We start from the raw sequence: 143,095 nt of genomic DNA on the forward strand, positions 1-143,095 counted from the left end.
CAGTCTGATAAACATGATAATCAAAACCAAAGAGATGTTTTTATCAGAGTATCTGAGGTATGAGCTGTAAAGGCAAAGCTCTATTCTGGAAAAGGGGGCGAAATCAGCGTGTTTCTGCTTCCACTCAAAAACTGCATTTTCAAAATGATATAATTAATGATGTGTGGGGTATTTTGAGCTGAAACTTCACAGACACATTTTGGAGACACCTGAGATTTATTACATATTGTAAAAAAGGGGCATAATAGGTCTCCTTTAGACATGGAGGGAAAATGACACTTTGACACTCGATTTTAATTAATTACACTTTGACACTCGATTTTAATTAATTACACTTTGACACTCGATTTTTATTGTTATTTTGATGAACTGATTAATCTTTTAGTTTGAGCTGCCTCCCGTCCAATAATCTCAATAAGCTTTGTGCTATGCTATTTTTAATATGAAACAAAGTCGCATGTCTCATTGTGTCAGCTGTACAACAAAAGTCAAACAAATGTTGTTTTGATGCTCTTTAATGTGGCGTGATGGATCGCTTTAGCGACTTGTGTTTGAATTTATCTGTCATGAAAACAAAATGATAGCTGCTTTTAAAATGTTTGTATTTTAATAAACTGTAGTAGAAACACACTAATACCCTTAAAAACTTGATTTAAAAACCACTTTATGTGCAATTTAAATGTTTGTATGAAATCCAGTTTTTATTTGAGTGTTGATTATTATATCTAAAAATAAACCGCAATTGAATTTAGGCTAATTTTAACCTTAAATATTATAGTATTGTACAAACTTGCAAGGTTCCTTTGAGCGATTTTCTTCCCCCTTTAAAAAATTGCCCTGTGCTTCTGCTTTGGATATACAGTTGAGGTCAAAAGTTTACATTCCCCTTTCAGAATCTGCAAAATGTTAATTGTTTTACCAAAATAAGAGGGATCATACAAAACACATGTTCTAATTTATTTAGTACTGACCTAAATAAGATATTTCACATGAAAGATGTTTACATATAGTCCATAAGAGAAAATAGTTTAATTTATAAAAATGACCCCGTTCAAAAGTTTACATCCCCTTGATTCTTAATACTGTGTTGTCACCTGAATGATCCACAGATGTGTTTTTTTGTTTGTTTGGTGATAGTTGTTCATGACTCCCTCATTTGTCCTAAACAGTTAAACTGCCCGCTGTTCTTTAGAAAAATCCTCCAGGCTGCAAATATTCTGTGGTTTTTCATTTTTGTGTATTTGAACCCTTTCTGACAATGACTGTATGATTTTTGAGATCCATCTTTTCACATTGTAGACAACTGAGGGACTCATATGCAACTATTACAGAAGGTTCAAACACTCACTGATGCTCCAGAAGGAAATACGATGCATTAAGAGCCGGGTGTGGAAACTTTTGAACAGAATGGAGATGTGTGCAGTTTATTTATTTTGCTTGATTATCTTTTTTTTTTTTTTTTTCATTTAGTACTGCCCTTCAGAGGCTAGTTCACTTCCATCAACACTCAGTAGATCACTTCTATCAACACTCATCTTCACAGTCCTTTACCATTTCCTGGATCCACATTTCACTCAGTAACATTAGGCAGTTTTCATTTACATGGTGTTTATTGTTGATGATCTGCATTATTTTTCAAATGCATCTACTTACATATGGGATTGCTCATTTCTGCATCTTCCTCACCTGTGGTTTTTAGGCGAGAGATTGCATTCATTGAGAGACTCATTCAGGAGATGCTTAATAGCGCCCCCCTAGTGAAAACATGAAAACCCGGAAAATTCTGTGTTTGGCTGGGAAAGAGTTAAAAAGGAGAAAAGTTCCTTTTGCAGACTTGTAATGTAATGATGATGCAATCTCTCTGGAATCTGCCCACAGCTCCAAGAAACAGAACACAAGCCTGAGCAACACGGTCAAGACCCTGGAGAAGACGCAGGTGGACTTGGAAAAACGGCTGAGCACTCTGCAGGAGGAACACCAGAAAGCCACCAACCAGCTGGAGCAAAGCAATAGCAGGATCAGAGAACTGCAGAAAGAGGTTATTCCCATCGTAGTTGAGAAAGAAAGAAAGTAGAGCTGAGACTCATTAGCAGGCATGTCACAAAAGAGATCTGCTCCTAAAAAAAACCTGGCCCCTGGACACACTGTGTGTGTGTGTGTGTGTGTGTGTGTGTGTGTGTGTGTGTGTGTGTGTGTGTGTGTGTGTGTGTGTGTGTGTGTGTGTGTGTGTGTGTGTGTGTGTGTGTGTGTGTGTGTGTGTGTGTGTGTGTGTGTGTGTGTGTGTGTGTGTGTGTGTGTTATTGACTAGGCTCATTGCTCCTTGTGAAAGATTTCTACTCTCTCTTTCTCTTTTTTGCTCTCAGTATGAGGAGATCCAGGCAGAGCTGTCAGGCCTCAGGGAGAAGTATGAGAATGCAGAGGAGGAGAAACGCTCCTTCACTCTGGAGCTGCAGCAGAGCCAAGAGCGCCTGAGGCTTCTGCAGGACAAAGAAAATCATGTGAGTGTTCAATCCACGTAATGCTGATGTTCAACAACAGGGGCACTGACAATAGGGACAGTTCAAGAGGAAAGTGCGCATATTACGTTGTTTTTTTACCCTTGAAATCAACGCTGAAAAACATAACATCATTTGTTTGACAATGCACTTCTGACTGTTTAAGCATTTTGTATAGCCTAAAGGTGAAGTGTGTAATTTCTGTGGCCAACAACGACACCAAACTGAATTGCATACTGTTTCCAAACAGGTTTCGCCAATTACAATAAAACCTCCCCACAGTTTCATGTGACAACATAAAATGCACGTGGAACATTACTATGTCACCAAAACAAAGTATTTAAAACCACAGTATTAAATATTTAACTTAATATTTTCTTTCTTTCTTTCTTTCTTTTAAAAATAAATATCCAGGGGAAACACATTGGATGGATTTTTTTTATATATATAAATAAAGTATCCAAGGGAAACACCCTGGATGGATGGCTAGTATTTTCATTTCATTTCATTATTTCATTTCATTTCATTATTTCATTTCTTTCTTTCTTTCTTTCTTTCTTTCTTTTAAAAATAAATATCCAGGGGAAACACACTGGATGGATTTTTTTTTTTTTATAAATAAAGTATCCAAGGGAAACACCCTGGATGGATGGCTAGTATTTTCATTTCCTTTCTTTCTTTCTTTCTTTCTTTCTTTCTTTCTTTCTTTCTTTTAAAAATAAATATCCAGGGGAAACACACTGGATGGATTGTTTTTTTTTTTTTTTTTTTTTTTTTTTATATAAATAAAGTATCCAAGGGAAACACCCTGGATGGATGGCTAGTATTTTCATTTCATTTCATTTCTTTCTTTCTTTCTTTTAAAAATAAATATCCAGGGGAAACACACTGGATAGATATTAGTATTTTATTTTAGTATTATTATTATTATTATTATTATTATTATTATTATTATTATTATATTTAAAAAATAAAGTATTCAAGGGAAACACCCTGGATGGATGGCTAGTATTTTTCTTTCTTTCTTTCTTTCTTTTCTTTCTTTCTTTCTTTCTTTCTTTCTTTCTTTCTTTTAACATAAATAACCAGGGGATGGATTATTATTATTATTATTATCATTATTATTATTATTATTATTATTATTATTATTTTATTTAAAAAATAAAGTATCCAAGGGAAACACCCTGGATGGGTGGCTAGTATTTTTCTTTCTTTCTTTCTTTCTTTCTTTCTTTCTTTCTTTCTTTCTTTCTTTCTTTCTTTCTTTCTTTCTTTCTTTCTTTCTTTCTTTCTTTCTTTCTTTCTTTCTTTCTTTCTTTTAAAAATAAATATCCAGGGGATGGATTATTATTATTATTATTATTATTATTATCATTATTATTATCATTATTATTATTATTTTATTTTAAAAATAAAGTATCCAAGGGAAACACCCTGGATGGATGGCCAGTATTTTATATTATTTCATTTTTTTAAAAATTGTCCAAAGGAAACACCCTGGATGGATAGCTAGTATTTTATTATATATAATTATACTTTTTTTTCCATTTTATTTAAAGTATCCATTACATTTTTTGAAATACATTTTTTATTAAAAAATAAATTGTTTAATCAGGCAACTCAATTACAACCCGAGATTCTTCATATAAATTATTATAAAAAAAATCAAACAATATAATAACTACAAACAATTCCAAACTCAGAGCATCAGTTGAGCCAAAACGTGACATGTAACATTTAAACAAACATCTGTGTTGTCTCTGCAAATTAAACTGGAAAAGGAGAAGAGTTTTCACTCTAAAACAATTACACACTTCACCTTTTGATTTTCTTATCTTGATGACAGTTAAATTCACCAGTCCAATAATAGCACACACAAACACAAGCCACTCATTCAGTAATATCCCTCCCTTCCCTCCTTTAGCTGTCTTTATTGCAGCCCATCCTAGCCGTAGCCATCGGCCTTGTCCTGGCTTTGCTGTATTGGTGCTTGGGCCCATTGTGGTAGAAAGGTACACAGTGCTCCTGTCCCGTCTCATTCCTTTCGCTTAAGCATCCATCATCCTCAGGGCTATGCATGACCACTAAACAATTCTCTCAGCTTAAGCTACCAAATACTGTCCGGTCGTCCGCAAAGTGCTTCTGTTTCCCTACTACAGGTCCGCTTTTGTATTATAAGACGCACACTAACAAGTGTCTCTAACCAATCAACTCCATTTTGTAGGTCGTAGTTTTCCAGCGTAGCTCTGAGGCATCCCGGCTCTCTTTGTCCTCCACTGTACGTCTTGTGTGTCCTGACCTCAGTTTCTCCGCATCCTGTCCTTGTGGCTTCCATGTCCCCGTCTCAGCTCATGTGCATCCTTTGATTGTAAACATGTTCTGATAGGTAATGTGCTACTACAGATCTGTGTCTGTTCTTGCAGGGGAAATGGATCCGGTGGATGCCCGTCGCTGCTGTAACCATTGCCGTGACGGGGTATTTGCTTACAAAGACCTCAAAATGAACAACGTGATCAACCAGTAACAACCACACGCACCATGACATACATACCTAGTAAATGTTTCTCAAACGTGTCGACATTTGTATCCTTTTAGTCTGTGTGGTGATAGTTTGAGTAACGAGTGTTTAAATGCAACTTCTTACTCAAGTATTGATGGACTTAGAATAATAATGTCTCACAACTTTGTCTCAATTACACCATATATCATTTTTGTTTTAACTAGAGGTTCTGTATGCATAGCATTTTGAAGTATCTGACTAATAGCAGGTATTTTATCAAACACTGTTGCTTTGCCAAACAAACACGTAGTGAATTGCCTTATATAACTTAACCTTAGATAAACAAACGTTTATACCTCCCTCAACAAACACTTCAATGAGAAATGATTCAGAATTGCAAAGCCCACTGCAATAACATAAGTTTTCTGTGGCTAAATCTGCCATCTAATGTGTTTGTGTCCTTGCACCTTATACCAAGCCATTAGTGATTAGTCTATGCACTGTACTTTATTGTGATGAGGATTTGAGATATTAATGACGATGATGATAATAATCACTGTTCACTTAGGACATTAGAGCGTTAATGTGTCCTAAACAGACCTGTAATAGAGTGTTTATGATTTATTATGTTTATTACTTGTACAGAGATTTAAGGGAAAAAAAACTACCTGATCTAACAAATATGATAATTGCAATAAATAAGCAAAAGTGAAGTTCAACCCTATTAAGTCCCTGTTTTAATTTGTTTATTTCGATAACTTTACAGTAGGGTCAATTTGTTAATTTTCAGTACATTTAAATAACATATGCTTTAAAACAATTGTGTAAAATTTCCTGATAATTTACTCACCCCTGTCATCCAAGATGTTCACATCTTTCGTTCTTCAGTCAAACTGAAATTAAGGTTTATGAGGAAAACTTTCCAGGATTTTTCTCCATAGTGGACTTCAATGGGGGGTCAGCGGATTGAAGGTCTGAATTGCAGTTTCAATGCAGCTTAGTCATTTTCTTAAAAAGTAATTTTTATACTTTTTAACCACAAATGCTCATCTGTACTAGCTCAAATGCTATTGAAAACTAGCCCAGTTTTTTTTTTTCCCTGTGGATTACCCGTTGGGGGTCCTCTCCTTTGAAATGGGGAGATAGACATACCAAGCTTTAAAAAAACTGCAGATTTGGCAACACTTAGTGTGACTTAGCCTTGATTCTTACAACAAATGACTCTTATGAACCAAAAGTGAGCCGTTTCTTTTTAGTGAATCAAAAACATACATTGTGACCAGGGTTGCCAGGTCTGCAAAACAAAACCAACCCAATTGCTATTGAAAACTAGCCAAATCGTGTTTTTTTTCCCCTCCTTTGAAATAGTGAGATGGAGAGATCGCTTTAAACTGTGGACCAAAAAAACAGTGTTGCCAAGTCTGCGGTTTTCCTGCAGGCTGAGTGTGACTAGTGTTAGTGTTAGTCTTGATTCTTACAACAAATGACTCTTATGAACTGGTTCTTTTTAGTAAATAAAAAACGGAGAGCAGCAAATGTGAGTCTTGAGACAAAAGTGAGCTGGTTCTTTTTAGTGAATAAAAGCATACATTATGACCAGGGTTGCCAGGTCTGCTAAACAAAACCAACCCAATTGCTATTGAAAACTAGCCAAATCGTGTTTTTTTTTCCCCCTCCTTTGAAATAGTGAGATGGAGAGATCGCTTTAAACTGTGGACCAGGAAAAAAAAGTGTTGCCAAGTCTGCGGTTTTCCTGCAGGCTGAGTGTGACTAGTGTTAGTGTTAGTCTTGATTCTTACAACAAATGACTCTTATGAACCGGTTCTTTTTAGCGAATCAAAAACAGAGAGCAGCAAAAGTTAGCTGGTTCTTTTTAGTGAATAAAAGGAATACATTGTGACCAGGGTTGGCAGATCTGCTAAACAAAACCAGCTTAATTGGTATTGAAAACTTCCCAAATTGTGTTTTTCTTTCTGTGGTTTTCCCCTCCTTTGAAACAGTGAGATGTAGAGATTGCTTAAAAAAAAAAAGCCTGCAGAAAAACCAAAGACTTGGCAACACTGAGTGTGACTAGTTTTGGCCTTGAATCTTACAAAAATGTGCTATTATGAACCGGTTCTTTTTTGTGTATCAAAAAAGTGAAGCAAATGTTTGTCTGCCTCTTGAGACAAAAGTGAGCTTGTTCTCTTTAGTAAATTAAAAACATACATTGTCACCAAGGTTGCCAGGTCTGTGAAATAAAACTAGTCCAGTTGCTATTGAAAACTAGCTCTGTCGGGGCTCCCCTTTTTTTGAAATGGCGAGATGGAGTGATCACTTTAAACTGCGGACAAAAAAAAAAAGAAACAAACTGCAGACTTGGCAGCACTGTGAGTGACTAGTGTTAGTCTTGATTCTTTTCAGCAGTTTTTTTTAATGAATAAAAAAAACAGGACAGCAAGTGTTAGTCTGAGTCTTGAGAAAAAAGTGAGCTGTTTTTTTTTTGTGAATAAAAAACATGCAATGTGACCAGGGTTGCCAAGTCTGCAAAACAAAACCAGCCCAATTGCTATTGAAAACTAGGCAAATTGTATTTTTAGTCCGGGGAAACACCTCCTTTGAAATAGCAGGATAGAGAGATCGTTTTAAACCGTGGACAAAAAAAAAAAAACTTGGCAACACTGAGTGTGACTAGTGTTAGTCTTCATTCTTACAACAACTGACTCTTATGAACCACTTATTTTAAGCGAATCAAAAACAGCACAGCAAATGTTAGTCTGACTCTTAGGACAAATTACTCTTATGAACCGGTTCTTTTAGTAAATCAATAAAACAAAGCAGAGCAAATGTTAGTTTGAGTCTTGAGGCAAAAGTTAGCTGGTTCTTCTTAGTGAATCAAAAACATACAATGTGACCAGGGTTGCCAGGTCTGCAGAACAAAACCATCCCAATTGCTATTGAAAACGTGCCGGATCAAAACTAGCCTCCTTTAAAATAGCGAGATAGAGTTCGCTTTAAACCGTGGACTAAAAAATACAATCTGTAGGAAAACTGCAGACTTGGCAACACTGAGTATGACTAGTGTTAGTCTTGAGTCGTACAGCAAATGACTCTTATGGCTTCTAACGGCTTTCTTTTCAGTGAATAAGAAAACAGCGCACAGCAAATGTTAGTCTGAGTCTTTGAGACTAAAGTAAGCTGGCTCTTTTTAGTGAATAAAACACATACATTGTGAACAGGGTTGCCAGGTCTGCTAAACAAAACCATCTTAAATGCTATTGAAAACTAGCCAAATTGTGTGTGTTTTTTTTTTGTGGTTTTCCCCTCCTTTGAAATAGTGAGATAGAGAGATCGCTTTAAAAAAAAAAGCCTGCAGGAAAAAAACTGGCTTGGCAACACCTTTTAGTAACTAAAACACATACATTGTGACCAAGGTTGCCAGGTCTGCTAAACAAAACCAGCTTAAATGCTATTGAAAACTAGCCAAATTGTGTTTTCTTTTTTCCGTGGTTTTCCCCTCCTTTGAAATAGTGAGATAGAGAGATCGCTTTAAAAAAAAAAAGCCTGCAGGAAAACCACTGACTTGGCAACACTGAGTGTTACTAGTGTTGGCCTTGAATCTTACAAAAATGTACTATAATGAACAAGTTATTTTTTGTGTATCAAAAACAGAGTGCAGCAAATGTTTGTCTGCCTTTTGAGATAAAAGTGAGCTGGTTCTCTTTAGTAAATTACAAACATACATTGTCACCAAGGTTGCCAAGTCTGTGAAATAAAACTAGTCCAGTTGTTACTAAAAACTAGCTAAGTTGTTGTTGTTGTTGTTGTTGTTGTTGTTGTGTTTTTTTTTTGTCCCCTTTTGTGAAATGGCGAGATGGAGTTATCACTTTCAACTGCAGACAAAAAAAAGAAACAAACTGCAGACTTGGCATCACTGTGAGTGACTAGTGTTAGTCTTGATTCTTTTCAACAGGTTTTTTTTAATGATTCAAAAAAACAGCACAGCAAGACAAAAGTGAGCTGTTTTTTTTAGTGAATAAAAAACATGCAATGTGACCAGGGTTGCTAGGTCTGCGAAACAAAACCAGCCCAATTGCTATTGAAAACTAGCCAAATTGTATTTTTTGTCTGGGGAAACCCCTCCTTTGAAATGGCAAGATAGAGAGATCGTTTTAATCCGTGGACTAAAAAAAAACAACAACAATTTGGCAACACTGAGTGTGACCAGGGTTGCCAGATCTGCTAAACAAAACTAGCTTAAATGCTATTGAAAACTATCCAAATTGTGTGGGTTTTTTTCTTCAGTGGTTTTCCCCTCCTTTTGAAATAGTGAGATAGAGTTCCCTTTAAACTGTGGACTAAAAAAAACAATCATGCAGGAAAACTGCAGACCTGGCAACACTGAGTATGACTAGTGTTAGCCTTGAGTCGTACAGCAAATGACTCTGATGGCTTCTAACAGCTTTCTTTTTAGTGATTAAGAAAACAGAGCGCAGCAAATGTTAGTCTTAGTCTTTGAGACTTTGGAAAATCTGCAGTTTTCCTGCAGATTGTTTTTTATTTAGTCCATGGTTTAAAGGGAACTCTATCTCTCTATTTCAAAGGAGGGGAAAACCACTGAAACACACACACACACACACACACACACAATTTGAGTGAGCTGGTTCTTTTTAGTGAATAAAACGCATACATTGTGACCAGGGTTGCCAAATGCTATTGAAAACTTCCCAAATTGTGTGTTTTTTTTCAGTGGTTTTCCCCTCCTTTGAAATAGAGAGATAGAGTTCCCTTTAAACCGTGGACTACAAAAAAAAAAAAAAAAAACGATCTGCATGAAAACTGCAGACTTGGCAACGCTGAGTATGACTAGTGTTAGCCTTGAGTCGTACAGCAAATGACTCTGATGGCTTCTAACAGCTTTCTTTTTAGTGATTAAGAAAACAGAGCGCAGCAAATGTTAGTCTTAGTCTTTGAGACTTTGGAAAATCTGCAGTTTTCCTGCAGATTGTTTTTTATTTAGTCCACGGTTTAAAGGGAACTCTATCTCTCTATTTCAAAGGAGGGGAAAACCACTGAAACACACACACACACACACACACACACAATTTGAGTGAGCTGGTTCTTTTTAGTGAATAAAACGCATACATTGTGACCAGGGTTGCCAGGTCTGCTAAACAAAACCAGCTTAAATGCTATTGAAAACTTCCCAAATTGTGTTTTCAGTGGTTTTCCCCTCCTTTGAAATAGAGAGATAGAGTTCCCTTTAAACCGTGGACAAAAAAACAAAAAAGACAAAAAAACAATCTGCATGAAAACTGCAGACTTGGCAACGCTGAGTATGACAAGTGTTAGTCTAGAGTCATACAGCAAATTCTTTTTAGTGAATAAAACGCATACATTGTGACCAGGGTTGCCAGGTCTGCTAAACAAAACCAGCTTAAATGCTATTGAAAACTTCCCAAATTGTGTTTTCAGTGGTTTTCCCCTCCTTTGAAATAGAGAGATAGAGTTCCCTTTAAACCGTGGACAAAAAAACAAAAAAGACAAAAAAACAATCTGCATGAAAACTGCAGACTTGGCAACGCTGAGTATGACAAGTGTTAGTCTAGAGTCATACAGCAAATTCTTTTTAGTGAATAAAACGCATACATTGTGACCAGGGTTGCCAGGTCTGCTAAACAAAACCAGCTTAAATGCAATTGAAAACTTCCCAAATTGTGTTTTCAGTGGTTTTCCCCTCCTTTGAAATAGAGAGATAGAGTTCCCTTTAAACCGTGGACAAAAAAACAAAAAAGACAAAAAAACAATCTGCATGAAAACTGCAGACTTGGCAACGCTGAGTATGACAAGTGTTAGTCTAGAGTCATACAGCAAATTCTTTTTAGTGAATAAGAAAACCGAGCACCGCAAATTTGAGACAAAAGTGAGCTGGTTCTTTTTAGTGAATCAAAAACGTACAAGTGACCAGTGTAGTCTGATTCCAGAAATCAATATTTTCGGCAGTTCTTTTGTTGCAATACTGCATTATATTTCTTACTGTAAGAGTATGTACGCAAATTAGACATGTTTAGCTGAAATGAATCAAATCAAGAGCTTGTGAATCTGAATGAAGTCAATTTGGAAAATCAATACCAAGGCCTAATAACCTTCAAAAGTATTAAGATTTCCAGTATACACTTATTTAAACAAAAACAAATTCTGGGCACATAAATGCACCCCTGCGAATCGATGGCCCCATAACCGAGTTTGTCATAAACCTGCAGCCAAAGGCACACGCTTCCATGGTGTAATGCAGTCCGCCCCAATGATTCATCCCTCCTCTACACCGCATGGGAAATACGAGGCCGTGGCCCGATCAAAAGAGCTCTGGCAATAATACGCTCAGTTTATTCTGGAGTAAATGAAGAGTAACGTCACCAGCGATAAGGTTATCAGCAACAGTGATGTCAGACCTTCATCTGGATGCAGGTGGGAATTAGCTGAATTCCCCAGGCCTGAGGATCCTGTTTCTGACCCCGTCTTCCTAGTAAATACATTCTTCAAGCACTGATGTAACTGCAATCTGTTTTTATTATTCCTTTGCACGATGTGGGGTTGCGGCGTGATGACACGGTTCATGTCAGAGTAAAAACAGCTTTCAGAGGCGCTGTATGATCATAATTATGGGCCAGAATTGGGGGTTGTAGGGCACTCCCACCACCAGCAAAGCTACATGAAAGCTTCATGCTTCACAGCTCTCAGATTGCACTTCTCAGTTTGGTATAAAAGGTTTTGGACTCCACACTGACCAGAGAGAACGATGGGTGACTTTAAATATAGTGTTACCGCAGCTGCAATCAACCTGGCAGATGATGCACCGTGGAAAAAGATACAGAAGAACACCTTCACGCGCTGGTGCAACGAACACCTGAAGTCTGTGGAGATGCAGATCAGCGATCTTAAGGTCGATCTGAGCGACGGCCTCATTCTTATCTCACTGCTGGAGGTCCTGAGCCATAAGAGGATGTTTAGAAAGTACCACACGCGACCTACCTTCAGACAGCTCAAGCTAGACAATGTTTCGGTGGCTTTAGAGTTTTTGGATTGTGAAAAAGTCAAGTTGGTGTCTATAGGTGAGTTACAACCTGCCTGAACTCTTTCAAGAGGAGGGGTTCACAGCACTCTATTAGTGGTTTTCTTAAGTCATTTTCAACCCATGTGAACAACGTTTTAAAGATGAAGTTTCTAAATGTCTTTAAAGTTCGCAATGAAGCAATCTGCTGTTTTGAAGTCAGGTGTACAAAAATATGTACAATGTTTTCAAACTTATTATTATTATTATTATTTTTGTAAGCGGTAACCTAAGGAAGCCCATTTCTGCCAATGAATAATAAAAAAAATTGTAATATAAACTTGGAATTGTGAGAAATTATTTATTATTATTGTGAGATAAAAACTTTTAAAAACAGACTTTTTTCTCATAAATGTGAGTTTATATCTCGCAATTCAGACTTTTTTTCTCAATTGCATGATACAAACTCGCAATTCTGACTTTTTTCATAGAATTGTGTGATATTAACAAAGTTGTGAGAACTCCATTTTGACTTTTTTCTCGCAGTTGTGAGTTCATATCTTGACTTAATTCAGAATTGCGTGTTATAAAGCAAAATATTAACTCACAATTCTGAGAAAAAAGTCACAAAAGCGAGAAACTCGCTTATGTGAGAAAAATGGAATTGTGAGTTTATATTTGTGATAAAATCTCACAGTTCTGACTAAACTCGGAATTGTGTTATAAAGTCAGAATAGCAAAATATAAAGAAAAAATGCAAGATAAACTCGTTAATTTGAGTAATAAAAGTCCGAACTGTGAGTTTATATCTCACAATTCTGACTTTTTTTCTCAGATAAAAAACTTTTTGACTTTTTTCTTACAGTTGTGAGTTTATATCTCACAAATCTTACTTAATAACTTGGAATTGCAAGATATAAACTCAAAATTCTCAAAAAAGTCAAATGTGAGATAAAAACTCATAAATAAACTCATAAAAAAAGTCAGAATTGTGAGTTTATATCTCGCAATTCTGACTTTAGAATTCGCAATTTTGAGTTTATATCATGCAATTCTGACTTAATTTCTCAGAATTGCAACTTCATATCAATTCTGAGAAAACAAGATTGTATCACTCAATTTTAAGAAGAAAAGTCAGAATTGTGAGATAAAAAGTTGCAAGGGACCTTTTTTAATTTTTTGTTAAGTGGCAGAAACGGGCTTCCATATATTAACGCTATAGACGCTTTGCCATGCTTTTTTTTTAATTTAGTAAATATATTCTGATTTTTTTATGTTATAAGCACCTACTGCAGAAATAAAAAGGGCTAACTTTATAAATTATTCTGTGTTCATATTCTCCTTAAAATAAAAGCATGTAATTAGAATGAACAACCTATAATTCACCTGTAATTATACTAATTAGACAAAATAGTACTTATAGTTGTCTGTATGCTTTGAACAATGTTTCTGGCTGACAGCATTTAATTTTCTGGCTGACGGCTATTACACCATGTGCGAGAACGGCAGGTTGAGTTTTGCCTAAAACATTCACTTAAAACTGTTTAATATTCATTGATAATTATAGTGTTTGGTAGGGTTGTTATTGTTAACTAAAGCTATTAAAAATGATTACGTTAATTGAAATGAAGTTGAAATAAATATTAGATCGAAATATAAAAAATACTAAAGTAACACTGGTCAATAGCATCAGCATTGTATCTATGTATATAACTAACAGTTTAATTTTTCTTTTAAAGGCGGCCAGCTGTAAAGTCAGTACGTACTGTTGACTGAAATGCATTAGCATTTCTTCAGAATGACATTATGAAGTGTTGAGCTCAGCCTTCACAGATAATAAATGATGAATTGCTGATCCCACATGTTTTTCATATAAATTCCTGTGGCCCCTTTCCTAATTGGGGAGGGTAGGTTTTAGGTCAAAGTGTCCTAGTGTCAAGCTTGTCCTGGACCAGAAAAATGTTCCCAGTTGAGCTTGGATGTACTAGCTAAATGACAAAAAGCATTTGGTGGAGATATTGTTACCAAGAGAGTCTCCAAACTGAAAAAAACAAACACTTTCAATGTCTCCATACAGACAGTAAGGCCATAGTGGATGGGAACTTGAAGCTGATCCTCGGTCTAGTGTGGACCCTGATACAGCATTACTCCATCTCCACCCCGGTGTGGGAGGATGAGGCAAACGATTCTGTCTCCAAACTAACTCCAGAGATGAGGCTTCTGGGATGGATCCAAAACAAAGTCCCCGATCTGCCGATCACTAACTTCAGCCAGGACTGGCAGGATGGCAAGGCCCTCGGTGCATTAGTAGATGGACTGGCACCAGGTAAACTCCTCATGATCATGTGATTTCTTTCTTATTCCATGTGTTGAAAGAACAAAATGCCTTTTGGCAGAGGATTTTCATCTTACGAAATGATTGTTCTGGTTTGTGCAGGCTTGTGTCCTGACTGGGAGAGTTGGGACACGGTGCACCGAGTGAGTAACACTAAAGAAGCCATGCAGCAAGCAGATGACTGGCTTGGGATTCCACAGGTGAGTTCAACCAGAATAGACTGGTTTGTTATCTTGCATTTTAATAACATCCTTAGTAATTGTTTTCCTCATATGTTAATTTATATGTATTTTTTATAATTAACCTAATCAAGGTCATAGCCCCAGAGGAGATTCTTGATCCAGCTGTGGATGAGCAGTCAGTGATGACGTACCTCTCACTTTTCCCCAAAGCTAGACTGAAACCTGGAGCTCCACTCAAGCCAAAGAAAGGTTGGGTTCATTATAAACCTCTTGCTGTTTAGTTTTTAGTTTTTGTCACTAATAATAAAAAGGAAAGAGGGGGAAAAAGCATCTTGATGATAATAAAACATTTGTTAATGGGAACACTTTCTGCAGGTTACATTGACACATCAGTAAGTGATCAAAATTGACTTTGTAGTTATGAGTGAATCATTAAATTATACATTCGTGACCCTGGACCACAAAACCAGTCATAATGGTAATTTTTTTTTACTGAGGTGTATACATAATCTAAAAGCTGAATAAATAAGCTTTCCATTGATGTATGGTTTGTTAGGATAGGACAATATTTGGCAGAGAAAAAATTCGGAATCTGAGTGTGCAAAAAAATCTAAATTTTGAGAAAATCGCCTTTTAAAGTTGTCGATAGAAAATTCTTAGCAATGCATCAAAAATTAAGTTTTGATATATTTACCTTAGGAACATTACAAAATATTTTCATTGAACATGATCTTTACTTAATATCCTAATTATTTTTGGCATAAAAGAAAAATCTAGAATTTTGACCCATACAATGTATTGTTGGCTTATTTTATGGGCAGAGCCTATCTGGTGGCAGTAAATGACAGTTTTTAAGTAGCGGTCTATAGAAGCCATGGAATAAGATATTTTAAAAAGTTAAATTTAAGTTTATACTTTAAAAATCTGAGTTTATTCTCGCAGTTCCAAGATTGTATCTAACAGTTCTGATAAGAACAGTGAATTTTTCATTCTCTCTTTTACTATCAGCTCAGAATCATGAGTTTATATTCCACACTTCTGGCTTTTCTCCTCACAGAATTGACAAACTCACTTTTGTAAACCGAGTAGTTACTATAGTTAAATCGCATTCGAAATACGAGATATAAGAAAAAATATTTGAATTGTAAGATAAAATAGGTAATTGTTAGGTTTTATTTTATTATTTCTTTAATAGTATTTCATGCTGTAACTGTAGGGCTAATATAATATGTTCCTTATGAACTCTATGTGTAAATATTATGTAGACCTATTGTTTAAATCAAATTTATGCTTTAAAAGTAAAATTATCATAGCAAGTCTCATCCATTAGTCTGTCTGTTTAGATGTCTGCGTTTAGCTTCAAATGTCTTTAAGGACAGTATTTTATAAAATTGATTCGCATTCGCATACTGACATCCAAAGGCACAACAATACATTTTTAACCGTTTCACTCCACTTGTCATCAGTGTTTTTCTGCCACCACAATGCGCATGCAGCTGCAAGTAACATAATTGTGACATCTATTCCAAATTGGTCTATTTATCACACCTGCAGGGCTGTTTTTGGTCCCAATATCAGCAGCACCTGCGACCTCTTTCCTACAGTCAACACTTTGATCCTTTTATGACATGTAATTGACTGTCATTAAAGAAAATGAAAATTAGCCCATTATTTACTCACCCTTAAGCCATTCAAGGCATATATGACTTCCTTCTTTTAGACAAATCCAATCACATTAAAAAATGTCCTGGCTCTTTCAAGCGTGATGTGGCAATATGCAAAATTAAAGTGATTATTACGTTTTAAATATGGATATTTTTCTTACAAAAACTAATCGATTCGCTACAGGAGGCCTTTATTCACCCCCGGGAAGCAAGTGAGGCACTTTTTATTATGTATGGATGCCCTTTATTTGACTACTTTTGATCTGTTGAAGAGAAACACCCGCCTATTGCCATGATAAAGCTTGAAAGAGCCAGGACATTTTTTAACATAACTCCAGTTGGATTTGTTTGAAAGTAGGAAGTCACACCTAGGATGGCTTGAGGGTGAGTAAATAATGGGCTAATTTTCATTTTTGGGTGAACTAACCCTTTAACATGTTATGTTTCAGTTACCCAAATCTAATTGTTTTCATTATGTGTACAACCTTGTGAACCTTGGGTATAATTTGAATTAAAGGGGACATTGGATTTGCAATTTTCTACAAGTTGGTGTCTGCAACATATTTTGGTTAAAATTCCTCAATGGTCGTGTAAAACAACACCCTTTTTACCTTGTGAAAAACAGCTCTGTTGACAGCGACCCATTTGGTGCCTGCCTCTTTAAATGATAATGAGCTGCTCACCCTGCCCCTCTCTTCCATTTTTTATGTATTTGGTTGCATGTTACCATCAAAAACAAAAACTCTGCGTCCTCAGTGGCTCTGATATTGGGAGAAAATAAAGACTCTTATGTTCACTTTTACATCCAACTACAAAACATCTGCATTGCTTGTGAGACATTGTTGTCGCTACAGCTGCTCGAGCGCGGAGAAAATGTCAGACAATGTACAACTGGCTGAGGGCGGGTACAGAGTATGATAATACGGGACAGTCTGTCAGCGGTCGTGGGTGGGGCCTGTGCAGTATGATGTCATACTGCTCAGAAAATCAAAACAGCTTGATAGTTAAGACTGTTTGGTTTTTGGATTAAAAAAGTAATTGATTTTTTTTTATCATTGTAGGGTGGTTGTGACACATTTATATGCAAACCATGTAAAAGTGAATTTTGCATCTGATGTTCCCAGTGCAGCTTAAAATCTCATTTTCTTTTTCTTTTCCAGTGCCTAAACCCAAAGCCTGTCGTGCCACGGGACGGGGACTGCAGTCCAAAGGCATGAGAGTAGGTCAGCTGGGCCAATTTAAGGTGGACACTCACAAAGCTGGGCCTGGAAATCTGGAGGTCAATATTAGAGACCCCAGTGAGTAATAACCCATGATCTCTCTATAACCTGTATAAATATGTACACATAATTATGTAACCCCTCTGAGGTCGTCCTGTTATCCTTCTTTTTTTCAGATGGCAAGAAAGTATCTGTCACACAGAAAGATGCACATGAAGGTGTATATACCTTTGAATACACACCCACTGCTGCAGGAGATCACACAGTGGACATCACTTGGGTTGGTCAGCACATCGCCAAGAGGTTAGCTCTCATTCAAGATGGTAAGACCAGAGAAATATTATCATTTAATTTGAATAAGTTTCTTATTCTTCTGTTACAGCCCATTTAAAATCCATGTTGGTTCAAAAGCTGGACCACAGAAGATCCGAGCATGGGGTCCAGGACTAGAGGAAGGGACTGTGGGCTTGTCAGCTGATTTCTTAGTGGAATCTGTTGGTGCAGATTCTGGCATGCTGGGTGAGTGGATGTTTATGTAGATAATGTATAATAACAAAACGGTAAGCTAAGCAAATTAAATATACCATATTTTATATAAATGTGACCATGAACCACAAAACCAGTCATAAGGGTTTTTTTCATGAATTTTACATCAAAGCTGAAATAAGCTTTCCATTAATGCATGGTTTGTTAGGACAGGACAATATTTGTTCAAGATACAACTATTTGAAAATCTGGAATCTGAGGGTGCAAAAAATAAAATGTTGAGAAAATTGCCTTTAAAGTTGTCCAAATTAATTTCTTAGCAGTGCATATTACTAATCAAAACTTATGTTTTTATATATTTACGATATCTGAGAGGAGTGTGATATTTTAATGATATTGGAACGCCAATAATTTCACCGGACATTCAAACTAATGCTTTATTGTGAATATGAGAATGAGCTGAAGAATGAATGTATCAGATGTAGGTTATCACACTCACTCAGTCCATCTCTCTCTCATGATACTCCACTGTACATAATACACTGAGCTTTTAATACAGTAATACAATAAGCTTTCAGCGAAGCAGCTCAACGTTCCTTCGTTACTAGTTCTAACGTGACGTTTTCGAATTAGAGGCTTGGGCTCATTGCACGGTTGTGATTTGGCCATAGTAATCACAATGTGCTGATATATTGCTTGTGTGTTTCTATACAGATACATAATAACAAAATGGTATAACTAATATAGTTATATATGTGACCCTGGACCACAAAACCAGTCATAAGGTTAAATTTGACAAAACTGAGATGTATGCATCATATGAAAGCTCAATAAATAAGCTTTCTATTGATGTATGGTTTGTTAGGATAGGACAATATTTGGCTGAGATACATCTATTTGAAATCAGAAATCTGAGGATGCAAAAAAATCAAAAAGACTGAGAAAATCACCTTTAAATTTGTCCAAATTAGGTTCTTAACAATGCATATTACAAACCAAAAATTACATTTTGATATGTTTACAGTAGGAATTTTACAAAAAATCTTCATGGAACATGAACTTTACTTAATTTCTTAATGATTTTTGGCATAAAAGAAAAATCAAAGATTTTGACCCATGCAATGTATTTTTGGCTATTGCTACAAATATACCCCAGCGACTTAAGACTGGTTTTGTGGTCCAGGGTCACATATTTATACTTTATATTCAGTTTTATAATTATATCACTTTTTATCTTTCCAAGGTTTTGCCATTGAAGGTCCATCTCAGGCAAAGATCGAGTGTGATGACCATAATGATGGCTCCTGCCTCGTGCGGTTCTGGCCGACTGAGGCCGGTGAGTATGCTGTACACGTGATGTGTGATGATGAAGAAATCCAGGACAGTCCCTTCATGACCTCCATCAAACCTAAGAGAAAAGACTCCCGCCCTGACAAGGTAAACTCTTGTATCCTCTCCTATTAATCTGTTTTGCAGACATGTGTCCAATGTTAGAGCCCTTGCTATTCTCAAAGAGATTCATTTTATATGCATGACACGTTTTCATTAGATGTGAAATTATATCATTAGGTGAAAGTCGAAGGACCAGGTGTTTCCCAAACTGGCTGCATAGTGAACCTTCAAACCGATTTCACTGTAGATGCCAGGCAAGCTGGTGAAGGAGAAGTCAAAGTTTATGCTCAGGTACTGATACAGTGAATTTTCTTTACATTTAAGTAAAAGGCAATTTTAAATTTTTTGAGCAATATGACTTTTTCACAGAGAGAAGATGGAGAGTGTGTAGATGTTATTGTTGCTTCTGAACAATCTGGAGTCTTTGTCTGCTCCTACATCCCTTCATCTCTCTCCAAACACACCATTGCTGTGGCTTGGGGAGGAGTCATGGTTCCCGGCAGTCCTTTCATTGTAAGTGCATATATTGATCTTGAAAAATAATGGTAAACATGATCGCACAATGTGTATGGATTGATATACAACAACAACTAATGCTCATTCTGATGCATTTCATTTACATGGTCTAATGTAGTTAAAGAAAACTCATTTTCCCCAATTTGGTTTGCATCATGTTGCATTAATGTTCCAGCATCTGTTGCCTTATTGAAATTCCATTTCATCTCGCACTGGCTTTAAACCTGTCTGCTGATGATGTACTGCTGCTTAATGCTGCAGCCAGAGCTCACAGGAATGTATTAGGATGTTTATTACTCTATTTGTACTGGCATTCCCTCTGTCAAGAGGGAATGAAACTATGCTTATTGAAATCACATGTGAAAAAACATGCATTAAGAAATGATCCAATGAGCACTGAAATATATAGCTATAATATATAATCTTGAGTTCTTCGGAAGCCTGTGACTGCTGCTCTGTAAGATTTTGTATGATGCACTGCATCACTGCTGTTTCAGGTGACACCTCGCAGGATTAAGATTACACCATGTAGCCCAGTCTGGTTTAAACCAGATGGATCAGAAATGTATTACTCTGGTGAGTTTAAAGAAACAGTTTTTCTAAAAATGAACATTTTGTCATGATGATGATTTCATATCTATGGAAGCCTGTTTCCACCGCTAAATTAAAAAATGTTATTATGACTTTTTATCTCACAACTGAGACTTTTTTTTTCCCTCAGAATTACTTGATACAAACTTCCAATTCTGCATTTGTTTGCAATTCTGGGAAATAAAGTCAGAATTGTGAAATATAAACTTAAAACATAATTCTTACTTTTTTCTCAGAATTGCAAGTTCATATTTCGTTATTGTGATTTTTTTTCTCAGAATTGCAAGTTTATGTCTCGCAATTGTGATTTTTTTTTCTCAGAATTGCAGTTTAGATACAAACTGCAATTCTAACTTTATAACACGCAGTTGCAAGTTATGTCAGAATTGCAAGGTATAAACTCGGATTTGTGTGATGCAAACTCATATTGGCAAAAAAAAAATTCCGATTTTATATCATGCAGTTCTGAGGAAAAGTCACAATTGTGAGATATAAACTTGCAATTTTGAGAAAAAAGTCAGAATTGTGAGTTTATATCTTGCAATTCTGACTTTATTTCTAAGAATTGCGAGTTTGTCTCATAAAAAAGTCACAATTGTGAGATATAAACTCTCAATTCTGAGAAAAAAGTAAGAATTGTAAGTTTATATCTTGCAATTCTGACTTTATAACATGCAATTGCAAGTTATTAAGTCAGAATTGTAAGATATAAACTCGCATTTGCAAGAAAAAAGTTACAAACTTGTACTGTATTGGCGGGAATTGATTGTGAGTTTATATCATGCCATTTTGTCTTTATTTCTCGGAATTGCAATATTATTTCTCAGAATTGTGGGTTTGTCTCGTAACAGAACTCGCAGTTCTGAGGAAAAGTAAGAATTGTGAGTTTATTTCTTTCAATTCTGACTTTATAACACGCAATTATTATGTCAGAATTGCAAGGTGTAAACTTGCATTTGCGAGAGAAAAAAGTCACAATTGTGAGATACTAACTTTTGTCAAAAATAAAGTCAGAATTGCAAGACAAAAACCCATAATTCTAAGAAAATAATTGTGACTTTATATCTTGGGATTATAACTTTAGAACATGCAATTTGTTAAAAAAAAAAAGTCAGAATTGTGAGATATAAACTCGCAATTCTGATAAAAAAGTAAGAATTTTGAGTTTATATCTTGCAATTCTGAGAACTGCAGGTTTGTCTCGTAACATAAATTCGCAATTCTCAGAAATGAACACAATTTTTTATTTCTGAGAATAAAAGTCAGATTTGTGAGTTTATATCACGCAGTTTTGATTTTATTTCTCAGAATTGCGAGTTTATATCTCAATTCTGACTTTATTACTCACAATTGCAATTTTATATCTCACAATTCTGAGAAAATTGAGAGATGTGAACTCGCAATTGCGAGAAAAAAGTCAGAATTGTAAAAAAAAAAAGTCTTTTTTTTATTTATTTTTTATTCAGTGGCATGAATCAGGATTTCATACTTATGGATTCGAACAACATAAAATTGATAATTCCAGTTATTTTAGATAATAAATGCATTGATAATTCCAGTTCTTTTTTTTTATTAATTATTATTATTATTATTATTATTTTAAAATATTAAAAAGTACCATCACCTCTTAATCGTGAATATAGTGATACTCATGTCTTAGATATTTTTGATTTTATATTTGATTGTGTAAAGATGATGAGATTCACCTTGATGAAGACTTTCCAGAGAATGTACGGCCTGGGGGTCATGGAGAGCTTGTTATGAGCATAGTCAGCCCATCAAACATCCCAGCCGATGCCACAAAGGTATTGGTTTTACACATTCTGTAAGTTAACTCAAAGCGCTTGAACAGTGTAGTCAGATGTTGTTTGTTTCTTCAGGTGAGGGCTCATGGTCCAGGCCTAAAAGAAGGTTTTCTTGGAGGACAGGCAGAGTTTATCATTGACACAAGGAGAGCAGGCAGTGGAAGACTTGCCATACGAGTGGATGGACCCTGTGAAGTTACACTACAATGTCTGGACAATCAAGATGGCACTTGTACAGTGTTTTACCTCCCCACAGAGCATGGGGTGTACACAATAAATGTGCTTTTTGACAATTCTCACATAACTGACTCTCCTTTCCAGGCTGTTATACAAAAGCCAATTGACCCATCTAAGGTTTTGGTAACAGGCACTGATCTGCTACAAGGGAAAGTCGGTGAACCTTGCTTTGTAAATATAGACTGTGCAATGGCAGGATTTGGAGCGCCATCTGTGCAGGCTGTCTCCGACTCAGGAGTCATTGTCCAAACCGAAGTGAGGGAGAATGAAGATGGCACCTACACAGCGGTTTATGTGCCTCTAACTGGAGGCATTTATACACTGCTTTTGAAATATGGAGGAAAGGAGGTGCCCTTTCGTAAAGTCATGGTGGATTCAAAGATCTACAAAAGCCACGTAAAAGTGCGGAGACAAGGTGAAAAGACCCTTAATGTTTGTCGCATTGCCATTGGTTTGAATTCAGATTATGTTGGTTTAAATAAGTTCTCTTATTCATTCTCATCCATTCTGCTGTTTCAGGCGCTGTGGTTGGTGATCAGGAAACTGACTTGAGTCAAGTTGTAGCAAATGGTTTGGGTCTCCAAAAGGGCCTCGCTGGACATCCAAATGTCTTTCATGTAAACGGCAGGTAAGGTAGAAGTTCATTTCAGGTATGCAAAAAAATAACTGACATCCCCATTTGATCCATAATGTTTCTCTTTCTCAGCAGATCTTCAGTTGATGATCTGGACATAACAGTGGAGGGTCCGTCTGAGTGTCAGGTGATGTGCAAAGATAGCGGTGAAGGCATGATTAATGTGGAATATAGTCCTTCATTGCCTGGTGACTATAAGATCACCATTACCTGTGGAGAGAACAACATTCCAGGTCAGCTTTACATAATGAGAAACAATTGCTATTTTCCTGTATTTTATTTGCTTCATTTTTATAAAATAATACCTAGCATGAGATGTTTTTTTTTTTTTTTTGTAATTTAATGGTATTACCCTAGTAAAAAAGTAATAGATTTAAAATGCATTTATTTTATACTAAGTATATTTCAAATTTACACATTTACTGACATATTGCTCGAGACTTACTGATATAAAAATTGTAATTACTACTTGTGCACAATGCACATTTCTAAAAATTAAGGCTAAAATATATTTTATTGACACTATTGATGAAGATTGTATAATCTTTAAATAATATGTGTCTTTAAATGCAAAATATTTAAGGTGTACCTGAAGCATACTTGCAATCGTTCCACTGTAGCGCAATCAAATATACTTAATTATATCTTTAGTTGGACTTTACTCTAATCTAATGCTGTAAAATATACATGAGAGTTAGTGGGTACTACATTACTATAATATTCAAGGTTAAAATAAACTGATTTGTATACAAACACTTAAACTACACCCAATGAAATTTTATTATTAATAGTTGCAATTACATAATTATATTTCTACTCAAATTTGTTTTTTGAAATAAAAGCATTTAAATGGTGAGTGTCATAAAGATTTGACAGATTTATTCAAACATAAATTAAACATTAAAAAACTGTTAAAATTATAATGTATATGTTATATGGTGCATATATTTAGCAAAATGCTCCTCTCTAGAGTTCATTTTTGACTAGCTGACTAATGAGTCACCTAATATGGTTTTTCTGCGGTAATTGTGACATTATGTGACAAATTGTTTACAAATTGTTATATTGATGTCTTAGCGTGGTTGAAACACTTATTAAGTGATTACATGAGACAGGATACAAAAGTAACAAAGCACAAAGCTTATTGTGATTTATTGAATGGGAGGTGTGCTCTGCTCTCATTCATTAACTGAAAACAGGCTAGACTAATCGATTCTTGGCATTTAATAATTGATATTGTTATAAAAATGAGATTCGATTAACATTGAGAAACCAATGTTTTTTTTTTTACCCAGCCCTACTAGGTATGATCAAGTTGTTTTTACTAGGTTTTTTACTAGATTACTAGGTGAATTTTAGATTTTTTACACTTATTAATCCTAAATGTCATATATAGTTTGTTAATTGTTAGATATTTGTTACCCACAATCTATCACCATGATGATTGCATTGCTGCTTACTGCTGTCTACATTCAACAGGAAGTCCATTTATAGCATCAGTGAAGGATGTTTCAAGTACTGCAGACTCTGGAGTCTCTCTGCAGTCAGGGATTTGTGCATCTACAAATGCTGATACTCATGGTAAGTATTTTAGTTTTTTTTTCTTCTTGAGATTAAATGTGTCCAACACAAAAGTCATGTCTGCACATTTGCCAACAGGTACTGAAGTGCCAGAGATCAAATACAATGGAGATGGGATTTACAGATCGAGTCCACGTCCATCAGTGGAAGACAGAGATTCCTTCATAGATCCTCAGAGTCCTTATGAAAGCTGTCGGTTAGATCATAATTTTTCAATGTAAAGCATAATATTATATAATTATCTGAACACCTAGCAGAATACTTTCCAAAAGCTGATTGTATCTATATTCTCTATTCTCTTTATAGCAGTCCCATCCAGTTCCAAGCGCTGTCTAATTGTGACCATAATACAGAGCTTCCCTCAGCTCATGGTGTGAATATGGCAGAGATTATTGTTCCTGGTATCAAAGGTGGAATCTGTAGTAGAACCCCCCAAAGTGTTACAATTGACTGCAGTAGCAGTGCAGAAACACCAGAGACTGTTGTTGTGGTGAGACCTGATGGTGAGCACAAAGTAAAATGATTCAAACACTCACATTTGCAACCACTGGGGAAATCACTATTTCTGAGAACTTTGAATGTTTGCACTGTAGGTTCCACAGAGCTTCTGGAGCTGACAAACAATGGAGATGGCAGTTATAGTGTTGTCTATTTGCCCACCATGGATGGATGTCACTTATTAGGGGTGAAATTCACTAATGAGCAGAGTTTCAATAGGTAAGACATGATAGTTGCATAAAAAACTGTGCAGGAGATATGTTAAAATTTGTGGTTAAAGTTATTAACTTCTTTTTTTTTTTTTTTACACAGACAATTAAAGTTTGAAGTGTTGCCAGTAGATGACACCGCTGAAGTTGATGTGTCAGGTCCAGGTCTGACATCAGGGATGTGTGCCTGGCGTCCTCAAACATTTATTGTCGACTGCACCTCCACAAGAAAAGTTGCACAGTTTGTTGCCATAATGACACCAGATGGTATTACACCATATCTATTATATTATACACTGCTACTAATTCCATATTTGAGTAAAAAGTGTTCATGTTGCAACTTTTGTTCATAGGTTTGACTGAGACCATAGATGTTGAAGACAATGGCGATTGGACATACACTGTGAACTACAGTCCTTCAATGGAAGGGCTTCATTCCTTAATGGTCAAATATGCTGAAGATGATTCCTTTTGCAGGTATGATTTTGCATTCATGGGCACAAAATATTGATTAAATGCATAGGTTGTGTCCTATAGAGAAATTAATGCGTGTTATTGTTAATTTACAGTCCTTTCAAGTTTCATGTGTTGCCTGTGCCGGATTCTGGTGAACATCATTCTGATGATAAACATTGCCAAGGCTCAAGGAATGGTACTCCAGTTTTTGGATTGGACTTAGAGGCACGAGTGCGTGTAAACACTCCTCAAACCTTCACAGTTGATGCCAGTAGCACTGGAGAGCCGCCAGAGACTGTAGCTGTTGTTAGACCTGATGGTGAGAACATAATGAACGTATTGTTTGGTCTAACTCTAAACAACAGAGATTGACTCATTATTTTCCTTTGCAGGAAAAATCAAGTTATTAAGTGCAAAAGACAATAGAGATGGAACATACTCGGTGTCGTACTCCTCTTCTGTAGAAGGATCTCACTCGATCATGGTCAAATATGCCAGTGATGATTCCTTTAGAAGGTAATTTTAGTGTGAAGCCACCCAATACATGCTTTTCGTGTTCACAGGTTTTTATTTCACGCTATCTTTCAGTCTTCTCAGGTTTAATGCCATACCTTCTCACTCTGGTAGAAGTGATGAAGATGTCTTAAATAAAGAGAAGCTTTTGAGTCAGGAGGGAAGTGTCTACGCTCCTCAGACAGTTGCTGATGGCTGCGGTGTGGCATCAGAGATTGTCACCACAGTGAAAGATAACATCCAGAACGGTGAGTTTGAAATACTGCTGACATTTGCATGCTAGTTTGTTTGATAGGGTAATCAATTACATGGGGTTTTGCATGTAGGTTCAATCAAACTTGCAGATGTGATGGACAACGAGGACGGAACTTGCGCACCAAATATGGAGGGCCCAATAGACAAATGCAGCAGTGAAGAGACTTTGAGAAGGTAAACAGTGATTTAATTCTTTTTTAGGCAGTACTGTCATGTACGATTGCTTGTGAGACATTTTCTCATTTCTAGAGAGCTGCTAGAAACATTTGGTGTTTTATTTGTGTCTCAGTCTCTCTGAGTTCCAGGCAGACTTGACAGTTGAAAATACAGAACAGATTTGTGCTCAAGTTCCTCAGTCGTTCAAAATCAACTGCAGTAAAACCGGGAAGCCCCCTGAGTGTGCGCTGATGATAACCCCCGATGGTGAGGACCAGCTTTGCTGGAAAGGCAAATCAGATTTCTGTTGCTGTATCTTGTGTAATTGTCAGAGCTTTGTACCTACAGGAAATGCTGAACTGACAGAGGTTCAAGAAAACGCAGATGGAACTTACTCTGTGAAATATTCTCCCAGCATAGAAGGTCTTCATTCCTTAATGGTCAAATATGCTGATGATGATTCATATTGCAAGTAAGGTTTTTTTAATAACTGAAATAATTAAAATTAAAAATAATAGTAGTATTTATAATAGTGTGTGTGTGTGTGTGTGTGTGTGTGTGTTTAAAATAAAAAAGTTAAATGATTCCATTGCATAAATATTCATACCCTTATCTGGGACACTTTTTTTAGTTAGGAGCATTCATATTGCTTGTAGATGTTACTACACTTCGAGAGAAGTTAACCTGTGGCAAATTCATTTGAATGGGTATGATTTGGAAAGGCACACATGTCTTAATAAAAGGTCTAACAGCTGAAAATGCATATCAGAGCAAAACCCAAGCCCTGATATAAAAAAGAACTGCCTGTAGAGCTCAGGGACAGGATTGCATCAAGTCTCACATCTGTGGAAGAGTTCAGAAAAAAACTGCTGCATTGAAGGTTCACAGAAACATATAGTCTCCTTTACCCTTAATGGAAGAAGTTTGAAACAACCACGGCTCTTTCTAGAGCTGTCCTCCTGGCAAAACTGAGCAATTGATTGAGAAGGGCTTTGGTTAGAGTGGTGACCAAGAAGCTAATAGTCACTCTTGTTGAGCTTCATGATCATATGTGGAGATAGGAGAAACTTACAGAAGGACAAACATCACTGCAACACTCCAGCGATCTGGGCTTTATGGTGATGTGGCAAGACTAAATCCTCTCCTCAGGGAAGACACGTGAAAACACACTTGGAATTTGCAATAAAGCACCTTAAGGACCCTCAAACTGTTAAAAACAAGATTCTCTGGTCTAATGGACCTCAATTCCAAGCATCATGTTTGAAGAAAACCAGGTACTGCTCATCATCTGCAGAGTACCATCCCAAAAGTAAAGTGTGCTGGTAGCAGTCTCATGCTGTGAGGCTGTTTTTCAGCAGCAGGGACTGAGGGACACGTCAGAGTAGAAGAAAAGCTTAATGCACCAAAATATTGAGAAAACCTAAATGAAAACCTAGTCTAGAGCATTTAGAACCTCAGACTGGGCAAAAGGTTCACCTTCCAACAGGACAACAACCCTAAGCACGCAGCAAGAGTGGCTTATAGACAACTCTATCAGCCATGGCCTGGGCCTGAACCCAATCAAATATTTCTGGAGAAACCTGAAAATGTGAGTCTGCCCCCATCCAACCTGACAGAGCTTGAGAAATTAAGAGGTGAGGAGAAGAATGGCAGATAATTGCCAAATCTTAATGTGCAAAGCTTGTCGCATCAGACCAAAAAGACTTGAGGCTGTAAGGTGCTTCAGCTAAGTACTGAGTTATGGGTATGAATACTTATGCAATGTACTTATTTCAGTTTTTAAATACATTTATGAAGTTGTGACAATTCTGTTTTTACTTTGTCAATATGGTGTATTCAGTGTAGATTGATGTGGGGAAAAATAAATTTAAAGCAGTTTAAAATAAGGCAGCAAAATAAATGTGAAAAGGCATTTTATATATTCATTTTATTACAATAAAAATAAAAATCATGTTTTTTTCCTAATAATCATTATTATTATTATTATTATTATTATTATTATTATTATTAAAGTAAATCTTTCATACTGCTTGTTTTTCAGTTCTCTGAGGTTTCATGTCTTGCCTCACTCTGCTAGGAAGGATCAACATGTAACCAATACAAATAAGGTTTGTAGTGGACAATTAGAGGAAGATCTCTGTGTTCGAATTCCTCAAACTTTCCCAACTTCCTGCAACACTAATAAGGCCCCAGAGACTGACCTTATGAAGGCTGACGGTGAGGTCCTTATTATATAACCTGCGTCTATCTGTGTGGAAGTCATCAGATATTCTGAGAAACATTGTTTGTTTCTGTATTGATTTTGTAGGCACTGCAAGTCTTGAAGTGTTAAATAATGAGAACAAGATCAATGCTGCAAAACACAAGCCCTCCCCTGAAGGCTCTCACTCCTCAGCTGTGAGAAATCCCAGTGAGGAGGATTTTCAAAGGTAGGAAGGCCATTACAGTCCAGTCTCTGTCTAATCCATATGCATTAATCAGTCTCTCTCAATATCCCGATTCATTATTCACTCATTTGTGCTCTGTTTATCCCTTAATTAATTGTGACATGAATTATAGTCACCAGCCATCATCCTCACACAAACCTCAAGGTTTTCAAAACAAGGTATGAATGTGTGAAGTTTCTTCAAGGTTAATTTCAATCTATTTAATAATGTTTTCAGTCCTTGAGACATTTTCATACCCTGAATGTCTTTAACACCTTCATTATTTCTCATCAGGTTGAGGGCAGGAATGTAATTCCTCTTGGTGCCATTAATCAAGCAGGGTTTATGTCCTGTGGTATAGTCTTGCCATCAGACTTAAGTGAACATGAAATTACAGGTGAGCTGTTGTCTGGATTCACTTGTTCATTTTAATAATCACACACGGCCTCACATTATTATTTTAATGGTATTCACAGGTGAGGTGATCACACCGTGTGGAAAGACAGCACAGGCTGATATGATTGATAACAAAGATGGTACCATAACTCTAAAATTTGATCCATCAGAAGAGGGTCTTCACCAGCTACTAATTAAATCGTCCAGAAATGATCTACCAGGTTAGACTATGGAAAACATTGAATTGTGTGGGGCTTTTTAAATTTACATTACTTTACCTGATATAGAAATCAATTTTTTTTCACAAGTTCTGGTTGTTTAGAGGCTCCTTTGGACGTTATCTAAGGCCTCTTGTTTGAGAACCACTATTTTTGTTTTGGTTTTCTTTTTTTCGTATATTTGGCATAGACCTCACTGAATATCCGCTTTATAAGTTTATTGAATGTATTTGCTCTTCTTAATTTTGACTTAATTTGTCTAACAATAAACACTTGTGATATTTATTCTGTCAGAACAGTTTAACTATGATTCTTTCTCTCTTCTGCAGAACTTCCACTGCAGTATTATGCAAATAGTCTTGTTAATCGCAGCACAATGGCCTATGGACGTGGCCTTGTGTATGGAATTGCAAATGAGACGGCAACATTCACCATCTGTCAGGAAGATTCAGCCTCGAGTGAGCATTTGTTTTATGTTTCCATAATAATGTACTGTGCACATTTTTGTGCAGTTGTACTGTATATTGTTTGTACATCCAATATTAGTTGACTTTTCATTCTGTGTGTCTATAGAACCAAGAATTGTAACAAAGTCAAGTGGAAAGTGTGCTGAAATGGAAATAATAATAAAATATAGCTGCAAGCAGCATTTACTGGGGTTCAAGTGCTTAAGGCATTTAAGCATATAAGGAAAAAGACATTATATATTATTTAGCTAGGCTGTACCCACCTAAATCAATGATTAAAAAAGCATTTACCATTTACCACTGTGTTTTTGAGACCTTTTTAACTGCCTTTAAATCTTTTTAATCGCCCCTCCCAGTGGCCAATTTCTTTCAAATTTCTTTCAGACCTTTAGGGCTGTGAGTTAAACAGGCCCATTGAGTTTTCTTTCTGATTGGCCGCTGTTAACCATGTCTAACGGGTGCTCAAATTTTGTCGGCCAATTGTGGCCAGGTTTTTTGAGATGCACAAATGTACTTATAGACACTTGTGACACTTTGGATCAAGACCGTGTACACTGATTTCCATGTTGAAAGGACAAATTGTTGCGCAGTTATAGCCATTTTTATGTTTTCCCCTGTAATAGGGGAAATATGTCATTCCATTCAGGGGTTATAGGGACTAAAAGTAGCCCTGCCCCTTTGGAACGTTTTGGCGTCCCTTTGCGACAGTGAGTTGAAACTAAGTTAAACTTTTTTTGATAATTATTGATATTCACTCTCCAGAGAATCTTTTTGCACTGGCTTGGTTCCAATCGTGAGAAAAACTATGACTAGTTTGCAAAAGTAGTTTTTTTTTTTTTTTTAAATGCAAAATACCTGAAATTTCGCTGGAGTCACGATCGAATCTGAGTTGTGCGTGCACCATGAGCCAAGGATTCCAACGACATAAGACACTTGAGCCAGTGACTAGCGGTTTAGGAGTTATAAGCGATTTCGTACTTTTGTTCGCTGTAGAGCCCCCGTCAAGCCAATTGGTGCGAGCCTTGGTCACGTTGTCGGCGGTGTGAGTACTACCATTTCTCTAAGTTTCAAGTCTCTATGACTTACGGTTTGGTCTGCACGATCAGTTTTAAGTTGAGATCGCTGATCCGTGACCATTCTAACAATTATGGACAAAAAAACACAAAGACACAAGACTGTGTATTTAACAATTTTTAAAGGGAACCCCGGGTATTAATACTTGTATGGCTTAATATAACATAAATAATGTCTCTTACTGAAATATGTAGTAGAAAACCCATTAAAGATGTACATTATTAAAAAAAAAATCCACATGTTTTATACATATTTTGGACTATGGTGGGCACCATTATTTTGAAGATGTACAATGGTTGCACTCGGTGAGCTACTGGTGCCACCAGTTGCTATCTTTACTGCAACACAACTCTGAAAATTAAATACTGATACGAAGACCACAGCTACTGAAAGACCTTACGGTTGGCCATGTATATAAGCATAGGCTTAAACCAAATGCCGTCTAAATGCTCCTGATAATGAGTGAAATCCACACTGAGAAACTCCTTCAGAGCGTTGTCATGTTTACATCCTGCCAGGATGGCATCTAGTGTTTCTTGTCTCTGCTGTTTGTTAGCTCTTTCAGTAGCTGTGGTCTACTAAAAGCCTTATAGGCATTAGGGCTAAAGCAAAGTGAACAAAGACGTAGGTCTTTAGGAAGTTTTATTCGTCCACAGGCATCTTCCCATTCTTTTCTCCTTTTCTTATTGTTAGGAAAGCAGTGAAGACTTGCATTGCTTCTCGTTGCACTTCGACTGAAAAGTCAGTATATCATTTTCTGAGTTGTGTTACGGTAACAGGTAATGCCAGTAGCTCACCGAGTGCAACCATTTCACGTCATTGAAATAATGGTGCCCCCCATAGTCCAAACTATGTATAAAACGATGTGAATTTTTAAAATATTTTTCTGTTGCATTCTATGGATCACAGAATCATGTATGTGTTATTTGTTCAGGTGAACTGGACATCACAATTGAAGGTCCATCTGAGGCACATGTGCACTGCTTGGATAATGAAGATGGCACTTGTACTGTGAGCTACTTTCCAACTGAGCCTGGAGATTATGAGATCCAAATTCAACATGATGACATGCCTATCCAAGGAAGCCCTTTCAAGGCAAAAATTGCTGGTATGGCAACCCTGACCAACCTCAAACCAGTATTCATAATGTCATAGTGATCAAAGCTTAAATGAATAGAAGCATGGTTTTTATATACCCAATACAGATGGAAATATGACAAGGTCACAGGTAAAACTGGGCAGCGCAGTTGACTTCACCCTGGATATCACTGAAGAAGATCTTAGCCAGCTCTCCGCCAGCATCTTGTCACCCACAGGCAATGATGTACCCTGTTTGCTGAAAACACAACCTGACAGACATCTCGGTGAGCCGTCTATTAATGTACACACAGCTGCAGTTGGGAGACAAGTGAAATGAAATGACAAGCATTAATGAGCCTAAACAAATATGGTGTAGCATTTGACCACCTCAAATGAGTTTAAGCACACCTACATCCTTAGTGTCACTGTCAGACTTCATTAGAGGTGCACTTTGTTTGTTATGCAGGTGTATCATTCATCCCCAAAGAGGCTGGTGAGCATCTGGTCAGCATTATGAAGGATGGGAAGCATGTGAGCAACAGTCCCATCTCTCTTTCCATCAGTCAGGCGGAGATGGGAGATACCAGCAAGGTGAAGGCCTTCGGCCCAGGCTTACATACAGGGCACACCTTCTGCATGTCTGAGTTTGTGGTGGACACTTGGGATGCAGGTATGATGCTATGTAATCAAATTAATTGATTTATGGCTTACATTAAGATACGGATTGTGTCTAGATGCAGCAATTCTGATATTTAGTCTAAAGCTAAAACTATTTTTTTTACCTAAACTATAGGATATGGTGGGCTGACGGTTGTAATTGAAGGGCCCTGTAAAGTAGACGTTCACACTGAAGAGCTGGAGCATGGAACCTGCAATATATCGTACTGCCCAATCAAGGCTGGGAATTACAAAATCTCCATTAAATTCTCAGATGAGCACATTCCAGGTTAATAGAGCTGCCTTATGCATCCACATGTACTTTTTATATGCATGTAATCTACAAGGACACATCCAATTGTTTCAAAGTTCCTAGTGTTGTCAAAAGTACTGACTTTGGCAGGGTTGCCAGGTTTTCGCGAACAAATCCCACCCAATTGATATACAAAACTACCCCAAAACTAACCCAGTCGCATTTCGCAGGGGGTCCTCCAGTAAAAATCGGATTTCGGGGTGTATAATATGTATTCTTTGGCGGTGGTAAAATGGTAAAATTTGCATTCCAGTCGATAAATATCACATTATTGGGGTCGCCTAAACCCACGGTGTAACAATTTCCACAAAAAATAAATATTAAATACTACACAATACAGCTGTTTTTAGCATGGATAATAAAAAAATTCTCTTTGAGTGTTTCTTGGAATAATGGCTAAATTCAACTTTGCCATCACAGGAATAAACTACATTTTAAAATATATTAAAACAGAACATTTTTATTTTAAATTGTAAAAATATTTCACATTACTGTTTTTACTGTGTTTTTGATCAAATAAATGCAGCCTTGGTAAGCATAAGAAACATCTTTCCAAAATATTTTAAGATCTTTTTAAAAATTGTAAATTTGGGGTGACTTTATGTAATTAAAACATTATTTTTTTAATCAAAAAGAAAAAAAGAAAGAAAAAAAAACATTTTAAAAATCCAAAAAGTAAACAATCGATTTTATATTTTTACATTAACAATGTAATCAATATTCTGTTTATTAAAGCCAAGAATGAATTTCATCAAGTTTGTGTTTTTAGGCAGCATTTTGCATTTATTCCAAAATAATAACTCAATAGCAATAACTATATATTCTTTTTACTATTTAACTTTGAACTATTAGTGAGTTTTAAAAACTCCCACGTCATGTTTTGATGTAGTTTTAAGTCTTATTTTGACATAACAAAGTGGTTATATTTAAGTGTGAGTTGTTTACTTACTTTTTTAAATTAATCTTCCCATTAACGCCATTATATTGTTCATTCAGACTGATTCGCAAACACAGAATGCGCACAAACACAAGAAGCAAAATTTATTGCATCAACCAATCACAGCCGATCATAACCATTCATATCCAGGCATTAAAACTCAATGGAGGCGAGAGAGAAATATATATATATATATATATATATATATATATATATATATATATATATATAATTTTTTTTTTATTCTGATTTTACTGTAATTAATAAATAAATAATTATTAAATTCCTCTTTACCAGGGAGTCCTTTTACAGCTGTGGTGACAGACCGTGGGCTTATGAGAGAGAACATCACGTACAACCAGAAAGCAGCTCCTATTGCCAGCATTGGGAGTGAATGCAGCTTAGCCTTTAAAATCCCAGGTTAGATGAATAGCCCATCACACTAATCCAGGCACTATATCTGACTTCTCAAGGACTTTGCAATGGTGTTAACAAAAATACATTCCCTTCCATTACAGGTACTGATGCTGAGACTCTGTCTGCTTATGTGCATGAGCCATCAGGAAGTCCAGGAGAGGCTGTTATTGTCGCTACAGGCAGTGACACCTATGCAGTGAGCTTTCTAGCTAAAGAGATGGGAGTTTATAATGTGACCGTGAATCATCAAGGACAGACCGTCCCTGGTTGGCCACTACAGTACACCATCGGCCCACTTGGACAGGGAGGATGTGAAAAGGTTCAGGTGTGGGGGCAAGGCCTTCAAAAAGCTCTAGCAAGTGTTCCAGGTATCCCACTAATATTTCTGTCTTTCTGTTATTTGTTATTGCGAGGTGTTTTATTATGTACTGTGACAGCTGGCTAAGTCAGTTGTGAGTCATTTCAAAAGTATGTATTGATTTCATTTTGCAGCTGACTTTAATATTTGGTCCCGTGAGGCCGGAGCGGGAACTCTGTCTGTCTCAGTAGAGGGTCCTGGAAAGATTGAGCTCCACTTTGACAATCAGCTGGATGGATCTTGCATTGTGTCCTACACAGCTCAAGAGCCTGGTGGGTAATTACAGTAATGCAGTGTATGTAATGTTCAAAAAATGTTTGTTTTATGAACACTGTCTGCACATGTTCACTAAAACAGTACACAACACTTTCAGAAATATCAGTATCTGATCCAGTCAAGATCAGATACTTAAACTTTAATTAGATGTTCAAGTACGTAGCGCTGAAACCCTATTGTAATTGTTAGAATGGTCATGGATCAGCTATCTCCACGTTAAACTGATCGTGCAGATCAAACCGTAAGTCGTAGAGACTTGAAACTTCAAAGGATGGTAGTACTCACACCACCGACAATGACACCAAGGCGCACCCCAATTGGCCTGACGGGGGCGCTACAGCGGTCAAAAATATGAAATCGATCATAACTCCTAAAACGCCAGTCGCATGCTTAAGTGGCTTATGTCGTTGGAATCCTTGGCTCACGCCAGACAAAATGTATTCAGATTCAATCGTGAGTGAAATTTTCAGGTAATTTGGATTTTTTGCAAAACCTACTTTTGCAAACTAGTCCTAGGTTTTTCAACCGATCAAAACCAAACCAGTGCAGAAAGATTCTCTGGAGAGTGAATATCACTAATTATCAAAAAAAGTCTAACTTTTAACTTACCGTTGCAAAGGGACGCCAAAACGTTTGAAAGGGGCAGGGCCACTTTTAGTGAAATGCCTATTACTCCTGAACGGAATGAGATATCGTCGGCAAACTCAGAACACTAATGCAAGAGCTCAATCTGAGGTCGCAGGACAAAAATTGCGGAGTTTGACCACTTGGTGGTGTTTTAAGAGGGAAAAAAACATAAAAATGGTTATACCTATGCAACCATTTGTCCTATCGACATGAAAATCGCTGCACACAGTTTTGGTCCAAAGTGTCACAAGGGTCTATAACAGGGGTCTTCAGCTAAAAAAGCTTGAGGTCCAGTAATGAACCCTGCTCACCAGCCGAGGTCCGGACAATTATATATAAAAAACTATTTATGTTTTTTGCGAGACCAGGGTATCTGCAGCATATTTTATCTTACATTCTAGACATTTAAATACCTTTTTAAAGACCTGAACAAAAAATAAATTAAAGGTGCCATAGAATGGAAAACTGAATTTACCTTGGCATAGTTAAATAATAACAGTTTAGTACATGGACATGACATACCATGAGTCTCAAACACCAACATTTCCTCCTTCTTATATAAATCTAGTATTTGCAAAAGACCACCGAAAAATAGGTCAATTCCAACCTAACATAGACTGTTACAAAACAGTCGTGGAGATCGTTAATAGTTACGCCTCCAACATTTGCATCGCCCAATCATCGGTAAAGTCAGCACATCAGTTAAACAACGTGAGTCACTCAAGGGACACAGTTTCATCATAATTCTTGCCTTTCAGTCCCCACATTTAAGACAGCCTGAAATCATAATTAAGACTTTCTTAACCCCTAATAACACTGCAGTCATCAATGAAAATTGAGAGCTTTATTTTAAACACCGACTTTCAAAAACAACCCTTAGCCTACACAAAATACGTTTCTTTTCATTTTTCCCCACTATGTTCGGCGCCATAGAGAAATATTATGGAACTAAATTAACATCAGCATATGAAGTATATTCGTCTATCATTGTCTCTGAGAGAATGTGCAAGTCAGACGCTGAAGCGCTGTTTTTACTTTCACTTTAACATATTGCTCAGTTTTAACTTTGTTTGTGTGATATCCTTTGGCTCACCTTCATGGTTTAAAATATGTATAAAAATAGAGTATAAAAAGATATATTTACAATATTTTGCGACGTAACCCTAACATGCGTTTTCCATCAACGTTTTTCACTCACTGAAAGCTACATCTGTCTGTACGCAATGCGCTGATCTCTGCTCTCATCACTGCACGGAAGATTGCACCCAAACGCTGACCCTGGTGTGCTTGATATACATGTATTTATTAGAAATTAGCTTTTGGCATTTTTTTTATTTAATTATGTCAAAAGCTTTCACGGTCCGCATGGACGCATCTTGCTGTCCGAATCCGGACCGCGGTCCGCCAGTTGACGACCCCGGGTCTATAAGGACATTTGCATATCTCAAAATAACATGGCTGCTATTGGCCAATGAAGTTTGAGCACCTATTAGACATGGTTAACGGAAGCAGGACAGAATGAAACACTGTGAGAAATTTGAAAGAAATCAGCCACTGGGGTGCGATATCGCATTTTTCAAGGGCGTAAACGATTGTGCATTGCATGGTTGTTCAAATATACATGCAATATTCATTTCATATATGACAGAACTTCTTATTCCGGAAAACTTCTAGAACTCTCCTCTAGAACTACTGCTGTCAATCAACCCATTAAATTTTAAAACCATTAAAACCGTTAAATGATTGAGATGATGTTAAAAACCCACTTTTGTGAACTAGTCCTAGGATTTCGCTCAATCTGGAAAAAACACTGCAGTACAATTCTCTGGACTCTCTAGGTCAATAAATATCAAAAGGAAAATGCTGAGATTTTACCTTTGGGAATCTATAACAGGATCGTTTAGGAAAGGGGCCTGTCTGAATTTACCCAAAATCCTGTAAAGCCTAAAGGAAAACTCAAAACTTCACAAAACCTGGTGAGCACATGCAACATGTGATTCTTAACAAGGATGCAGAGTTTTAAGGAGATCGAACCACAGCTGGCATAGTCTCAGCCTCAGACGTCACGCCCACGGAATGTTGGCTAAACGTCTGATGCATATGGTTCACTTAACTGGAAACACTTCAGGAATGTCGAAGTCGTCATCTGATTAGTTGAATTTGATCAGATTTCGGTCCGCCGGGAAACAAAGCGCAGACTGACTCTGCGTTTTACTAAAAGGTGCTTATGCAGATGCCATTGTTTTTATACACATTTGCGACGTTAGTGAACAAATCACTGACTTACTGCTTGTTCTCCCTCTTCTTCGTTAACTTTCAATGCTGGTTATTTCAATGACTGACTTGTTGCACGCCAGTCTGTTGTTGTGGGGGCATTTCCACGCACCGAAACGTAACGCTGAACGAAACGAACTGTGATTGGTTGTTTGACATGTCGGTCAAACGGCCTTATGGGCGGGCCTTGGCCAATGAAAGCTGCCATGAATTCCAGACCTTCAGCCGTCAGTCTGAAGGTCTGGCTATGCGAGACTACTACAGCTGGCACTATAAAAGTCATAAACGTTACAAAATATTTCTATGGTAAAATACCTGTATTTTCAAAAAAAAAAAAAAAAGCTTTTTTCATATATTCTTAAATGTCTTAAAGCGCTTGAACCCTGGTAATCGCTGCTTGCATCTATATTTATATACAGCTTTTTATTATTTACAAAATAGAAAATGAACAGGCTGCCTAGTAGAATAACTAAAGATAGCTTATATGAGGATGCCTACTTGTTAATTCTGATCATTTTTGACAATCTTTGATATCGTAATACCGATATCTGTAATTGTATTAAACATGATTAAATATTTTGAAGAAAGATAAATTAGCTAATACCACAAAATTCATCAAATCTTTCCTATGCTATTGTTGTCCCACCAAAAATGTGACCACCTAGTGAATGATCCTATTAGGGTTCTGGAATTTTTTTAAAGAGATAGTTTACCCAAAAATGAAAATTCTGTCATTAATTACTCGCCTTCATATAGTTCCAAACCCGTAAGACCTTCGTTCATCTTCAGAACACAAGTTAAGATATTTTTGATGAAATCCAAGAGCTTTCTGACCCCGCATAGACAGCAACACAACACATTTACATAATTTGCTCTCCTACAGGTGACTATGAGGTTTCAGTCATGTTTGATGAGGAGCATGTTTCTCGAAGCCCTTTCTATGTGTCTGTCAGTGCTGCCACAGATAAGAGTCTCACACAAGGACAAAATGGCTCTGGTATGAATTAGCAATGTTTTGGAGACGATTTCTATTTTGCATTAGAGATATTTGAGTGTATAGGTCTAATGGTACTGTTCTTTTCCAGCCATAGATTATAATCAGATGTCTAACAGTTATGAGGAACCCTCTCTGTCAGACACAGAGATAAACACAACATCTGACAGCAGTGCTGAGCCAGTTTTCCTGTCTGACGCTAGTAAAGTCATCTGCCATGGCCCAGGCCTGAGTAAGGGCTTTCTGGGACGCAAAAACACTTTTTATGTGGACTGCAGTAAAGCTGGTGAGTGCAGCTTGACATTAGCAAGAATGTTAAGTAACTCATTTCATTTAGTGAAATGTCTGCATTTTTTGTTGTAGGACGCAACCTGCTATTTGTCGGCATGCATGGCCCCACCGTCCCCTGCGAGCGGGTGTCAATCATTCACATGGGTGGACATCAGTACAGGATCAACTATGCTGTGAAAGAACGAGGAAAATACATATTAGCAGTGAAGTGGGGAGATGAACACATTCCAGGATCTCCATTTCATATTACTGTACTGTGAATTACTTTCATCTATGTACAGTATGTGTGTGTGTATACACTACTATTCAGAAGATTAAGGTTGGTAGGGTTTTGTGTTTTAAAAGAAGTCTCTTATGCTCACCAAGGATGCAATATTTACTCAAAAACACAGTAAAATCAGCAATATTGTAACAATTATGATAATAAAAATAACTCTTCTGTTTCCATATATGACCCTGGACCACAAAACCAGTCAAAATTTTCAAAAATACAACTATTTGAAAATCTAGAATCTGAGGGTGCAAAAAAATCAAAATACTGAGAAAATGTTCAAATGATGTTTTAAACAATGCATATTACTAATCAAAAATTTAGTTTTGATATGAGAAAAATCGATCATTTTGACCCATACAGGGTCAACTCGTGTTACTGAAGACTGGTTTTGTGGTCCAGGGTCACGTATTTTAAAAAGTAATTTATTTCTTTGATGCAACGCTGAATTTTCAGCGTCATTACTCCAATCTCCAGTGTCACATGATCCTTCAGAAATCATTCTAATATGCTGATTTGGTGCTCAAAAACATTTCTTATTATCATCAAAATTAAAAACAGCTGTGCTGCTTCTGTTTTTTGTGCATTTTTCAGATTTTTAAAATAAATAAAGTCCAAAAGAAAAGTATTTATTTAAATTTTATTTTTAATTTTTTAATAATGTAAAATCAATCCATCCCTGATTGATCAAAGTATTCATTTCTTCTTCAAAAAAAAAATCCTGACCTCAGTCAGAACAGTAAAACACTTAGTATGAATTATTATTTTTGTTTTCTTGATTCTAAAATATATTCTCATATTCTCCAAATAGATTTACCTTTCACTATATGTAATGCAAAACTAAATTGAATGGCTGATTGAAATCACACATTTTAATTTCAACAAATGTGAATTTGCTTCCATAACTTTGCTCATAATGGCCTAAAGATTTCTACAAAATGACAACATAAATGTGCTACAAGCATAAATGCTTTAAATGTCAAATGGAATGTATCTGGAAAAAATGTACATGTGATATAAAATTCATATCAGTCTATTTAAAAAACAACTTGGTTTCTTCAATTAATTAATTAATTAATTAATTATATATACAGTCAAGCCCGAAATTATTCATACCCCTGGCAAATTCTGACTTAAAGTTACTTTTATTCAACAAGCAAGTTTTTTTTCTTGACCGGAAATGACACAGGCTTTTCCCAAAAGATAATAAGACGATGTACAAGAGGCACCATTGTGGAAAAAAATATTTCTCAGCTTTTATTTACATCTGAACAAAAAGTGGCATGTCCAAAATTATTCATACCCTTTGCAAACTGTCAAAGTCTGTGGGAAAATCCAAAGTTCTATACCAGGGATCCTCAAATCTGGCCCACGAGATCCATTTTCCTGAAGAGTTTAGCTCTAACCCCAATCAAACACACCTGAGCATGCTAATCAAGGTCTTCAGGATCATTAGAGAATCACAAGTAGGTGAGTTTGATCAGGGTTGGAGCTAAACTCTGCAGCGCATTGGCCCTCCAGGGTAAGATTTGAGGAACCCTGTTCTATACCATTCCAAATAGTCCAAGCTGCTCTAAAGCATCCTAATTCAATCCTGATTCATTAGGAACAGCTGTTTTAATCAACTCAACAGGTGAAAAACAGAAGCTCTCTGCTGTTGGTTTGTGGACAGTCATGGCTAATGCTGCCTTCATGTGCTATCGTAATTATGGTAAATACCAAAATCCGACATCGAAATTGCACATGAACACCCACTCACGTTGTAATTTCCACTGGAAAGCTCGAAAATTTTTATGATACCCGAGTTGCCGAGATGGGATAAACTTTGACCTTTCAACATGGCGGACAGTAACGAAACCATAATGAATGGTAAACATTGCATGATGTTAAAAGTAAAAAAACTTATATAGGCTATATAAAATATATATAGGCTTATATAAAAACGTATATATAGGCTAGCTAAAATAACCATTAGTAAGTATTGTCTTTAAAACAACTCTACTATTCATGATCAATAAGATACAGCCTATAATTTACCGTTTGTGTTTTGATGCATCCTGTAGCAGATGCATTAGGGAGTTTATAACCGTTTTAAAACTTTTACCTAAAGGACAAATTCCGAGTTCGCCATGTTTCTCTTCACTACGACAACAAAAGCACCTGAACATGACACACTGGTAATTTCCACTTCACAAGTGGAAAGCATCATCTTTCCCATATCACATGAAGGCAGCATAAGACAAAGGAGCTCACTGAGGACCTGCAACTGTGCATTGTGGCTGCTCACAAGTCAGGAAAGGGATATAAGACCATATCTAAACGTTTTGAAGTTCCAGTGGCTACAGTGCAAAGTATTATTAAAAAATACACGACGTTCCGCACTGTGAAAAATCTGACGTGGTCAGAAGCCAGACACCTGTGCTGGCCAGGAGGATGGTGAGAGAGGTAGAAAAGAATCCAAGGATCACCACCAAGACCATCCTGATGAATCTGGGCTCTGCTGGTGGCAACATCTCAAGGCAGACAGTCCAACGGACACGGCACACCGCTGGGTTCCACAGACGCAGACCAAGGAGGACACCACTTCTCCAGATAAGGCACACAAAAGCCCGCTTGGCCTTTGCAAATGCTCATCTGGACAAAGAACAAGACTTCTGGTCTTCTGTTTTATGATCAGATGAAACAAAAATTGAATTGTTTGGCCACAATGATGTAGCCTTCATTTGGCGTAAAAAAGGAGAAGCCTTCAACCCTAAGAACACCATTGGCCACAATGATGTAGCCTTCATTTGGCATAAAAAAGGAGAAGCCTTCAACCCTAAGAACACCATTGGCCACAATGATGTAGCCTTCATTTGGCATAAAAAAGGAGAAGCCTTCAACCCTAAGAACACCATCCCACTGTCAAACTTGGTGGTGGGAACCTAATGTTTTGGGGGTGTTTTTCAGCCGGTGGACCAGGGAATCTAATCACAGTAAACGGCACCATGAAAAAGGAGCAATACATCAAAATTCCCAACAACAACATCAGGCAGTCTGCAGAGAAACTTGGCCTTGGGCAAGCAGACAAAAACATTAACGTTTTGCAGTGGCCCAACCAGAGTCCTGACTCAAATCCAATTGAATCTGTGGAGTGAGCTAAAGATCAGGGTGATGGCAAGGAGACCCTCCAACCTGAAAGAGCTCGTTACTAAAGATGAATGGGCAAAAATACCAGAGGAGACATGCAAAAAGCTGGTCAGAAATTATAGGAAGCGTTTGATTGCTGTAATAGCCAATAAAGGCTTTTCTATTGATTATTGAGAAGGGTATGAATAATTTTGGACATGCCACTTTTTGTTCAAATTTAAATAAAATCTGAGAAATGTTTTTTTCCACAATGATGCCTCTTGTAAATTGTCTTATTATCTTTTGGGAGAAACCTGTGTCATTTCCGGTAAAAAAGTAACTTTAAGTCAGAATTTGCCAGGGGTATGAATAATTTCGGGCTTGACTGTATATATATATATATATATATATACCATTTTTATTTATTTATTTCTATTTTTTTTTTTGAGTAAGAGGAATATTGCATTTTCCATCTGAACTCATTGATTTCTTGAAACCACGGGATCACCGCATAGAGTTTTCTCTGGATGCCATCAGTGTTCACTGGGGTAAGCAGACAGCTGACATGGACTTTTATTAAGTTATACGGACAGACAGCACACTGACCGGCTACAGTATGATGACTAAATGGGACTTTTAGTATCTGTCATTTGAAACTGCTTAGAACTGACTGACGTCAATGTAGGATTAACCTTATGAAGTAAGTTCATTGCTCTCAAATTGTTCCGAACCTATTTGTTGAGACATAGGTCAGTTGTTATTGTCTTAATGATTTATACTTTTAAACTCAATCAAAGGTTTAGCCGTCTTGTTACTAATAGTCATGGCCCAAGCACCACAGTGCAAGGACCCTCTTAGAATCGCATCATTTTTTTTGTTATTGAATACTGTATTTGTAGATATATTCGGAATTGTGTCTGAATGAATATATACATTTTCTTAGCAGCGATACTATAATGAAGGGATAAAGTGACGGTCATGTAAATATTCTAAGCGCATGGTGAGATATCTAGGTTACATGTATTGATTAGACACAAACAGATGCTGCCAGACCTTCCCCCATCCCTCACCCCCATTCAGTCTGACCTGTACATGTGGTGTTTATAGCAGGACAACAAAGGTATCTTGAAGTCTTACTTCATTGCGTAACATTTGCCAATCATTTCAGCATTTCTGCTTGTAATATTGTGCTGTATTGTTCTGCAGGGTGTTTGGTAGATAAAACCAGAGTTGCCATGGATCAGGATATGGTGAATATGTTTGCCATTGCTGCAGGGACTCTTGCTATCCCTCTCCTCCTTTTCATGGCCTCTTTTATGCTGTGGCCATCATCACTCATCAAAGTCTATTACTGGTAAATATCGCTACATAAATACATATTACTTTATATGTAAATATCCTTCTTTAGAATTGGAGCCCACATGAAGTTGCATCACATTAAGTTTATTTTATATTTAATGTTTATGTGTAATCCAAACATGTAAATTATTTTTTTGAGTGTATTTATGCATTTACACTACCAGTCAAAAGTTTGTGAACAGTAAGATTTTTATGTTTTTTTAAAGAAGCTCACAAAGCCTGCATTTATTTGATCCAAAGTACAGCAAAACAGTACATTTTTGAAATTTTCAGCATCATTACTCCAGTCTTCAGTGTCACATGATCCTTTAGAAATCATTCTAATACGCTGATTTCTGTTCAAGGAAATTGTTATTATTGTTATTACTATCAATAGCATGCTAAAAATTCTGCTTTGAAATCACAGGAATAAATTATATTTTAAAATATATCCAAATAGAAAACAGTTATTTTAAGTAGTAAAATATTTCAAAATTTTACTGTTTTTGCTGTACTTTGGATCAAATAAATGCAGACTTGGTGAGCAGAAAAAAAATCTTACTGTTCAAAAACTTTTGACTGGTAGTGTACATGCATCTTTTGTAGTTATACATCTGTTTATTTAGTCTATGTTCATTTTTTTGTTTGTGAAGGTACTGGAGGAGAACTCTGGGTCTGCAGGTACGTTATGCAGACTGCGGGGGTTATCGCTTCTGTTACTCATACAGGGGAAAACCAGGCCTTAGACCTTCTGTACTCATGCTGCACGACTTCTCTGCTCACAAGGACACATGGCTCCCTATGGTGAAGGTGTAGTATGTTTACATGGCCTATAGCTGTGGGGTATAAAATAAAAAATGTCTTGTATGTTGTTCCTTCTAACAGTGATAAGCAGTTTGTGTCTTCATCCCAAACAGTACCTTCCCAAACATCTGCACTTGCTTTGTGTCGACATGCCGGGGCATGAGGGTACAACACGCACCAACACTGATGACTATTCAATCCAGGGCCAGGTCAAGAGAATACAGCAGGTAATGACTGGATGGGTACTGTTTTCTATGTATAGGGTACAAATAGGTGTATAATTATTTAATAATTACATTTTTGAAAACAGTTTAAAACCTTATATGTTACTCTGGACCACAAAACCTGTCATAAGGGTTATTTATTTTTAAATTGAGATTCATGCATTATCTCAAAGCTGAACAAATAAACTTTCCATTGATGTATGGTTTGGTTAGGATAGGACAATATATGGATACAACTATTTGAAAATTTAGAAACTCTGGGTGCAAAAAAGAAATAATTTGAGAGAACCATTTTTTTGTTATATTTACAGTAAGACATTTACAAAATATCTTCATGGAACATGATCTTTACTTAATATCCTAATGATTTTTGGCATAAAAGAAAAATCAATCATTTTGACCCATACAATGTATTTTTGGCTATTGCTACAAACATATCCGTGCTACTTATGGTTTTGTGGTCCAGGGTCATATTATTATCTAGCTATAAACATGAAATAACTATAATACGCAAGATTTATAAAATAGTGAACTGCCAGATTGTAAACAGAGTGGCAATAAGAAAAGTGGTCATAAGACATAAACTCGCAATTCTGACTTTTTATCTCAGAATTGAGTTTATATCTCGCAATTCTGACTTTTTTCCCTCAGAATTGCGAGTTTTTATCTCACAGTTCTGACTTTATTTCTCGCAACTGTGAGTTTATAACTCACAATTGCAAGTTCATATCATGCAATTCTCAAAAAAGTCAAATTGTGAGTTTATATTTCGCAATTCTGACTTTATAATTTGCAATTGCTAGTTTATATCACAATTCTGAGGAAAAAGTCCGAATTCCAAAATATAAATTTGCATTTGTGAGGAAAAAAAGTCAGAATTGCGAGTTTTTATCTTACAATTCTGACTTTATTTCTTGCAACTGTGAATTTGTCACCTAATTCTAAGAAAAAAAAGTCAGAATTGCAAGATATATATTTGCATTTGTGATAAAAAATATAAATTTCAAGTTTTTATGTCACAATTCTGACTTTATTTTTCACAATTGTGAGTATATTATGAAATTCTATAAAAAAGTCAGAATTGTGAGTTTTTATCTTACAATTCTAACTTTATTTCTTGCAACTGTGAATTTTCATTGTCAACTTTTCCAAACAGTTAAGCACCTTTTATAACTTTCCATTTGTTTAATAAAAAAGATGCAGGCCCTCTTTTGTGTCCTGTTCATGGAAACTGCCAAATATTGCTTTTATGGAACCTACTTCTTAGACTTGGAGTGACATTTTATCATTAATGAAAACCTTTTTGCCGTAAAATCAAGCCAGCATGTTAAATGTTTGTATTGGCAGCATTTGTGAATATTCCCTACTTTTACACCACTCAGTTTGTAGAGGCTATTCGGCTAAACAGAAAGCCATTCCATCTGGTGGGCACTTCAATGGGTGGGACTGTGGCCGGAGTGTATGCAGCCTGTCATCCCTCTGATCTCTGCGGTTTGACCCTCATCTGCCCAGCTGGTTAGTCAATATATTTAATCTTTGACACAGAATGCATGGAAAATTCATGCATAAATAACATAAATACAATTCAGAATGAACTATTAAGGCCTGTTAACACCAAAAGTAATAAGATTAGATTAGTAAAGATTAGATTAGAATCCACACCAACACAATAAAGTTCTGTTTATTAGAAGCTCACACTGCAGTTTTGTCATCTGCAACATTAAATGTTCAAGCTCTATGAATCAAGATGGATTCTGATTGGCTGCCAATGTTTTGTCACTCATCAGCTGAAAAAGAGTTCAAATTTAAATTTAAATTTACTCACCCTCAAGCCATCCACGACATAGATGAGTTTGTTTCTTCATCAGAACAGATTTGTAGAAATTTAGCCTTAAAGGGATAGTTCACCCAAAAATGAAAATTTGATGTTTATCTGCTTACCCCCAGGGCATCCAAGATGTAGGTGACTTTGTTTCCTCAGAAAAACACAAACAAAGATTTTTAACGAAAACCGGTGCAGTCTGCCAGCCATGTAATGTACCTGGATGGGCACCAAACCTTTAAAAGTAAAACAAAACATGCACAGACAAATCCAAATTACACCCTGCTGCTCGTGGCGATACATTGATGTCCTAAGACACAAAGCGATCGTTTTTTGCGAGAAACTGAACAGTATTTATATCATTTTTTACCTTTGATACACAGCCACGTCCATCTGTCATGGGCACGAGCTCATCATCTGGAGGTAAAAAAATTATATAAATACTGTTCAGTTTCTCGCAAAAACCGATCGTTTCGTGTCTTAGGACATCAATGTATCGTCACGAGTCGCAGGGTGGAATTTGGATTTGTCTGTGCATGTTTTGTTTTACTTTTAAAGGTTTGGTGCCCATCCACGTCCATGATAAGGCTGGCAGACTGCACTGGTTTTTGTTAAAAATCTTCGTTTGTGTTTTTCTGAGGAAACAAAGTCACCTACATCTTGGATGCCCTGGGGGTAAGCAGATAAACATCAAATTTTCATTTTTGGGTGAACTATCCCTTTAAATCACTTGTTCATCAGTGGATCCTCTGCAGTGAATGGAAGTCCTAAGCAGCTGATAAAAGCATCACAATAACCACACAACTGTAGTCCATCAATTAGTGTCTTGTGAAATGAAAAACTGTGTTTGTAAAAGACAAATCCATCATTACGGCATTTTGTCTTTAAACTGTCAAATCTGGCCAAAATATGAGTCTATAATCCATCATAATGCTTCCTCCAGTGCAGAGGATCCATTCATTTTTTGATAAACTATTTCTTTAATATCAGTCCTGCATGCTCACATTTTTCACCGAAGGTCTGAAGAACCAAAATGAGAGCAAATTTGACAGTCAGATGCATGAAGTGGAGCACAGCCAGTACACGCTGAATATTCCTCTTATTCCGTCCACCCCAGAGGAGATGGAGGAGATGCTGAAGCTGTGTTCTCATGTGCGGTTCAGAGTGCCTCAACAGGTTAGTCACAGAAATGTAATGTAGACTAATTGCTCTAGATTCAAAACACACTATCATGTACTATGTGTGGCGTCTACCTTCTGTTTTAGATTCTTCAAGGCCTGGTGGATGTACGGATACCACACAATGACTTTTATCATGAAGGTCAGTACCAACATAGGCTTACCCACTGCAGTTATTTACTATTAAAGGGGTCATCAGATGCCTATTTTCCACAAGTTGATATGATTCTTTAAGGTCTTAATGAGAAGTCTATAACATACTTTCGTTAAAAAATTTTCAATGGTCGTGTAAAAAACACTCTTTTTACCTTGTTAAAATCAGCCCTTTTTAGAGTGAGCTATTCTGTTGCATGTTCCTTTAAATGCTAATGAGCTCTGCTCGCCCCGCCCCTCTCTGCTGTTGGATGACGAGCTGTAGTGTTTACTTCAGCCACGTTTAGCTGCGAAACTTGCTAACCAACACATTTTCCATTTGCAAAGATGCATAAAAAACCCTTATACTCACTTCTGGCGTAGGAAGATCGGGATCGGCGTTGTCCTTTCAAAAACGAAAGTAACGATAGTCCTCTGGATCTTCAGTGACTGCTATGTTTATTATTACATTCAACAACAGAACACCTCAATCGCTCAATGGGAGACATTCTTGTCTTCTCCTGCACCTGAGTCGACACAATGACGATCGGAGTCTGTTTCAGCTCGGTGAGTGCGGGTCTAAGATAAGGCGCTCATGTCAATCAACTATCGTGGGAGTGGCCTGTGTCGGTGTGTAGTCACAACAACAAACTGAGAATGACCTGACTTTAAAAACGGGGATATTACTTGTAAAGATTAAAAAAAAAATACTACTTGGTGGATTTTTATCATTGTAGGGTGGTTGTGTACACAAACTGCTAAAACACATTAATGTTCAAACAACATGTAAAAGTGAGTTTTGCATCCGATGACCCCTTTAAAATGCTATAGAAAGTGTTGTTTTTAATCATTTCTTTACCTGAAGTATCTTATCTCTAAATTGCCACAGTTTTCATGGAAATCATGAGTGAAAATTCAAAATATGCCTTGCATGAGCACATCCCGCAAATAACTACTCCTTTACAAGTCATCTGGGGCAAACAGGACCAGGTATGAGTAAGCATGTAGACTATAACTGTAAATAGAAAGCATTATTATGTTATATATATTTTATTTTGTGGTTTTAGTTAACTATATTAACCCTGATATTCCTGTCTTCATATTTTTAGGTGGTGGATGTGTCTGGAGCAGCGGTGCTTGCTGAGGCTCTTCCAGGATGTCGTGTTGATCTGCTGGAGAACTGCGGCCATTCTGTTGTGATGGAGCGACCACGACAAACAGCCAAACTCATTTTAGATTTCATCATCTCTCAGCAGAGCACAGAGAGCGCCAGCACCAAGAAGAAATCCTGAGACTACTCAGGATATTAGCTGTATATTACTAAATATTTAAAGGGATAGTTCTCCCAAAAATGAAAATTCTGTCAATAATTACTCACCCTCATGTTGTTCTAAACACATAAAACATTTGTTTATTTTTGGAACACAAATTAAGATATTTTTGATGAAATCCAAGAGCTTTCTGACCTTGCATAGACAGCACATTGAAGGCCTTGAAAGGTAGTAAGGACATCATTAAAATAGTCCATAGTCGTAGTATTGTCATGAATGTGCATATGAGATTGACACGGTAGAAATTGTTGAACAAAGTTTTTTTTTTTTTTCTTTGCGCACAAAAAGTATTCTTGTAGCTTCATAAAATTAAGGTTGAAACAGTGATTTGAATTTATTGATTTATTTGAAAACTAAATTTATTTTAATGATGTCCTTACTACCTTTCTGGGTCTTGAACGTGTCAGTTGCGTTGCTGTCTATGCAAGGTCAGAAAGCTTTTGGATTTCATCAAAAAAAAAAAGTATTTTCAAGATGAACAAAGGTCTTACAGGTTTGGAACGACATGAGGCTGAGTAATTAATGACCCCAAAGTATATAACAAACTTATGGAGAAATAATATAATCAGCAATAATTTTGCAGCATGTATATTCACATGCAAACAGTATTTTAATTGATTAAATAAAAAGATCACGCTTACTTAAAAAACAGTATGTGGTAACAGTTTACAATTAGGTTTAATTTGTTAGCATTAGTTAACTATTAACCAATCAGATCTTCTTGTAAAATGTTCCGAAGTATATTGACGGTAGAGTTATGGCATCAAATAGTAATATTTAAATATTTTATACCATGGTAATGAATATTATGTACCAATGCACTTCATTTTATGGGTCCTAGTAATTCTGAGTCCTGTGCTTTTGTATAGCACTGAAAAGTTTGAAGGTAAAGTTCCCTTACAGAATAAAAATTAACAGATTTACTCAGCCCCATGTGTCATGATGTTCATGTCCTGCTTTCTTCAGTCGAAAAGAAATGAAGGTTTTTGAGAAACAACATTCCAGAATTTTTCTCCATATAGTGGGGAAAAACTCCATCTCAGTTTTTCCTCCAACTTCAAAATCGTCCGACATCGTTGTTTTACCTTTATTTTTGTAAAGGCTGATTGACTTTCTTTGCACGTTCGCTTTGTAAACATTGGTTATGTGATTGGATGAGCATTTGTGGTTAAAAAGTAAAAAATTTGAATTGTTATTAGAAAATAACCGATTGCTTCGCTAGATAAGACCCTTATTTCTTGGCTGAGAGCCCTTTGAAGCTGCACTGAAACTGCAATTTGGACCTTTGACTCGGTCCCCATTGAAGTTCACTATATGGTAAAAAAATGTTTTCCTCAAAAATCTTAATTTCTTATCGACTGAAGAAAGAAAGGCACAAACATCTTGGATGACATAGGGATGATTTTAAATTTGGACCTTGAGTCTGTAATAAAAGTTTAGGCTACACTGTATTTAACATTAATTAATTATAAATAAGTTAATCCTACATTAATCCTGCTGAAATTTCTTTGAGCTTTTAGCATCATTCCTGCATTTCAGTAGATACAGTATACGTGTCCAATAAATGATGTTTTCCCATGTTCAAAAAGTTCTGGTTCGTTCTTATTGGTGAAATTCTCTCAATGTGACTTTTTTTTAACGTGGAGATGTGATATTTGCGCAAAGCAACACTAGATCCCCAACTTTAGAAGCAATCTAACATTGCATTCGATCAATATTTAGTTAGCAGTTCCCTTAGCCCCTTTAGCACAAAGCTGTGATGTTCTTTCTGCCCAGATGTGTTGTGATCCTGTCAATGCCATATAATGTACGCTAGTGTAGGTCACGTGACAGTGCGGCTGCTGTATTCTCGTCTTGAGCAGCTAACACTCAGCGTCCTGTACAGCTGCAATCAAAACAGACGATTAAACCCCTCAGGCCTGAAGACGGGTAAGGATGGGGATATTCCATACAGCGTGATTTACAGGAAAACGTGTATTTTATTCATTAGTCAATCTTACGTTAATATTTAGCAGGGAGCTAGCTGTGTATTATGATAGCTGGTTAGCAAAGGTTACTTAAACGCTTAATTTTATTAAAACATGTTCTTGTTTTCAATGTTAACGTTAGTCGCTGGACGTTCTTAACTTCTTTCGAGGGAAACGGTAAGTATGTAACGTTACGTTTCAGAAAACCTGTTTACATGCCTTGCCAAAAGAGCTAACGTTACCATGCTATTGAGCATCCAATTCATTGAGGTTTCTCACAAAGTAATGCATATTGTGTTTAACGTTATCTCACTGTGTTCCTCATTATCGTCTCAGATGTGTTTAAAGATTCTCAAGGGAGGTCTATTTATATTTATGTGCCTTAAATGGAGTGTCTTTTGTGTAGGTCTACTCTGGTATAATATCCGAGCTTCTTCTGTGGGGCAGACCGGTCTACCTATTCGTATCAAATGGATAATGGGGACTGGGGGAATAGGGTATGTATGTGCAGAAATATTTAACACAAGTTATATTTACAAAGTGTTTATTAGCCACAGTTGTGTGTTATGTAGAACTGCTATTTTTTATTTGAATTAGAATTTAAAGTATTTCAATTTAAGGTATTCATATAACTGTAGCATGTGTTTTTAACTAGAACAAAATAAATAAGACAAATTTTGACCTGATAAAACCTTGTCTGAGCATTAAATTAAATATGTTTCAAATGGCTCCTATAAAATAATGTTCTAATTTACACAAATTTTCTAATAAACACTAATTCTTTGAACCAAGGTTGAAGAACACTTAATATTCCAGATTGCCGTCAACTGTCTTGATTTGTATGAATTGCAATATCAATGGATTGCTTTTTTCTTAACTGATCAGCTCTTTAATGTCAGTGGATTCTGATCTGGATTCTCACTGTAAATTATTTTATTGTTCATCAGCTAGAAAAAAAAAAGTTCTGAAAGTTATTCCAGTTATATTGTTCCTCTGTGTTATTGAAGGAACACTCCACTTTTTTTGGAAATAGGCTCATTCTCCAACTCCCCCCGAGTAAATAAGTTGAGTCTTACTGTTTTGAAATCCATGCAGTTCTAGCGATATCACTTTTAGCATAGCTTAGCATAGATCATTGAATCCTATTAGGGGGGGGGGGTCAACTGATTGGGTTTTTTAGGGCAGATGTTGTTACTGATTATTACAGATCAAGTAGACTGGTGTAAAAATGAAAAATAATGTCAAAATTTAGAACAATTTAAAATATTTTATCGGCAAATCGGTTTGAAAATGACAGATACTGATAACCATAAAAAGCTTAATATCGGTGCCAGTAATTGGTCGACCCCTAATTTACACTAAATAGCGATAGATTCTATTTACACTGCAAATCGAAACACACAAATAACTGTAAACTAACTGTAATTCTGACTGTAATTCTTTTTAAACTACATCCACCAAACTCGGCACAGACCTGATCTGATCAACTGATGGGATCAAAGGTTTTCCCATAACTGAAATTCAAATGCGTTCAGATTTTCATAGATGGACTGTTTGTTTTTTAGTCTGACTGTAAGGTCTGTGTAATCTTATTACAAGTTTTAAAGAGTATTTTAAATGATAAACATGTCGACATGCTTAACAAACCTTCCTTTTTTTTAGTTTCAGTTCAGCATCCTGTAGGCCGTTCTGCAATAGAAATCAGATTCCAACATATGAATTAAGAGACGCTTCCTGAATTTTGAATTTGCCCAGATTACAGCTGTTATTAGTGAGCCACAGAAAGTTTTGCTCCCAAAACAGCAAAAATTAAATTTTTCCAAAATTGTTTTAGTTTCATCCAAACGGTGGCATTTAATTAACGCTTCTCTGCTGACAGATTGACAGATTATTGGCATTAAAAGTCCCATTTAACCTGTTATGTGTGATGAACTGCATTAAAGGATTAGAAAAAATTCCTGATGATTTACGCAACCTTATGTCCTCCAAAGCCCTATTCAAACAGTAATTGTTTCTCATACAGACATCTGTAAAAATAAATTTACATATCACCTCAGTGATAAAACTCATGGATTCGGATGGCAATTTATTTACAGTGGAGGAGCGAGTTCTGTGATCCTACGAACCCGGAAACATGCTGCTCATGTGGCCAGTCACATGATTATCTGCTATAACTAAAATTAATTTTATTTACAAATTTATTCTTATTATTGTGTAAAATACATTTAAAAATACTTATTATTATGTAACATGTATTCTTATTATTCCAAGCATATTTTACAATATATAATCCTATTTATTATTTGATTATTTAAAACACCTGTTTAAAAATAGGAAAATAAATGTGCTATAGTTGTATTTATATGCAATATAGTTACGTATATATCTGAATATAATACAGATTTTAAATTTGTATTGCATACCTGCTGCTTCCATAATAAAGACCCATTTCAAATGTTTCTGTGCTTTCTCTTTCTGCTCACACTGGCTGTGATCTTGTAAATACTTTCCAGCATTTCAGTTATTAATATGCATGCAAACTACAGCAAAGTACAACACCTACCGTATTGTGTTGGGCAGTGGTCAAAAAGGTATTAAACATTAAATTTTAAATCGATTTCTTCTCGTAAACTCAGAGATATGGTTTCAGACAGAAAGTAAATTACTACACGACCTTGGTGTTTGTCAAAAAACAGTAAGTAATTTGGCCAAGGATTTTTACGCAGGTAGTGGGAGATAAACATTTTGTATTCGGACGTCAATAAAATCACTGACTACCCCTAAAAATAACTTGCTTCCCCCTGAGAAACAATTACCATCCGAATAGGGCTCAAAATGTTCATTTGTTTATTTCTTAAGTCGAAAAGAAATTATGAAGGTTTTTGAGGAAAACATTCCAGGATTTTTCTCCATATAGTGGACTTTAATGGTGGCCAACAGGTTAAAGGTCCAAATTGCAGTTTCAATGCAGCTTCAAAGGGCTCTACATTGCGCTCTGATTGTTTCACTTTTCACCATTGTTTTCACAACCCTTTTTCCTGGGATCGTGTACAACTTTTTAAGCTGCATCGAAACAATTTGGACTATCAACCTGTTGCGCACCACTGAAGTCCACTATATATGGAGAAAAATCCTGGAATGTTTTCCTCAAAAACCTTAATTTCTTTTCGACTAAAGAAAGACAGACATGAACATCTTGGATTACGTGGGGATGAGTAAATTACCAGAAAATTAATATTTTGAAAGTGAACTTATCCTTTAATGATTCTCTGCCTTTGTCCATCTCTTGTAGTTGACTCACCCAGTCACCTTAAATGTTGGAGGTCATCTCTACACAACCTCCATCTCCACTCTTCAACGTTACCCAGACTCCATGCTGGGCGCCATGTTTCGCGGCGACTTCCCCACCACACGGGACGCTCAGGGAAACTACTTCATCGATCGGGACGGGACGCTTTTCCGCTACATATTAAACTTCCTGCGCACATCCGAGCTCACGCTTCCTGTTGACTTCATGGAGATGGACCTTCTGCGTAAAGAAGCTGACTTCTATCAAATTGAACCTTTAATCCAATGCCTCAATGACCCAAAGCCTCTGTATCCGCTGGACACTTTTGAGCAGGTGGTTGAGTTGTCCAGCACCCGCAAGCTGTCTAAGTACTCGAACCCAGTAGCGGTTATTATTACACAACTAACCATAACCACCAAGGTCCACTCGCTGCTGGAGGGAATATCCAACAACTTCACTAAGTGGAACAAACACATGATGGACACCAGAGACTGTCAGGTGTCCTTCACCTTTGGACCATGTGACCACCAACAAGAGGTGTCTCTAAGGGTCCACCTCATGGACTACATCACCAAACAGGGATTCACAATCCGGAACACACGGGTGCACCACATGAGCGAGCGTGCCAACGAGAACACAGTGGAGCACCACTGGACTTTCTGCCGGCTAGCGTATAAAGTAGAAGATTGACCAAATCATGAATGTGCTACCAAATGAGGTTGCTGCTGTTTTCAATCTGTAGAAATTCCATTGTCAGTTGAGACCAAGCAGAAGAAAAAAGGGAATGAAATGTAAAGGATCATGCCATGCAATGCAGAACATTTTGCAAAAGCATTCAAATAATATATGATACAAACGCATTTGCAATACATATTCAAATAATACTCAAGCATCTTTCAGTAATCTATGAACACCTTGACCACAAAACAGATTCACCAGAAAATGTTTCAGGTATTCATTCATTCCATCTGATCTGAAATCTGTCAAACATTGTGCACTATGTGCAACATCAAGATGTCAGCGTGCATGTATTTCTATCACGTTCTTTAAGTATTAAATGTCCACATGCTGTAAATGGAAATAAATTTGACTGATTCATTCATCAGTTTCATTTAAAAAAAAAACATCAGTATGAGCCGGTTGTTTCTTTTTATTATCCACTTCTAAATAATAGAGAGGTCAAATTCAAAAGTTACAATAGGGTATTTTCTAAAATCTTAAAATGACAGTTGACTTAATTTTAATTCTGACATCATGTCACCTTCAGGTTTCTTTCTTCTGTTGAACAGAACAACACAATACAACATTTTGAAAAGAAAGTTGGAAACCAAACACTGACCTTTATTGTATTTTTCCATTCTAAATATTTTTATATTTATTTGAAGTTTTGTATTATAAGAATTATATATAACTTTAATATATTAGTTAAATTACATACACTTCTAGCAGTGAGTTAGAACCACAAGCAATGATGAGTAGTCCCTGTATGTAAGGGACTTGGTGGAGTCGTGCCAGCAGACCTATTAGAACCAGTGTTGCCAAGTTTTTCGTGTCTGCAGGTTTAAAGGCACAGTATGTAAGTTTTTCACTGCTAGAGGGCGCGTATTTAAAACAAACAACGAAACAATGGTGTAGTTCGATGATGCCGTGATTGAGTGTGGAATTATGGTAGTTGTAGTCTTCATTCCCACAGCCGATGCAATCCCTGGGGACTTGGGCAGAAATCATATTCATGGATGAGCTAATGTATTAAAGACTTCATGTCACTGTAGTATGAAGCAAGGTGGGACTGAAAGTTGTGGAAATGAAACGAAGACGCTGGAGTGATTGCTAATTAAGGACGAATGCGATACAGGGCTCGAGAGCAGCAGAGCTTTTATTCTGCCACAGTCGACCACTTCCGCTTTTTCCGGTAATGCGTGTGTAGGAAAATCAGTGCTGTTTTTTCATACTAGATACATTTAAGTGTGTTGAAAGTTCTGTTATAATACTACTCTGTGTGTTTGTCTCCTGTCTAATAAAATGCAGAACATATTTTTGGTTTCTACAAAACAAAACTGCAGGTGACGCAATAACATGGTCCGTTACATTAGTTAAAATCATTGTGTGCATTTTTGTATTAAAGCCTTACTCTTTTCTTAATCCCACTCCAACATTCTAATATTAAACATAATTTTCGCGCATCTCTGAGTCGCTATCAATTTGCAGAGTATTTAAATTGCTTTGAATGCAGCTCATGTTGGATGTAGGGTTGCCCAATCCTCATTTTTTTTCACGGAATTAGGCTGGTTTTAAACTGTTGCAGTGGGTAGATTTTCCATGGGTTAAAAGTTTAAAATATTGCATAAATTCCATTTTACTGAAATGCTGGTTTGAAACATTTTGCATTCTACCTGTGATAAAACTGTGGTAGATATTAGTTTAGTGAAGGCCATTGTGATGCCACTGTCGTAGGAAGCTTTTTAGCTGTATTTACGATCAATCTGCGTAATGGTGACTGTGAAATATGTAGTTTTGGTATGGAAATTACATATTTTGATACCAAAACTAGGACCCCAACAACTCCTAAACTAAAATAAACTAAAATATGGTCACCCTATCTAGGGTTACCACTTTTAATACAAAAAAATAAGGGACGCATACTGCAGCGGGGGCCACATCCCTTGGGGGCCAAGACCACAGTGATCACAGGTCCAATGGCATTCCAGTGGTGGTAAATCGCAACTTAAAATATGTTTTCAGGGAAAGTATGAACACTTGGACTTTATAATAAACAGTCTTTTATTGAAAACTGTGTAAACAGGTGCAGTCAGTCTTAAAAGACCCGCCCTCCTCACTGGACAGTTAAAAAGACCAATCAAATTAACGATGACATCAAGTCTTACCCAATCAAAATTAGGAAAGGAGGCATCTTCATAAAATGCGTGTGGGATGATTTGCATGAGATGCTGCTTTAAAAAAAGGATAAAAAATACGGGACAAAACCCGTCCCGTATTGATTCAAAACGGGACGTGCAATTTAATTCTCAAATACGGGACGATTCCGTATTGTAAGGGACGGGTGGCAACCCTAACTTTCATATTAAGATAAAACATTAAAATAATATGGCACACCAGTTTACAATATCTAGCAGGAAAACAAGCTGTTTTGTACAGCTAACAACAGCTGGAAGTGGATGAGACTTGAGGCCAGACATATTAAATTTTCTCTCTCAGGAGGAAAATAAGGTGAATAGTGTGATATTAATCAACAGGAAAAGAAAATTTTACCAGGGGAACCCCGCCAAAGAACGAGATTTTTACCGGGGGGACCCCACACCTTAACGCTATTGGGTTGGTTTTGGGCTAGGTTTGAATGGAAATTGGGCGGGTTTTGTTGTGAAAACCTGGCAACCCTGATTAGAATACACTATTCATGACGTTTAGGCCGCCATGTTTTCCTCTTCTGTCAGAGAAGCGGAAACATGCGTTAAGACGGTGCAAGATCAGTGTTGAAGGACAACTGTTCGCATGTTGTATTCTAGCGAATAAAACTCATTTTCATAAGCTCATATAATTGTGCTGTGAAGTGAAGTGTCTTGCCGGTAACTGTGTTTTAAAATAACAAGATGTTTGGAAAAAGTCAAAACCTAAAATATATACTAAGTCTTGTACCTGGAAAAAGACGTTTTGGGACGTACAGATTTTTGCCCGTGTTCTTCTGTATCGGTGGTGTCATGGAGTGGATCATGATTAACGTGAGAATAGGAAAAGAAACGTTTTGTAAGTATGCTAAGTTAAATCTTATGTATATATACATACACGCCCCTCTGTTTAAAGCGTTTTTGTGCATCACTCTGCGTCCTCTTTGCGCAGTGCTGTGCTTTTTTCACATTGGCATGATTTTCTTACTGAAATCTTTGAAGCAAAATACTTTTAATATGTATCAATCTTAGTAACGTACGGTACAAATTCACTTTATGCTTAGATTGTGTTGCTTAATCAATTTTTAGTTAAGGTGAATGCGTTGTACTTTTTTAATGCTTTTTAAAGAAGTCTCTTCTGCTCACCAAGCCTGCATTTATTTGATCTAAACTACAGCAACAACAGTTAAATACTAAAATATTTTCACTATTTAAAACTGTTTTCTATTTGAATATATTTTAAAATCTAATTTATTTCTGTGATTTCAAAGCTGAATTTTTAGCATCATTACTCCAGTCATATGATCCTTCAGAAATCATTCTAATATTCTGATTTGCTGCTCAAAAACATTTATTACTATTATGTTGATAACATACAACATTTTTCAGCTTTCTTTGATGAATAAAAAGTTCAGAACAGTATTTATCTGAAATAGAAATCTTTAGTAACATTATAAATGTCTTCATCATCACTTTTGATCAATGTAAAGCATCCATGCTAAGTATTCATTTACATAATTTATTCCCAAAAAAATAAAAAAATGATACTCACTTTAAGCTTTTGTATGGTATAATGTTATAAAAGCTTTTTATTTTAGATAAATGCTGATCTTTGGATCTTTCTATTCATTAAAGAATCCAGAAAGAAATGTACTGTTTAAAATATTGATAATAATAACAACAAAATCAGCAAATCAGCATTTGAATGATTTCTGAGGAATCGTGTGACACTGAAGACTGGCGTAATAATGCTACAAATTTAGCTTTGATCACAGGAATAGATTTCCTTTTAAAGTATTTTCAAAGCAGTTATTTTAAATAAAAAAAAGTTGAGAAAAAAAAAGTTATAATAAATTTTTTTTTTTTAAATATTTATTTTCTTATTATTATTTTTTTTTTTTTTGCTGTGCTTTGGTTTAAATAAATGCAGGCTTGGTGAGCAAAAGCTACCCATTTAGATCTATCTAGGTCTATAAGAATTTGCTTTTAATTGTGTATTGGATATGGTTATGGAAAAGTAATACAAAAAAATTCTGGCTTCACAGATGATGTCTACAGAAGAAAACAATCAGAGAGGGAATACCAGCACAAGATTGAGGAGGGCTTGGTTGTCCTCACAGACTCTGAAGCCAAATGAGATCATCAGAACACACTGGAAATAATAAATGATCGTCATGATGAAGAGACTGAAGCCAAAACCATTTTGAGACTTTTGCACACTAACACACTTTTGACATCATTAAAAAATTGAGCTATTAGGCTACATCAACTGTAAGGCAGCTGTGACCTGAACTGCGTGATTATGAGGACAAATGAGGTGCAGAAGACTGTGAATGTTTGTTTCTGTAAAGGTGTCCATTTGCGTATTATCTGAAAGATAAAGATGGCTATTTACACAAAAAAAATGATCTGTCTGTTATGCGGTTCTACGTAATATACTTTCTTTAGTACTTTCTTTCTTTAATTTCCTATAATTATTGCTTATCGTAATAATGAAAAACTTTATTAGTTATTGTCATTAAAATTGAAAATAAATAAATAAATAATAATAATAATGACAGTATCTTATAATAATGACAGTATCTTGTAATAATGACTTAAAATCATCCAACTAATTTTTCCCAAAAGAGTGGGTGCGGCCTTTTGTAAATTGATGGGTGTGGCTTCCGGTCTCATCGGCATCCAGCTATTTTTAGCTGTACAAAACTGCTGGTTTTGCTGCTTAATATTACAGACTGGTGTGCCATACCATATTATTGTAATGTATGAACACACTAGTTTGTAATGCAAGCAGTGTTAACGTTTACTGCACGTTGTTAATCTTGTTATTTACCTATAGCGGCTAATGCTGCGTTCCAGGCAGGTTTTTTAACTGGTTAAATCACCACTTCAAACCACGACTCACGACTTTGTAGCGTTCCAGGCAAGTCAAGCCAAACTGTCTGGGCACATTTATGAATTATTATTATTTTTATATTATTATTAATTTGATTCCAACGTTATATTGTCCTAAGCTCTATTTTTCCACCTTGTGCCACTTGTAAACACCGCACCCATTATGCTGATGATACACTGGGCAACTTTTTGAGCAATTTTATTGGCCAACTTTTTTTGAGCAATGTTGCTTGGGCACTTTCTCATTAAAAATGGGTAACACATTTCTATCTGGAAAATTTTGATCTGTTGTGGGCTCTGTATCACACCTGGCTGCCCATATACGGCAACATTTGCCAAAGTTGCCCAGCAACATTGCTCAAAAAGTTGCCCATGTATCATCAGCATTAGGGCTGACTTTGTTGTTTCGCGGGCTATGTTACGTCAGAACTCCTAACTGGGAGTACATCGATCTAGCAGGAGTTCACGAGTGGGAAGTCACGGGTTTGACTGCCGTTCCAGTGCACTTTCACTGGTAGAAGGTCGGAAAAACACGGGTAACTTACTGGTTGTCTGGAACGCGGCATAATTAACCGGAAGTCTCGTCCACAGGCTTACTTACTTTCGTGTTGAAGAAAAAGGTAGTAAATTAGAAAGTTTCATGTATGGATTTAGTTCCCAAATCATTATGATGATAAACTTTATCAAAATACACATATATTTATTCTCTACTTTTTTTTTTTTACCAAGCTGTGGTAGAAACAGGCTTCCATAATAAAAAAAATGTTATTGTAAATTTTAGTAAATACTTTGTGTCATTCTTACACGTTTATGAAAATAAAGACCATATGTCAGTCCAAAATTATTTTATTTACCAGCATTGGATATCAGTAACAGATGTCAGTAATATCTTTTTCACATTGACATTCTCTGCCTCATGATTTTACTACAGTCTTTCGTTGCAAAAACATTAACAAAAAGATTACATTGTAAAAAAAAAAAAAAGTCAATAAACGTTTGTTATTGTCTGTATATGCTTCTAACAAATGATCTAAATGATCTTAAATGTCTAAAAGCTTGATGCACTCAAAGTTAAAATTCTTTGTTAAGCTGTTAAACCTTTGTGAATGTGCTTTCTATCATCTTAACAGTGGTTGCCAGTTGGACGACGGCTTACGGAACATTTTCTTCTTCTCAGTGGATCACTTGTAGTGTCCAATCGGTAGAGCTCTCAGACAGATGAAGCTGTTGGGATGCTGGGCCAACGTTATCGGGTTTCCGTCGAGCCGAACCTCCTGCATGTTGTACCTGATGTAATGCGTGTTATTTCCTTTGCAGAACGTGTCATCCGTCAGTGACGTTATGTTGTTGTTCTGAAAATCATTTTCAAAAGAGGTTTATACATATACGGTGCTAGCGCTAGCACTCAATACCACAGTCTAAATATATTAAAGCTGCAGTCCGTAACTTTTTTGTATTCATAATATACAAAATGTATATAGTAAGCGAGTACATCATGAATCTATTTTCCAAACCATGTTTTAGGCGTATCCCGAATCACTACGGTACACCAATAATAAGTTTTAATACTCGGACTATTTTAGACTGGTTCTGGTAGGAACCGCTGCGGAGTAGCCCAGTACCTGCGTGACTCGTCATAGACATAAACAGAATGAAGTAGCTCCGGCTACAATGTTCTTCCGCAAGACGCATGCAGTTCTGTTTATTAACCGCTAGAGCGCCAAAAGTCACGGACTTCAGCATTATTACAATATAGCGATGACCATACATGCAAATGAACCACACGCAGGCTTTCTGGCAGTGGCGGGATGGCCTCCAGCCCGTTGTCTCCAAGGTACAGGTATGACAGCCTGGTGAGTTTCTAATGAAAATGATGAAAGCCACTTTTGAGTAAAACAACAAAATATAATTTTGTATGCATTGTTTGATTCGTTTTTACCTTGAAAATGTTCGCCTTTACTCCCTTTGTTTTCAGTAGATTGTGGTTGACATTGAGAGACATAAGTTTAGCTGGCAGCATTGGCAGTTTGACCAGCCTGTTCTCAGCCAGTGTTAGTTCCTCAAGCTGGTCGAGTTTTGAAAAGGCTCCATCTTCTATTTCAGAGATCAGATTGCCACTCAGGTCAATTCTTCTCAGTGTGGCTGTAAAATAACACAATATGGAGCTGTTTAACTTTCTGTCATCATTTACAGAAAGTTCTGTGGAACATATATATATATATATTTTTTTTGTCCATGCACTCATAAAAATAAATGTTCCAAAGTGGGTTTTCACAGCAGTGCCATAAAAGAACAAACCGTTTATAAAAGAACAACTTTTTTGTAGTGTGAATAACGTTGTTCCAAAATCAAGATATCATTTGTGTATTGGAAAGTTTCCATGGATGGTAAAGCTTCCTCATTGAATTATACAATTGAAGTCAAAAGTTTACATACACCTTGCAGAATCTGCAAAATGTTAATTATTTTACCGAAATAAGAGGGATCATACAGAATTCATTTTATTTTTTTATTTAGTACTGACCTAACCAGTTAAACTCTCTTCGGAAAAAGTTCCCAAAGTTACTTCAGTTCCCAAAAATAGTTTTTTTTTCAGCATTTTTGTGTATTTGAACCTCTTTCCAACAATGACTGTATGATTTTGAGATCCATCTTTTCGCTTTAAGGACAACTGAGGGACTCATATGCAACTATTACAGAAGTTTCAAACACTCACCGATTCTTCATAAGGAAACACAATGTTTTAGGAGCTGGGGTGAAAACTTTTGGAATTTGAAGATCAGGGAAAAATTAACTTATTTTGCCCTCTGGGAAACATGTAACTAAATTAAAAGAACTGATATTCAGGCAAAAAAAGAAAAATGTTCACATCTTCATTTTGTCCAAAAGTTTACACCCCTGGTTTTTAATGCATCGTGTTTCCATCTGGAGCACAGTGAGCGTTTGAACCTTCTGTAATAGTTGCATATGAGTCCCTCAGTTGCTCTCAGTGTGAAAAGATGGATCTCAAATCATACAGTCTTTGCTGGAAAGGGTTCAAATATAAAAAATGCTGAAAAACCAAAGAATTTGTGGGACTTTTCTGAATAACAGCAGGCAGTTTATCTGTTCAGGACAAACAAGGGACTCTTGAACAATTATCTCTAAACAAAAAAAAACACAGGTGTGGATCATTCAGGTAACAACAGAGTATTAGGAATCAAGTGTATGTAAACTTTTGAACGGGGTCATTTTTTATAAATTCAACTTTTATTTTCTCTTGCGGACTATATGTACACATATTTTATGTGAAATATCTTATTCAGGTCAGTACTAAATTAAAAATAACATGCATTTTGTATGATCCATCTTATTTTGCTAATTTTTTTTTTACAATTTTGCAGATTCTGCAAGGTGTATGTAAACTTTTGACTTAAACTGTATTTGTTAATTAATGACGTCATCATTGATTGTCCAAAGGGGTTTGAAATGACATGAGGATGAGTAAATGATGACTATCCCTTTAAACGCACAAAAGCTTCTAGGTTCGTCTCCCCTTCTATACTAGTGACTCTAAGGGACCTAAACACACTTTCCCAGTTCTGTTTTAGAGCCATTAAAAGCAGCAAGGAAAATTTCACTCAGTTGCTTTGATTACATTGACCCGATTCCAACACATTGTGTCTGCGGTGGCCACACCTAAAAAGCATTTCCCTCACCAATATTGCCAAAATCTTTATTGGTAATTTTCGTGATTTTGTTGAAACGCGCGTAGAGGTAAGCCGTCTCCTTTGGCAGCGGTGGAACTGTTGTCATGTCAGGAGTAACCTCCTCACAGTACACCGATCCAGTCAAACACACACACATCAGGCACGTGGGAAGGTCTGAAAAATAAAATAACAATCGAAAGACTAAAATAGTATTTGCAATCAAAATAATGCAAAATTGAAATCAGTAACAATTACCCTGGTCATCTTTACGGTCTGCTCCTGGACTGTCATCATCGGTATCAGTTGGACTTTCATAGTCTGTGTTAAGAATTACTTTTTTCTAGTAGATGAAAAGAAATTGTTATTTTGTTTTCTCTCAAAACTAACAAGTTCAACCAGTTCACAAGCCCAGATAACTTGCCGATGCTGCTGTTTTCAATTGGATAGAATCCCATTATGGATTTTAACAGGATTTTTCCATTGCATATCTTTCTTGGAGAAGATGTATTTCTAATTATACAAGCATATATTCATCCAGCAAAATTCTATTGTACTATGACAATGTATACAAATCAGCATTCAATTGCCATACCTTCGGTTTCTTGGCTTCCATGACAATTCTACTCTCTGAGATTAATTCTTCGTCACCTTCTATTTTCAATGTCCCTTTGTGTTTAGGCACCACTTTGTTGGGTCTTGCCGGTTCACAAAATATCCACGGTACGGTCACGAAAAACAGTAAAATCCTCAGATCCATCATCTTGTGAGGAGAAACAGTTGCTGTGTGTGAAGAGGAGAGAGGAGCAGCGCAGTGTGTCACAGCCTTAGAGTCGAATGAGACCTTTAAAGAGTTTCTCAGCAGTGACTGCCTGCGAACCATTAAAAAACAATCCATGAAACTGGCTTTAACCCACTCTGTGCTGTCTTAAGTTTATTTAACGGATCACTCGCCCCATTCCCGCCAAAATAAATAGCTGTGATCCACTTTACACATGGGTTTTGTCCTAAAGCATGTTTTGAAATTGTGGAGCGACGTGGATAAAAACTTTGAAATTGATACATTTTGTGGTCTTCTTGTGAAATCTTACAACAATAATAAGACCTGCGTTCCTCCCTTTTGTGACAGAATGAGACATTTTCAGAGAACACTGTGATTCGGAAAAGCAGAGGGGAAATATAGGGGGGAATGAACTGTGCTGGCCACGGAAAGACAGGAAATTATTATTGGTTCAGGAATCTTGGACAGCATGTTTGAATATGGCGAACTTTTAAAACTTGCAAACTCAAAAACTCTGTTTCATCCATCGATATGTGATGTTCAATAGCTTTATTGTTAGAAATGCAGCTGGGTTTGTTTGGGAGGTATCAGGGGATGGATTGCGAGAATAGGGAGAAAAACGTCTGTCCCGCTGTTTTTCATTAGATTTGGGCAAGAAGTAATATCATCTGTACATCGGAAATGCATGAGAAAGTGCTTTGAGAGAAGAAGTGATAAAGAATTGATGGTTTTAACAGAGGTCTTTTGAGCATCTACTGGTTATTACATCTTATTTTATCTGGGGCATTTGATAACCTGGGAACAGAATTAGCAGGTGTTCAAACAAACACATGCCAAGAGTTTTAAAAGGCACTTCCTCGACCTCCCTCTGGGTGCCGTTACTTAACCCGATGGGACGCAGGATGAAATTAAAGAGCCTAGACAGACACAAACTATACAGTTTAACATGCAGATAAAGATAAAGATGGGCAAATTTATTATTTGTGGAAAGTCCGGATATTATTCTGCATGGTTTGCCTACAACTCTAGCAACTGATGCATAATGGAGAGAGTGTGAACATCTCAACAGATGTGAGAATCAATGAGGGCTTTAGTGTTTTGGCTTGTTTCAGGCAGAATATATTAGTTGAGTAACAACTGGACAGTGTCAGACAGCTGGATGCAGAACTCACTTTTACATGTTGTTTGAACATTAATGTGTGTTGGCAGTTTGTGTACACAACCACCCTACAATGATATAAATCCAGTTTTTTTTTTAATCTTTAAAAGTAATATCCCCTTTTTAAAATCAGGTCATTCTCAGCTTCTTGTCGGTTTGAAGACACACAGACAGAGGCCGCTCCCAAATAGTAGATTGACATGAGCTCCTTACCTTAGGTAATTTTGTTGTTGTTGTTGCTTTCCTTTTACTAAGGTAATTTTTGTTGAGTTCATTTGATTTTGAGGTCATTTGTAAAATGTTGCTAATTTTTGAAGCTATGAGAATCTTTGTAATGATCACATATATTTGGATAATTTTTATTATACTTTCCTTTATTATTTTTTATTAAATAATTTGCTAAAGTAGATAAATGAAATATACACTACCAGTCAAAAGTTTTTGAACAGTAAACTTTTTTTGAACAAAACGTTTCATAAAATTAATTTATTCCTGTGATTTCAAAGCTGAATTTTTAGCATCATTACTGCAGTCACATGGTTCTTCAGAAATCATTCTAATATTCTGATTTGCTGTTTAAGAAACATTTTTATTATTATTATTATTATCAACATTTAAAACTGTTGAGTTTTCAGGGTTTTTTGATGAATAGAAAGATCAGCATTATCTGAAATAAAAAGCTTTAACATTAACATTATACACTATACCATTCAAAAGCCTGGAGTCAGTATACATTTTTTATTAAACAGAATTAATAGTAATTAATTCTTTTATTTAGTAAAGATGCTTTACATTGACCAAAAGTGATGATAAGAGCCTTTATAATGTTGCAAAAGAGTCTATTTATAATAGAAACCTGAAAAAGTTAATAATAATACATGTTTTTTTTTGTAGTAGCAGTAAATCAGACTATTAGAATGATTTCTGATGGATCATGTGACTGGAGTAATGATGCTAAAAATTCAGCTTTGAAATCACAGGAATAAATTATATTTTAAAATATATTCAAATAGAAAGCAGTCATTTTAAATAGTAAAACTGTAGTAAAAATAGCTGTTTTTGCTGTACTTTGAATCAAATAAATGCAGGCTTGGTGATCAGAAAAGACTTCTTTAAAAAAACACATTCAATTTCTTACTGTTTATAATGAATACATTTTAAATTTTTATTTGGTGACAGATTTTGCCACGCCACAATTGTGCCTCTTGGGGCCCTATTACTAAAAAACTATTCCTCCAATTATTTTTACACAAATTGTGCTTTTCCACTAATATCCTGTATTGAATATATTTTTACATTCATCATTGTTACCCAAATCTTCATACATGAAATGTGAGTGTTTTCATCAGAAAGCATCAATAGTTTCAGATGAAAAAAAAGATCACACATCATCCATAATCCAATGTGAAATCATCAAATGTTTTTGTCCTTGTGGACATATTTAAGATGCAACCTTTATCTTCCACATTCAGTTTCTGCTTTAATGTTTTAAACAAGTGCAAAATTGACACAGAGCGAAGCTTTCAAAATCTCTCATGACAGAGACCTTTCCATTGCGTCGAAGCTTCTTGATCGATTCGATTGTCTGGTTTTTAGTTTCTCCTTCCTGTGGGCTGATGTATCTGCTGAGGTGGCACTTCTAGGCCGTGGCGGTGAGGACTTGTAGAGAACACAAGTGGATCCTTCCTCACCGATCCGATAGGACACCTCGTAAGGGTCCACCCACAGTGTCAGCTCTACTGGAAGTGATGAGAAAAGCTGCTCTTGTGTAAATCCAACAGCAGAGGCTGCTTTTTCTATAAGCGGGTCCATCTTACGGTTGATCCGTAAACATCTGTAGCCAGAGCCTCTGCAGGGAGCTTGAGGAAACCAATGGTGCTGATAGTGCTCTGAGGAGAAAAATGCATAGAACTATGAAAGAAAAATGTCATCAGTGTTAAAAATAGCATTTTTAATACTAGATGATGATGATGTCAAGAAAAGCTGCTTTTCTGTGAGAAAATGATACTTTCAAGTGAAACAAACAATTGGCCATCATCTTATCTCACCTAGCAGAGCATCAGTGAGTGTTTGAGTGAAGACCTCCAGCTGATCTCCAGTCAGGGAGTCATTGCTGCTCAGTAAACTGCTGATGAAAGAAGCAGCGACTGACACCTCTGTTTTCATCATGTTTCCTGCAGCCATATTCTTCACCAAAAAGATACGCGCTGAAAAGATCCTGATAACAGTGTCTGAGGAAACAAATATATGTAAATTACATGAAATTTCACAAGTGAAAATAGTAACTTAATCTAAAGATGGTGTATAACATACCTGTAATTTGTTTCTCAAAGACACAAAAGGCTAAAAACTCTGATTTGAATAACAAACCGACTATTAGACACACATAACAAATATTAGACCCACTGCAATTAGAATATTAGCTACATTAACTCTTTGCAGAACAGATGAATAAAGCAGACGTTCTGAAACAAGTACGTCATAGAGGAGACGCAGCGCTGTTCTCTAGCGCCATCGTCTGACGTGTGCAGACCCACCCAAAACTAGGTTTATTTAAACTCAAATAAACAGTTTTAAACTGCAGAAAGATTTTTTTTTTCTGAGTCGGGCTTATGAAACGACAGCTTGAGTTTTATGATTATTTTGAGTGAAAAACTGCTAAATGTATTTCAAATATGTTATTTTTATTCGAAAAATGTCATTCATAAAAGTAGAATAAATAATTCTAAACCTTGTTTAAAGGTTTTTATGGTTGATTTTCATTCATATATGGATTCTCTCCAAAGTCTTGATAGTAAAAAAATTAAAGATACAGTTATATTTGCTAAAGAGTTAAAGTTAAACGGAAAGTGAAATTATATATGCTGTCGTTTGGAAAATGGACATTTGGTTGTATTTATCTGTATTCTTGTGAAATTTTATTTTTTGTATATTTATGTCAAATTGTAAAATGTATTTATTTATTATTATTATTATTATTTAATATGTTAAATGGAACTGGTAGCACATTTATTGGTTATTTAACGCATAATCAAATTAGACAAAATATGACCCTGGACCGCAAAACCAGTCTTAAGCAGCACGGGTATATTTGTAGCAATAGCCAAAAATGATTGACTTTTCTTATGCCAAAATGTTCCATGAAGACATTTTGTATTTTGATTTTTTTACACCCTCAGATTTTAGATATTCAAATAGTTGTATCTCGGCCAAATATTGTCCTAACAAACCATACATCAACTTCAAAAGGGTCAATTTTATGAAACAGAGATTTATACATCATCTGGAAGCTGAATAAATAAGCTTTCAAATGATGTATGTTTTTTAGGATAGACAGTATTTGGCAGAGATACAACTATTTGAATATCTAGAAACTGAGGGTGCAAAAAAAATCAAAATATTGAGAAAATTGCATTTAAAGTTGTTCAAATGAATTTTCTCAGCAATGCATATTACTAATCAAAATTTAGTGATATATTTGTGGTAGAAACTGTACAAAATATCTTAATGGAACATGAACTCTCACTTAATAACTTCAAAAATTTATATTTTGACCCATACAAAGTATGTTTGGCTACTGCTACAAATATACTGTATACGTGTGCTAATACTGGTTTTGTGGTCCAGGGTCACATATATATTCAACAAATTCGCAAAGGTTTGTGACACTGTGTGAATAACATGCACTCAATTCTGTGGAGATCTGTGGTTTTCTGAGTGATTCTGAGTGTGCAGATTCTGAGTGGGCCTGGTGATAATCTGATTTCAGTTGATTTCACCTTATGGATCTGTTATCTTAAAGTCAATGTAAAGCAATATTAAATGTGTTCTGATTTTGACACAGAAAATGTGTTATTAAACACAGAGACAAATAAAAAACGAAACACCAAATAATAAAATAAATGATCAAAATGTAAAAAAAAAAAAAAAAAGTGGCCAAATATTGTCTTAACAACCCATACATCAACTTCAAAAAACAGTCATAAGGGTCAATTTGATGAAATTGGGATTTTTACATCATCTGAAAGCTGAATAAGCTTTCAATTGATGTGTTTTTTCAGGATAGACAATATTTGGCTGAGATACAACTCTTTGAATATCTGGAAACTAAGGGTGCAAAAAAAATCTAAATATTAAGAAAATCGCCTGTTGTCCAAATGAAGTTCTTAGCAATACATTTGAAAAATTACTAATATATTTACGGTAGGAAATTTACAAAAGATCTTCATGGAATAAACATGATCTTACTTAACATCCTAATGATTTTTGGCATTAAGAAAATTATAATTTTGACCCATACAAATTATTTTGGCTACTGCTACAAATATATACCCGCGCTACTAGTTTTGTGGTCCAGAGTCACATATATATTCAACAAATTCGCAAAGGTTTGTAGGTGTGACACTGTGTGAATAACATGCACTCAATTCTGTGGAGATCTGTGGTTTCCTCAGGGATTCTGAGTGGGCCTGGTGATAATCTGATTTCACCTCATGGATTTGTTAACTTAAAGTCTGTGTGAAGCAATATTAAATATGTGTTTGTCACACCACGGAAAATGAGTTATTAACCACCCAGACAAATTTAAATTAAAACAAATAAATAACAAATAAATATAATAAATAATCAAAAGTTGAAAAAAATAAGCAGTTTTGTCTGCTCTCAAACGTTGGGGGGCGTGTCCGCTGTCGGTTCGAAAACCACGCCCACTCGCTGGAAAGCGGCCGCCTCTCTGAAATGTAAAATACAAATAAATTTAAAAAAGGAGATCCAGCTGTTTTGTAAATTATCCTAATCTTTGTAACGTGTTATCAGCAATACATGTCTAACAGTTTTAATGTGTTTAGAAACAATTCTCTAAATTGTCTTTACACGGACTTGAGTTCACTGCATATTGTGCATTGTGAATGTTGGGCGTGTGGTTGTCTCACATTTGGTAAGATACTTTATATCTTTGATAGGGAACTACATATTTAGGGAATAATAGAGAATGAACAATTTATTTATTTAGCTAGTTAGCTAGTACTCTTTAGTCTTCTCGTTTGCTCAATAGCTTTGCTAGAATTTGACAGACCTTTAAACTTATTGATTTAAAACTATTTTGTTTTGATCTCTAAGTAGCCGCAGACACTTGTGCAAGAATACTTAAGCAACTGTATGATGTTGTCATATTGGCCTGAATAAGAAGTGCCCGCCTTAACTAGAAAAACCTGAAAGATGAGCGAAGTGTAAAGAGATACACGACATAATTCCGTTAATTTGCGTGTATGTATTGTAATTCTAAGGCAGGGTGTGGAAAGACCCGCACTCCATATATTTGAAGGACACGCTCCTCCCCTCATCCACAAATAGCAAAGCAGAAGGGAGTGTCCTCGAGCTTTTCGAGTATAATAACAGCAGGGGGAACTTTTCACTGCGGAAGGGAAACAAAGAATGAGCAGTGTTGTTGAAGTGAAACCCAACACATTTCAAATGAGGTAAGGTGGTCTTCTTTTCAGTATATTAAGCTTTCTATGCATTTCTGCCACAAGTTTGCTGCTTTCTCAGTCCTGAGTTCCATATGTTGTTCCTACTAGGCAATATAGACAAGTTCTTAAGAAGAAAATGTGTGAAAACAAACCTGTTGCAGGCTGCGTGAAAGCCTCAAACCCCACAGACCATGTTTCAACATGTTATCTGCAGACTGAATTACTGCCAACAACAGCATAGGCTATTAACTTCACAATATGCCACTAACAAGCAGACACATCCTGATCCCTGATAGTGTCTATCATCATTAGGTGTCAACTGTCACTTTCTGATCACAGGTTTCCCTTTGATCAGAACACGATTAGGTTTGTTAATCAGGCTTTCAATAGTAAATTGGAAGGGGTTTGGGTATTCAAAATGTGTTTTTGAAACCTGATGAATTGTTCTTGTGTGTGTGGGTTTTGTTTTTACTTGTTACAGTTTAGATAAGTTACCTTTTGAGGATAAGAATGGGGAAATTAGTTAATAATTGACAAAAAATCCTCTAAAAATCTCCAAGAAGTTCTAAAAACGAGAACTTTTCAAGCCACAAAGCACAATCACATGATGTTTTAGTGTTACTCGTCACTTTCAGGATCATCGTTTTGCAATAGTCAAATTAGTTTAAATGACTGTTATATTTAATTCAGGTCTCTTTTAGATGCCATTGAAAAAGTTTTACCTACAGAGATGTTTTTCGTACTCTTCTCTTGCAGAATGTCTGGCAGACTGTTTCTCCTCACTCTCTCTATTCTCTCTGGCCCGCTGAGCTGCTATGGCTTCAGAATTTGTGCCTTTAATGTTAAAAGTTTTGGTGATTCAAAATCAGCTGATGCCAAAATCATGAGTTCTATATCAAGGGTAAGATGATAAATCAAGGGTAAGACCCTTGAACACTACCACGCTTTTTATTTTTGTAATGTATGAAAACATGTCTCAAAATGTTCTGTTTTGTTCTTTTTTGCAGATTGTGTCTCGCTGTGACATATGCTTGCTCCAGGAGGTCAGAGATCAGAAAAACAAAGCTATTCCACGTCTGCTTGCTGCAGTCAACAGGTAGACAATATGCAAATATTAAACAACCAAATCTTAAATCACTGTAACCAGTCAGATTTAAAGGAAAAGTTCACCCCAAAATGAAAATTATGTCATTAATTAATCAACCTCATGTTGTTTCAAATCTGTAAGACCTTTGTTTATCTTCGGGACAGAAATTAAGATATTTTTGATGAAATAGACAGCAACACAACTACAAAGTTCAAGGTCCAGAAAGGTAGTACCGAAGACTGAAACGAAAGAGAAGAAATTGTTGAGTAAAATCTTTATTTATTTATTTTTTTGCATACAAAAAGTATCTTTGTAGATTCATAAAATTACGGTTGAACCACTGATATCACATGGACTATTTCAACAATGTCCTTACTACTTTTCTGGGCCTTGAACGTGGTACTTCCGTTGCTGTCAATGCAGGGTCAGAAAGCTCTGGGAATTCATCAAAAATATCTTAATTTGTGTTCTGAAGATGAATGAAGATCTTTTGGATTTTTTTTAGGTAAACTATCCCTTTAAGTGGTAAACAAATGTATAGTACACAAATGCTGTTATGTTATTTTTTGTTTTCAGACTTAATGATAACGATTATGACTTTGTGGCAAGTCAGCGTCTTGGGAGATCCCAAATCTATCAGGAGCAATACGTTTTTGTTTACAGGTATGTGTTCAGCACTTCTGCGCTTTAGGACAATATGTGAAGACTAGAGATGCACAATTTATATAGAAATTAATACTTTTATTTAGCGAGGATGCCTTAAATAGATCAAAAGTGATGATTAAGACATTTATAATGTTACAAAAGATTTCTATTTCAGATATATGCTGTTCTTCGGAACTTTCTATTCATCAAAGAAACCTGAAACGATTCTACTGAGCTGTTTTTCAACTTAGTAATCAGGGTGCGATTTGCCGGGGGGGGGGGGCCCGCGAAGCCGCTCCTACATCCCGATCTAAATCCAATTATTCGTGAGACGCGCTTTAAAGTCGTCTGAATCAAATGATTTGCCATACGCTCTTTGAAGTTGAACGTTCTGAATCAAATGATTCGCGATCCGATTGGAGCGCTTCGAAACAGTGAATCTTTTTGCGACGCAGTGGTTTACTGATTCGGAGTTTCCAAAAAACCTCCGTTGATACTTTGCTCCAGGGGCGGAGCAGGGGGGGGGTGGCTAATTGGGCTTAAGCCCCGAATGTTTTGTGAAAAGCCCCGAATCTAGGTTTTTAGCGTAATTTTCCACCGGACAAAATTGCGATTGTTAACTCATGATTTCTTTTCTGTCTGTGCGCACCAATCTTGCACTTCTATCTACTCCTCAACCAGACCACCTAGAGACTTCGGGTTTTCGGCATTATGTTAAGGAAGGTCTAATCTCGGGAACGCACAAAAAAAATCCAGGAAAACATTTACTATCTCTTAGTGTTGTGATCCCATGACGTGAGAATATTGCGCTAAAACACTCACTGAGTTTTTATTACTCGTTTAAAATAACTTCAACTTTGTTTCATTTCCTCTTGTAGGCTCTACTGGGTGAATTTGTTTTTGTTTTTTTACTGAGTACCCTAACTATCATCATTTTCCCAGATAGTGTATAGATTTTTAGGCATTCTATTATCTCAAACAGCCTGAAAAATAGTGCATTTAGCTGACGTAATTGGGAAAAAATCTACACAGGGGAACATGCCCCCCGACCCCCCTAGGTTTGGGCTAAGCCTCGAATGTTTACATCGTCTGGCTCCGCCCCTGCTTTGCTCACCTTCTCTATAAAATGTATTTGTTTGAAATTAATTAATTACTATTAAAAGGCCTAACTTACGATGTTTTTATTAAATTGTGATCACATAATACAGCTTCCATCCTATTAAAAACATTTCATGACCTGACACTCATTATCTGGTTCTTGCCTAAAAAGACAGGTATATAATGCGCGTTGTTAACAGATTACACTTACAGTTTGGTCAACCTCTGCCTATGGAGAAAAAAAAGTTTTCAAAAGCATCCCCCCCCCCCTCTGTTTTTTTCACAAATCGCACCCTGGTAGTAATAATAATAAATGTTTTTTGAGCAGTAAATCAGCATATTCGAATGTGACAAAAATTCAGCTTTGAAATCACAGGAATAAATTACATTTTAAAGTATATTTAGATTATTTTAAATAGTACAAATATTTAAAAATTTTGCTGTTTTTGCTGTACATTGGATCAAGTAAAATACAGGCTTGGTGAGCAGAAGAGACTTCTTTTAAAAACATCAAAATCTTACGACTAGTAACATTAAAAACTTTTGACTAGTAGTGCACATTCACATATTTTTGCATTTAGATTTAATTTGCTGTCATCTAACACTTTAAATCACCAAATGAATATCCATTTTTATTGTGTATATTATAATGTTGTGATGCCTAAATTCACTTGTTGCATATCAATTTATATTCTTAAGGTTATTCTTGATCACCATAACTAGTTTTGGAAATTTCAGGTCTTACAAGATAATAGAAGATTGTTTTTCCCCTCACACAGGAAAAGCACAGCGAAGCTGATAAACCAGTATCAGTATCCAGATACACAGAAAGGGGATGTAGATGCTTTTTCCAGAGAACCATTTGTGGTACATTTTCAAGCCCCTAAAACTGGTAAAAAGGAAGGAAAACTTATGCGACAGATAAATCATTATAAGCGGAAGTTTGAATGATTTTAGTCATGTGATCTCATGTCTCTGTCAACAGTGGCCAAGGAGTTTGTCTTGATCCCGCAGCACACCACTCCTTCAAACGCCACCAAAGAGATCGACGAACTCTATGACGTCTTCGTGGACATTAAAGCACGGTGGAAAATTGAGGTATGGGGATGGATTTCTTATATCCAATTTTTTTCTTCAAAGTGGAAGTAAGCCTATGGACAAGACTTCCGTTTCATTAGCTGCTATAGGGAAATAACGAGAAAAATAACAACAGGCGATAAACAACGATAAAACTGCTGTTTGCACTTCAAACCAGTGTGCTCATAATTAAAGGGTTACTCCATCTCCAAATGAAAATTTTGTCATTAATTCCTTACCCCCATGTCAATCCACACCCATAAAAGCTTTGTTCGTCTTCTGAACACAATTTAAGATATTTTGGATGAAAACCGGGTGGGCTTGTCATTGTCCGTTGACTGCCAGGTAAATACCACTGTCAAGACCCTAAAAAAGTATGAAAGGCATTGTCAAAATAGTTCATCTGCCATCAGTGGTTCAATCTGAATTTAAAGAAGTGACAAATACTTTTTGTATGGAAAGAAAATAAAAATATTGACTTCATTCATCACTATGTTGGGTCTCGACAGTTGTATTTCCTGGCAGTCAATAGGACAGTGGCAAGCCTCCTGGTTTTCATCCAAAATATCTTAAATTGTGTTCTGAAGATGAACAAAGCTTTTACGGGTTTGGAGCGACACGAGGATAAGTGATTAATGACAACAATTTTATTTTGGTGTGGAGTAACCGAGACACTGTAGGTGAATAGTGTATAAAAATATAAAAGAGTTACCTTACTTACCCAGTTGATTGATTACTTTGATAATTGCAAACATTTTTTGTATTACAAGTTTTCTAAAATGCAACACATTTCTAAAAAAAAAATGCAAATGAGACATTATTTAATGAAATATGCACTAATTTGCATACATTTGTAGTACAAAAATCTATACACTGGATGAAGTCAGTTTTCAAATTCTTGTTAAATTTTTTTTTTGACATACTAGAGTCAAGTTTTTACAGAGGGGTATCTCGTATTGTCACTCCATAATTCAGAAAAACAACTTGGAACAGACAGGAAACACTTTTTTTTTATTTTTTATTTTTTTTACGATTTTTTGTGGGAATAAAATGTATAAAATCAAGCTAATTATATAAGAACAAATCCCTATGTAAAAAAAACTTTAGGATATAGACAGGAATAAAAATGTAAAGTTTGGTGTGTGTAAGTGTTACTGAAGTGGAGATTTATGGCTGAGTGTAGGAAAAAAAAGCTCATTTTGAGAAAACAGCCTTTGAAAATATGCATTGTAATTGAAATCTATTTTACACAAATAGATAAAGTGCTATAAAAGAAACACGTAACAGTGTCTTGTTAATGTTTTTTTCCAATAGTCTGAAAAAACACTTTATGAAAAACAAAAAAGCCCAAAATCTCAAACTTTACAGGTGTATGAAAAAAGCGTTTTTGCCTGCAGTATCTTCCCTTAAGATAGCACATTAAAATAATATGTTAAGACACACCAATTTGCAATATCAAGGAGCAAAACCAGCTGTTTTGTACAGATAGAAAGCTGACGCGGATGAAACCGGAAGCCAGACCCATTAAATTTACAAATGGCCGCACCCACATTCACAGGAAGCAAAAGGTGGATACGGTATCTTGAGATCAAATTGTAAATTTAGCTTTTTTGTCATCTTTGCAGAATGTGATGTTTCTTGGGGACTTCAATGCAGCTTGTGGTTATGTGGCTAAAAAGAACCGTAAGAACATCAGACTCTTCTCTGACCAGTCTTTCATCTGGCTGATTCAGGATAATGTGGACACTACAGTGAAACAGTCGACTGACTGTGCATACGACCGGTATGCTAGGAAAATGCTCCGTATAATACACTAATGCTGTTTATGATTATGCTTTTATGCTTACTCTAAATGTAATAGCCATTTGTTATGGTTAATCCACAGAATTGTAGTGCATGGAGAGCAATTTCTCAGAACAATCGAACCACTTACAGCAAAGCCATTCAATTTTCCTAAGGAATACCGCCTTACTGAGGCTGAGGTAAGCCAAAATCTGTATTTAGCCTTTTTGTTTTGCAAATTTTCATGTCATTGAACTTCAGCTTGTCTGTTTTAGGCTTTAGAAGTGAGCGATCACTACCCCATCGAGGTGGTCCTCAAAACTCAGAAGTCAGGGTTCTTCACAAAAAACAGCAAAGATTCGTGTCTTCTGCCTACAGCGCTTGTCCTGAACATCTTATTGCTACTGCAGGTGATCATATGAACACATATGAACTAGAAGTGGATTATTCATCTCGTCTGGATGAAGTGAAGAATTTAATTCGCTGTTACACAGCTGATATGTACTTGAGCTCATACAGACCCACAACTGCATCTACAGAATGTGCTGCATAGTGGATGTGACTGAATATTGTGTTTTGTTTAATAGCTTTTAGAAATTGATAATAATTAAGAATTTCTTTGTGATAACTATTTACTGTATGATTGGACTTTTGTAATTCCATTGATAGCTTTTGGAGAAAATATATTTGATAATTGTAGTAAATTCTCATCTTTTTTACTGTGGAAACGTTCATGAAATATTTTATATATGGGCCATTCTACAGAATTGGTGCAAACTGCCGTCCCACAACAATAAACAAAAACAAAAAACAGGTTGATTAGGTTGATTATTTATTTATTTATTTATTTATTTATATATATATATATATATTATATATATATAAATTTGTAAAATTTACACTCCATACACCATAATAATGACAAAGCAAAAACCAGATTTGCACATTTTACAAATTTATTAAAAATAAAACACTGAAATAAGTACATTGCATAAGTATTCATACCCTTAACTCAGTACATAGTGGAAGCACCTTTACAGCCTCAAGTCTTTTTGGGTTTGATGTGACAAGCTTTGCACATCTGCATTTGGCAATTATCTGCCATTCTTTGCCTCTCCTTTTCACCTCTCAAGCTCTGTCAGCTTGGATGGGGGCTGGCAGACATTTTCTAGAGTCCTAGTTGTTCCAATCGTCTTCCATTGTGGATAATGGATGCTACATGCTTCTGTGAACCTTCAATGCAGCAGATTTTTTTCTGAACTCTTCCCTAGATCATTGCCTTAATGCAAGTCTGTCACTGAGCTCTATAGGCAGTTATCTTGACCTCAGGACTTGGTTTTTGCTCTCTTTCTGAGAGGTGTGTGCCTTTCTAAATCATACTCATTCAAATGAATTTGCCACAGTTTAACCCCACTCGAAGTGTAGAAACACCTAGAAGCAATATGAATGCTCCTGAGCTAAATTTCGAGTGTCACAGAAAAGAATCAGAATGAGCTTTATTGCCAGGTATGTTTGCACATACTAGGAATTTGTTTTTGTGACAGAGCTCCACAGTGCTACAGAATGACAGTGACAAGACGATACATATTATAAAGAACAATATACAAGTATACAAGACAGACAATGTGCAAAAATAGCAAAGACATTTGAATGGAAGTAAGTATGTGCTTTAAATAAATAACGGAAAAATGAATAAAGAGTGTATAGTGTTGTATGTTCCACGATCAAGTGTTCATGAGATGGATTGCCTGAGGAAAGAAACTGTTTCGGTGTCTGGTCGTTCTAGTGCTCAGTGCTCTGTAGCGCCGACCGGATGGTAACAGTTCAAAAAGCGAGTGTGCTGGATGTGAGGGGTCCAGAGTAATTTTGGCAGCCCTTTTTTGTACTCTGGATAAGTAGAGATCTTGAAGGGTAGGGAGGGTTGTACCAATGATTCGTTCAGCAGTCCGCACTATCCGACTTAGTCTTCTGAGATCAGAATTGGTAGCTGAGCTGAACCAGATGGTAATTGAAGTGCAGAGGACGGATTCAATAATGGCAGAGTAAAACAGTTTCAGCAGTTCCTGTGGCAGGTTGAGCTTCCTCAGCTGGCGGAGGAAGTAGTCTCTGCTGGGCCTTTTTCACAATGGAGTCTACCCGTTGCATAAGGGTATGAATACTTATGCAACGGGATCTTTTCAGTTTTTTATTTTTAATAAATTTGCACAAATGTTAAAAACCTATTTTTTGCTTTGCCATTATGGAGTAGGGAGTGTAGATTGATGTGGGAAAGAAGGAATTTAAAGTAGTTTAACATAAGGCAGCAACATAACAAAATGTGAAAAAAATGAAGGGGTATGAATAATTTTGCAAGGCACTGTATATTGAATTATCAACTAAGATGTTATGATAGTGTTTGGTTGAATGAATATTAAAACTAATGAATCCATAACTTTAAAATCAGTATGATCAACTCTTTGTCTTTTACAAATAAAGTTTGAAATAAACAGAACAAATGTCATAAATTAGACTTGAAATATTGTTAAAATTGTAATTATCAATTTACCTCTGAACACTTAACAAAATAAAACTATATATATATATATACACACAGCAGATGTCAAACACATTAATAGGTCAATGTATCCCTTCTTATTAAATTACATATTGGATTTCAGTAATGACACATTTAGGGAAGGGACAAACATTGCAAAACTTTCTGAAAATGAGAAATAACTGCATAATTATTAGAAATGTGTACCTTGGATATTACACAATTTGCATACACAATTTGTGGAAAAAGCTTGACTTTCAACTTTGAGCCAATTCTGCAGAATGGCCCACATATAAAATGTATATTTAGTTGATTATTACCAAAAAAATAATAAATAAAAATTACATTATAAATTAAAATTACTTATGAGTATTTGCTTTAAGAATGTACATCAATTCAATTTAATTTGCAAAGTCATGCTTGAAGCCATGTGGCAAAACAGGAAAAGATCCATCAGAACATATGGTCTGATAAGACTGAAGTTGAGCTTTGCACTAAAGGCAAAAATAACAAATAAAAAGACCAAGCAATGCTATCAGGAGGAACCAAAGAAAAAAAAAACAGCAACACTTGAATGACAGTGTATAACTGAATGTGTTTAGATTGCCTCAAAAAAAAAAAATTTCCCAATCTTTCCCTAATGACAGTTAATATTATGCATTGCGTTTTAACTTTAATGCTACCAAACTTTTCAATCAATGTACTACCTTAAGTTCAAAATGCAATTAAAAAAAAAAAAAAAAACACCAAGTCTGTAAATCAAAGAATGGACTTTATTCATGGTCAATAGAGCCTTAGTTCACACAGATGAATAAGTGTGAGTGCTTAGTTGGCGTGTAGGACCTTCCAGCGGCTCAGGGGTCCGTGGCTGGGGATGTATTTCACCCCACAGCCATCAGGAATCAGACGCTTCTCTGCCAGCATGCCATCAAAGTCGCAGGCGTTGAACTTTGTGAATCCATACTTCTTTGAGATGTGGATCTAAGAAAATAATGGGGACAGTCAGCTTACCACATTCGCACAATTATCACATAGACCGTTTTCAACTTCAGGTTACATACCTTCTGACGGCCAGGGAACTTGAACTTGGCTCTCCTCAGAGCCTCAATCACATGTTCCTTGTTCTGGGCCTTTGTGCGCACGGACATGATCACCTGGCCGATGCGCACACGGGCCACTGTGCCCTGAGGCTTACCAAAAGCACCACGCATACCAGTCTGGAGCCTGGAGATAAAGATAAACACACTCAACTGGTCAAATGGAAATTCTATTTTTTTAAAAATTAAAATAAAAACACAAAGTTATGTCTCAAGGGTCCCTTTAACAGCCTAGCACTGCACAGCTAGACTCATACACAAACCAAAGACTTACTGTCTGCAGCCTTTGCACACAACACAAGTACATACAACCTGTGCAGTCGGCTTAATAAGCTGCAAGTGACAAAGTCACAGACCACACATACATGCTCACCTATCAGCTCCGGCACAGGACAACATTTTGTTGATGCGGATAACATGGAATGGGTGCAGGCGCACGCGGATGTGGAAACCATCTTTACCGCAGGTCTTCACCATGTACTTGTTGGCGCAGATACGGGCGGCCTCAAGAGCTAAGACAAAGATATATGATCTATGGATCAGAAGGTGTTTGATGAAAATGATTGAAGTATAAAATGTGAACACCAGCATTGTATGAAGACACCTCACCTTCACTGGACAGCTGCTCATATTCATCAGATACCATGTGAGCGCACAGGGGGAACTCATCCACCTTAGCCTTCTTCCTGCCCAAGTCGAAGATCCTGATCTTGGGATCTGAGTTTGAGAGAAGGATGTGCTCGATCAGAACAATTCTTGAATTATTTGGATTCATTGGAGGAGTACACTTCCAGAACAAGTTCTGTCCGTCTTTTCTCAGTTGTAAAGAAACTGTTTGAGGAAGACATTTCAGGAATTTTGCCCACAAATTTGAACTTCCAAAATGCAGTTTAAATGCAGCTACAAATGGTTTTAAACAATCCCAGCCAAGGAATAAGAGTCTTATCTAACGAAACCATCAGTTATTTTCTAGAAAAATAAATTAGTCCTACATCGATGTTTTACCTTTTTTTGGTAAAGGAACATTTGATCTTCGCACATTCATTTTTTTTCTCTGCAGCAATGTAGGATGATTTTAAATTTAGAGGAAAAAAAATGAGATGGGAGTTTTGACATACCGTAATTGTATTGAACTGGAGTGCACAGAGTATGCATGTGCATCGCAGAGCTAGACAAGACGAGCATTTGAGGTTAAAAAGTGTATAAATTGTAACTTTGAGAAATAACCGATCGTTACGCTAAATAAGACCCATCTTCCTCGGCTGGGATCATTTAGACCCTTTTGAAACTGCATTTTGGAAGTTCAAACTCACAGGCACCATAGAAGTCCACTATAAGGAGAACATTCCTCAAATAACAATTTCTTTACAACTGAAGACTTGAACATCTTTGATGACAAGGGGGTGAGTAAGCTACCTGTAAATGTTTGTTCTGGAAGCAAACTAACACATCAAAATCAATTTATGCATCACTTTAAAAGATCACCATGTCTTGCGAGTTTAACTTTACATAAAAACCAATAAGCGGATTCAACAAGCTCTAAAATCAAGTAAACTATAGAAATTCTAATAATTTCAATGCTTTAAATGACTTTTTAAAGCCTTTTTAGAGCCTAGAGAGAAGACGAACTCCCTCAAAAGTGGTCAAATGGAAATTCAACTTGGGGGGGGAAAATAAGCAGTGTTATGTCTCAAAGGTCCCTTTAAAAGCCCAGCACTGCACAGCTAGACTCATACACAAACCAAAGAATTACTGTCTGCAGCCTTTGCACACCACACAAGTACATACAACCTGTGTGGTCGGCTTAATAAGCTGCAGGTAGGAGTCAAGGTACCCACATATTTTGACCAATTAATTTTCTACTTTGTGATTACACGAAGGACTTAAATATTGAAAATTGCCAATTGGGAATCAATTTATGAATCACTTTTAAACTTACAAGAAGGTGATCATTTACTTTACATAAAAAGCAATAAACGATGGCTAAAATTATTTAAAATATTAGACATGTTGCCTTCCGTAACTTACCAGGAACACCTCGACAGAAACGGGACTTGGGGTAAGGCTTGTTCTTACAATATCTGTAGCTGCAAGAGACGACTGACAATTAGCAAAACTTGAAACTACCGACACACGTGAACTAGTGAAAACAAGTAAAAAATCGTAAGGCATACAAAGCTGAACACCCTAATTATACATCTGTTATATCTACAGATTAAACATTTTCAACAACTGCAAATGACTAAACGTCAAGCTACTTCCAGCGTCTTACTGGGCGCTGATATCTGAGTTTGACATTTAACAACAAAGGGTTTCAAATGATTAAGAATTTTAGAATGCACTTTATTAGAAGCCAGAATTGTCTGTGTTAACAGCAGAAAGCAGCGTGCAGTAGTCTACTGTCAGTGCTCAATGAGGCCGGTGTGCAGCACATGGTTAGCGGGCCCTGCCATTTTCATTAAGGCCGGTTTTTAAAACATCGAATTCACAACTTACCAACGGGCTGGACGGCGGCCCATGGTTGCAATCTGAAATGTACACAATAACAATGGTTTTAAAAAAGAAATTGTGTATTCACAATTTAGTAAGTAACATGTTTTGTCGACAAAAGTGAAGAGAGCGACGAAGCGCGCTCTTACCACGCACTCACCTAATGGAGGAAAGGAAGGATACTGACTTTCCGCTGCGTCATAATGCACCGAGTGGAACTACTTCCGGTTACACAATTTTGCTGTTATTAAACAGATTTTATATTCCAGTTCGTAGGATCAACTGCTATCGATAGTGTAATTCGTATTAATAAACGCGTGTAGCAGACAAATTATATTTTGTCATTTTCTGCGCTCTGACTCCAAAGTAGCCTGTGTACAAAATGTGTAGTTCTGCGCTCCTCATGCTGCTGGTATTTGTAGTCCATGAGAGAAATCTTGGGTTGTACCTTGTACCAGGAACGCCGCTTTACTGTTTTCAGTGACGCTCTGAGAAACGTTTTTCCTGCTCATATGGCCAAAAATACAATAGTCAACATTTGAAGTGGATGAAAACCTTCATCAAAGTTGTTCTAAAATCAAAACCATACCTGTTCTTTGCTAAACATTTTAGACCAACTTCAAATGTTGATGAGGCCTAGTGTAATATTTGAAATATATGCTAAATATATGTTGCAAACAGTGAAGCTCAATGAAATATATTTTTGTAATAGAAAATATATTGTTTCAACCTTCATATACAACAAACAAACATATGTATTTCAGGGGCAATAAAAATACATTTCAGTAGCCTACATTTAGGCTGAGTACAAATGTAGATGTCCTTCTAGAGATCAAAAGTAGATTTATAATTATTTATTAATCCTTTTGTATATAATGCAGTATTACAGTTTTTGGAGAATTTTAAGTTATGCTAAAGTTGGTTTTATATGTTCACACATATTATAGACAACAAATTAAGTTAAAATGTGATATATGTGAATGCATTTTCTTGGACTTTGAAATAATGTTTCTACATTTAAAATATAAAAAATATTTTTTCAAAATAGTAAATATATTTTTGTAATTTTTTGTATACTTTACACTACCAGACAAAAGTTTTTGAACAGTAAGATTTTTAATGTTTTTTTAAGAAGTCTCTTCTGCTCACCAAGCCTGCATTTATTTGATCCAAAGTACAGCAAAAACAGTAACATTTTGAAATATTTTTACGGTTTAAAATAACTGTTTTCTATTTGAATATATTTTACAATGTATTTTATTACTGTGATTTCAAAGCTGATTTTTTAGCATCATTACTCCAGCTTTCAGTGCCACATGATCCTTCAGAAATCATTCTAATATTCTGATTTGCTGCTCAAAAAACGTTTATTATTATTATTACTATTATTATTATTATTATTATTATTATTACTATGGTAAAAACAGCTGAGTAGAATTTTTCAGGTTTCTTTGATGAATAGAAAGTTCAGAAGAACAGCATTTTTCTGGAAAAAAATATTTTGTAACATTATAAATGTCTTTATCATCACTTTTGATCAATTTACAGCATCCGTGCTAAATAAAAGTATTAATTTCTACAATTACTTTGGATCAAATAAATGCAGGCTTGGTGAGAAGAAGAAACTTCTTTAAAAAAAAAAAAACATAAACAAATATTTTGACCTGTAGTGTATTTAAAATAAATAATTTCAAATAGTAATAGTAAAATAAAATAATTCAACTGAATTCAAATCATTTTAAGCAACTGAAAACAAACCTACGAAAGCAATTTGTTTGTCAGCGAGAAAAAAGCTCTTAATTCAGTTTCACACCTGCTTGTGCAGCTTGTGAATGACTCAAAGGAAAATGAATTTTTGATACTAATTAAAACATGAAAACAATTCCGTGCCAAAATGTCACAGTATGCTACTTTTTAAAAGGTAGGTTTGAAGAAACTAAACTATAAACTAAGTTCTCATTTGTTACATTTAGTGGTCAGTAATCGGGTTAACGTTAGCTTGTAAGGATATGTTTACTTTACAGTTATGCAGATTAAAAAAAATCTAGTGTAATCATCGTAGTAAGAATACAACATGTGAAAGCTGATTTTGAAAGCTGATTTTACACAATTCTGAAATCAAATCACGACAAAGCAGTCTATTTCCAACCACAAGATGGCGGCAAAAGCCTTCAAATACATCAACTGTTTTCTCGTCCCACATTGTCTCGAGGGAGCGCTGTTGCTTTGTCCTCCAGCTCGGATGTGGTAATGAAATCCCTCCTGCACACTCTTAATTTTTAGAGGGGAATGACCTCATATCTCTGAATTGTGGATAATGAGGACCAAATGCTCGGGTGGTCATTGGAACCCATGAAATCACAAATGTTTGCTCATATTCAGTGTAAAAATGACTTGACATTACAAAAATCCTCCTTCTGCCCTGAACATCTGATAGAAATGTAGGACAACAGCTAAGATGTAGATCACTAAAGCAGCCGTCATGTAAGAATGTCCGAGAGGGGGATTTAATTCAGGCCTTGACAAAGATAATTTATAACAAGGAAACATCCACTCTATCCGAAGCGGAGGCCAAAGCTCTGTAAACAATCTGAAATATTCCTCTTGTGTTGCTCTGTGTTCTTCAACTAACTGGGGCAAGCACACATTCTTACCTTAGATGGGGCTGTGAACAGGTCAGGCCAAGTCAAATCTGCCTCCTCATTCATTTGATCTCACAACTGTTCCAGAGTCAGTCTAGACTGGTCAACTCCCACAGCAACAAAGCATAGAGATACGCAAAGAATTTAGGTCCAAGGCTTTGGCATATAATATTAAGAAATGACAAAAACAGAACAATTTTCTTTTAACACACTTGACTGATTTACAAATCAATATGTCACAAAACATTTTTGGGGAGGTTTTCCATTGATTTTCATGTGGGAGTTTATTAGATAAATCAGACAATCTTATACACTTTCAGAACTCACATTTGAGGTTTGACTGTGTAATTTATGTTCGAGAAGAAAACATGAAAGCCTTTTCAAGTAAGTTTACCACAGATATGTTTTTAGCTCATAAATCATAAACCGCTATTCTAAAAATCCATCAGAAATTCCCAAGGTAATCCACACTGGTTTACAAACTAAGGTCATAAAACTGCTCTTTTAGGGGATCATGATGCAAATATGCAACGTAACCACCGGAGTATTTCTTTATTATCTATTGTTATGGTTATATCATTGTTTAAACCAAATTTGGTTGCACAAAACATGACAAAAATGGCATGATCCAGTGAAAACTTTTTTTATTGCTCTTGTGGTTCTTTTCATTTGCATATGGTACATATGACGATAAGAGAGGTCAGAATGTGTTATGGTGCTGGTCTTTAGTGATGGTGATCTCATACATTATAAAGGGTCTTGTTTCCGTTCATCAAACCACAGGCTAGGTGTGGGGCTTCAGTTACCACACCCAAAGCTTCACACATTACTGTAGAAGAGTTGCATGGCCTCATATAATGCACAGCATCAGCTTTTGCTCACAAGTAGAATGAGTTTTCACATGCCATTGTGTCTTGGCCTTGCACAGGCCCTGCGCAGTTCGCATATGCAGGCTGTTGTGCAACCGTGCTTGTGTACATGCATGTGTGTGCTGTCCAGTGGTGTAACTTCAAATGTGAGAAGGAAAATAAAATGATTCATGAAGTTAAAGAGGAATTAAAAACTTGAGGAAAGAGGGAACTAAATGGTATAAAAAGGGCTGGGTTGGGTGTTACTCATTACATCCCTCTAAAACAACAGGTTAGTGTGGTTTACTAGTCTGGCCTCTCAACCTGACCATGCTGGTGTTTAGTTGGTATAGGTAATCGGTCTGCTGAAAAGCGGCAGTGAAACAATCCAAGTGAGCTTTTTTTCCCAGAAGGACTCTTAAAATATCATTGTTTGTGTTTATTTGAAGATATAATTAATCATATGACAATCTCTTGGATAATTTTCCATTCAGCTGTGTGGAAAAGTCATAGTCTAATTCCTGCAGGGATTGTATGGCTAATGTGATGATCTCCCCAATGACAGAGTCAGGCGAATGGATATTTATTTATCCCAATCCAAAATTTTGTTTTTTAAAAGTTTGAAGACATTCTATCATTTGTTGATGTTGTGCTGGTTGATATAAATGCTGTCTTGGAGTTGGTGTGAATGTAACATCACAAAAAAGAGTTTCAGAAATCCTATTCAGCATTAGTATTATTATATTAAAATTAGGGCTAAATTAATTTCATGATGTGGTGATTAATTAATCTAATTAATCGCAAATTAAATTTGGCTATAAAACTCCCCAAAGATGACAAGTAGACAAATAGCTTTAGAAAGAATTATTTTATTTGATTCAACATAAAATGTATTACACATTTAGGATACAACAGCCTAACATAAAATATTCAACATAAAAGAAGAACATTTGAATTTTTGTTCATGCAATGAGTCATTGGTAACCAAAACAGCTTGGTTACCAACAGTCGTCAAAATGTGTGTTCCACGAAAGAAAGTAAGGGTGTATTTAGAAGAGTCTAGTTCACTTGCATTGGTATTTTTTACCTCTTTACCTCTTCATTGCTCCACTTTTGCCCGTCTGCTCATTTTGTTTTAGATACACCGCTTATTCCCTTTGTGAAATCATGTCGCATAGCGTTGCATCTTGTCATCTTGTCACAAGATGCGACATGATTTCATGGTTTGGTATCTTTAGGTTCGCTGTCAAAAATGCCAGTGTGAATGTTAAGCGGACCAGGACCAAATGTATCATTTTCCTTTTTGGTGCGGACCAAAAGAACCAAACGAACCGAACTACAAATGTGAACACACCCTAAATGATGACATAGTTTTCATTTTTGGGTGAACTATCCCTTTAATTTTTATTTATTTTATTTTTAATGAAATGATACTCTAAATAAGAAACTAAAACTGACAGTAAGTGGCGGTAAATGTTTTTAGAAGTCATTAAGGCCTCGTTTACAACTGTCAGTTAAATGTGACCCACTTCCAAATGTTTGCCCATATGTGACACAGATTGGATGTGTTGACTGTGTAAACAGGAAAATCCATACATTTGGATATTTTGAGATCAGGCCTAATTCATTTTTGAGAATAAATCAGATGTGCCAATGCGATTGTCATGTAAACAGGCAGATCAGATTTTCTGAGGCATTGCGTTCTGTACGTCATTGAAAACTGCGACAATTTGGTACTTCTCCGCGGTTTATGTGTGGAGGCGATAAATAACAACATCATGGTGATGTTTGGCAAATTTGACATATATCACAGAGCTAGCATTTTTTGTGTTCGTCCATTTTGGCTATAGTGTGTTGCTCAAACCCCCCTTTAAGTATGCGCAAAGTTTCAGATGGTATAACAAGTGTAAACACATGAATCGGATATGGATCACAAATGAAATAACATGTAAACAAACAGTCAAAAAAATTTTGATATAGGCAACAAATCAGAATTGGGCATCAAGACCTACAGTATAAACGATGCCTAAGTCATTTATTCCTTCAATTCGTTCAGACTGCTGATTCATTCAGGACTTAAGCAAATGGCTTTGGAGTTAGGGTTCAATCTTCAACTGGCTGGCAGGAGAGCAAAATACAAAAATCTTCTATAAATCAATAGTTCCTGACAGTGTCAGCCGCCAGGCAGCCAACCTGGCAGCCACGTTACCTGCCAGAATCAGACTGCCAGACGCCACCAACCACCGCAAGATCACGATTTACTTCTAATGCGGCCCTGTTAATGAAGTTAAGTTTAGTTTTGCTGTGGCTTTATAAGTAATATTTTCGTTGGCAAAACTGAGCAAAACAGACAATATTGCGTTTAAAATATACACAATATGAACTTATTGTTTACTGAACTGCTGTGTAAAATCACATTTGCAATCATGCTATATGGGACAAAAACAACACTTTGTTAACACTATTGCTCTTGATGCTCATGTGATATCGCTTGCCATAGGACGTAAATATGAGACAGGAGCTTTTTTTGTCCCAGTATCTTAAAGTAGAGTGGGGGAAAAAGCCCCCTTGGGGTAAAATTTCCCAAAATTACCACTAAATAAAGTCAGGAAAAATATTTGTTGTAAATATTAACTACGTTAACAAGAGTGATGTAGAAATATTCACCATAAAGCTTACACTGGTGATGTGCCTGAGAGAAAACAGATTTCACAGTAAGTGGTCTAAAATTTTTGGCCGTGTGCTTTGGGTCATTGTCATGCCGGAATACCCATCCACGACCCATTTTCAATGGTTCTTATCCAAGATTTGACTGTACGTGGCCCCATCCATCGTCCCTTTGATGCACTGCAGTTGTCCTGTCCCCTTAGCAGAAAAACAAACCCAAAGCATAATGTTTCCACCTCCATGTTTGATGGTGAGGATGGTGTTCTTGGGGTCATAGGCAACATTCCTCCTCCTCTAAACACGGCGAGTTGAGTTGATGCCAAAGAGCTTGATTTTGGTCTCATCTGACCACAACACTTTCACCCAGTTCTCCTCTAAATCATTCTGATGTTCATTGGCTAACTTCAAACGGACCTGTACATGTGCTTTCTTGAGCAGGGGGACCTTGCGGGCGCTGCAGGATTTCAGTCCTTCATGGCATAGTGTGTTACCAGTTATTTTCATGGTAACTATGGTCCCAGCTGCTTTGAGATCATTGACAAGATCCTCCCGTGTAGTTCTGGGATGATTCCTCACTGTTCTCATGATCACTGAAACTCCACAAGGTGAGATCTTGCATGGAGCCCGAGATTGAGGGAGATTGACAGTTATTTTGTATTTCTTCCATTTGCGAATAATCACACCAACTGTTGTCATCTTCTCACCAAGCTGCTTGGCTGTAAGGCGAGGACTCAGGGAAGCGTGTAAGATCCAATTGCAAGCTTTATTACAGATCGTAGTCGAGACAGGCAGGGTCAATATCCAAACAAACAATAACATCCAGGGCAAGACAAAAGCGTAATCCAGTAATACAGGCGTGGGTCAGAATCCAGGTGAGCAGTCCAAAGTAGCAAAACAAACAAAACAATGAAGCTAGGCAAAACTATGGCTAAGAAACAAAACTATGGCAATGAAAACAAAACTATGACCGTGAAACAAAACCGTGAAAATAACAAGACAAGGCAATGAAACAAGATAAACGCTTGGTAGAGTCCGCAATAGCAAAACAATACTTCGCAATGTGAGTGTGTGTGAAGCTGGCTTTTATGGAGGACAAACAGGAAGATACCAACGAGGCAGCAGAGGGAGCAGCAACAGTCAGAGAGTAAGGGCTCCCTCTGCTGGCCTGGCGTTACAGATCCCCCCCTCTAGGAGCGACTCCTGGCGCTCCAAAACGACAGTCCATAAGTCCAGGAGGGTGGTAGAGCAGGGGGTGGGACGGTGGGCCAGGTCCATGAAGGGGAACAGTATCAGAGACAGGGCTAGGCGCGTAGAGCAGGGACAGACAGTGAAGCACTGGAGGACCTGGGCCGTGGAGCAGTGACAGACAGTGAGGAAATGGAGGATCTGGGGCATGTAGCAATGGCAGACCTGGATCATGGAGCGGAGGTGGGCCTGGACCGTGAAACAGTGGCAGACAGTGGAAACTTGGAGGTCCTGGGCAATGGAGCAATGGCAGGCCTAGATCGTGGAGCAGAGGTGGGCCTGGATCAAGGAGCAATGGCAGACAGAGAAGTTTTGACGGAGCTGGTACAGCAGGAGGCCTAGGCGGCGCAGGCAGAACAGGAAGCCATGGAGGAGCAGGTAGAGCAGGAAGCTTTGGCGTTGCAGGCAGAGCAGGAAGCCATAGCGGTGCAGGCAGAGCAGTGAGCCTTGGTGGTGCAGGTAGAGCAGGAAGCCATGGCGGAGCCGGCAGAGCGTGAAGCCTTGGCGGAGCCGGTAGAGCGTGAGACCTTGGCGGAGCCGGCAGAGCGTGAAGCCTTGGCGGAGCAGGCAGAGCGTGAAGCCTTGGCGGTGCAGGCAGAGCGTGAAACCCTGGCGGAGCAGGCAGAGCGTGAAGTCCTGGCGGAGCAGGCAGAGCGTGAAGCCTTGGCGGAGCAGGCAGAGCGTGAAGCCTTGGCGGAGCAGGCAGAGCGTGAAGCCTTGGCGGAGCAGGCAGAGCAGGAGGCCTTGGCGGTACAGGCAGAGCGTGAAGTCCTGGCGGAGCAGGCAGAGCGTGAAGCCTTGGCGGAGCAGGCAGAGCAGGAGGCCTTGGCGGAGCAGGCAGAGCGTGAAGCCCTGGCGTAGCAGGCAGAGCGTGAAGCCTTGGCGGAGCAGGCAGAGCGTGAAGCCTTGGCGGAGCAGGCAGAGCAGGGAATTCCGCTATGGACGCCGCCTCCATAAGAGGCATTGGCGCAGCGGACACGTGGATAGACTCGTGGGCAGACGAGGCCTCTGGAGCAGACTTGTGGACAGACTCATGGACAGATGAGGCCTCTGTGGTGCAGTGTGCAGCCCACACACTTAAAATAGCAATGGCCATCACAGGCAGTGCGGTGGTTAATGGGATGCCCACTGGGCTGGAAGGTGTGAGACTTGGAAGCGTCAGTTCTGCGTGGCTTGGGATGCCTGTAGCCCGCACTGACATTAGAGGAGGGTCCTTGAAACTGGTAATCAAGGCATGGCGAGGCTCTGGCAGATCAGAGGAGACATGGCGAGGCTCTGGCAGGTCAGACGAGACATGGCGAGGCTCTGGCAGGTCAGACGAGACATGGCGTGGCTCTGGCAGGTCGGGCGAGACGTGACTTGGCTCTGGACGCTCGGGCGAGACGTGACTTGGCTCTGGAATAATAGCAGTAATTAGGCTTGGTTCATGAAGATCTGCTGTAACTTGGCTTGGTTCATGAAAATCAACTGTGGCTTGGATTGGCTCATGGACAACAGCAGCAACTTGACTTGGCTCATGGAGATCTGCTGTAACTTGGCTTGGTTCATGAAAATCGACTGTGGCTTGGCTTGGCTCATGGACAACAGCAGCAACTTGACTTGGCTCATGGAGATCTGCTGTAACTTGGCTTGACTCGTGGAGAACAACAGCTGTATCTTGGCTTGACTCGTGGAGAACAACAGCTGTATCTTGACTTGACTTTGGAGGAACAGTAGCTGTGACGGGACTTAACATGACAGGAACAGCAGCTGTAACGTGACTTGACTTGACAGGAACAGCAGCTGTGGCGTGACTTGTCGTTGGCAGGTCAGGAGAGACGTGACTTGACTGAGGAACCTCATCTGGAAGGGCAGCCATGATAGATGCAGACTCTGGAGCAGGAGACATGATGTGAACAGGCTGTAGCTTGACTGAAGTGGCATAAGCTGGTGCTGGCTTGGCTGATGTGAGTTTAGGGAGACCAGTTGCACGTGCAGACATCAGCGGCGTATCTCTCACGCTGGATATCAGACTGTGATGATTAGATGTGATGTTAGCGAAAGCTGACTTGGTGGCTGGGGGGTAAGCAGACGCTGGCTTGGCTGATGCTGTGACATAAAGTGGCCGTGGCTTGACAGACTTGGCGTGATCTGATTCTGGAGCAGCAGACTTGATGTGGGCTGGTTCTGACATCAGGATCGTGGCTTGGCGTGGGACTGGCATGGTGGCCATCTTGGGTGCAGGTTGTGGCGTGGCGGCCATCTTGGGTGCAGGCTGTGGTGTGGCGGCCATCTTGGGTGCAGACTGTGGCGTGGCGGCCATCTTGGGTGCAGGCTGTGGCGTGGCGGCCATCTTGGCGACAGGCTCTGGCGTGGCGGCCATCTTGGCGACAGGCTCTGGAAGGGCGGCCATCTTGTGAACAGACTCTGGAATGACGGCCATCTTGTGAAGTGGCTCTGGAATGGTGGCCATCTTGCAAACAGGCTGTGGGATGGCAGGCATGATGTGAGCAGGCCCTGGAGCGGCAGGCTTGGCGTGAGCAGGCCCTGGAGCGGCAGGCTTGGCGTGAGCAGGCCCTGGAGCGGCAGGCTTGGCGTGAGCAGGCCCTGGAGCGGCAGACATGACGTGAGCAGGCCCTGAAGCAGCAGACATGACGTGAGCAGGCCTTGAAGCAGCAGACATGACGTGAGCAGGCCCTGACGCAGCAGACATGACGTGAGCAGGCCCTGAAGCAGCAGACATGACGTGAGCAAGCCCTGAAGCAGCAGACATGACGTGAGCAGGCTGGGACACGTGAATAATTCCAGACATGGCGGTTAAATGTGGAGAATGATGAGTGGCAGATACTGGGGAATAGCAGGGTTCCTCATCAGCTATCCCCACAGTAAACGAGGAACCACTTAATCTGAGAGCAAAGTCAATATATGTTTCTAGAGTCCAGTGAGGAGTATAGCGTGGCATTAACCTTGAAATTTCCTCAGTGAGGCCAAAACGAAAAATGTCCTTGAGGGCAACATCATTAAATCCCACTAAGTGGCACAGTTCACAAAAGTCCTGCACATATTCCTCTATTGCCCGATTACCTTGACGTAGGTTGAAGAGACGAGAAGCTGCTTGGTCCATGGCGATCTGTGGTGAAAAGCCGCTGGATCTTTGGTAGGCGAAGTATTTCTGTAAGGCGAGGACTCAGGGAAGCGTGTAAGATCCAATTGCAAGCTTTATTACAGATCGTAGTCGAGACAGGCAGGGTCAATATCCAAACAAACAATAACATCCAGGGCAAGACAAAAGCGTAATCCAGTAATACAGGCGTGGGTCAGAATCCAGGTGAGCAGTCCAAAGTAGCAAAACAAACAAAACAATGAAGCTAGGCAAAACTATGGCTAAGAAACAAAACTATGGCAATGAAAACAAAACTATGACCGTGAAACAAAACCGTGAAAATAACAAGACAAGGCAATGAAACAAGATAAACGCTTGGTAGAGTCCGCAATAGCAAAACAATACTTCGCAATGTGAGTGTGTGTGAAGCTGGCTTTTATGGAGGACAAACAGGAAGATACCAACGAGGCAGCAGAGGGAGCAGCAACAGTCAGAGAGTAAGGGCTCCCTCTGCTGGCCTGGCGTTACATTGGCGATGATCTTGTAGCCCATTCCAGCCTTGTGTTGGTCTATAATCTTGTCCCTGACATCATTGGACAGCTCTTTGGTCTTGGCCATGGTGGAGAGTTTGGAATCTGATTGATTGATTGCTTCTGTGGACAGGTGTCTTATATACAGTTAACAAACTGAGATTAGGAGCACTTCCTTTAAGAGAGACACCTAGAAGCCAGAAATCTTGCAAATTGATAGGGGATCAAATACTTATTTCACTCATCAAAATTCAAATAAATATTATAACTTCTTTTTGCAACTTTCTGGATTTTTTGTTGTTATTCGGTCTCTCACTGTTAAAATAAACCTACCATTAAAATTATAGATTAGTAATTTCGTTTGTCAGTGGGCAAACATACAAAATCAGCAGGGGATCAAATATTTTTTCCCTCACTGTAATTGGATAAACACATTAAATTATATAATATACACTTTAGGCTTTATTAGATTGCATTATATATAGGCTACTCATCCTTCAAGACTTGGGCATCAAGACCTGCACTATAAACAAGGCCTAAGTCATTTATTCCTTCAATTTGTTCAGACTGCTGATTCATTCAGGACTTAAGCAAATGGCTTTGGAGTCAGTGTTCAATCTTCAACTGGCTGGCAGGAGAGCAAAACACATAAATCTTCCATAAATCAATAGTTCCTGACAGTGCCAGTCGCCAGGCAGCCAACCAGGCGGTCACGTTACCTGCCAGAATCAGACTGCCAGACGCCACCAACCACTGGAAGATCACGATTGAACCCCTAACGCAGCCCTTTTTAGGAAGTTAAGTTCAGTTTTGCTGTGGCTTTATAAGTAATATTTTTCTTGGCAAAATTGAGCAAAACAGACAATATTGTGTTTAAAATATGCACAATATTAACTTATTGTTTACTGAACTGTTGTATAAAATCACATTTGCATTTGGGTCATTGTCATGCTGGAATACCCATCAACGACCTATTTTCAATGGTTCTCACTCAAGTTTTGACTGTACGTGGCCCCGTCTATCGTCCTTTTGATGCAGTGCAGTTGTCCTGTTCCCTTAGCAGAAAAACACCCCCAAAGCATAATGTTTCCACCTTTATGTTTGACGGTGGGGATGGTGTTCTTAGGGTCATAGGCAAATTCCTCCTCCTCCAAACACGGTGAGTTGAGTTGATGCCAAAGAGCTTGATTTTGGTCTCATCTTACCACAACACTTTCACCCAGTTCTTCTCTGAATCACTCAGACGTTCTTTGGCAAACTTCAGACAAACCTGTACATGTGTTTTCTTGAGCAGGGGGACCTTACGGGTGCTGCAGGATTTCACAGCGTAGTGTGTTATCAATTGTTTTCTTGGTGACTATGGTCCCAGCTGCCTTGAGATCATTGACAAGATCCTCCCGTGTAGTTCTGGGATGATTCCTCACTGTTCTCATGATCATTGAAACTCCACACAGTGAGATCTAGCATGGAGCCCGAGACCAGAGGGAGATTGACAGTTATTTTGTGTTTCTTCCATATGCGAATAATCACACAAACTGTTGTCACCTTCTCACCAAGCTGCTTGGCGATGGTCTTGTAGCCCATTCCAGCCTTGTGTTGGTCTACAATCTTGTCCCTGACATCCTTGGACAGCTCTTTGGTCTTAACCATGGTGGAGAGTTTGGAATCTAATTGATTGATTGCTTCTGTGGGCAGATGTCTTTTATACAGTTAACAAACTGAGATTAGGAGCACTCCCTTTAAGAGAGACTCCTTGGAGCCAGAAATCGTGTGGATTGACAGAGGATCTAATACTTATTTCACTCATTAAAATGCAAATCAATGTATAACTTTTTTGAAGGATTTTTTGTTGTTATTCTGTCTCTCACTGTTAAAATAAACAGTTTAGAGTAATATTTATTAGACTAATATTTAGACTGATAATTTCATTTGTAAGTGGGACAGACGAAATCAGCAGGGAATAAATAATTTTTTTCCTCACTATAATTGGATTAACATGTTAAATTATATAATATTTGCTTAAGGCTTAATTCGATTGCATTATATATAGGCTACTCATCCTTCAAGACTTCTTTTTTTTCTATTTCCCTAGAAAGACAAAATAGATTTCATGATGCCACTGAGAAACTTGATGAGCTGGCATACTGCACCATGGCTTCACCTTAAACAGGAAGTGAAAATATACCCGTCGCTATGGGGATGACCACTAGTTTATAACTAACAAAAGCCTGCAGTTAGAGTATGACACATCATAACTTTCCCATCTGCAGTTCTACAGTTCTGCAGAAATCAGCAAAGACAAAAGAATTCCCTACATTCCCCTCTCACTCACCATCTCCAGTCTACGCTGATGTGTGGAGTGCTGCTCAACTCAAACCTGTGCTGACATGTCAACTACCATAGTCATGAGATCATGTGATGTCATCCCGGGTCACTTAAAAGCACATGTCATAACGGGGTGTATGAAGGGGCCCTGTCTTCAGGTTTCATGTTTTTAGTTTAACAGGGATGGCAGTGAAAAATGTCTGTTACCATGCTGTGCATAAAGTAAACAATACAAAAGACAGTTAATGGCGGAAAGATAATAAATGTGAGGGATGCTTTTTTCAGTTTTTATGTGTACAACTGTGCTAGCTAACTATGTGCTGATTAGCATCTTTGAGCAAGGTTCGAAAGTATCTAAACTTGTCTAGTTTCGGTTGTGACATCTTTTGTTTTGGGGTGTTATGTCATAAAATGGTCACTATCGTAATAGTCACGACCAAAACATGTTGTTTCAGTAGTGACAAAGGGAACAAATAATGCTTTATTTGACGGAAATAAACAACATTTTAGTACACTTATGCAATTTTTTTCAGTATGTTTTAGTAGTATTTTAGTATGTGGGTTAAAATTCTGTAATGTGATGTGGTGTCTATTGACCACATTACTGTCACTACTAAAAATGTGCTTTCATTACAGAAACATGGAACGTTTTGTCAAAAATATATATTGAATTGTCAACGATGTTATGATAGTTTTGGTTCAATGTACAGTGGTGTGAAAAAGTGTTGGCCCTCTTCTTGAATTTTTATATTTTTGCATGTTTGTCACACTTTAATGTTTCAGATCAAACAAATTTAAATATTAATCAAAGATAACACAAAGACAACATGCAGTTTCTGATGAAGTTTTTTTATTATGAAGGGAAAACAAAATCCAAACCCACATGGCCCTGTGTAAAAAAGTGTTTGCCCCCTAAACTTAACAACTGGTTGGGCCACCCTTAGCAGCAACAACTGCAATCAAGTGTTTGCGATAACTTGCAATGAGTCTGTTACAGCGCTGTGCAGGAATTTTGGCCCACTCATCTGGGCAGAATTGTTGTAATTCAACCACATTGGAGGGTTTTCGAGCATGAACCGCCTTTTTAAGGTCATGCCACAGCATCTCAATAGGATTCAGGGCAGGACTTTGACTAGGCCAAGTTCGCTTCAGCTTGAGGTCACGAACAGATGGCCGGACACTACCACCACCATATTTTATTGTTGGTATGATGTTCTTTTTCTGAAATGCTGTGTTACTTTTACGCCAGATGTAATGGGACACACACCTTCCAAAAAGTTCAACTTTTGTCTTGTCAGTCCACAAAGTATTTTCCCAAAAGTCTTGGGGATCTTCAAGATGTGTTCTGGCAAAACTGAGACGAGCCTTTATGTTCTTTTTGCTCAGCAGTGGTTTTCGTCTTGGAACTCTGCCATGCAGGCCATTTTTGCCCAGTCTCTTTCTTATGGTGGAGTCATGAACACTGACCTTAACTGACGCAGGAGAGGCCTGTAGATGTTGTTGTGGGGTCTTGTGTGATCTCTTGGATGAGTCGTCGCTGCGCTCTTGGGGTAATTTTGGTCGGCCGACCACTCCTGGGAAGGTTCACCACTGTTCCATGTTTTCGCCATTTGTGGATAATGGCTCTCACTGTGGTTCACTGAAGGCCCAAAGCTTTAGATATGGCTTTAGAACCTTTTCCAGACTGATAGATCTCAATTATTATCTTTCTCATTTGTTCCTGAGTTTCTTTGGATCTCAACATGATGTGTAGCTTTTGAGGATCTTTTGGTCTACTTCACTTTGTCAGGCAGGTCCTGTTTAAGTGATTTCTTGATTGCGAAAAGGTGTGGCAGTAATTAGGCCTGGGTGTGGCTAGAGAAACTGAACTCTGAACTCTGAACACTTTTTCACACCACTGTCTATTCAAACTAATTAAAGATTAAGTTTGAAATCAGTATGATCACCTTTTTGCCTTTTACAAAACAAATTGCATTCAAAATACAACAAACCACATAAATCACACTTGAAATATTGTTAAAAATATATTTACAAGGAAGATGTAAGCAAAATCTTAACAAGTCATGACAACCCTTCTTTTTAAATTATATATTACTGTGTTTCACTAGTGACACATTTGGAGAGAGGAAAAATATTCCAAAACTTTTCAAAGATACAATATGAGAATTAACTGCAGAGTTACTAGAAATGTGTACATTAGAATTTGCATACATATAAAAAAATTGTGGGAAAAGACGTCAAAGACGATTCCAACTATGACTGTTGAATGGCCCATATATGTATGTGTGTAAAGAGGTATGTAAATGTGTCACAGGTGGTTTATGTCTTCAGTAAAAAGAAGAATCCAAGCACCAAAAAAAGACACAGTGGAGTAAGAACAGCCATTGCTCTCCTTTGAAACCTGGTTCATAGAGTTTGGAATTGAAATTGTGAAATTTAGACAGCCGTGCCAAGTGTTACTGCTCATTGCACAATGATTTGACACGTAACAGGCATGTCTATTCTGCGCTGTCTCGCAAGATTCCCTTTGTGAAGTAGCTTTAGTGTTTAGTAAGGACACAGCATAAGTCTACATGATGCACGCATGGATTTTTGTAACACATTATCCTTCTGCTTTGGGATTGAACAGATAATTTGCAGCCTTGGAGGATGAGCTGTCTAATTTGCTGTCTAATTTCTAAATTGTAGTTTCTCGCTCTCATACGCTCTCATACACACATGAGTAGAGCCTGCTGATGGGGGGCAGGCGGCCTGAGCTCCACATGTGGTGAACCAGATAAACAAACACTGCCAGCGCTGCCATCTTCCACTCAAAAGTGACATCATTATTTATCTGTCTCAAACATCTGCTTTGGATTTTCAGTCCAGATGCAGGTATAAAAAGGGTGTCCCTGGTTCATGCAATGTTTGCACATCTGTGTAGAAGTATTATGTCATAATTATGATATGCACAGATTTGCATATGGTCTATTATCGGTTAGTAATTTTTTAATTTATATTCATTAAAATGTTTTAAAAAGTAGATGCGAGAATGAGAGATTCGTCATTGATAGCTGCTGTGTTCTTGACCTCCTCCACATTCCTCCTCCCAAATAAGGATAAGGTTGCCGACACACGCTCTCTCTCTCTCTGCCCTTTTCTTGCTTGTTCTTCTCTTTCTGTTTGTCTCACATTTGAGGGTGTAATATTCTCTAATACAATAGCTGATGCTGATGTACAAGCGTTAACAAAGATCATGGCTTTTATTTCGGTCTGTGTATATTTGTGCAGTTGACTTTGTGTTGATGCTGGTTCTGATTAGGGGAGCGTGTGTGCAAGTCAAGCAGCACAGAGAGGATATTTTTGTTATTCCTCTGAGGCTCGGCTGTGTAGTTAGGCATGATGTGAAGACGCAGTGAGTATGGATGGGGGTCTTGAGGCTGACATTAGCTTTGTGGGGCCCCACGGTTTACTAAGACCCTGTCCTAATGTATAAATGACATGTTCTACACAAATAATTTTTAGCACCAGGAATGTAAAACAATTTATATATATATTTTTCAACTTATATTATTTATTAAATGATTCAGTATTATACTAGTTAGTTCTTGTCCTTGATTTTTTTGAGGCATTCCAAAAGTATACAGTCCAACAGCACTGGAACATTTCATTGCTTGTACCACTCGGCAACCGTGTTTGCATATTCTGGACAGACAGTCTGTTTATGGATTAGTGTTGGGAATTTTTCAGCGACTCTTTCCGAATCAAGTAGGTGTTGACAAATGACTCTTCATGAGTGATTCTGGAATCATTAATTTAACTGATTTGTTTAAAATACACTGATTCGTTCAGGAATGAAACAAAGGCTGTGTCCCAAATCGCACTCTCTCGAGAAGTCAGTTGCATCACTTCACTGACCGTAGCCTCATGGCATAGTATAGTGTCCATTGTATGCACATTTCAGAATCATCCGGGTACTTTTTGCCTTTACTATTTTATGAATACTGTGAATGCGGACATGCTATTCTGTTCATATACTGATTTCTCCTACTGTATTCACCGTATTTTTGCAATGCGGATGTAAGCTGTTTTCTGTGAATGTGCAAGGCTTCCGGTTTTAATCCGCTGTAGGGAAATAATGAGAAGAAAAACAAAGTGTAGTAAAAGATAAAACAGTTCATAATTAAGATACACCAATTTGCATTATCAAGCCACAAAATTAGCTGTTTTTTACAGCTAAAAATAGCTGGACACGGATGAGACCGGAAGCCAAACCCATAAAATTTACAAATGGCCACTTCCACTCTTACGGGAAGAAAAAGATGGATAGTTGGAAAGGATGCAAATTTAGTTTCAGCCACTGATTAATGTAAAAACGAAGCAAAAGTCTGTCTTTATGAGTGAGTCATTGAATTATTCACTTAAGTGGCTTCAAATACACTTAGTATGCGTTGCTCAAAGAAGTGATAGTCGAGTCTATTTTGGAAATTTTCCCTTTTTTGGAACCACAATTTTTGTTGCCAGAGCACAGATAGACACATTTATAAATATGCCAATATGACTAAATAACCTTATACTTCATGTTTAACAAACCCTTGTATGGAAAAAATATTACATTTACAATCAGTGTTGGGGAAAGTTACTTTTAAAAGTAATGCATTACCAGGACTGTGGCCGTTGGCTAGGAATTTAAATACAATGCTGGACAATAACCAATCATTTGTTTTCCTAATGACAATTTTATGATTGGTTTATACAAACACATAATAAAGCAGGATAGTTTCTACTGTAATAAATGTTATGTCAATTAGCACTGCATTATTCATGTATTTTATTTATTTATTACCTGGAAATGACTTGAAATTACCTTTTTTTTAGCTACAGTGACACCAGTCTTAAGTTGCACGGGTATATGTGTAGCAATAAAGTTACTTTTTATGGTAGGTAATGCATTACATTACTTTTGCATTACTTTTTAAATCTGGGCAGTGCTTGTTTGTTTTTAATATAAAAAGTAATACTTGGTAAACGTAAAAGCCAAAATAATGTCAGAATTGCGAGTTATAAACTCGCAGTTCTGACTTTTTTTCTCGCAATTGTGACTTTGTATCTCGTAGTTCTGATTTTTTTCTCAGAATTGTGAGCTATAAACACGCAAATTGTTAGTTATAAAGTCCAGTTCTGAGGAGAAAAAAAGATATGTTCAGAGAATTGCAAGTTTATATCTCACAATTCTGACTTAATAACTCTTAATTGCGAGTTTATGTCACACAATTCTGACTTTATAACTCACAATTGCGAGTTTATGTCACTTTATTTCTCAGAATTGCAAGTTTATATCTCACAATTCTGACTTTATAAGTCTCAATTGTGAGTTTATATCACACAATTCTGACTTTATAACTCACAATTGCGAGTTTATGTCACTTTATTTCTCAGAATTGCAAGTTTATATCTCACAATTCTGACTTTATAACTCACAATTGCGAGTTTATGTCACTTTATTTCTCAGAATTGCAAGTTTATATCTCACAATTCTGACTTTATAACTCACAATTGCGAGTTTATGTCACTTTATTTCTCAGAATTGCAAGTTTATATCTCACAATTCTGACTTAATAACTCTTAATTGCGAGTTTATATCACACAATTCTGACTTTATAACTCACAATTGCGAGTTTATGTCACTTTATTTCTCAGAATTGCAAGTTTATATCTCACAATTCTGACTTTATAAGTCACAATTGTGTTTATATCATGCAATTTCGACTTTATAACTCGCATTTACGAGTTTATATTACTTTTTTTCTACAAATTGCGAGTTTATTTCACGCAATTCTGACTTTATTTCTCAGAATTGTGAGTTTATATCACACAATTCTGACTTTATAACTCGCAATTGTGAGTTTGTCGCAATTTTGTGAGATAAGTCGCAATAACCTTTTTTTATTCAGTGGAAACAGGCTTTCATAGAAAGCTCTCCTGTTCCTATGTTGAGTGAAATCAAGAGTAAGACATTACTGTAAGAATTACTTTATTTCTAGACTAAATATGAATATGTATTAATTCATCTCACTCACAAAAAAAAACAAACAAATGCAGTATTCCTCAAAATGAATAAAAACAGTGAAATGCAACTCAGAATTTGATGCAAACCTGCAATAATTAAAATATGTTAAATAACACAAATATCCTTCTTGTATTTAATCCAATTTTATTAACCATTGTCTTTGCTGCTGACTTTTAATAATCCAATTCAACCATACTAAGGAAAAAAATACTCAAGATAAACTAACATTTGTTCTTCTTTTTTTATTGCTGAAGAGTGTTGAACATTCTTTTTCTGTGTTCTTTTGTACAGACGTGAATTTACTTTTTCTTCAGCCTGAGGCTTTTGGTGTGAAAGGGCTTTGACATTTGCCAAAAATATAACTTTTTATTATATTAAAATGGTACATTTTTTGAGATTTTAAATTAATATTCAACATGCTGATGTTGGTTAATACTCACAGCCCAAACACATTTTTGTGTTTTATTTTGGTTGTTTTTTTATTTTAGACCTATTTTATTTGTCTGAATCTAGTTCCCCAAATTCTTTCTTGAGTAGGTATGAAAGTGTGCAAAACCAAATCCAAATCTCTGTTCAGCAAACATCAGGCGTCCTTTTCCACTGCAGCTTTGAAGGCCCAGCAAGCTTCACTCTGCGGGGGATCATCATTCTTTATTTTAGTACAAACAAGTGATGTAACCTGCAGACGGTCAGTCCACCGAAAGTGAAAAATTACAGCTACCGCTCAATATGTTTATACAGTCTTTACACGGCAACATTATTTTAGGGTTGTTCGAGGCGTGGCTGAAATAATCTATGCACAGAGGCTTTCATGATGGAGGGTTGTTTAGTTCTCTGTGAGAGCACATCTCTCTCTCTCTCTCTCTTGCTCTCCTTGTCTCTCTTACCTCCACAAACACAGCTTACCATATATGGCTGTGTTTGTGGAGAGGAAAAGGGTAAGTGTGTGTCTCTGTGTTCAATTGTGCGACTTTGCGCCATCATCATGTGCCTTCACATAAGTGTTTGAACGGGCATAAATCATTCAAACAAATTCTGAATGAGAAAGAGCATTCGTGTGGGAAGTTTTGAGTATAAATTGATGAGAGATTCTTTGGATGTGATTCAGAGTTTACTTAGCAGGCTTACCTTTTAAAGACATCATGAATCAAGTCAGCCAGTGATGTAGAGAATGTAACACACTCGCAAAGACTCACACTATATCATAAACCTACGTTTTTTAGACATAAAGTAATAGTTTTTTAGATATTCGAATATGAACTAATGTTTACCGCCAGCACACTGTTTTATATGCGCGCGTTTGCGATATGAAATGTGCTGGAAGGCAGGGTGTGACGTAACGTGTGATTTGTCAAGCTTGCTTGCCTATGCCTGTATCTCACAGTGTTCTTAATATGGTCAGACTTCCCAGTTGGAACGAATCAGAGAGAAGAAAAAGAGAGAAAAGCGAGAGTCTCAGACATCATGACCGCCGTTCTGCGGGTTATTGTGTCATGCTGACCCTTCCACAGCCAAACCTGAACGTGTCTCAGCAGCACCTTCCTTGAAAGCAACGCAAACAGACAGCTGTAAGCTAGGAATAAATGATCACGTGCAGGTGATGTTCATTGACTGTTATTATCTCGATCCCTCAAGACATTAATGTCTGTTTTCACTTCATTGTAGAGAATAAACTAGGCCAAATTTTGCACACTACAAAGATTTTGCACAGCGTTCAATACCAAAATGTCACATTTCCGCACTGCAGGGGTAAATATTCACTGTGAGTTTGTTTACCTTTCCCTCTTCCCACAACAGTTTTGCAGGAATGTAAGCAGACCGAATCAGTGATGCACTGATGTGCTGAAGCCAAAACCCTTTAATTATAAATTCTACTAATCCTATAATATGAAGCAATTAAATGATTACAAGTAAACTTCATTCAATTATGTGTCTTTACCCTAATAACTTTACCATAACATAAAAAGTCTTAAATATTGTTTAAATAAAGGCAGAGTCTGACTCCACCCTTCATTGCTAAGAAATTCAGACAAAAAATAGTTTTGTTGCTCTTTATTGTGTCATGACAGATCACTGATCATCTCTTCCCCTTTACTAGCATGAAATAAACAGGAATTAACATAAGAAGGTATCTTGTTTCAACTGCGGAAGATGTCAATACATAATTTTTCAAGTCCAAGTCCACCAACATTAATCTACTCTCCTGTCTGGTTTGTTTGTTGGACAAAATGGCGAATTCGCCATTATGATTGGTCAGATTTCCTGTCAATCAAACTCCCTGCCAAGGGTCAGTTAGGAAAGCAAATGTAAACTAAATTTATAATCATGTTTGACTGCAATGCTTTAACATCTTTGGTGAGATTGTTGAGGTCATGCAAACATGGTTTGTTTGAAATTCTCCATGCACATCTCTTCAGAATGGAAAATGTGGGCTCTTTCGACAAGATGTTATCATTGGTATGATTAAACTTGGATGATTTCATATGCATGCTGCATTCTGCGTATCAGAATTTCTGTTATCTTATCTATTGAATTTATGATGCTCATATTTTCAGTTTTGTGGGCACAATTTTGGCACTTCCATCGTCAGCTGATTCTGTTCTCCAAGCAGCATTAAATCGACGCCAATCTCATCGCAAGGATAGACAGAAACAAGAGTGGGCATGTATTATAGTGCCCAGTCTAACAAGACTAGATTCTATGTTGTAAAATATTCTTAGACTTTGTAGGCCACACAGTAAAAATTCAATAATTATGACGTTTAAAAAAAATCTACTTAAAGGAGTAGTTCACTTTCCGAACAAAAAATTACAGATAATGTACTCACCCCCTTGCCATCCAAGATGTTCATGTCTTTCTTTCTTCAGTCGTAAGGAAATTATGTTTTTTGAGGAAACCATTTCAGGATTTCTCTCCATATAATGGACTTCTATGGTGCCCCCGAGTTTGAACGTCTAAAATGCAGCTTCAAATGGATCTAAACGATCACAGCCGAGGAAAGAAGGGTCTTATCTAGCAAAACGATCGGTTATTTTCTAAAAAAACATTACAATTTCTATACTTTTTAACCTCAAATGCTCATCTTGTCTAGCTCTGTGTGTACTCTGTGTAGAGATTAAAAAGTATATAAATTGTAAATGTTTTTGGAAAATAACTGATCGTTTCGCTAGATAAGACCCTTCTTCCTCGGCTGGCTTCATTTAGAGCCCTTTGAAGCTGCATTTAAACTGCATTTTGGAAGTTCAAACTCGGGGTGAAATCCTGAAATGTTTTCCTCAAAAAACATAATTTCTTTATGACTGAAGAAAGAAAGACATGAACATCTTAGATGACAAGGGGGTGAGTACATTATTTGTACATTTTTGTTCTGAAAGTGAACTACTACTTTAATATTAGTCATCACTAACTTGTTAGCATTATGAATTTCCTCATTAACTAAATAAAAAATGTTTAGTTAAAACAATAAATTATTTTAAAAGTTACCTTTTATGCAAAATTCACTTTTACATGTTGTTTGAACATAAATGTGTGTTGGCAGTGTGTGTACACAACCACCCTAATGATAAAAACCCACCCGCTCCTTTTTTTAATCCTTATAAATCATAAGCAGTGTCTCAGAACAAGCCGATCACAGATTCTGTAAAATGTGATGTCACATTATGTCCACTTATGTCTATTCTCCGCAAGTTGGTATGATTCTTTAGGGTCTTTATGTAAAATCTGTAAAATACTTTGGTTAAAATTCCTCAATTGTTGTGGAAAACAACATCTTTTTAACCTTGTCAAAAACAGCTGTTTACAGCGACCGATTTCGGTGCATGCCTCTTTAAATGCTAATGAGCTACTGCTCACTCTGCCCCCTCTTCCTTTTGTTGTGTTTTCAGTGGCACGCTGACATCAAAAAACAAATCTATCTACTGCATCCTCAGTAGCTCTGATTTCGAAAATTAAGACTCTTATATTCCCTTTTACATCCAGCTACAAAACACCTGCATTGCTTACAAAAAGCTGTCGCTACAATTCTGACTTTATAAGACACAACAGACAATTCTGAGAAAAAAAAGTCAGAATTTTGAGACAAGAAGTCACAATTACCTTTATTTTTAATTTTTTATTCAGTAGTGGAAACAGGCTTCCATAAAAAGCTCTACTGTCCCCATGTTGAGAGAAATCAGGAGTAAGACATTACTTTAGTTCTAGACTAAATAAGAACATGCATTAATTAATCTCACTCACAAAAAAAAAAAAAAACAGATTCAATATTCCTCAAAAGAAGTTGTCGCTACAGCTGCTTGAGCGTGGAGAAAATAGTGGACAGCGCACAACTGGCTGAAGGGGGGAATATGCTAATATGGGACAGTCCGTCAGCAGTCGTGGACGGGGCTTGAGGAGTATGACGTCATACTGCTCAGAAAATCAAAACAGCTTGATAATCGAGTCTGATAGGTTTGTGGGGATTTAAAAAAAAAGTGAATGGATTTTTAGCATTGTAGGGTGGTTGTGTCGAAACACACCTAAGACACATTCATATGAAAACACCATGTAAAAGTTAATTTTGCATCCAATATTCCCTTTAAATTGTAATAATATTTTACAATATTACTGCCTTTACTGTATTTTTGATCAAATTGCAGCCCTGTTGAGAATAAGAGACTTCTTGTAAAAACATTTTTTTTTATAGTTTTGAACAGTAGTTTATCACAGAAATGTTTATTCAATCCTTCAGATATTCAATTATGCATTGTGCCATTTAAACTTAGACAGACTGATTAAGAATAAGGTTAAGCTACTCAAAAAGCTGCCATAGCTTATGTATTTACTGAGAAGTTTAACCAATAGGTGGTTGGAGGGAATGATGGAGTTGTAACGGAATGGCTCTTTCCTGCCAAAAACAGGACCGGGAACGAGTTAATTGACCAATTCTCCGATGTTTTTTTTTTTCATATACCCCAGGGAAGGACAATGTGCTCCAAACACCACATCTGGTCCCTTCCCAGAGTCACCATCAGGCAGTGGTTATACCATGCGAAGGTAAAAAAAAAAAAAAAAACAACCACAAAAAAACGATTATTCATGAGAATCATCGAGAAGCTAAAAGTATTTCTATTTATGTTGTCATCCTACCAAAACATGATGACACCTCTTGTTTTTTAATGAGGTGTGGTGGAATGAGACGGACACGATAGGTGTGGCATCCGTGATTAAGGTCACCTGTATCAGAGCTCACTGTGATAAAGTCACACTTCTTTTCAGTGGATGGTGAATATCAAAGATATCAACACTGTCTAATATAATATTTCCTTGGTCATGCACTGTAATTCTCTGGCCTTTCTCTCTCTCTCTCTCTCTGTGTGTGTGTGTGTGTGTGTGTGTGTGTGTGTGTGTGTGTACCTGGTATTCATCACGTTGTGGGGACCAAATGTCCCCACAAGGATAGGAATACCAGTAGATTTTGACCTTGTGGGGACATTTCTCAGGTCCCCATGAGGAAACAGGCTTATAAATCATGCACAATGAGTTTTTTTGATAAAGTAAAAGTATGCACAATCTCCTGTGAGGGCTAGGTTTAGGTGTAGGGCCATAGAAAGTACGGTTTGTACAGTATAAAAACCATTACGCCTATGGAATGTCCCCATAAAACATGTAAACCAAACATGTGTGTGTGTGTGTGTGTGTGTGTGTGTGTGTGTGCTTGAACGGCCTGTGGGCTCAGAGTGACTCTCATGTACAGTCAGTCAACCAGAAGGCCGTTCTGTTTTCTGTGATGTGCAGTAAAGAAAAATGCCACAGCATACAGCACTAGAGCTGATGACACCCATTACACACTTCTAGAGCTTTCGACTCTGACTCACTCTGCTGTAATATCCTCTCAAACAGTAACAGATGGTACAGACTCATCCATTGCCTCCAGACATGTTCGTAGGTGGCTGCTGGTGTCTATAGAGTGTGTCTGTAAACACGTAAGTGTTGTACATAAGATGACACGCAAATTAACCTCAGTTTGATGCAGATGTGTATTTCTCTTGACTTTAGACAATGAAGAAGGACTGCTGCACAACACTGTCCTGTAATGCTAAAAACCTTGAGATAGGAACATCCTCTAATCTTTAACTTGTGAAGACAACACAATATAAGATTAAATAGTAAAGTGTAAATTTTTGCTAATATGTGACTCAGATGTGTTTTTTTTTTCATGTAGTGTAAAGAGCACAAACCACATGGAATCTGATCTTTTCTATTCTGATTTGGGCCAGTTCCATTATGTGGTCCTAAATCAGATACAGGTCAGATGTTTTGCAATACGACCTCATTCTAAACAGTCATGTCGGAATTTTTACATCATTCCAGATCATGATTCGGTGCTGACGGGAGTAACTGAATATGACATACAGTTTAGATGAAAAGTTTACATCCCCCTTTCAGAATCTGCAAAATGTTAATTATTTTACCAAAATAAGAGGGACAATAAAATGCATGTTATTGTTTATTTAGTACTGACCTGAATAAAATATATTTCCAAATACAACTGAGGGACTCGTATGCAACTATTACAGAAGGATCAAACGCTCACTGATGCTCCAAAAGGAAAAAAAAAACATGCATTAAGAGCCAGGGGGTGAAAACTTTTGAAAATAATAGAGATGTGTACATTTTTCTTATTTTGCCTATATATCATACTTTTTTCATTTACTACTGCCTTTCAGAGGCTTCAGAAGATAGTTACTTGTTTCCCAGAAGACAAAATAACTTAAATTTACTCTGATCTTCAAATTCAAAAAGTTTTCACCCCCTGGCTCTTAATTTCCTTTTGGAGCCTCAGTGAGCGTTTGAACCTTCTGTAATAGTTGCATATGAGTCCCTCAGTTGTCCTCAGTGTGAAAAGATGGATCTCAAAATCATACAGTCATTGTTGGAGAGGGTTCAAATACACAAAAATACTGGAAAACCAAAAAATTTGTGGGAACTGAAAGATTTTTTGGAAGAACAGCGGGCAGTTTAACTGTTCAGGACAAACAAAGGACTCATAAACAACTATCCCTAAACAAACAAACAAACAAACAAAAAAAAAAACCCCGCTGTGGATCATTCAGTCAACAACACAGTTTTAAGAATCAAGTGTATGTAAACTTTTGAATGGGGTCATTCTTATAAATTCAACTATTATTTTCTCTTGTGGACTATATGTAAACAATTTTTTATGTGAATATCTTATTCAGGTCCGTACTAAATAAACAATAACATGCATTTTGGATGATCCCTCTTATTTTGGTCAAATAATTAACATTTCGCAGATTCTGGAAGGAGGATGTAAACTTTTGACATCAACTGTACAGTTGTGGAGGTAGTTGAACTCGTAGCTATTACAGTGACAGCTCTATACATGCTAAATATTTAAAAACTTGCTCTTTCTCCTCATATTCGTCTTCCTTATCGCCTTATAAATGAACATGTAAACACTTACTTCAGTGGCCTCCGTGTATGACAGTTCACTTCATGTAGTCTTGTTATCATTCTTTTGCGCAAGTGGGTCAGTTCAGGACACTGAGTGGTTTACAAAGCAATCTGATATTGGCCACATTTAGGTAATGTTAAAGAGATAGTACAGCCAAAAAGGAAAATTCGGTCATAATTTCTCATCCTCATATCGTTCTAAAACCATAAGACCTTTGTTCATTTTCAGAACAAAAATTAAGTATTTCTGATTAAATCCAAAAGCTTTCTGATCCTGTATAGAGTGTTTTCACGATATGTCATCACTTGGCCATACTGGCGGCACTGAATGTAAACAATACCACTGAACTGAACGAAACTCTGATACTTTGCTGATTATTGCTGCTGAAAATGATCAATTATTGTCATGTTTTAGGCTGTACTAATCAGTCAGACCAGGAAAAAATTTTAAATAATATAGACTACCAAAAGTTTTAACAATCAAGGAAAACAGTAGCTTCTCGCTTTATAACATTATGGTTAAACCACTGCTGTCACTTGGACTATTTTAACAGTGTCCTTACTATTGTTCTGGGCCTTGAAATTGTCAGTAGCATTGCTGTCTATGCTGGGTCAGAAAGCTCTTGGATTTCATCAAAAATATCTTAATTTGTGTTCCAAAAATGAACGAAGGTTTTATGGGTTTGGAACGACATGAGAGTGAGTAATTAATGAGAGAATTTTCATTTTTGGGAACAAATGCACTAATGCCTGCAGTGCTAATGCAGCCTAAATTTGACCTCTGTAGATCAGAATGTCTCTGTTTGTGAAATACACAGTCTCAATAGTCTTTCAGAAGAATCATTTGTTATTCTGTCTGCCGATACAGAGTGTTGATACGAGTTAAACTCCTCAGCACAGTCCTTGAAGGCGGTCAGCATCAACCTATGAAAACACAATGATAAAGAACAGGAAAACAAGAGAGTGCTCTTTTTGAAAAAACACATTTGTTTTGATTAGATGTCTCAATTCATGTACTGATTCAGATGGGATCTCTGTGGTTTTTTACTGGGTGTGGGCATTATTGAAGGTCATGAGCTTGATGTATGATATGTAATTCTAGCATTATAAAAAACATGTTAATTTGAACAGGATTATTATCACAAAGTAAGTCTGTGAAGCTCAAATTTACCTCACCTCTTCAGGAAAGACTAAATGTTATTGGTTATCGTGGTTATTGTGTCAGAGTGGTGGTGAATCACAGCTCAGCTCTCATTCTTGTTTTTCAGCTGATGCAGTTAACAACAGGACTCTCTGCCCTCCAACGATTGTATCCATCCTTCCACAGAGCCACACGTTCCTGTGGAAAACATGCCGTATCTGTCACTACAGCTTCCTGTGTTCAAGAATTACACCCAGAAACGGATGGGTCACAACAGGCCCCTCTCTCCCTCTCAATCTTTCTGTCCTTCGTTTTCTCTCAATAGTGTGATCAAAGGACCCGAACTTGCTATTTAACTTGGCCAGCGCTTGATAAACATTATTGCCTTGTTAAACGTGCTGCTATTTTGTTGCCGTACTTCATAAAACATAATTAGGCGGATGCTCAGTAAATTTAAACTGTTCAAAATGTTGCTCTGGCTTCTATCTAACGTGCGAAAGTGATGTCGAATGCTTAGTGCAAGTTTTACTTTGTATAAAAATGTTTTCTGTCTCATTCTTTCTGTCTAAACTTATCTTTGAGAATAAATTGCCTTCTTCTTCTAAACCAATAAAAGAAAAAAGGAATGTAGACAAAGAATTCTTGGGATTACAATGGGAAAATGTAAGAGCTTCAAACAGTTTTCTCCCTACATGTCATTTCTCTTTTTTCCTTTTTTCTTTGCTGCCTCTTGATCTCTTTGCCTGCTACTGTACTAATTCTGTGTTTACTGTCAATAAAACTGAGCATAATATTTTATTAGCCCATATATAGGCTCAATTTCTAGCAATGACATCATTTTTCCCGGTCTTCACAGTCCGCTGAATGAGATTACTACTGCCTCTTGTGCGCATACTGAACATACGTTTTTTGTGCATTGTATTATTTATACACTACCAGTCAAAAGTTTTTGAACAGTAAGATTTTTAAAGTTTTTAAAAGAAATCTCTACTGTACACAAAGCCTGCATTTATTTGATCCAAAGTACAGGAAAAATATTTCAACATTTACTATAACTGATTTTTATTTGAGTATATTATTCCTGTGATCAATGCTAATTTGCTGTTCAAGAAACATTTTGTATTATTATTATCATCGTTATTTATTTATGATGTATTTATTATCACTATACCATTTAAAAGCTTGGAGTCAGTATACTTTTTTTGGGAAAGATATTATAGAAATTAATACTCTTATTTAGCAAGGGTGCTTTAAATTGATCAAAAGTGATAATAAAGACATCAATGTCACAAAAGATTTCTATTTCAGTTAAATGCTGTTCTTCAGAACTGTATATTCATCAAAGAAACCTGAAAAAAATCTATTCAGCTGTTTTCAACATACATTTTAATAATAATTAATACATCTGACTATTTTAAATATTCAAAATATTTCAAAATTTTACTGTTTTTGCATATGTTGTATCAAATAAATGCAGGCTTGGTGAGCAGAAGAGACTTATTTAAAAATTAATCTAAAAATCTTACTGTTCAAAAACTTTTGACTGGTAGTGTATTTCTGCGATTTGTTTATTTTATCTCATATTTGGAGATTTAGAACTTTAGTAACTAAACATCTTCAAACTACTTCTAGTTAGTAAACTATATTATGAAGTATGTGCCTGTTTCTATGTGTTCCTTGACAAATAAAACACACAAAAGCAGGTCTTCTAAAAAAACAGACTTTTTTTATCCTACCTTGTTTTGTTAGTCTGAGGCACCTGATGTATGGAATATTTTGGAATATTCCCTCTTAGATTCCTGGCCTATTTGACACATTTTCTTTGCATGTGGCTATTTTACTTTTCACTGATATCTTTTGGCTTTTCTATTGCTGCCAGAAGATCTATGCCTGTCTTGTCTTGATCTAGGTTGACTTGATGACACTCTAGGGAATGTGGGCAAGAAAAAACACAGACATATGATGAGATTACCTCCAACACCAATATACATACATGCTAAGCATGTTAGATTAGTAGCCAAAATGTATTCTTTTTATAATGTATGATTTTGCTTGATTGTGCCAGTAGGAAATACATTTGCAAACATTCATTTTGCCATTTATTTTGTGTTTCTGTATACAACAGTTAAGAAGAGGTAGAACAAAATACCATATGGCGCAAATGATACCTGGTTTGAGACTGCTGGATTTCGTTAAAGGTGTGGTGGGGGCAATATGATGTCATCCCACCCCAGGATTCTTTGATAAATTAGGCAGTTACAGCTGGTCCCTTCTCTTTCCCTCTAAGGAATGAAGTACTGGGAATGTTTGCAGTCAAAGACAGTTACCCAAGGGAGACTGGCTGTCTACGCCAGGTTTTATTAGTACCAAGAGGGTTACAGAGTCACATAGACAGGCCCATACTGGACCATTAAAAAATCTAGCTGGAATAAAGTAATGTATTAAACAGCAAACTCAGAGCCTTTCATTATTACAAAGTGACACACTTATAGTCTTGCCTCTCTTTAGCAGCCAATCATTTTTGTAGCAAATGAGAATCTGATTTATGAGTTTGGACCACTTTAAGTTGGCTTTCTATGTGTTTCGATGTGACCCTCATGACATACACCACAAGTCAAAAGTTTTTAAACAGTAAGACCTTTAATGTTTTTAAATAAGTCTCTTCTGCTCACCAAGCCTGCATTTACTTGATTCAAAGAACAGCAAAAACTGTAAGCATCCATTACTCCAGTCACATGATCCTTCAGATATAATTCTAATGTTAGAATTAGAGTAAAAAAATTATTTCAGTTTACTAACTAGAACTAGTTTGAAGATGTTCCGTTACTAGAGTTCTAAATCTCCAAATATGAGATAAAATAAACAAATCGCACAAATACACTACCAGTCCAAAGTTTTTGAACGGTAAGATTTTTTTTGCTTCACTACATTCCAAAGCATAATGTCATACTTTTTCCTGCACTACATTTCATAAATAAAAGTTGTTTTTTTACCTTTAATACATAAATGTAGTACTTTCTTGTACTCAAGTAAATCTTTGAATTACTTTTACTTGAGTAAAAGTAAGAAAGTACTAGATTTCTAATGTAATTAAATTACGTATTAAATGATATTTTTATACAAAACGTACTGCAAAAGTACAATATTATGCTGTGAAATGTTGTGAAGTTAAGTTTTCTAAAGAAAAATGCTGACACTTGAAAAGTACTTGTAAAAATATTTTACTACAATCTTAAAAATAAAGGTCCTTTTCGGCATGGATGGTTCCATGAAGAACCTTGAACATCCATGAAACCTTTCAAATGCAGAAAAGGTTCTTTAAGGTGAGATAAGTTTTTTAGATTTTTAAAATCCTCTTCAAAATGGTTTAAGAACTGTTCACTGAAAGTTTCTTTGGGGAACCAAAAATAGTTCTTCTATGGCATTACTTCAAAACATCTCTTTGGAGGCTTTATGTTTAAGAGTGTACTGTCCGCCTCTAGTTACAAAAGCTTTTTACTTCAAATAAATAATTCATCAAAGAATACTGAAAAAAGTTTTAAATATTGATATTGAGTAATAATAACAAAAGGTTTCTTGAACAGCTAATCAGAATATTAGAATGATTTCTGAAAGATCATGTGACACTGAAGACTGGAGTAATGATACTGAAAACTGAGCTTTGATCACAGGAATAAATTACGTTTTAAAAAAAAATAGGAAACTGTTATTTTAAATATTAAAAACATTTCTTACTTTGGGTCAAATAAAAGCAGGCTTGGTGAGCAGAAAAGACTTATTAGACTTACATTAAAAATCTTACTGTTCAAAAACTTTTGACTGGTAGTGTATTTACCCTGTGCAGTATAAAGGTTGAATAAAATCCAATGTGTCTTGAGGGAAAAGCATGTTTTGTCTAATTTGATATGACTTGTATTAGATATCATTACCTCTGGACTTGCACGGTAACTGCTGGTGTTAAACAGGCAGCCGAAGCCCTTTGTTGAGCAGCAGCAACAGTGTTCAGGCATCAGGCAGATGGAGCAGATACAGGCGCTCTGAACAGGGTGACATCATACCTTTACAATCTGAAGGCGCGGCCGCCGGTATCACGTCAGCTAGAGCAGAAGAGTAACCCCCCTCTTTGATACTTTACCAATTAAGGTTCTCGCATTAAGTCCAGAGAGGACAGAAGGAGGCAGAAACGACTAAGGGGTGTCACTAGTGTTTTTTTCTCGAGCTCAGCGAGCAAGCTTTTTCCTCCAGGGACACTCGTCCGGTCCGGGAGGGTCGTACAGTGAGATTTCTGCACTGTGGTACAGTCAAGTTCACTCTCTGCTGCCTGTGCCACACGCAGACTCCGACGGGATACAGCAACGAGAATTACTTCAAGACAAGCATCAAAACGTAAGTTTTGAAACCTCTGTTCACTTCTGCGAGGCATGTTTTGTCTTGCATTTGAGCCCTACTTTTATTCCGGTCAAAAAAAGTTCGCTTTAAAAAACAACAACAACAACAACAACAAAAAACTCATTGACGCAGACTTTAACCACCAAACGTCTTGTGCTTTCCGTAAATGTTGCTTGTAGCGGGATGGGTGTATCGCATGCAGTGTCCGTAATTGTGCTGAATGACTGGATATCACATTCTGCGTACTTATATGTAAGTGCCCTGCATGCTTAACTAAATGTGAGGGCGTACCTACACGATATTAAATTAGCAGACAGCTACGAAACACACTAACCATAATTCAATTATCTTAATTATTTCAGATTAAAGGCTTTAGGCTTTGCAAATGCAAATCCAAACATTACTTACCTACTGATTTCAAATTAATACTGCATGCCATTTTCAAAAAAGTGTATAAATCCGATGCTGAACAGAAGTTTTGGCTCATCACTCTCGTAATCTAATTAAGGCCTCCTCACCAAATAAGGGAAAATATGGAAAGGTCCGCGCTCTTCATCCTTTGAAGTGAGAGTTGCGTGCGCCCCCCCATGCTCGAGGAGAATCTTGCACGAAACATCGCGACCTCACCTGGATGACAGTCGTGAGACAGTAAGGCTCGTACTGTTGGAAATAAAACATTAGGATTTACAGTGAAAACACGCATTTTTCTTCCTTTATAAGTGAGAACGGGGCTAGTTGTCACAAGAGCTATTATAGCCTACATCAGTAAGTCCAATGACACAAATGTGTGTTTTCTCTAGCAGTCGTTTTATACGCTGGTTTCAAACCCATAGTTCGAAACCGTTTGAAACGGGTTATTGTTTTTTGAATTACGTCCTCTAAAATAAAACTGCAGTATCATTATATTTTTGGTATAGTTGTTTGTTAAATAGTGAGCACAGTAAAACCACACTGGCGTACATTCAGACGAGTCAGCTATGAATGAAAGCATATTTCATTTGAAAGGTTGGATTGTGTTTGTGTAAATATAGATTTTTTTAAATGTGTGGGTGGGGCAAGTTGTAAGTGCTGGGCAGCGATTAATCGCGATTATTCGCATCCTAAATAAAGTTTTTGTGTACATACAGTACATAATATATGTGTGTTTATTATGGACACACACACACACACACACACACACACACACACACACACACACACACACACACACACATGCATGCATGTATATTTTTAAGAAAAATGTTATGTTTATATATTAAATATATTTAAATATATACATATAAATATGTTCAAAATATATACTGTATGTGCCTCTTTATATATACATAATAAATATACACAGCACACATACATACATATATATATATTAAACAAAAACTTTTATTTTGGTGCGATTAATCGCAATTAATTGCGTTTAATCGTTTGAACAGCACTCATTTTTATTTGAATTCAGCACAACTCACCCAATAAAGTGAGCTTTTAGTAAGCCTGCTTTCAATGAACTGTGTCTTTTTTCATTTTCTTAAAAAATGTTTAATAGATTTTATTTTTTGTATCCAAGGCTATTTACTTAAATTTACTGTCAAACGTAAACCTGCTCTGAGGAATATTCACTGCAGTGAAACGAATGTGACAACTAACCCCTGTCACTTGCAGTGTTATAATTATTTCTATATAAAGTAATTGAAACACAACTCACAATGCTTATATTTTTCTGTTTGGTTTCCATGTGCACAGCAGCAATTGCAAAGCCACATCCTGTTGACACACAAGTAAAACACCTTTACAAAAAGTGCCATTCTTCCCCTCAGTGTCTAATCTGTGTTTTTCACTGGTGCACATCAGTCTTTGCGGCTGACAGCCAGCATGTGGGTTAACCACTCGTTTCAGCATGGCTGAAGCACGCCATCCTGTGCCATCTTCACTTCGCTATTTTAATAAATATTTGTCCTCAAATGAACCTAACGTCATAACGATTTAACTAAAGTGAAACGATTACATGTATCTTGGCTGGACTCGCAATACTGAAAGCATGTTTTGATGATATCAAAGTAATGAAATGCATGAAATTACTCTGTGATTATTATTATTAGGGTTTCCTTTAGATAGGTTCGCTATGGTCAACAGCTGGGAGTTAACCCTCAAAGACCGAGACAGCCGCCGGCGGCTAAAAATAACTATTGTTCTTAAATGTTTAATAACTTTTGAACCGCTAATCCAATTTGAATGCTTTAAAAAGTCTCGTAAAGTACAGAGTCTACTCTTTTCAGTGATATCGCATTTGTCTCATTTGGATATTCAGAGGCTCCGTGGTAAGCGTGATTACGTCATCACATTTCCTCAGCACTGATTCGTCAGATGAAATCAATACGTTTTGGTCCTCTGAGCCAAACAGGAACGATTGTTGATGCTTAGTCCCACCCCTGTGCCCCGATTGGTTCAAACTGTCATCTATTCAACCAATAAACATAGGTTTTGGTCTTTTGAACCACCAATTAGTATGTTTCTTTGCAGATCTGAACAGACGCAAAGTGAAAGCAAAGTGTGTCTTGCGTGCATGAAAACAAACGCAAAATAACACATTTGCATGACAGCATTCTTTGAAAATGTACAGAAATACTCACGACAGAGCCCTTTGACGTAAAACAAACCAAAAACAAGGATGAAACAGCAGTAGATATCGGATAAAGCACTGGAATGTGGGTTTTCGGTCACTAGGCGATGTCCCGGTTAAATAGATTCCGACGCAGACTACAGCCAGCAGATCCATCTATTTGGTTGTTATATTATGTGACTATTATATAGTTTTTAAAGATTATTTGTACTATTTTTTCGGTTGCACTCTGTATATTTCTCTCTCATTTTGTGTGTAGTTTGTGAATAATTTGGATTGTTTATTTTTTTGATGCACAAGACAATTTGTGCAATTTTTCTTGTGCTACTTTCTACACTATTAGTGTTTATTGTTCATCTTTTGGATTAAGAATATATTTATCTGAAAAAGTAAATTATTTTTACTGTGTTTTGCTATTATTTAACACTGTTTCTGCGATGACTTTACTCCTGAAACGTTTTTGGACAGGTCTATATTGTCAATAAACGAAATGGGCCTGTTTTTCACTGAAAAGCGCCTAAATAATATTGTAATAATTGGCTATAACTTGCTTGGGGAATGTTATATATAAACAAAATTTTATTTGGAAGTGTAAAACACCTAAATACAAATTTTTAAAGAAAAAAATCCAAACTTCAGAAGTTTTTGTTTGAGTACACAGTAAAAAACACCCAATTGTTGGTAGCGTTTTTTCCTAAAATTCTGGAAATTCACAAATTTTTAGAGAAAACAAAAGGAAATTTGTAATTTTAAATTAGCTAGACATAAAGTTCAAGTTCTTATGTTTATAATGATATATGACAATTGATGCTGACTGCTAGAATAGGTCTGAAAAAACAAAGAAATATACAGGTGCCTCAGGTGCCCCAAAAATGTTCTAGGTCTTTAAGGGTTAACAGATTTTTGTCATAAGGGAGACTGGGGAGTGTAACACAGTGTGCTTTTCAGCTATGTGACTCATAATATTACCATATTTGTCTGTTGCATATTAGCGTACTATGCGATCCTATTTTGTGCATTATTTGTGGGTCCAGTAAAAGTACACTAGAAAATATTTCAACCTATCCTGCCTGGTCAGACATGATATTTCTATTTTTTTTTTTTAAAAATACAGATATGTAGTTTATGTGAATGGATGTTCTTACATTTAACATCCATGATTTAAAATCAAATTATATACTGAGCATTAACTGTCACTTTATTTTTACCATCCGTAAGTGTTGTGTGGACCTGTTAGGATAGGAAGAACATAAAACCAGCCTGTCGTACTTCATATTTCCTGCAGGTGACGCCAAACTACAATATGGCTGCAATAGTGCCTTCTGAATGCATGGCTTGTTTGTTCTTCCTTTGTTTCTGAGCAACTGGCCTATTTACAGTTAGACTGCATTGTAGACATTATAATATCACATGGGATTTGAGAACAATAGCACATTGATGATTTTGTTGACTGGAAAAACCAATGAGACAAAGTTGTACGAGGACTATGAAAACCTAGTTATGAATGAAGTTCGAGATTTTGAGTCTGAAGTAATGTAAACTTATCGATTTTAGGTTAAATTGTGAGACTTTAATGAAAGCTGAGCCATATCTTATGCTCTTTTAGAAATACCAGGCCTTGCCTGAGCCTAAATATGAATGAGACAGAGAATGAGAGCAAGAGTACAACGCATTATGTGGTTATGTAGATGTTTTATGATGGGGGCGGGGAATTGGAGAGGGGGTCGGGGGGGCATCGGTGGCTCATTACATGAAGGGCATTCCACAGATTCTCCTGGAGAGACAAATGCTGAAAAAAAAGCTCTGAAGGGAAACATTCTTTTTGGACTGCGTCCTCACACACTGTTTTGGCTCATTTGCCTTATTTAGTCAAATGTGGGATTAATGCAGTTCTAAATTGTTCTGTTTTGTGGCTTTCTCCTACAAACTGGGTACAAGGCGGATGGAGGTCCTGCCAAGATTTTTATATGCACACCTTGGGTATTCAAACACCTCTTTAGACATATTTTCAACTTTCTTACTCATCTATTGTGAATTTTTCACTTAAGCTGTTTGGACACCTTACTCGACAGCAGTTCATAATTTGATAGTAGTGGTATTACGTCAACACATGAATATAGCAGAGAAGAACATTTGCTTAGATTTAGTGTTAATAAATGCATAAAGTGAAGCACTATTTTAGAATTAATACATTTGTGTTAACATATGACAAAACAGTAGATTAACAGCTTTAGATGTTTGATTCAAATGATTTATTTAAGTGATTTGAAATCACCTTTTCATGTCAGAAGAGGTATACACTCTTAAAAATAAAGGTTCCAAAAAGGCTGCCATAGAAGAACCATTTTTGGTTCCCCAAAGAACCTTTCAGTGAACAGTTACTAAAAGAACCATTTTGAAGAACATTTTAAAAAATCTTAAGAACCTTTTCTGCATTTAAAAGGTTCCATATAACCATTGATGCCAATAAAGAACCTTTATTTTAAAGAGTGTACTTCGAAATATTGATTTTAAACGATATTTTGTGTAATTTTTCTGTCAGTACATGGCATACAAACAACATTAGAGAGGGTTATGCACGCTAGACATTGCGTAATATACCGTGAATATAATATACCGCATCATGTGAGCTTTTCTTCAGACCGATTGTCGTGCACCTACATATTAAACGATTAAATGAATGACACAAAGACATACTTTCATTCAGCAACTGAAGAAGTTTTATAGATTAAATATATGTTTGAAAATGTCCACGTACTTGAGCAATGTGTCGATGCGAAACACAACTGTAATGAAACGCATGTGTATTTTAGCCTGATTTCAGTCAAATCTCTGTTTTCCCTTCCAGTCACAAAACTTTGGAAAGAAGAGCACACAAATTGTACAATTCCACAAGACTCCACCCAAAAAGCGAGACAGCGAATTAGTGCAGGAGACCCGAGTCGATAAAAATGAGTCAACACACACGCCCCCACCAGTCGAGCGCCGCCGCTCCCCTATCCAACGCTTCTCTCTCCCCGGATAAGGACGCAGACATGCCCGCTACAGAGAAGGATCTCGCCGAAGACGCGCCATGGAAGAAAATCCAGCAGAACACATTCACGCGTTGGTGCAACGAGCATCTGAAATGTGTCAATAAGCGCATAGCGAACCTGCAGACGGACCTGAGCGATGGGCTCCGGCTGATCGCGCTTCTGGAGGTGCTCAGCCAGAAGAAGATGTTCCGCAAGTACAACCAGCGCCCCACGTTCAGACAGATGCAGCTGGAGAACGTCTCCGTGGCTCTGGAGTTCCTCGACAGGGAAAACATCAAGCTGGTGTCTATAGGTATGTTCTGATTTTAATCGTTGCACTTTATTAAATACACTATGAAGTTTTAATACAATGTGTTTATGGAGTTTAGTTTGTGGCATTCGACTTTTGTGTAACAAACAGGGCATTAAACTTCAGGCAGGCCACAAAATAACGGGAAAGAAGGATGGAAATGAAGGCCTCTACGGTCACGGATTGTTTTGTGCACAGTTGTAGCATTGCTTCACAAGTTGCACGTGTTTTGCGGAGTTTTTGTAACTTGTTACTCACGCAGTCGGTTGTGAAAACAAGATATTAGGCTGATTTAATCGCTTTTGCAATTGAGAATCTGACAAAGAAGTGAGGAACCACAGGCGCTCCATTCAACTGTTGTAAGTCCAGCCCCGAATGTCGTAAAGCAGCAGCAGAAATCGTGGCGAATAGTTTAGGGTGGTTTAACTCTAGTTTGAGTTCTGAATGAGTTCAAACTCAACTAGTGCACCAAAACTTTGTTTTTAGTTAGTTTGTTTAATATTAATGCTATAGGGCGAAAAGGCTGGAAAACTGTGCGGTTCCTCTTAACGGGAATGTTCACTTTCTCCACTAACTTGGAGGTTTTAGTTTTAATGGAGTTTTGTTTTTGGTATTTATTTATTTTAATTCTCTCGTCGCTATCAGTGAACATGGCATTCACCGGTGGCGCAAAGTAGAAATATTGATCTGCCAGGACACGCCTTCCTCTCATGAGGAGCACAGCTGTTTTAATCAAAATTTAAGATGGTTGTTTTGGGTGTCAACGGTTTAATGGAGAAATTGGAACATGTTGCACAACATTGCTTGTTAGAGATGTCGAGACACTCTTCATTCAGCGCTGGTTGTGATTGATTGATGACTAAAACAGTGACACGCCCTCAAATTTATGGCTCACTTCAGTCACTAGCTGTGCACAGTCAAATCTGTATTGGATCATAGGTTCATTCAATGCGTTTGATACCGGAGTAGATTTTGAAGTGTGTGTGATTTAGTACTTTTTTTTTAAGCCCAAACCGTTTTATTGAGCAGATATGGCACCTTTTTTTTAAATTATGCAACTAGAAAGTTCATTCATACAGTTCATTCATACAGTATTCCATTTAACTTTTCCGCTTTATTACAAAACAAATTGCTTAGAATAAATGGAGAGAAGCTGGGTTTTTGTAATATAAAATTAAAATGAATTTGAGAATGTCCCTTTTTGTTTTAGTGACAGCAAGTGTCATTCATCAAGTTTTACACAAACCTGTGGATTTCATGTCCCCCGCTTGATTTGAGAAGAGAACCTTGTTTGATTGGAGCAAGATCTACTGACCATAAAGTCACATGATCAGTGATGAAAATCTTTGATTCATGTCCTAGAAATAATGCGTTTTCCTTAGTTTGTCTTAATTTTTAATATGCGGTTTAGGTTGTTCAAAATCTTAGGACTTTTCCAATTTCCAAGTCTAAAATGGATTTTGAAATCCAAGGTTTTCAGTCTTAGTAGACCATTTTGCCATAGTGTTTTAGTATTATTTGTTCTCGTCAGGAAGACCATGCTTCTATCAGCAATAGCATGGCCCAATGGCTATAGGGTTTTGCTCTTAATGGGAGCGCTTCCCTTCAGTGCCCAGAGGGCATAAATAAACATCCTCTTAGATGTTGCAATCAAGGATTATTCAGCAATTGCTCAATATTTGTACTACACCTTTATCCCTTACTGTTAATATGAGCAAACCATTTTGCTGGACTCTTGAGTTGCTTATCCACAGATGATGGTGTAACCATACTTGAATGAGTCGTGTTGGGGAAAGTTACTTTTAAAGGTAATGCATTACAATATTGCGTTACTCCCTAAAAAGTAACTAATGTTACTTTTTATGCAAAGCAATGCGTTGTTACTTTTACATTACTTGTGCATTACTTAGGGATTGGGTAGGGATTGCTTGTTTTTTAATATAAAAAGTTATATATTTTTTTTCAAATGTAAAAGACCTTTCACACCAAAAAGTGAAATGAATAAGCCTCAGGCTGAAGGAAAAGTAAATTAATGTCTGTACAATAGAACACAGGAGAAGGTTCAAGTTCAGTCTTAAGCAATTAAATGAAGCACAAATGTTAATCTAAAGTAGTTTTTGCTGCTTATGGTTGAATTTGGTCATCGAAGGTCGGCAGCAAAGGCATTGGCTAATAAAATTTGGATTAAATACATGAAGGATGTTTGTGTTATTTAACATTTAATTATTGCAGGTTTGCGTCATATTGTGAGTTTGCATTTCTCCGTTTCTATTCTGCTGTTTTTTTTGCGAGTGAGATGAAATGCATGTTCACATTTAGAACTGCAGTAACATGTTTATACAGCGCACACACTTCCGATTTCTCTCAACATGGGGACAGGAGACTTGACAGTAAATAAATGGAAAAACAAAGTAACTGGTATTACTTATTTGAAGTAATTCAGATATTTTCCTGTAAATTAAAAAGTAATGTTACTTGGGGAAAAAAAGTAATCTGATTACATAACTTGTTACTTGTAATGCGTTTCCCCCAACACTGTTTGTGAATGCATCTTAAAGCCAGTGAAGCATTTTTCACCATATGAGAGTTATTTGCATCCTTTAGGAATTCAATATCCTTTTTTCTAGTCACTGCTGTGCATTTTTAGTATCTGGAACTGTTTGTTTCATTAATAATGCGATTGCTTGGCAATAAGGACTTTAAAACATGAGCGTGCAGAGAATTGCTAAATATGTACTTGTGTGTGCCTGTATATGAGCACGTATAAAGGTGGTATGCGTGTTCCTCTGTCATGACAGGCCTCATATTTTACCTGTCTATACGAATATACAGCTGCCTTCCACTGTTTAGAAGAGCATGACAGTGCTGTATCTCTGTCTTCATCTGGGTGGGGCTCATTAAAGCTTTCAAGTTTGGAGCCTAGGGACGCTTTAATCTGTTTCTTCATCTGGCGTGTTAGTTCCTTAAATGTGTTGTAACAAAACGAGATCTTGATCATAAACATACATTCAGGACGTATTAGTATGATTTGTTCAGTGTCTTAGTCAAGGTGGTTTTAAATGCAGTAATTCCGAATGCAGTCAGAACAATGCATTCGAGTATAATTGTCTTAGTTAAGCTTGTCAAAGTGAGTTGCCTGTCAAGACCCGTTTCTGTTGTGCAGGCAGTAAGTTTATGCCTATAGGTGCAGAATAGAATAACTTTATTAAACGTTTGTGGCCTGTTGTGTAATTGCTCTGAGTCTATGAAATGCAGCGAGCAGGAGATTCCAGTATATTGGGTTCGTTCTAACCACTTATCTTGAGTTTGTTGCCAGGTTCGAGTCTTTCCCTGTTTATCACATTTAATTTAAATATTCTCACCATACACTCTTAAGAATGAAGGTTCCAAAAGGGGGTTTTCACAGTGATGCCGTGGAACAACCAGTATTGGTTACCCAAAGAACCTTTCACTGGACAGTTCTTAAAATGAACCTTTTTTTTCCCCCCCTTTTTGACAATCTAAAGAACTTCCACTGTAAATAACCTTTTTTGTGGAGTTGGTAAGTTTCCATAAATGGTAAAGGTTCTTTGTGGAACCATTGATTCCAATAAAGACCCTTTATTTTTAAGAGTGTGACATGCACTTAGCTTTTCAGTGTTTTTATTTGTAGAAAGCAACAGTTTTAAGCTGTTTATGTTTTGTTAAAAAATGAAAACATTTAGGTTATGAAGAGTTATAAAGCTAAACGGAGAGGCATGACATTTTTTAACATGTCCATGGCTGAGGGAGGCTTCCTGATGTTCCTGTGCTTTATTGGCAATGCCAGGATTTCCTGTTCATTTGGGCGACAGTCCTGTGGCAATGGAGCGCAACAGTGGGGCACTTTTTCAGCTGCGTTTGTTGCGGAAGTATTTTTCCCATTTTCCTCATTTTCTCCATGGGGTTTAAAAAAAACTGAATAAAGTTCAAAGACATGACATTACAGTATTTGACGAAGCAGAAAACTACTTTATAGTTGATAATGTATAACCACACTCCCATGAAGCATTGCAAATTGTACTTGAATCAAAGCCTGCTAAAAAGTGTGTAGAGCTGTTTCCATACTGTCCTTGATTAAGTGTAAAACAATATATTTGGAATTTAGTGTATTTAATATATAATTTAATATCGTTTTTACACTTTACTGCGCAATCTAATCCTTGTTTAATATTGACCAAACAACATTTAACTCAAATGTCCACTTCATCTTTAATATTTGGCCATTTCTTTGACAAAAAAGCTATAGCAGCTGTAATTTGAGTATGTGGATATCAAAACTTGTATACTCAGAGTGAGAGTTCGAGATTTTATTTTAAAAATCGTGATGAACAGTTAGCATATTATGAAAGATATTGATGTATTCTCCTGTGTTTGCATACGATTATAAATGATTTACCTTACAAATCTGATGAAATGACAAACATTGCGTTCCCAGATGAAACGTCATATGCTTAGTCTAAGACTCACTAACTTAACCTACACGACTGTAAACAATTAAAGGTGCAATGTGTAATTACGATGATCTCTAGACAGAAATGCAATATAGTATACACAACTATGTTTTCAGGGGTGAATAAAGACCTTACGTAATGAACTATGTTTTTATTACCTTAGAATTGGCAGTTTATATCTACATACACCGCGGGTCCCCTCACATGGAAGCCACCGTTATGTTTCTACAGTAGCCCTAAACGGACAAACTGCTCTACAGATCGCGTTTCATCACTGTTGTTCTAGCGGAAAAACACTGACACAATGATGAACGAGTAACTGTAATATTCACAATAACATCGTTTTATTGAATCAAGTAAATATAATTCCTTAATTTACGTTTTAAAAGAAACCTCATTACTCTTTGCTGTCTAAAACGACCACATCTTAATCCCGTGTGGGCCACCGTAGCTTCTGTAAAGGGAGGGGTGAGCGGTGGACGGGAGCCATTGGTTGCAATTCACAACCTCTCCGCTAGATGCCGCAAAAATCTACACACTGCACCTTTAAAGCAAATCTATTAAACCTACATCACATTTTAGTTGAATCGTAGTGTTTGTGAATGCACAATAGCATTTTGCTTTATCATTTTTAAATGGGTTTAATATATCATGTAGCCTTGGAAAACAGTCTAATTAGGGCTGGGCGATTTGGCCTAAAATCAAAATCTCGATTAATTGAACATTTTAACCCGATTACGATTAATGAACGATTATTTTATTCATTAATAAAATTATATTTAATTATATTTAAATAATATTTATTTTTTTGCCCTCATAGTTCACTGACAAGTTTTGTACAGTAAATATGCTCACATATTACAAGTGAGAGATTTTTGAATGAAGGGTGCACACACTATCTACTATCTATGATTATTTATTGAACATCAGTGTTGAACAACTGAAATTAAAGCACACATTGCTTAAAACGAAAAGTCACATTTTTCTTAAATTAGTGAAAATAAATAACTTGCACTTTTGGAAACAAAATAAATTATAAAATAATAATAAACATTAAAAGTAGAAAATAAGCAGTATCTCTTCTAAATAAAATTACTGTATATTGTATATCCTGTAAATACTTTTTACTGTATAAATACTGCTTAAGCTCTCCATCGACATGTCGGCGGAATAACGCAACATAACGGAGCGGGGTCACCTGACTCCACACGCAGTAATGTTTTTAAAGGGAAAGTAATTGAAATAATTGACCTGGAAAAATTTTATCGATTATAGGTTCTGAATGTCGATTTCGATTACTTTTCGATTAATCGCCCAGCCCTAAGTCTAATAATAATGCGTTTCATGGATTCTCGACCGTGAAATGCACCACTTCCTGTGTTTTGCCGGTTACTCGACGCAAGCAAACTGCAGTCGAGGATTTTTTTTTTTCTTTTTTTTTTAAATGGAGTACTTCAACTGAATCGAGGAATCGTGACAGCCCTATCGTCCATGGTTATAGTGACAGCTCAGTGGACCCCGTTTAGGATTATGGGTAGTTCTGTGCTAGACGTTGAGCTCTATAGATGCGTATATTGTTGCGTAATATCTAAGCTTTGTTGTAAAAGGCAGAAATTGAAGGGGATTTTACTTCTGGAACCCAACTGCACTCTAGTGTTCCTGAACAGGACTTTCACGTCACTGCAGCTGCTTTATGAGTAAAATTCATGTTGGCATAAACTCCAGTACATTGGGTGTACTTATGCGTACTTGCACCAGCGAATAAGTGGCATGTGTGCAAGTGTGCGTGATTGTGTACCCTCACACCCTTCACCACACTGGAAAGCACCCTATGGCAAGTCTCGCAACCCAACCTCCATGTGGTTTTACCGTTTTCTTTTTGTTGTCAGTGCTCTTCTAATTGGTCACACTTGAATCTCCTAATTTCTGTGTAAACAATAGAATAAGGTGATTTTTGCACTTAAATGACTCTTTGTGACTCATGTTGAAGTTCCCCTTTACTGTAAAACTGAAGAAAAAGGCTTTTTGAGGCCATTGCCACCCTTCTAGAGAGAACCACTGCATCGGAACCACATGAAGACATCTGCCACACGCTCTGTATTCTCCGAAAAGCCTCACGACTGCAAAGCGAGACAGACAAATAGGTAGGTAGGTAGACCGGATAAGTGGGGACGCAAACTGAAGAGGAGGCTTTGAATCTAGATGTGACTAGGCAATCGATGAAACTCCGCTGCAATTAAAATTTTTCCTCCTCCTTTTTGGAGATAAGAAGTTGAATTTGGCTGGAGTTGTTGAGATGATGCAGAGAAATGGTGTGTTTTGCAATATTTTTAGATGGATATGACTAAATTTTGGGAGATGGATGACAAATAAGAGGAGTGCAAGTCGAATTGAGGAAGGGTGGGATGGTGTAATTGCATGGCACTTCCTTGATCTGGCAACCTATGGAACAATGCACCACTTCTTTTTTTTTTTTTTGTGCTGGTGCAAAACTTTTAATTGAGAGTATGGGTGATTCACTCTTGATGGTTTCAGGAAGAGAATCCAGCACAAATGGCACTTATCAGATTGTCCCAAGGCATTTATCCCCACCCTTATTTAAGAGATTTATGTACACGGTTACACTGGCAGAACTACTGATGAACGTAAATATCGCCAAACACAGCCACATCTTTAGCAAACCTGTTAAATCCTAGGCTGGCCTTGTACATCTGTGAGATGATATATGGGTTGTGGCACTAAACGTGCTCTTTGGGCTTCAACGTAATCGAAATCATATGTTTAATATGGACAGATACTCTCCTGGCTTCTTTTTTGAGGTGAAGTTGATGGAACTGGTTTCCGTCCAGCCACTAAACAACTGAGCCAAATGACAATCCAGCTCTGTCAATATGGGGTTTTACAAAAGCACTACCACAGCAGTTTTCTGCTCTAGTCAGTTTTCCCTCCCTCGTTCCTTCCCTGCCTCCTCCTGTTCCCTCCCTCTCCCAGCTGTAATCAGAAACCCCTGTGCAAGGGAATGGGTGGCCTGCCAGGATCAAGTTTGCTTCTGCCCTTTTAAGGCTAAAAAACCAAGGGGAACGTTTCCAGAGAGAGAGTGAGTGAGAAAGAGGGAGGAAAGGAGGGAGGGACATTTGGAAGTCATAGAAAGTAGAAGAAAAGGAAGTTTTCTTGCAGAGTTCACGCTCCTAAAATCGTGTATTGGATGTGCTCCGTTTTGAAAACCAAAGCGGGACGAGCAAAATTCAACATTTTTGCGCCACATGGTCCTCATTAAGACCTGCAGCACAACAGTTGATTTCATGGTTTTTTAGGTTCTTTAAATTGCAGATGTTGGAGATAAAGAAACATGCTGACTAGCACCAGTGTCATTGCGGGCGAACGGTGTGGTCAAAATTTACCATGCCGTTAAACTGAAAAGTGACATTGAATCACGTACAATGTTATATCTGAGAAAATGCAAGTACCCCAATTTAAAAAAAAAAAAAAAAAAAAAAAAAAAAAAAAGTTAACGCTAGAGCTGGGTAGTAACTGATTACATATAATCTAGATTATGTAATCAGATTCCAAAAAGTACTTTTAATTAGATTCAATTACATTTTAAAATCCTCTTAATCATACATTTTTATGGATTACTTTATGTATTTACACAATAGCAATATTTTTTTTATTATTTTAAATTTATTTTAAGTTCTTATATATACATACATACATGCATACATACACGCATACATACACACACATATATATATGTATATGTGTGTATATATGTGTATATAAAAATATATAATTAGTTTCATTAAACTTGTAAACCCTCCTGCAGTTCTTACACAAACATCAGTTTGTGAAACCTTGACAAATGTAAGGTTTAATGCACTTCATGTTGTTAAAAATACAAAGAGTAAGAAAATGTTATGTCAATATGGTGCAAAATTTATCCCATTTAAATTAATGTGATAAACAAAGGTAATCTCATTATATTACATAATGTGTAATGTATTGCGTTACTAACTACAATTTTTGTCATGTAATTTGGAATTAGTAATGGATTACAATTTGTAAGTAATCCACCCAGCTCAACGGTTAAAGTTGTCATAAGTGGTAGTTAGGTATTTCTGTAACCTATTTTATACAGTAGTCCACATTTAAAGTGGATCGAAACCTTTTATCAAAGTTGTCCTAAAACCTAAACAGTACCCCTTTTTATCTTAGGGCAACTTAACTCTTTTTGATACACTTCAAATGTTGACTACTGTATATTGTAAACTATTCCTTTTTTTTTTTTTTTGGTGGAGCTCAGAATTAATCAAATAACAGAATTATCCCTGGTAACACATGCAGGACTTCTCCAGTCACATCCGCTTATACCTGCTGCGTTCTTCCAATCACCTGCAAGCTCTCATTCAGATCTGCCTCCCATCCAATCATCAACTGATGCCCACGTCCTGCCCTATTTTTTTTTCGCTTAATAATCCATTTTATTCAGATGTATGTCACCACGTGGAAAAGATATGTCACTGCTTTTGGTACAATTCTAATTTACTTCTCACTTTAATAGAGTTTACCAAAAAAATCAATTTGTCATGTTTGGATAAACTAGCATTCCAAACTATTTTTTTTCCCTTCTGCGGAACACAAACATTGTGGTCCAAACAACTTTCACTTCCAGTTTTTAACTAAAATGTATTTTATTTTTTTTAAATAATCATATTTTGTGCTCCACCGAGGAAAGAAATGTCTCTGTAGACTAGAGAAAGAGAAGGCGGGGAGGTCAGCCTTGTCGACTTTTCCATGTCTCTGATTGCATTTGTGTATAGACGTCCCGACCGCGATGATAAGACCTTTTTGGAATGTGTGCAATTTCCTCAATCCCCGTCTACGGCTGTGCGCAAACATGAAACTGCCACTGCCGGAAAGTGACCTCAACTTTGTGAATGAAAAGTTATTTGGCTAATTATCAAGCTAAAATATGTGACATTTTCTTATAAAATGTGTCTCGAGGACGAACACTCCTACTTGCCCTCCTCATCCTCGGCATTCTTCAGACATCTGCAGTGTGTTATGTTGTCCAGCGGTGTGGGGTCAAGGGTGAGGGCTGATGTCAGAGTGGCTGAGGTTATTTGGCAGGTCCAGACAGAGGGTGAGTCATGGGAATGAATCGTGCTCTGATCCACTATATGATGACTCAGCACTCCAACATGGCTCAGACAGGAAGGCCACGACTCACCAACCCAGTTTCTGTCCCTCCCTGCTCAAGTCCATGGTTGTGTTCAAAAGCTTGGCAAGCAGTCTATGGAGGTAGGAAAGTAACAAAGAACATCCGAGTCCTACCAAATGATGCATATTGTTGCCTTTAACCCACAATTATTGGCGTGCGGTCAGTGGTTGGTAGAAAAAAAAAGGTTTCTAATGGAGCTGTTTAAATTCATCTAAGAGTGTGGTATGACTCCTAATGTCTTCTGAGAAATAAGCATTATGGTCTCTAAATATTTACTTTGTTTATCTCAATCTCTAGATTTGTTTTGGATCATCAGACATGATGTCATGATGCCTTCATGCAGAAAACATCAAGTTCAATCATCGAGTGACTGGGCAGGAATGCTGCTTCCTTGGATTTCGAGCACAGGCTATCTCTGTCCTTTGTATATTTTGTCTTTGGCTGTTTTAGTCACAGTCCTTTTTGGTTCTGCCCTTCAGTTCTTTCCGTCATCTATCTCTTTCTCTGTCTCCGGTGATTTATCTTCTCTTACTCATTGCCAGCGTTCTCTCTCGGACATGAGATTCATGTTTTGGGAATTTGATGGAGAGCTGTGAGCACAAATGTCCTTAAAAGGAATGAGTGTGCTGTGTGTGTTTCCTGCAGTGTGTGGTGGGAATGCTGCAGCAACACAGATTCCTGTCATGTTTCATATGTTTGCCATTGTGTGCAGTGCGTCACTGAGCCTGTATCCCTCTCCGACCCCCACCCAACATGTTTAGACATGGTTAAGGATGGTCAAGGGGGTCTTCACGAGCCATTAAATTGATTAGTGAGGTCAACTAGTCTGAGTATTGACTTGCATGGCTTAATATAACAAAAGATTGCTCTTGCTGAAATATGTAGTGGAAAACCCATGAAGGATTTACATAAAAAAAAAAAAAATTCAATCACGTGAAATTGTTGGAGGTATTGGCGCTGCCTGTTGCTATTTTTATCGCAACACAACTCTGGAAAAAAAATGATACGACGACAACTGCTACTGAAATAGCTTATAGGTGGCGATGGATACAAGTGTAGGCTTAACCCAAATGCCATACTATCGATTTTCCCCACAAGGAGTCTAAATGCTCCAGATATTGAGTAAAATTCGCGCTGAGAAACTCCTTCAGTGGCTGCGGCGTCATGACGAGCGTCAACATGTTTACATCCTGCCAGGATGGCATCTAGCATTTCTGATCTCTGCCGTTTGTAAGCTCTTTCAGTAGCTGTGGTCTACTAAAAGCCTCAAAAGCATCAGGCTTGAAGTGGAGAGAACAAAGACGCGGGTCTTTAGAAAGTTTTCTTCATCTACAGGCATCTCCCATTCCTTTCTTCTCTTATCGTTAGGACAGCAGTGAAGACTTAAATTGATTAACTTGTTGGCCTTTGACTGAAAATGACATCCAAAAGCCACACAATGTGGTATTGTATGACTATTTTCTGAGGAAAGAGGTGTTTCCAAATTTCACATTTCACCCAATGATTATACAGAAATGAGTTTTTTTTTGTTGTTGTTGTTGTTGTTGTTGTTGTTCCTCCATGTTTCATTTAACATTTTATAAAACCAAAAATGCAGTCTATGTGAACTCCTAAGAAATACTTTTGATCAGTGTGGGACATGACTCTAAATCAGCCTAATTACATGGGGCTCTTGCTGACTAGTAGATTCTTTGTTCAAACATCCCTACACCCATCCCAAATGCACCCCAAAAAGTTGTGCTGAAACATGAGCTCACATTACATTTTTACTCATTCATCAGTTTCTTAAGAACCGTAAACCACAATGCTTTTCTGAGTGTGAGGGTGGGCCACTTAGGGGAGATGAATAAGATGGCATGAATTTTACATGAACGCCCACTTAATCCCAGTTCCATTGAGCATCAAGGTCTTTCCTCTGACTTTAAATATATGAAACAAGCAGGATTTTAACAAATGTCAAAAGCAGATCAATTCCCAAGGCTCTAAAGGCCAAAAAATCTGCTGCATGACAGAAAATAACACTGGATCATTTTAATTGTACAGCCCTCAGGATGTCTGTGTAAGCCTTGACCTGCTTTGAGTTGATTGTAAGGTCCGCCTCTAATACCTTAAACAAGCACCAACAAGTTTGCATGTAATAACACTCTTCTTATTTTTTATTTTTTTTTTTATTTCTCTGCCTCAACAGTGAATCATAGTCTGCTGCACTGTTGTATTATGCAAAGCTGGGTTTGTTTCTAATATTCATGTTTTTCCCCTTGAGTACCATTGTGGGGTGTTCCACTTGGGCTGACTCTGGAAGAATTTGGTGATACTTAAACTTCCCCTTCCAGCATTAACCATAATGGCACTTCTTTATAGGTCCATAAATTTCCATATTATTGCTCGGATGCTGAAACACATGCCCAGTGTGTTTGGTCTGTGAATAAAAGGATCAGAGAGGGTTCAATAGCACCTTCACCAGAAGCCAAGATGAATTCCAGCAGACTCTGGGGGCTCATGGTTTGTAAACCGCACCGGGAGACCAGAACTAGAGAAAAATGCGAATGTATTATTTTACATGGCCAAACAAGCGCTGTTGGATAACATTTTATCCCCCTCCTGACCTGTTCCAGTTATGTGAGATCTCACAATATACAGTGCATTCACTTTGAGTCTATTTCTGAACCGTTTAAATGTTTTCTTTCCTCTTTGGGGCAATGATTTGCTCATAGATTGAGTTTTGTTAGGTTTTACAAGGATAATTTACTCAAATGTAAGATCGTTTTGAAGATTTTGAATCATCAAAACCTTGATTCAAAAAGTTAATTGTGAAAATAATCCTTATGAATCATGACATTGAACCCAAATGTGTACCATGCACTGTGTGTTGATCAGTACAAATGAATGTAAGCCTGAATTAAATTGGTTCATTATAAAGCAGTTGATTCATATGGATTGTTTATAACATTATAAACTTTATGAAGCTTCAAAGTTTTAAAAAATCTAATTTTTCTAAATGCAAGGCCCTGTTATTAACCATAATTGCGTTAACATTAACTATGAGTAATACATTTGTGACCCTGGACCACAAAACAAGTCATAATGGTCAATTGTTTTTATTTTTAATATTGATCTTGATATATACATCATCTGAAAGCTGAATAAATAAGCTTTCCATTGTTTCAATGTTAGGATATGACCATATTGGCTGAGATACAGTTTGAAAATCTGGAGTGTGCAAAAAAAATATTGAGAATCACCCTTTAAAGTTGTCTAATTGAAGTTCTTTGCAATGCATATTACTAATCAAATAAGTTTTGAGATTTACACTAGGAAACTTAAATTTCTTCATAGAACTTGATCTTTACTTAATATCCTAATAATTAAGGTGCATGTTAACTCGCCTTGTCACCTATTTTGCTCACTACTGGTAGCACACATTGATATATAGATTTGATCGAAATGGTCTCCCCTCCCTTTTGTCCCTTGCAAGGTTAACTGCATCCTTAGTGGAGCATGTGTCAGTTAATACAGGAAGTTGCACTGCACTGTGCTGCCCTGCCCAACTCCTCCCCAGAGGCATGTAAGCACCATCAAAGAACAATTATCCACATTATCTTCAAACATCTTTATTCTGATTTAGAATGTCATTTACACGTCTCAGCTGGGATTAGGCCTCCCTTAAACACTAAATGCAATGTAGGACACAGTGAGATTTTTTTTGTTTGTCTGTGCTTTGAAATAGTTTCGTGTGTTGCTCTTCTGTAACTCAGAGCGTGTGTACAAGCCTATAACCACATTTTGGATGGGCGTATGCTCTTGTTAAAGAGAAATGGCAAGGGAAGGGGAAGTGTGAAAATGTTGTATGAGGGCGTAGATCAGATCTTGATGTCGACACAGGGTGGAGCGACTAGAGGAGGAGATGGGTTTATATTTATTTTCATCTTATAATAGCAGAACAAATATTAATTGACTTCATCTCTCGGATTTCAAATTGAAATTTTGTACTGAAATGATCCTCAGATGTGACTGTGCCAACCATCTAGACAGTTTAATCCACAAATGTCGTCTTTGATTATCATCTACACTCTGAATCTGAAGTCATGCCAGCTTTTAAGTCTGAATGTGCAGATACAAGCACTTCATTGTTTGGTGACCATTTATTGGATGGCCTGCAACACATTGCACCATCTTGCGTTGAGTGATAAAAGGATTTGTTACAGCTTTACAGATAGAGATGTTCTCAGATGATTAAAAATCGTACTCCAATTCGTTTTGGCAAACTCTGTGTAACACTTCTCTCTGTCTCTTTGTTACAGACAGTAAGGCCATAGTGGATGGGAACCTGAAGCTGATCCTGGGTCTGATATGGACTCTGATTCTCCATTATTCCATCTCCATGCCCATGTGGGACGAGGAGGAGGAGACCGAAGAAAGCAAGCAGAAGACGCCCAAACAGAGGCTGCTCGGATGGATCCAGAACAAGCTGCCCGAGCTGCCCATCACCAACTTCAGCCGGGACTGGCAGTCAGGAAAAGCCCTTGGTGCTTTGGTGGACAGTTGTGCTCCAGGTGAAAGATCTAAGATGGCCTTAAATTTGGTATTCCTATTTGGCATGTTCTGCCTACTTGAATGACAAAATCATGATCAGTAGACTTAAATATATCCACCTTTTTCTTCAAAGCGGAAGTAAGCTTATGGGTGAGACTTTCTGTACATTAGCTGCTCTAAAGATATGAGAAGAATTTCAATGAGCAGTAAATGGTAAAACTATTTGCACTACAAACCATTGTTCATAAGACAATACAATAAAATAACATGGAAAGGCAACCATAACTTTGTCACCTTGTCACGGACAAACAGTTCGAGATATCAAAAATCCCTTGGCAATTTTGCATCCCCAATGTCTTCTTGACTGAGTTTGGTGACAATCATTTGGAAATCCTAGGAGGAGTATTGCGAAATTTGCAATATCAAGCTAAAAATAGCTGGAAGTGGGTAAGACTAGAAGCCAAAATTTACAAATGGCTGCGCCTAGGTGGATACATTTGATTTTCTTTTAGATTGTTTATATACAGTCTTTTTACTCAGTTGGTTGCATAAATGTTAAGTGTGTGTGTGCATGTGCATGCGTGCGTGCGTGTTTGTGTGTAAGTTTCCAACTGAATTGAATCCAGTTAATCCAAGTCAAACATCCCTTAGTTTCACAGTTATCTTCCATGCTGTCAATAGCAAGACCAGAAAGTATTTTCAAACTGTTCTAGCACAGTCCTTAGAAAACAAAGCAAATACAAAAATATTTGTTTTTATTTTTGGTTTGCAGGTCTCTGTCCAGACTGGGATTCCTGGGACCAGACCAAGCCTGTGGACAATGCCAGGGAGGCCATGCAGCAGGCTGATGACTGGCTTGGTGTTCCTCAGGTGCTTTATCTTAGCTCAGTCATCTCTTGCCTTTTCATTAACAACTCAATCAAAGAACACAATGTTCTAGAGGCCCTATCTGGCATGCGTCTAATTCAGTGCAGCAACTATGGCTTTTGTGGTTTCATCGCGACCTGAATTGGAAAGGAAACGAATGAAAAAGCATTTGGCTCTCTCACGACACATGCCAGTTTCACCTTGGTGATAACGGTACAGTTGCAATTAGTAATCTCGCCTAGAATTCCAGCAGTCCTTATTTCACATTTTTGACAGACTAGACAAATGAGGAACTGAGTCAAATCACTCTTTTCTCTACTGATGTATTGAAACTACCTTTCTTTGTCACGGCGCGTGCTGATGGTGTGCCAAAGCTGGTATGTTGCGTGCCGACGGTTATGCATGTGGTTAGATGTTTCCGTCCTCAGGGCTGATGTTACTATGATACAGACTTCTCAATTTGTATGTAATAAACTTCCCGTTGCTATGTGGGCATGGTTACAAGACATGTTGGATGATTAAAAACTCATTTTAAACATTGTTTTACAACATTAAAAAAAAAAAAATTGCATGCATTTTGGTTAGCTTGGGTTTAAATCGCATGCCTTGTTTGTTCACCAGGTGATCACTCCAGAAGAAATCGTTGATCCCAATGTGGATGAGCACTCTGTTATGACTTACCTGTCCCAGTTCCCCAAAGCCAAACTCAAGCCTGGTGCCCCCCTGCGGCCCAAACTCAACCCCAAAAAGGCCCGTGCCTATGGACCAGGTAAACCATGACCAGCTACATATTGCAGTTTTATTGTTCAAATGGGTCATGAACCGTTTTATTTATTATTTTGCTCTTCTCCGAGGTCCCCTTATGTTATCTGGATTTTTACATCACAAAAAATCATAATTTAGAAGTAATAAGCTTTTTTTGAATAGGCATGGCAGATTGTAGACTCTGACATGAATATCCACTGCTCTGATTGGCTAATAGTTGTGCATGTTTGACAGCCTACATCCTTCATAGTTGGATGCTGCTGTGATTTTTAGGTTAAAAATGCACAAATGCTTTATATATTAAACAATCTGTAATAACAAAGCAAAAGTGACCTTGTAATAAGTTACTCATGCTTGTGTGTGGCGATCTTACTGTCAGATCCAATATAGCTGGCACAGCAATCTTCTAGTTTTAAACTTTCTGAAAATCCCACATCAAATTGTTTCTTACTTGAAAGGAATCTGCGGTAAAATGAAGTGAACAAAATGCCAAGTTCTTGTTGACGTGGGATGTCATTAAGAATAAAGTTCATCCACTCTTTCCTAATGTTGGGATCTGAAGGAAGGCAATGCAAAGACCGTTTCCCACAACTTTTTGGTTTCTCAGTTCATGACCTCTTTAATATTAGTGTTTGAGAGGCACTTCTTGGAAAGTGAAGAATCATGGATTTTGTTCTGTGTCATGCAGGTATTGAGCCAACAGGTAATGTTGTGATGAAGAAGGCAGTGTTCACTGTTGAGACCATCAGTGCTGGTCAGGGCGAGGTTCTGGTTTACGTGGAGGACCCAGCCGGCCACCGCGAGGAGGCCAAAGTTACAGCCAATAATGACAAGAACCGCACCTACTCAGTATTCTACGTACCAAAAGTCACTGGACAACACAAGGTACCCAAAAGTGTTTAGCTTTAAAAAGATGAGACCAAAAAGAGTTTAAAATAAGTGGAAGCAAACAGTCTTGACTGGTTTTTAATAGACCCATGTCTGTTCTCCTAGGTGACAGTGCTGTTTGCAGGGCAACACATCTCCAAGAGCCCATTTGAGGTGGATGTGGGAATGGCTCAGGGAGACTCCAGCAAGGTCACTGCCCAGGGCCCAGGACTTGAGCCTGCTGGCAACATTGCCAACAAGACCACATACTTTGATGTCTACACAGCTGGTACTTGTCCTCAGTATATCATATGTTATGCTTATTTTGGTTGTAGATGATGATGCTTTTAAAAATAAAGTATATCAAACAAGTATTTTATTTTTGTTTTAGCTAAATAAAGATCCAAATGGACAAAATAAACATCTTATTAGTTTAGTAACGTTCATGCAAAATGCGTTTTAGTTTTGTTGGACCACAAAATCAGTCTTAAGTAGCATGGGTATATTTGTAGCAATAGCTAAAAATACATTGTATGGGTCCAAATATTTTTCTCTTTTAAATAGTTGTATCTCGGGCAAATATTGTCCTATCCCAACCATACATCAACGGAAAGCTTTTTCATTTCAGCTTTGAGATGTATAAATCTCTCATGACCCTTATGACTGGTTTTGTGGTCCAGGGTCACATTTAATTACATATATGAGATTAATATGTACTGGCAAAATATGCATTTTTAAAAAAAAATATAATAATAATAAACACTCTCTCTCAGGTGCTGGAGTAGGAGAGGTTGAGGTTGTCGTTATGGACCCCAGTGGAAAGAAAGGCACTGTTGAGTGCAGCGTTGAGGATAAAGGCAACAGCAGCTACCGATGCACCTACAAGCCCACTCAGGAGGGCCAGCACATCATCTATGTCACCTTCGCTGGCGGGCAGATCTCCAAGAGCCCTTACACTGTCCATGTGGGAGAGGGTAAGAGCCAGAGAAGGGCTAAAAATGCATTAAGACAGGAAAGGGAAGTAGATGAAGGGGATATACATACATGGGGTTCATTTTAATGAGACATGGAAATGCCATTACCACTGAGTAGTATGTTTAAAACCTCTTGAGATACGAGTTTAGGTTTCTGTTATCTGTCTTTGCTGCATGCTCTTGTCTGCATTTCTTTTTCTTGCTGTCTTTTTTTCCTCTGTTTTTCTTCACTGGCAATTGTGTCTCTCCTTTTGAAGGACGGGTGTCGTCTACATCCACTGGTATCTCTCCTTTTCTCTTTGGATCGGCCTCCTTTTGCCTTTTGATGTCATTTCCCGTTTCCTTGGATATGGCTTGGGTACTCGACCTGCTGCTTTTCTGTCAATGTCCTGTTTTTAGTTGCCCCTCAGACCCTTTGTTTTTAATGTGCCAATGAAATTACATGACATCATTTTGGACTGCTTATATAGACCTGTGTAGACAATGTTATCCGTGGCAATGTAAGCCAAGCAAAATTCCTGTGACTCAGTAATGTGTGGCGCGGTAGTCAAATGGAACATTAAAAATAGCGTTTTATTATCGGACAGCTTTTCCACTAGTATTATTCAGCACTGTACAGTCATTCTTACCACTTCCTCTTGTAAGGCTGCTTGGATTAAGACAAAGAAAGATAAGAATTTATACCATTAGCAGAGCCTAGTATCTCTCCTCCAGTATGCTTGGTGTTTTCCTGGCTGCTTTTTTTGAGGAACGGACTTGCAATACAAGTTTAGCTTTATTTCTACAATTATAGAAGTCATAAATTTCAACTTGTTCCTCAGTTTGTAAATGCAAGACACATTTACAGTAATCAAATGTACAGTGGAAGTGTGTTGCATTAAAATAATGTTAAACATAGTTTCAAAAGCATGTTCTTGACACTATGAAAGGTAACGTGACTAGTTCAATAACTAGCACCTAAATAACTCTTCACAGACAGTTAGCATAGTTCAATCTTGTCTTGACCACAAAAACCCAATAACTAAAGATGATAAAAAAATTGTCTACGTTTTCTATGTATGATTTGTACATGTTAGGATATTGCTTTTTAATGCTGAATACCTTCTTTTTGTACATGGAAGGGCACACAGTTAACTACAGATTTGTACTAACTTTGTTACCTGTTCTCCCCAGCCTGTAATCCAAGTCTGTGTAAAGCCAAGGGCCGTGGTCTGCAGCCTAAAGGCTTGAGGATCAAGGAGACTGCAGAGTTTAAGGTTTACACCAAAGGAGCTGGCACTGGAGACCTAAAAGTCACCATCAAAGGGCCTAGTGAGTGGATCCCATACTCTTATTTACAGTGCCAGAGCCCTCTGAATTTTTTACTTTTGCTACAGTACAGATGTTTTATGAACTAAGCTGGGTAGATTACTTACACATTGTAATCAGTTACTGATTCCAAATTACATGACAAATTGTATTTAGTAACTATTACATAATTACATTACACATTTTAGGTAATATAATCAGACTACTTTTTGTTTACTTTTAGGTTTCTTTTGACCTAACTCATTTATCACAATTTAAATAGGATAATATTGTATCAATATTGATTACAAAAAAAATTGTGTGAATTGGGAGAATCAATAAATTGAATATTTTTTGCTGTTGTGTGAATATGTAATCTGTGTAAAGTAACTGTAGTCTGATTAAGAGTATTTTTAAAATGTAAATTAATCAAAGTAAGTACTTAATTTTTGGAATCTGATTACATAATCCAGATTACATGTTATCAGTTACTACCCAGCTCTATTTATGAATTAGTCACCTAACTACTAAATGCATTACACAGAGGGTCTCGAGGAGCCCTGTAAGAAAAAGGATCTGGGAGATGGCGTGTACAGCTTTGACTATTACCCCACCACACCTGGAAATTACATCATTACAATCACATGGGGTGGACAACACATCCCACGCAGGTAAATGATTAATCCCACACATCTGATAGATAACTCAATTCCTGAAAATGGTGATGATAACTCACTAAATGTTCATTTCTTATTCTTGTTTCTAGTCCATTTGAGGTAAAGATTGGATCTGAAGCAGGGCCGCAACCGGTGAGGGCATGGGGTCCAGGGCTGGAGAGTGGTGTGGTAGGCAAGTCGGCTGACTTTGTGGTTGAAGCCGTTGGAGATGACGTGGGCACTTTGGGTATGTTTCTCTGGCTCTACTTTCACTGGTCTGTTTGAACAGCATACAATTGTATTTTTTGAATCCAGTACTAAAATGGGAATTCTCCATTCAGGTTTCTCAGTGGAGGGCCCATCCCCAGCTAAGATTGAATGTGACGATAAGGGAGACGGCTCCTGTGATGTGAGGTACTGGCCCACAGAACCAGGCGAGTATGCAGTTCATGTGCTCTGTAAGAACGAAGACATCCAGCTCAGCCCGTTCATGGCTGAAATTGCACCTGCACCAGGAAAAGACTTCTACCCTGACAAAGTAATTAATTTGGCTTCATTCTAGAAAGCTGTTGAGAGCGGTTGGTAATCCATATTCTAAATGAGTTGTTCTGTTTTGTAATTCAGGTGAAGGCTTATGGTCCAGGTCTGCAGAGCTCTGGCCTTTCAGTCGGCAAACCAGCAGAGTTCACTGTGGATGCCAAACTAGGTGGCAAAGCTCCTCTAAAGATTCAAGCTCAGGTGTGGATTCTGCTTTATGACTCATGACTGATTTAGAGCAACCAGTTGAAGCACTAACAAGCTTTTTCCCTCTCAGGACCGTGATGGAAACCCAGTGGATGTGCAGGTGAAGGACAACGGAAATGGAACATATACCTGCAGCTACACCCCTCGCAAACCTCTCAAACACACTGTGATGGTGTCCTGGGGTGGAGTCAACATCCCAGAGAGCCCATTCAGGGTGGGTAGTCATTCAGATATGGTTAACATCCTTGGAATTGCTAATGAGAAGTGTTGGTATGATTATTTAGGGTCTTCTTGAAATGTCTCTAACATACTGCGTTTAAAATTCCTCAATGGTCATTTAAAACACCCTTTTTACCATGTCAAAAAAAAAAAAAACTGTTCACGGTGACCCGTTTCGGTGCATGACTAAATGATTATGAGCTACTGCTTAACCCCCTCCTTCTCTCTTCTGTTTTTTTGTGTATTCGGTTGCGCATTTACACACATGCCAAGACACATTTATGTGAAACCACCATGTAAAAGTAAATTGTGTCCTTTAATGTGTTTTCATTTGCATTTGTTGTGTAGATGAACATTGGTGCAGGGTGCCATCCCAATAAGGTGAAAGTATCAGGACCTGGAGTGGCCAAGACTGGCCTGAAGGCATATGACCCAACATACTTCACTGTGGACTGTGCTG

The 143,095-nt window shown here is 37.2% G+C and overlaps 10 protein-coding genes and 2 non-coding genes across 19 annotated transcripts in view; 7 read left to right on the forward strand and 5 right to left on the reverse strand.

The window, feature by feature from the left end:
• Positions 1-5,719, forward strand: part of slmapb (sarcolemma associated protein b) — a 13,871-nt gene extending 8,152 nt beyond the window's left edge. Inside the window, exons 7-10 of one of the 2 annotated variants that reach the window (XM_073823480.1) lie at positions 1,879-2,038; positions 2,364-2,498; positions 4,420-4,507; positions 4,919-5,719. In XM_073823480.1, the coding sequence (XP_073679581.1) occupies positions 1,879-2,038; positions 2,364-2,498; positions 4,420-4,503 (379 nt within the window). In that variant the 3' untranslated portion in view covers positions 4,504-4,507; positions 4,919-5,719. The remainder of the gene's footprint in view (positions 1-1,878; positions 2,039-2,363; positions 2,499-4,419; positions 4,508-4,918) is intronic. The other variant, XM_073823481.1, reaches the window with a different exon arrangement.
• A 6,054-nt stretch (positions 5,720-11,773) lies between these two features.
• On the forward strand, positions 11,774-41,052 carry flnbb (filamin B b). Its single transcript, XM_073822665.1, has 43 exons — positions 11,774-12,086; positions 14,103-14,351; positions 14,463-14,560; positions 14,674-14,791; positions 17,367-17,504; positions 17,603-17,729; positions 17,809-17,945; positions 19,156-19,349; positions 19,482-19,595; positions 19,674-19,817; positions 20,318-20,396; positions 22,104-22,216; positions 22,292-22,868; positions 22,973-23,081; positions 23,163-23,320; positions 24,567-24,668; positions 24,756-24,864; positions 24,978-25,171; positions 25,262-25,385; positions 25,479-25,642; positions 25,729-25,852; positions 25,945-26,150; positions 26,224-26,347; positions 26,420-26,592; positions 26,671-26,773; positions 26,889-27,022; positions 27,104-27,227; positions 28,797-28,972; positions 29,064-29,184; positions 29,315-29,360; positions 29,476-29,578; positions 29,658-29,798; positions 30,125-30,253; positions 32,271-32,444; positions 32,542-32,700; positions 32,883-33,086; positions 33,210-33,362; positions 34,621-34,743; positions 34,842-35,108; positions 35,233-35,370; positions 39,159-39,245; positions 39,361-39,555; positions 39,633-41,052. The coding sequence occupies exons 1-43, from the start codon at positions 11,774-11,776 to the stop codon at positions 39,818-39,820; spliced, it is 6,753 nt and encodes a 2,250-aa protein (XP_073678766.1). The 3' UTR covers positions 39,821-41,052.
• Positions 41,053-43,118: 2,066 nt separating this feature from the next.
• abhd6b (abhydrolase domain containing 6, acylglycerol lipase b) lies at positions 43,119-49,870 on the forward strand. 2 transcript variants are annotated; one of them, XM_073823424.1, is made up of 9 exons: positions 43,119-44,059; positions 44,146-44,293; positions 44,931-45,087; positions 45,195-45,308; positions 46,688-46,820; positions 48,146-48,303; positions 48,393-48,447; positions 49,327-49,427; positions 49,547-49,870. In XM_073823424.1, the coding sequence occupies exons 2-9, from the start codon at positions 44,175-44,177 to the stop codon at positions 49,727-49,729; spliced, it is 1,020 nt and encodes a 339-aa protein (XP_073679525.1). In that variant the 5' UTR covers positions 43,119-44,059; positions 44,146-44,174; the 3' UTR covers positions 49,730-49,870. The 2 variants fall into 2 exon arrangements, with proteins under 2 accessions (XP_073679525.1, XP_073679526.1); XM_073823425.1 differs by having other exon boundaries at positions 43,119-43,639.
• A 356-nt stretch (positions 49,871-50,226) lies between these two features.
• On the forward strand, positions 50,227-56,140 carry kctd6b (potassium channel tetramerization domain containing 6b). Of its 4 annotated transcripts, XM_073823429.1 has the most exons (4): positions 50,227-51,697; positions 51,878-51,912; positions 52,142-52,232; positions 55,028-56,140. In XM_073823429.1, the coding sequence occupies exons 3-4, from the start codon at positions 52,206-52,208 to the stop codon at positions 55,712-55,714; spliced, it is 714 nt and encodes a 237-aa protein (XP_073679530.1). In that variant the 5' UTR covers positions 50,227-51,697; positions 51,878-51,912; positions 52,142-52,205; the 3' UTR covers positions 55,715-56,140. The 4 variants fall into 4 exon arrangements, with proteins under 4 accessions (XP_073679530.1, XP_073679528.1, XP_073679529.1 ...); XM_073823427.1 differs by having other exon boundaries at positions 50,227-51,912; XM_073823428.1 differs by lacking the exon at positions 51,878-51,912.
• Positions 56,141-58,486: 2,346 nt separating this feature from the next.
• Positions 58,487-60,346, forward strand: uqcc5 (ubiquinol-cytochrome c reductase complex assembly factor 5). Its single transcript, XM_073823110.1, has 2 exons — positions 58,487-58,786; positions 59,973-60,346. The coding sequence occupies exons 1-2, from the start codon at positions 58,633-58,635 to the stop codon at positions 60,062-60,064; spliced, it is 246 nt and encodes an 81-aa protein (XP_073679211.1). The 5' UTR covers positions 58,487-58,632; the 3' UTR covers positions 60,065-60,346.
• A 1,306-nt stretch (positions 60,347-61,652) lies between these two features.
• ognb (osteoglycin, paralog b) lies at positions 61,653-65,425 on the reverse strand. The gene is made up of 6 exons (XM_073823109.1): positions 65,104-65,425; positions 64,767-64,851; positions 64,521-64,685; positions 62,762-62,964; positions 62,591-62,683; positions 61,653-62,174 (listed from the first exon to the last, which is right to left on the reverse strand). Exons 1-6 carry the CDS (start codon positions 65,404-65,406, stop codon positions 62,004-62,006), a joined length of 1,020 nt encoding a protein of 339 aa, XP_073679210.1. The 5' UTR covers positions 65,407-65,425; the 3' UTR covers positions 61,653-62,003.
• Positions 65,426-67,981: 2,556 nt separating this feature from the next.
• On the reverse strand, positions 67,982-68,614 carry LOC141290543 (protein BTG1-like). The gene is made up of 2 exons (XM_073822666.1): positions 68,497-68,614; positions 67,982-68,337 (listed from the first exon to the last, which is right to left on the reverse strand). Exons 1-2 carry the CDS (start codon positions 68,612-68,614, stop codon positions 67,982-67,984), a joined length of 474 nt encoding a protein of 157 aa, XP_073678767.1.
• A 3,240-nt stretch (positions 68,615-71,854) lies between these two features.
• Positions 71,855-78,418, forward strand: dnase1l1 (deoxyribonuclease I-like 1). The gene is made up of 9 exons (XM_073823127.1): positions 71,855-71,925; positions 72,673-72,817; positions 72,924-73,012; positions 73,580-73,666; positions 75,526-75,638; positions 75,732-75,844; positions 77,449-77,606; positions 77,709-77,805; positions 77,881-78,418. Exons 1-9 carry the CDS (start codon positions 71,882-71,884, stop codon positions 78,025-78,027), a joined length of 993 nt encoding a protein of 330 aa, XP_073679228.1. The 5' UTR covers positions 71,855-71,881; the 3' UTR covers positions 78,028-78,418.
• Positions 78,419-80,891: 2,473 nt separating this feature from the next.
• On the reverse strand, positions 80,892-83,831 carry rpl10 (ribosomal protein L10). Its single transcript, XM_073823128.1, has 6 exons — positions 83,732-83,831; positions 83,264-83,322; positions 81,845-81,952; positions 81,609-81,747; positions 81,200-81,362; positions 80,892-81,119 (listed from the first exon to the last, which is right to left on the reverse strand). Exons 1-6 carry the CDS (start codon positions 83,752-83,754, stop codon positions 80,964-80,966), a joined length of 648 nt encoding a protein of 215 aa, XP_073679229.1. The 5' UTR covers positions 83,755-83,831; the 3' UTR covers positions 80,892-80,963.
• Positions 81,440-81,574, reverse strand: LOC141291702 (small nucleolar RNA SNORA70). The gene has a single exon (XR_012340368.1). It is a non-coding gene; the product is annotated as a small nucleolar RNA SNORA70 (small nucleolar RNA).
• LOC141291701 (small nucleolar RNA SNORA70) lies at positions 82,919-83,053 on the reverse strand. Its single transcript, XR_012340367.1, has one exon. It is a non-coding gene; the product is annotated as a small nucleolar RNA SNORA70 (small nucleolar RNA).
• A 32,054-nt stretch (positions 83,832-115,885) lies between the features above and the next one.
• flna (filamin A, alpha (actin binding protein 280)) overlaps positions 115,886-143,095 on the forward strand; it is a 50,537-nt gene continuing 23,327 nt past the window's right edge. For all 3 annotated transcript variants that reach the window (XM_073823069.1, XM_073823070.1, XM_073823071.1), the window contains exons 1-15: positions 115,886-116,092; positions 121,558-122,036; positions 136,025-136,276; positions 137,029-137,126; positions 137,745-137,892; positions 138,577-138,773; positions 138,882-139,044; positions 139,529-139,729; positions 140,903-141,040; positions 141,561-141,687; positions 141,783-141,919; positions 142,014-142,210; positions 142,297-142,410; positions 142,487-142,630; positions 142,984-143,095. The exon at positions 142,984-143,095 is cut by the window's right edge and continues 12 nt beyond it. In XM_073823069.1, coding sequence (XP_073679170.1) covers positions 121,661-122,036; positions 136,025-136,276; positions 137,029-137,126; positions 137,745-137,892; positions 138,577-138,773; positions 138,882-139,044; positions 139,529-139,729; positions 140,903-141,040; positions 141,561-141,687; positions 141,783-141,919; positions 142,014-142,210; positions 142,297-142,410; positions 142,487-142,630; positions 142,984-143,095 — 2,404 coding nt within the window. In that variant the 5' untranslated portion in view covers positions 115,886-116,092; positions 121,558-121,660. The remainder of the gene's footprint in view (positions 116,093-121,557; positions 122,037-136,024; positions 136,277-137,028; positions 137,127-137,744; positions 137,893-138,576; positions 138,774-138,881; positions 139,045-139,528; positions 139,730-140,902; positions 141,041-141,560; positions 141,688-141,782; positions 141,920-142,013; positions 142,211-142,296; positions 142,411-142,486; positions 142,631-142,983) is intronic.

The sequence above is a fragment of the Garra rufa genome, chromosome 18 (genome assembly GCF_049309525.1).
Source record: "Garra rufa chromosome 18, GarRuf1.0, whole genome shotgun sequence".
Classification (NCBI taxonomy): domain Eukaryota; kingdom Metazoa; phylum Chordata; class Actinopteri; order Cypriniformes; family Cyprinidae; genus Garra; species Garra rufa.

Excerpts from the sequence above, each read along its gene's own strand:
- flnbb (XM_073822665.1), top strand. The coding sequence starts at position 11,774 with ATGGGTGACTTTAAATATAGTGTTACCGCAGCTGCAATCAACCTGGCA. Across the intron at positions 20,397-22,103 it reads ATCAGAAATGTATTACTCTG|ATGATGAGATTCACCTTGAT; the intron begins GTGAGTTTAAAG and ends GATTGTGTAAAG. Across the intron at positions 26,774-26,888 it reads AGTGAAGAGACTTTGAGAAG|TCTCTCTGAGTTCCAGGCAG; the intron begins GTAAACAGTGAT and ends TTTGTGTCTCAG.
- abhd6b (XM_073823424.1), top strand. The coding sequence starts at position 44,175 with ATGGATCAGGATATGGTGAATATGTTTGCCATTGCTGCAGGGACTCTT. Across the intron at positions 48,448-49,326 it reads CAATGACTTTTATCATGAAG|TTTTCATGGAAATCATGAGT; the intron begins GTCAGTACCAAC and ends AAATTGCCACAG. Across the intron at positions 49,428-49,546 it reads TCTGGGGCAAACAGGACCAG|GTGGTGGATGTGTCTGGAGC; the intron begins GTATGAGTAAGC and ends TCATATTTTTAG.
- kctd6b (XM_073823426.1), top strand. The coding sequence starts at position 52,206 with ATGGATAATGGGGACTGGGGGAATAGG. Across the intron at positions 52,233-55,027 it reads ATGGGGACTGGGGGAATAGG|TTGACTCACCCAGTCACCTT; the intron begins GTATGTATGTGC and ends CATCTCTTGTAG.
- uqcc5 (XM_073823110.1), top strand. The coding sequence starts at position 58,633 with ATGTTTGGAAAAAGTCAAAACCTAAAATATATACTAAGTCTTGTACCT. Across the intron at positions 58,787-59,972 it reads AATAGGAAAAGAAACGTTTT|ATGATGTCTACAGAAGAAAA; the intron begins GTAAGTATGCTA and ends CTGGCTTCACAG.
- ognb (XM_073823109.1), bottom strand. The coding sequence starts at position 65,406 with ATGGATTGTTTTTTAATGGTTCGCAGGCAGTCACTGCTGAGAAACTCT. Across the intron at positions 64,852-65,103 it reads TGGAAGCCAAGAAACCGAAG|AAAAAAGTAATTCTTAACAC; the intron begins GTATGGCAATTG and ends TTCATCTACTAG. Across the intron at positions 64,686-64,766 it reads AGACCGTAAAGATGACCAGG|ACCTTCCCACGTGCCTGATG; the intron begins GTAATTGTTACT and ends TTTATTTTTCAG.
- LOC141290543 (XM_073822666.1), bottom strand. The coding sequence starts at position 68,614 with ATGAAAACAGAGGTGTCAGTCGCTGCTTCTTTCATCAGCAGTTTACTG. Across the intron at positions 68,338-68,496 it reads ACTCACTGATGCTCTGCTAG|AGCACTATCAGCACCATTGG; the intron begins GTGAGATAAGAT and ends TTTTCTCCTCAG.
- dnase1l1 (XM_073823127.1), top strand. The coding sequence starts at position 71,882 with ATGAGCAGTGTTGTTGAAGTGAAACCCAACACATTTCAAATGAG. Across the intron at positions 75,845-77,448 it reads AAGCACGGTGGAAAATTGAG|AATGTGATGTTTCTTGGGGA; the intron begins GTATGGGGATGG and ends TCATCTTTGCAG. Across the intron at positions 77,607-77,708 it reads ACTGACTGTGCATACGACCG|AATTGTAGTGCATGGAGAGC; the intron begins GTATGCTAGGAA and ends GTTAATCCACAG.
- rpl10 (XM_073823128.1), bottom strand. The coding sequence starts at position 83,754 with ATGGGCCGCCGTCCAGCCCGTTG. Across the intron at positions 81,953-83,263 it reads TTTCTGTCGAGGTGTTCCTG|ATCCCAAGATCAGGATCTTC; the intron begins GTAAGTTACGGA and ends TCTCAAACTCAG. Across the intron at positions 81,120-81,199 it reads AGTTCCCTGGCCGTCAGAAG|ATCCACATCTCAAAGAAGTA; the intron begins GTATGTAACCTG and ends TTATTTTCTTAG.